This window comes from Mercenaria mercenaria, chromosome 18 (assembly GCF_021730395.1).
Source record: "Mercenaria mercenaria strain notata chromosome 18, MADL_Memer_1, whole genome shotgun sequence".
Taxonomy (NCBI): domain Eukaryota; kingdom Metazoa; phylum Mollusca; class Bivalvia; order Venerida; family Veneridae; genus Mercenaria; species Mercenaria mercenaria.
The window spans coordinates 48,663,458-48,807,636 of NC_069378.1; the positions used below are offsets into that span (position 1 = coordinate 48,663,458).

At 34.7% G+C, this 144,179-nt stretch overlaps 3 protein-coding genes across 3 annotated transcripts in view; 1 reads left to right on the forward strand and 2 right to left on the reverse strand.

The window, feature by feature from the left end:
- LOC123538986 (prolyl 4-hydroxylase subunit alpha-3-like) overlaps positions 1–5,637 on the reverse strand; it is a 13,901-nt gene extending 8,264 nt beyond the window's left edge. The window contains exons 1-6 of the mRNA XM_045323429.2: positions 5,093–5,637; positions 4,053–4,216; positions 2,858–3,183; positions 2,231–2,282; positions 1,365–1,510; positions 424–600 (exon numbers count right to left, since the gene is read on the reverse strand). Of these exons, the coding sequence (XP_045179364.2) occupies positions 424–600; positions 1,365–1,510; positions 2,231–2,282; positions 2,858–3,183; positions 4,053–4,216; positions 5,093–5,298 (1,071 nt within the window). The 5' untranslated portion in view covers positions 5,299–5,637. The remainder of the gene's footprint in view (positions 1–423; positions 601–1,364; positions 1,511–2,230; positions 2,283–2,857; positions 3,184–4,052; positions 4,217–5,092) is intronic.
- A 6,743-nt stretch (positions 5,638–12,380) lies between these two features.
- LOC128550572 (uncharacterized) lies at positions 12,381–113,089 on the forward strand. Its single transcript, XM_053529828.1, has 19 exons — positions 12,381–12,775; positions 54,270–54,331; positions 59,758–60,061; positions 60,396–60,463; positions 61,268–61,393; positions 62,049–62,171; positions 64,317–64,394; positions 67,043–67,164; positions 69,947–70,033; positions 73,610–73,699; positions 78,366–78,434; positions 80,350–80,439; positions 82,181–82,343; positions 83,556–83,729; positions 85,018–85,112; positions 97,905–97,989; positions 99,139–99,444; positions 101,415–101,717; positions 112,563–113,089. The coding sequence occupies exons 1-19, from the start codon at positions 12,498–12,500 to the stop codon at positions 112,871–112,873; spliced, it is 2,934 nt and encodes a 977-aa protein (XP_053385803.1). The 5' UTR covers positions 12,381–12,497; the 3' UTR covers positions 112,874–113,089.
- A 24,024-nt stretch (positions 113,090–137,113) lies between these two features.
- On the reverse strand, positions 137,114–143,022 carry LOC123538659 (uncharacterized). The gene is made up of 2 exons (XM_045322904.2): positions 142,761–143,022; positions 137,114–140,077 (listed from the first exon to the last, which is right to left on the reverse strand). Exons 1-2 carry the CDS (start codon positions 142,971–142,973, stop codon positions 139,325–139,327), a joined length of 966 nt encoding a protein of 321 aa, XP_045178839.2. The 5' UTR covers positions 142,974–143,022; the 3' UTR covers positions 137,114–139,324.
- Positions 143,023–144,179: the final 1,157 nt, after the last annotated feature.

A 144,179-nucleotide genomic window follows, 5' to 3' on the forward strand; every position in this document is an offset into this window, starting at 1 on the left:
TTTTCCATACAATATAGTAAGAACATAAATGTAAAAAGTGTATGAAAATACAAAATCATATGTGTGGCAGTATTAACATTATTTAGCTGAAATATAGATATTTAAGTAAACTGATATTACTGAAACTTGGTCGAATTGTCAAAGTACAAGTGTCCACTTCTGAAGCAGAGAAATGAAAAAACTATTAGTAACCTTAATCTGAGTGCGCCAACACCGTTATTATAGATTTATATTTTATATACTGTTGGCTGTTGCCGGAACAAATATTACATTGTTAAAACACATATTGCATATCCTCATGTTGTGTTATATATACCTTGGGTGAATACAGTATCTATCTGTCTGTATGTCTGTCTATCTGCTTCCTTAAAGATGTTATAACCAATTCTATAATAATCATTTTTTCTGTTCTAATAAACATACCTGCTCATATCCCAAGTATGCCACCGCCTTTTGTTGACTTCTGGTTGTTATATTTTTGTACAAAACAATTAATGGTTTTCTACTTAGCACCTCTGTTTCAATGCTCGGTCTGTCGAAATACCCCATTTGTCTCGTGCTTGTGTATGTACAGAACTGATTAGGTTTCGGCTTTCTCGCCTGTTTAGAAATACAAAGGACAATTAAAGTGCAATCACATTTTTGAAAACGGTACAAATAAGCCGCGCCATGAGAAAACTAACATAGTGTATGTGCGACCCGTGCGTGCAGTCTGGTTAGGATCCATGCTGTTCGCTAACGGTTTCTCTAATTACAATAGCCTCTCAAAGCGAACAGCATGGATCCTTACCAGACTGCGCGGATTCGCAGGCTGGTCTATATTCATGCTGGTTGCAAATGCACTTGGCCTGGATCCATGCTGGTCCACTATGTTGGTTTTATCATGGTACGGCTCAAATCATTCAATTCCGTTTGTATTTTTATAATGCATTGTATATTGTTATTGCAAGCTTTAATATTTCTTATCCTCCTCGCTAGCATAGATACTTCATGAATTAATCTCTGCTACTGAATTAACCTCTGCTATATACTATTAACAAAATAAGTCTTTCCCGTTTTCGAACAAGTTTTTGACGTAACAACACTTTATTGTCATTATTCAACAAGCTCGGTCCCTTTTTCGTAAAAAGACGCGCCTCTGACAGGGTTCTAACCTTAAACCGCCCGATTGCGGGGCAAGTTATCCGTTGGACCATCGCAACTTTCGTGTGCACAATCTAGTTAGATTATAACTCGATTTGTATTCTACACAAATATGAATAAAACTACCTTATCAATCAAATGCTACACACATGAAAACTATTATCTGGAAAAATGACAATACTGCAACATTATTGGATTATTCCTAAGTCAAGGTAACTTACTCTAGTGTCTGGTTTACAATACTTCTGCAGCAATTTATCTTTCTTGCTCTTGAGTTCCTGCTGATTGACGTCAGCGTCAGCCATACCGCTGTCAATCTTCTGTATGATATATTTACTGTTTCTCGCTGCTACCATATTATTGGGATCTAAAATAGGTGTTTAAATAAGCATGAGGCTGTTTACGTTATTCTGTGTTGATATCACTAATCGGGATCTCACATAGGTCACAAAGTGATTAAATAAGTGTTACTACCACATTATCGGGATTTTACTTTAGTGTTTAAATAAGTTTTGCATTTATCAGGATCTAACATAAGTTTTTCGAAGTCCTATAATCGCTTAATATTTCCGCGGTGGTATTTTTTTAAAGGATACTGGCATATACAATGTTATTTAAATACCATTTAACTTTAAGTAAAATTTACTATTTTCATGTCATTTTGTAAAATTTAATGTAATAAAAGCTGTTAGCAGATCCTTCGGACGTATGCAACACACATTATGTAAAAAATTTAGTATGTTAGATTTGTTCGATGCAGATAATGATGATTCCCTATTAGTAGCAAAGGCTTAAAAGAAACTCTATAAACGCTAAACACTGAGTGGACTCTGCGCTACCAAAAGACCAGAAAATATAACAACATTGAATCCAAGTACAGGGTGACGTTTTACAGCTTTAAGGGGATCCCTTGGAAGCATTGAACACCTTATTCTTATAACTTGCAATAAAAAATTGATTAATGACTGTGTTTATAAACCTAGTTGGGATTTGCATAATTTCAACAACCTTTTTCAGACTATATGGGAATATCATAGGATTTCCAATTTGGTATCTTAAATAAAGATTATTCCGGAGTTAGTCTTACCTGTCTTAAGTAATTCGTCTAATGTCGCTAAAGCATCTGTAGGTCTTTGTAACTAAAAATAGTAGTTATTTTCACTTAACCTGTTTAATGGTTCAATAAAATGACTATATATTCTAAAGAAAAGACCTGATTTTAAGAGCAGAAAATTGCGTTGATTTTAAAGACTTGTCCTTTACCACCAAAGGGTTTAATAGCCCGCTTTGTAATTGAATTAGAATTTTGTGATGAATCATGTCATTGAGTAATCATGCAGCAGGTGGTTCTATCTGTATGTCAGCCCGTCACTAACTCGAAGCTCGGGTCTGACTGGAACCTAAGTTATCGACCACGCGTGAAGCAAAATTTTTACTTAAGGTTTGAATTATTGAGACATGTATTATTATTTGCATTATTTTACTATGTGCTGCATGAATAAACCAACTAAACATAGTCACATCCCAAGGACTGTTAACGACGATTCTATTTATAGTTCAAAGCTTTACAATAGAAAGCAAGCACCATATCAGTAATCATTTATTTATTTTATGTGTCATCCAAATTAATGACAAAGTAGAAAGAGCTGGGAACTCCGAAAACGAACCGGACATGACGTCACTCACAGAAATATTATAAATAGCTAGGATTTACCTTTAGATAAGCAGACGACAGAAGATTCATGGCATTACTCAATTTAAACTTTGCACTACTTTGTTGGTCGTACAGTGAGATGACTTCTTTTAGCCAAACAACGGAGAGATAGTATTGCTCCGTTTCGTAGGCGACACGTGCAAATTCAAATGCGTCATCCAATGACAAATTAGATAGAGCTGGGAATTCCGAGAACGAACCGGACATGACGTCACTCACAGAAATATTATATATAGCTTGTAATCGGAGTACCCCTGTAATGACATGCTTCAAGTTGCTTCCAGACGGTATATTGTCCGCGATGTTCTCAACCTTTGATCGCATCACTAATTAATAAAAAAATAAATATAAATACATATATCGTCATCAAAGTAAACATGCTATTTATACTTCATAGCAAAGATAAATGTAAATTTAACAAAAAAAAAAATACGCTTTTTATAACAAATATTTAACATTAGACTATAGTAATCCGGCGAAATTTAATTAAGCTTTTGTTCCATCTTGAATTGTGATTTCATAGTTTGATTTTCAGATCAACGACAACAGATTTCCCTATGCACAGATATATGTTTAATAATTTATTAACCCACCTGCTACTGGTCTGGTTAATTACCCGTTTTTAATATGGTCAAATGTTTTACCTTGACCTTAGCAGTATTAGAAACAAGTCTTGGACCCATGTTCACAAAACGTCAGCTGAGTTTGAGTTTGAAATTTTGATACGAATTTTACTAAAACTTCATTGTTGAATTCTAACTGAGACTGACCATCAATATTGAATAGTCACTTGAAAATAGTTATTTACTTACAACTTAGTTTTAATCAGTGTATTTAAATATAAAGACAAAATAATTTAATAAAGTTTCATTATCAAACTCAAAGCGGAGTCTGAAAATGTTTTTTTGAACACGGGGCCATATACAAATGTACATGAAATTCTTTTGAATGATAACTGAATGCACAGAAATTAAACACAAATATTCGCAGCAGCTGGTTATTTATCCATAAATGGGGTACGATGCCGATTTGTTTAAATACCAAAAAATGACATCACAGCTTAAGACAATAAATGCTTTTGCTTTTGACCACGAGTCAACCGACATTTTAGCACCAGCCATGCTACTGTAAAGGATCAAGTGGTAAATGACTATACATATAAAATTAAAAATAAATGTTTTTATATATGTAAAACCTTTAACGCAGGATTTGCTATCCTCTAGTGTAGCAATGACCTTTGTCCAGTCCTTGACCAGACGTTTTGTCATGTGGTATATGTTTACAGGATTTACAAGGTACGATGATAGATTCCGACTGCTGACAATCTCTCGATGTATGGCCTTGACGTTTTCGACAGTGCTGAAAATAGAAATATATTAAATAAATTTCCATGTTGTTGAGTGTTTGATTGAAATATAGCATTCTTTATTTACGACATTCTTTTCATTATTTTGCGGAAATATTTTGTAGGGGATGGGGTTGTGGTGGTGGTAAGGCTGTGTAGGTGAGGGGTTCTGCATTGTTTTGATAATTTAACTATTTTAGGTTTTTACTTGACACAGTATCAAATCAATTTAAACTGCAACTCGGAGGGATCACAACGTATATAAAATATCAATGGTGAAATTTTAATTCTACATTAACCTATTGTGTTCATAAAAAGTGTAAGCTTCAATATTATATTTGAAAAGAATTTCCTGTCGTTAGGAGAAATGCATCCACGAGTACTTCAGAAAAATAATTCGAACATAGAGCTAGTACATTACTGATGTTTGGTAGCATTCTTTTATTTGTAGTCTTAAATGATAAAAGTTCTATTTAATAAGATTCCATAGCTTCCATTTTAGTGTATAACAGACTGAGTGAAATTATGTCTTATAATTGCCATTTTAGTGTATAACAGTGAAATTATGTCTTATAATTGCCATTTTAACAACAGTACATTTGTCAGGCTATAGCCCATTGTTATAGTTCAACGTGTATTTATTTCAGAAATGCATGTAAAATTGTTACATCTAATAAACTATCTTTACTATATATACACACATGAGATAATAAGCAATACGTTACGTAATAAAGAAAATGAACAAACGCGTCTGTTGCTAGAAATTGCTTTTCCGATCCTATTATCATGAAAGGGTAGGGCAGTGTTTCCATTACTTTTCATAAACAGATAGTCCCTAAAACACATCGGGTCATTGATACATCGAAGGCTTAAATGTTTTTTAAATATACCTTGAGATGTTGTAGATTCCGTGCGTGTCCTCATCATCGTGTAGAACTCGTTCTTGCCGAATAATAACATCAGTCAGCGTAATAAGTTCATCTTCTAGTGTATACAGTTTCTCCATGTTAACATAGTTAGTGAACGCGCCACTCTCAGCAGTTACATAACCCAAACAGACTATTGCGACAATACAGGTACATAGCGTGTTTTCCATTTTTTATTTTAAGTCCGGTATTAGTATGATTGAATTAAAACTTATTTCAACTACAGGTATATACTTTCTATTCTTTAATCATCTTTCCGTAAACTAAATAAAATCAACAAGAAATCGTATTCGGAAAAATATCCCAACTTTCTAAAAGTTTCGTAAAAAATCCAAAATAATATCCAACAACTAACGCGACAAAAGATAGAAAAACAATTACATTAATTATAAAAAATAAATATAAGTAAATAATAACTGAAAAGGATCTACATATGAACACGTTAGTTAAGTAATAAATTTAGCAGTATTATTTCAATACGGTGTGCGCAGATGTGACACCAGATTGATTTTGTTTTCGTAAAATTATCCCGACAGATTATACGTGTACAAAGCCGGAACAGATGTTATTGATAAATAAATACGAAATGTCCACCGCGGCATCATCCGATTGTTATGAAGTTATTGGCAATTTCATATTTTTTACAACTTGTTTTCTGGGTAGTCAAATCTGGATGTTAAACAATGTGAAATTTTAAACAATATCAAACATATGTTTTTATACTGTCATTAGTAAGATACATGCACAAGCACAAAATTATGAGTCGCACCGTGAGAAAACCAACATTAGTTAAGTAATAAATTGAGCAGTATTATTTCAATACGGATGCGCAGGCTGGTCTGGATCCATGCCTGTCGCAAACGCACTATGTTGGTTTTCTCGTGGTGCGACTCAATTTAATGGCGAGTAGAGTATTCTAATATTCAATCACATATACTTTCAAAATGTATTAAAAGTATTTTACAAATCTTTTCTAATGGATGATTACATAGATGCATATCAAATTACATAATTAAAAATTTTGTAAGAAATTATTTGCTTTTTTCTTAGTTAAAGAACAAATTGTATGAATTTCTACCCCTGTTCCCTGTGTAATAAAACGACGGAGGTAATTATTAGATAATGAAATGAACACTAGGAAAACGCATATTGTAGTAAAATTATACTTTTACTGCAGTAACGGAATTTTTTTTTTTGTAGGAAGATGTGCATTTGTTTACGTCTAATTGTTGTGTCGCAGAGTCATTTGTCTGTATTTTTCCTTTATGAATTATTATCATGTTTGTTTTTTTTTTTTTTTTTCATTTTCCCCATATATCATGCCTATATTTGATTTCATATTCACTATACATCCACATAACTATCATTTTCTGATATCATTAACTAGCATGTAGTTTAACCACGGTGACGAGCCTCAATTTGAATGTATTGACCGTCAAGCATGCGCACAGCCAGAATAGAGTTTGAAATGAAGACTCGAAATCGTTGTCTCTTGTAAGTTTATTACATTTGCTGTCTGCATGTGTCTTTCAGGTAAACTATTTATATGTTGTGTTGAAATATGATCATTCCTCATTTTCTCATTCATCATTTGATTCATTTCCTCGTAATTATTGAATTGTTACGACAGCCAGAATAGATTTGGAAGTGAAGACTCGAAATGGTTGTCTCTTGTAATTTTTAATTACATTTGCTGTCTGCGTGTATCTTTCAAACCTCCAGAAGAGACCACACGTTCCACGAATCATTTAACAAGAAGGGCGACAGTTGTAAAATTTATAATTTTGTTACGATTTTGTGTTCGCTAAGTACTACACTTAGAATAAAAGTTACTACATGTACAATGACAAATGAAAGTCTCAGTATGCCGAAACCTGGCAACCATGAGTTGACCCGACTCTCTTAATTTCCCCAAGAGAAGAACTAAACTTTAATAGGCTCTGCATATTTTTACTCAAGCTCACAATTTACCTGATGCTACTAGATATTTGCTTTAGGCAACTGAACCGAAAGCAAATTGTCCAGAATTCTGTGAATTGCATTATAACATGCGACAATGATAACTAGGTTTTTGAGTCCGAAATAATTGCATTTAACACCATGACCAGATCGATCAATGTTACTGTTATATGTTACAGCATTGAAAGGTCTTCGTTTCGGGAACTTGTGTCTACAATCGTATTTGACACAGTATGTGTATACCGGGTATATAAGAAGACGATCATGCGACATATATCCTGTTTAAGGTTAAGTTATACGATATCTCTGAACAGAATTCGATCTTAGATGATCGATTCCTATTATCAGTGAATACGTTTATTGTCATGCGCAATCCAGTGGTGGTTTTATCACTGCCCGTTCCAAGGCGGTGCCCCACTGGGTTCCTTTATTCCTATGGACACGAGAGTGCAGGTGTGAGTTACTGTGTGTGTGCTAGTCATGATCATGTCCACGTGCTGTGAGTTGCGGCTAGGAGGAACTGCGATAATCATTTTGGAATTTAGCTGTCCATGTCGGATATTTTCTTAAATTACCTCATAATTTATATTTCTTACATTTAATAAGTAATAATTTCTTCCGCGATCATTTAGCATAAGACTGGCTTCAATTTCTTTTTTTACTTAAACCAAGTTTCAAACGGCTTTTTAAGAATTTGAATGAAAATCAGATATGTCAGCGAAATGTACTTCAGGAACCTGTTAGTGTAGCGGAGAAGCAAACAATATCATTATGAATTTACTTTAAGAATGTATCCAAAAAGTGATACATTGTAACCCAGGCCAGCCGGACAAATTTTACTGCATATTTTTGTTTTGTTATGAAACATCAATCCAATCCAACCCAATTCCTTCCCCCCCCCCCCACCCCATCCCCAGAAAAAAATGCCTTACCAATTCAGTTTTCGCGAACTGATGGTTGTGATGTTTTTTTTCCATATTATGAGTAAGTTAGAAATTCGGAAAGGTGAAAAAGTTCTAAACAAATTAGTACTGTAGAATATGCTAACTCCTGCCCGACTGATTTTCACTAGTTGAGCATCAATTTCTGAAATGATACTTTACATATGATTGAACTTAATTCGCACTTGAATACTTTGGCATGTTTCGAGAAAAAATGTTAGTAGTCCTTACCAATCATTTATTTCTACTATTGGCTAAAAACGAACTTGAATTCTAAAGAGTTAAACCATGTAAAATACACAATTATATTTATTGTAAAAGAGTACCTATTAACGTGTGTATGCTTGCATAAAGTATTCTGTTTTTGTAATTACTTTTATATACAACGGCACCTTAAGTTTTTGACCGAATTACTTCCTCCAATATCCGTCTTTGTTATTGCCCTTGATCTGTCGTATAACAATACAAATATATAGAATTTCACGCAGATACTAGTAAATAAAAGAATCATCTTTGTACAAATTGATTTGTCCCTTTGTCAAGGTTGAACGATGGCATGGATCGGTAACCGAGTTTTAAACTTATTGTAAAAGTATAACGTTATTTATTTAAATCGAGGTTTAAAGAAAGCGCTTTTAGCTTTAAAATGTAATTGCTTATCTTTTTTTTATTATTATATCTGATCCTTGTATATCATGGAGTCAATTCAATGTTACATAATTATATTTATAAAAGAGTATTGATAAAGCTAGTGGCAGCGGAAAGTTTACTCGTAACGAACATACTCAAATAAACCGAGTCAGCTACATTTTGTAGGTCAAAGTAAATGCTTCCGAAGGATCTTCTTATAGCGGTTAATCATTTTAGGTTTTACTTGTTCCTTTACAAATATTATAAATCATTATTGTTATTACACCACTTTATATAGCGCTCATTTTTTATGCAGATGCACACGTTCTAAAATGATGTAGAGAGTACATTGTAAAATATAAAAACAACTGTACATTCAACACAAACCAAAACTGCATTTTATCACTAACAAAAAACATTAATGTAAAACGGACAAATATATATACATATCAAAAGTAATTAAGTGACCCCAGGATAAAATACTGTTATACGCTGTGATATGAAAAGATAAAATGTATTGCTAAGTTTACGAAATGCTGTACAAAGAATTGGAGTTATAACAGGCCTTTGACACAACCGGCGTGTCAGTTTCCCAAATTTTGACGGGAAGGGAGTTCTGAAGCTTTGGGGCAGTGAACGAAAAGCTCCGATTGTCATACATTACGGGTTTAGTCTTTGGCATGATAAGCAGTGACAGTGTTATCTTGTGATTTTGAGTCTACACTTTTATTATATCCCTTATATAGGCAGGGGACTGAGTGTGTAGAACTATAAAAATGTGGCAGCAAACAAGTAACAGCAAATACAAAACCTGGCACAGTAAGTAAGCTTGTGAATTAGAGGATCTTGGATTGTTTTTATTCGCTGTCAGTCCCATCTGCGAGGAAATATTCCACCTTTTAGTCTTGTAGGTGAAAGATTATTATTTCAGGTAAGGAAGGGTGCATGGTTGGAACAATATATAAACTGTAAGCCAGCCAGATGGTAGGTAACATGGAGAACATTCATATCAACTATAATTGAGCCGTGCCATGAGAAAACCAACAAAATGGCTTTGCGACCAGCATGGATCCAGACCAGTCTGCGCATCCGCCCATTCTGGTCAGGATCCATGCTGTTCGCTTTCAAAGTCTATAGCAATTAGAGAAACCGTTAATTAGCGAACAGCATGAATCCTGACCAGACTGCGCGGATGCGCAGGCTGGTCTGGATCCATGCTGGCCGCAAAGCCACTCTGTTGGTTTTCACATGGCGCGGCTCGATTGTATCCCGCTTAAGCTAAGGGGCGTTGCACATATCTTACATCAAACAGAGTCTGGTATTAGGTTGCTTGGTTTTGTTCTATGTTATTTCCTCACATAACAGAATTCTACATAGTAAGGGAGGAAGGATTTGAAGTAAGCAAAACCTGAACCAACCACACATGGAGGGCACAATTAAAGAAAAAAAAACAACATTCAAATCTTATACAATTGAAGTCTAAATGCATTTACTGTTAAAATGTATTTTCTTAAATATAGCAGCCGCTGTATTAGTACCTGAGGGAGTAAGTATGTATATGTATGTCAGAAGGCAAAACAAAAATCTGAGCCGCACCATGCGAAAACGAACATAGTGCATTTGCGATCAGCACTGATCCAGACCAGTCTGCGCATCCGTGCAGTCTGGTCAGGATCCATACTGCTCGCTTTCAAATCCTAACCGTTAGCGAACATTATGGATACTGACCAGACAGCGCAGATGCATAGACTGGTCTTGCAAATGCACTTTGTTGGTTTTATCATGGGGCGGCTCAAGTAAAGATTGCAAAGATTTAAATGTTTATAAGTCATGTCATTACGTTAGGTGCAGTGTGTCATGCTATATTAAAAACATTGAAATAGTTTTTTTGTTCTTTTTTCTGACCGAATTGTGTTTTAGTTTGGCAATTAGTTTCGGTAAGTCGTTCGTGCGTTTAAATTACTAAAAAGAGATGAGATAAACGTCTTTCTTTCCAGCTGCAAAACTATTTTAATACTATATCGATTACCGGATCAAGCTTGAATTACCATACTGTTTTACAATGACCTTCGGTAATGTTTATGATGTATTCAAAAATTAGGGGAAATATACAAGGTTAAATGTAAACAAAAATGTTTGCGAACTCAGTTTGAACAGTGAAGAATTAATTCTGTTGTATATTGAAACTTACATTATTTGTTTGAAACTAAACAATGAGCGAGTTCTGCATCAAAGCCAACGACATTATTCAAATATAAAAATAAGTTGGTCTCACCAAATTGAAAGGCATTTATTGGATCCAAAAGTTTTGCGTAGCGAGCAAAGAGAAATGAAATCTATTTTCTTATTTTGGCTCATATCTAACTCAAACATTCAAAGTGCAAAAATTGACTCTTACTAAACTCTTACAATTCATTCAACGAACAAATAAAATACAAGAAAACTATGACAGACGAGAAAAAATATGTATTAAGATAGTGCATATATGTATATTTAAAAGATAGGATTATATGGCTATAAATAATATCAAAACAATATTTGATATACAAAAATGTACTGTAAAAAGCATAAAAGGATATAGATCTATGTCTTGAAAATTTAAAGTAAAACATTTAGTGAAAGATAAATTCTTCGTGTATGTTCATGTACAGACATTCAATTAAAACCCAAAGACTTTTATGGCACTGTCAATGACTTTAGTCCAATTTAAGGATTAAAATGGCGATTAATATGCATTTTTCAAAGCAGAACCTTCGAAAAATGAATACTCAAGTCGATGTAAAGACATCTTGCTTAAATTATAATACTCCATCAATTTTCATATACTATACAAGAGAAAAGTTGTATATATACTGCCTCAAATTGTTATCGAAATAATGTAAAGAAAAATAATTGCATACATTTTGCCCTTTATATTAACCCTTACCATGCTGGACACTATTGGTTCTGCCTTTGCGACCAGTGTAGATCATGATCAACCAGCACATCCGTGCAGTCTGATTATAATCTTCACTATTCACTATTCAGACAATATCTTTTTGGTAAGCACACCTTTTAACAATTAATGGTACTGTCCAAATTGAAAGATGGACTAGTTCATTATTAAAATTTTAAGCATGTTAAGGGGATATCCGAATTTCAACGATAGAACTCCTACATGGAGTGCCGTCTTAATATTTATCCACTAATTTGTGTTTTCCTTAAGTCAAATACCTTTTTAGGGAACAATGGAGCCGAAATATGAAAATGTTCCCAACCAGTACGACAAATAAGACAATTTGTCAGATCACATAATCTATTTTGTAGATAAATTATGAGTTCAATTTGAAGATACATTGTATATCTTTTTATAACTTATTAGCATCCAAATATAATGATTATTTTTGTATGTATTTTAAATTTTTATATCATTAATCAATTAAAAATAGCACAATCATCTTTAACGGAAAAGTAAACAGAAATTACAACAAATGAAATCAGTATACGGTTCATTTGATTATACCTGATACTGGTCGCACCTATAGATGTGCTTCCACTTTACCCCAAACTAACGAAGAAGTTTATTAGCCCCTTTTGTATATTTATTCTGAGCAAGAAAATTTACGCAGTTATCTTCTTGAAAGAAAAAAACAGCAGATATCATGAGCCCAAAATATAAAATATTAAATTTCAAAATAGTGCGTTTTACAAGTTTTATGTTTATACTTCCGGATACACTTAAATGTAAAAATCAATAAAGCTACACCTTGGATACAAGACTGAACTAATTCGTGTTTGAACGAACATATGATATCGTTCTCATTCAGTCCTTACGCGTTAAGCAAAGGCGTAACGACAATATGTCGGGCGAAGGCGAAATTGTCAGTGAATCTGTTCCTTCCGAGGATTTAGTGCCGGGTAATGGAAACGACAAATCATTACAACAAATTATTACTGGTGTAGTGGAAAATTTAATGACAGAAAAATTTGCGGACTTTAAGAACGAAATAAATGATAGTGTGCAGGCAACAATAAATAAGTCACTGGCAGAGTTTCGCGCTCAGGATACGCCAGCGAGACAAGAAAGCGTATTACACTCACGTGAGGAAAACGTACATCCAAAGACAGATGTTGCGGGGTAAGACAAAATAGCTTTTACATGTTTCTTTTTAGTGCAATCCCAAATGAATATGGACTCCTATTAGAATTTTGACAACTATTTTACCGCGATCCGCTATTAAACTATACGATGATCATCGGGACGACACGACGCCAACATTAAATTGCAACATCATTATGTACACGAAATATTGTGTCAAGTGCTACTTAAAGAAATTTCTTATTTCTTTTAATCCGTAAATAGGACTTGATAACGAGTATTTTCTCTAACAATTAGTTGGTCCCCTTTATCAATTTTATACACGTTGCACTGTCATTTTCGAGTGACCTTTCTTTAAGCGACTTAAGGACATGATACAGATTATTATTTGTGAATATTCTCATTTCGAGGGCGGCATTGTCGCTGATCATCACGAATATTTAGCAATCTACAGCAGTGTTTCGCGTGATACTAGGATCAGATTACCCAACTGCCCATGAAATACCCAAATATCATTATTTATAGTATTACTAGAAATAAAATGCAAAGGAAATCGAATTCTAGATGTGAATATACACATCCAAAACACAAATTGTTCTGACATGTACCTTGTATATCAATATACAAAGTAAATTGCTTGCTTTAATTTTCACCTCTTCTAATCTGTTAAAACTACTGCATACAGTTTGATACTATTATAGATTGTTGGCTCAAATAATTTGTTACTAATCATTCTTGAAAAATATGTCCCTGGCCATGCTTATCTGGCTCATTATTTTTGTCGGAGGGATACAACGGCTTTAAAAGAAGCGTATCTGTTTAAATGTGTTGAAAAGTTGTATAAAATTTTAGTCTTAATGTATATACATTTTAACGGGTTTTCTGATTGATGAGTACTTTTTACTAGTTTTATAGCTGTTTGCTCAACCTATAATTTGCTTGCATTGATATTACTAAATAATTTCTTGAGAGACTGAAATTACAGTATTATTTTTATTATTTGACCTGGTCAGATTTTCTATAATGGCCTCTGACAGTTAAGTAGGAATTACCCGTACATTTTAGGCAAACAATAATTTATCTCAAAAATCAATGAAAAGTGAGTACGCTGAAAGTGGTTAGTGGTACCAACTTATTGATATAAAATTTATGCAATATATTCATATAAATAACAAAATTATTGTGCAAAAGGTAGTAAACCGCTGCAACGCTTTTGAAGTAATACTGAAAATTTACATGATTCTTCGTTCATGTTTTTCCACTTTTCCACGCACTGTACATACTTTACAGTGTCATATATACATGCATATTTTTATAAGCATTTAAAACAGGGTTGTGCAAAGAGCTATAAAAATAAATAGATCGGCAACTTGAAAGGCATATAGAGCAAATCTCGCCAACATCCCGTGACAACTGAATGAGATCTCGTTGTAAGCGTCTGTTAATCACGATGGATCAAGTCGGCAAACGCTTTTAAATTAGGTTACTTTCGGATCGATTGTTTATAATGATAATGGTGCTTTTTTAATGTTATTAGTATTTTCTACACGGGGAAGGAATGAATTTATGATTTATGATTGGAAGTCTAATTAATCAACAGTTTTCGTTTGAAAAAAAGGACTCGGTTCGGTTTATTACGCGCCGGGCATACCGCCAATTTTATACTTCAGTAAGCGCCTGTTGATTTGATCACGATTGATCAAGTCGGCAAACGCTTTGAAATAAGATAACGCTCTAACACGAGATGACACGGGATTATCCCCAGTTGCCATTCCGTGTATTTTTAGTTCTTTGGGTTGTGGTACAATCCTTTTTTCTTTTTATCCATTATATGTTATTGTACCGATCTTTTTTAGTATAATTGCAAATTCTTAAAGGCAAAGAAAATCTCCTATATAAGTGACCCCCCCCCCCCCCCCACTTCAAATACCAGACTTTTTAATCCCCAATATACAAGATCCTGTCTGGTCCAGTCTGATAAGGATTCATAAAACCCCTGTAGACTTGATATGTAGCCTAATTATTGTCAGAGAATCATAAATTTTATTGCCTACAGGTAAATTGGTTATTTCCTGTGTTTTGCATTTTATTAATTGAAATGCTGTTGTTTTTTTTTTTAGTCTTTTTTCAGCATGTACACAAAATTATTTTAATTGATAAGATACTAATTTTGATTGCTCAGTCATGTTGAGTAATGTCCTCTGGCCAATTAAATTATAACTCTTATAGCAAAGCATTTCTCACTATAAAATAATTATTCAAAACTTAATAAGAGAAATTACAAGTTTGTTTATTCAATGATTATGATCTTTTTATCAAAAGTAACAAAATAAAAACAAACAAAAAAAAAAAAGACAATTGCTGGATTTTATTAGAAATTAAAGAAGCGTTCAGTTGTATTTTTAATAGATAAAGAAGGTATATAGACAGAAGGATGTTATATATTAAAAATGCTTAATTCCTCTTGTGTTGTCTAAATAATGTTAACTTTCTTTTATGTATAATAAAATCCAGCAATAAGATATATCATTGTTCAAAATACACAATAATGTATTACTTCTAAAAGCTATGTGCCTGAATGCATTTTTATATTTTTAATAATAAAAAACAGCAATAATGAGATGTAATTGTTAAAAAACTTACTTTATTAAAAATATGATTGTTGTATCTTATCACTTTGTTTATTTAGCCCTAATTCAATCAAGCTTTCTAAACTCGTTATAAAGGTGAGAACTGATTTGCTATAAAGGTGAGAAATATCACCTGCAATTTATTTACTGCACAGTAGCTATACAGTAGCTTATTATGATAAACAGAAGCAAGTCTACCAATGGTCCTGACTTGTGTATTGGCCCTTATCGCCAATACGCAGACCTTATCATCTCCATAGGCCACATACCAGGCATACCAGAATCAGTGTATTTAACCTGTAACTGTCGTAAGAAAATGGATACTTTAAAAAATGGATAGTATGTAAATAATGGTATATGATTTAGTGCAAAGATACAACATTGACTAGACTATGGTATATGTTGTTTTTAAACGCGTTTTACTCTGCTTTTACCAGGTTACGTAGTATTTGATCTGAGATTATCCACTACGGAAATTGTTATAGATGTTATCAAGGCAAACTGAAAATAAAACATCTAAATCTTATTTTTATAATGTTTTATCTATGATTTGACTTAATATCTAAGTATTTTAGCACAGTTCAAGTAACTATTTGACCACTTAACTTGGTAGGGAAAGCTCAGATCTACGAATCGTGTGCCCACTAAGTTTAATCCGTGCACGAGGCGTATGCTCTGATAAAAATACACTGTGTTCTCCATCTCTGTTACATGTAGGGAAGTTGGTATTTACTTACGGAGAACATGTTTGTACTGGTTCAGAATCCAGGATCATACTGGTTATGTTAACTGCACGTGTATATAATTGAAATACTATTAAAACACGACGTTTAACCCCACCAAAACGTAACAAAAAAAAAACTCAACAATAAACTAAGCTTCGAACTTGACCTTTTCTTTCATAAAGAAGACACACCCTGACCAGATTTCATGTAAATGAGATAAAATGTGGTTGTTTGATTGTTTAAAGTATTTCATGGTTTGACCAAGAGACAGATGTTTCTGTATTCTTTTAACGTGGCTCTTTTAATGCGGCTCAGCGTGATGAACATTCGTACACTGTCCGTTGTTGGAACAAGTTTACTACCTTTTTATGCCATACGTTCGTGCTTTTACCAGGCCAGGAGACGGAGCCAGTCCAGGAGACAATTAAGTTAAAAACGTATATGAATGGAATATAAATTTATCATTGTCGTACCTGTCAGTGGTTAAGCAGTCGTGTTTAAAATCATATTGATTACATCTTTTTCGGTTAGGCGGATTTCATACAACACTGTCAGAGGTTTATAACAAACTTTCATGTTCGAACAAGAAGATATACGACGACACATTTTGACCGAATTATACACAACCAATACATAAAATTATCGCTCGCCTTTGTTTGCGGCCTTGTGCAATTTGCGGCCTAGTGCAATTGACATGCGTTTATATTTGTACAGCTGCTTCCTGGAATCCCATGCTATTTAAAGCAAATCATGTTCGTGCAAATAGCTAGTACAGGGTTGAAGGACAGCGTGGATCAACAACCAGTTGGTAGATTCGGTAAACATATCTTACTTACTTCGAGGTTTAAAGAAAATTCAGCGTTTATACTTGTATAGCCACTCCCTGTTATGCATAACGTATTTTACCTACATTGAGGTTTAAAGCAAAAATGACGCTCATCTTGTTATTTTATCAATTCTGGTCTTTGACATGATGAATACATCATTTTTGTATAATAGTATTTTTGGGGGAAAGTGCGCTATTATCTCTACCGAACAGACTCGAGATAACTTTTTATTGGGATTTAAAACCCTATGTTTTCCTACGAACATCATTTCTTGCTTTTGCGAGAACCTACGCCGGACAGTAAATCTTCAATAAGACAACTAAATGGAATTTTTCAACCAAAGCCAGGTTTGGCCACAGCGGCAGATGACAAGTAATTTGAAGTAAAACACCCGATCTTGAGACAAAATCTTGAAATGACACAGAGGGAAAAAAATATTAAAAAAATTATGGTTTGTAAAGGACGACAATTTCAACTTCTGTAAGAACATGGGATCTGTCTTGAGCCAAATATTTTTGTTTGCTTTGTCTGAAAGACAAAATAACACTTTTTAGAACTTGAAGGATAAGATTTTATTTCTAGAGTGAACCAAAGACATTGCATGCTATTACTTTTTGGTTATACGTTTGTAATTAAAATTCTAATAGGCATGATCAAGATATACATTCTATATTGAGTAGGCTGTTTGAGTACATGGAATTGATTGTCTTGTACTTCTTTCATTCAATGCTCGTAGAAAAAAAACAGTTTGATCATTAGTTTCACCACTATCAGTTAAAACTATGCCAATAAAATATAATGTAATGCGTACATAAATAGTAATGATCCTCTCATAAAATAAATGAGCCAACCATAAATGGATTTTCAGTACCTGGACAAATTAGGGGGCTCGGAGTCTGTTGAATTCAATATATTCTGGGAACTATTCCAGGTTAAACGGAGACAAAGTTTTTCTTAATACAATTTTATGAACAATTATTTCATTTCGTGTATTACAACAGTGTATAAGTATCTAGTCAATCAGCGAGTTCTACATCAAAGCTCATGAGCCAGTCTTAAGTCATGCTTGAAGTACAAAATAATTAGGTCACACCAAATTGAAAATATATTTGCGATTTCATTCTAATGGCATAAACACGAATTTGAAATGTTAGGTTGACTGCAATATTACATCTCTTTCATGTCTGCATTTACAAGTACATTCGACACTTTTAATCGATTTCCAAATACTAAAACCCTTTTATGAAATGGCCTTCGATTTATATTAGGCGAATATTCTATTTGCAAACGGGTAGAAAATATCCAGATAATTCTTTCACCTTTGTCTCTTTACTATTAATGTATTTGTTTGACAGGTTCTGTGCTTGCTCATACTCGCTACGGTTATACATTAAAATTTCAAACTTCACTAAATCATAGAAGGAAAGAGTTGTTTTGCAAATGACGATCTGTCAACCATTGCATATGGCGGATTAATAGGAAAAATGATTAAATCAGAGAAAAACTTACTTATTTATCGATTTCATGGCTCAAATGTTATTGCAAGTATATAAAAATGTACAGTTATACAGTTCTAGATTTAAGGTATGCTATTCAAAATTTTGAACCATAAAGAAGTGTGAATGCTTCTTGGAGTCCTTTCCCGAAGTCTAAGGCACATGTCAAAATAACGATTGGTAAGAAGCTAATAATAAATAGTGTTATAGCATTAAAAATGCTTTATTTATATGATATGTTTCTGCTCATATTAAGCCTTAAAATTGCAAGTCTTAAAATAGAAGACAGTATGACTTCTACACTGGAAAAAGTAGGTTAAAATTACGATTAGTGTGAGTATTCAATAGGCTATTTACTTTTCTAAAAGGTCAAACATAGCTATGGGAAGTAATTATAAATATTATTAAATTAAATCCAATGAATGATAAAGCTAAATAAAAGTTAGCAGATAAAGTAGTGATGTGCAATAGCCCACGAAGGACCTTGTACAGTCCACCCTGTAATTTTGTTTATATAGCTGTAATATACCTTTATTATTAGAATGATTTTCATGAAGTTCAAGGTGGAAATTATAAGATCAGTTAAGTAATAAATTCCATGAAACTGCAATTTTGAAATCTCTTAATTAGTATTTTAAATAACTCTTAACGTCGATAAATATCGGGTAAAATAGAACAACAACCGTTCGTCCTTTTATTGCAAAATTTGAAGGTCGTTTTGCCACTCATTTACTTACATGGGATATTGCAGTGTCGGATCAAACTTCGTTCACTCCTCAATTTGTAAAAACTCCGAAGGTCGCCCAATATAAGGAATCTTTAAATCAAACGCTTAATGTAATGGCGGAGAGAAAATAATGCGGACTTAAAAACGGTAACCAAGGATTGAGAACAGACTACAATTCGTGATATGCACTCACGATGTGTCGTTGAATCAAAGAACGCAAGGGCAGTTTACCTGCCAAAAGACACGATATAACTTTATATACTTTGCCCTTTTGTTTCATGTATTTTGTTTTATTCAAGAGAGAGAGAGACACAGAGAGAGAGAGAGAGAGAGAGAGAGAGAGAGAGAGACAGACAGACAGACACACAGACAGACACACAGAGAGGGGTGGATCACAAACGAAGTTTGGGCATAAAACCTGGTCACGTTTCCAAACAGTCTTCAGAGTCTTTAAATTTCAGTCAAAAAATAAATACTTTTATGTACTTGTACAAATAATACATGTATTTGCATGGCACATAATTCATCTTATACTTGACTGAATTTATGTGCAGTTTTGTAAAAGATTGCAGCTTAATTTACGCTGCACGTTTTTGAACGGATAATAAAACACTGTATATAGTTTATTAAATGATCGTCAAAAGAGATTATCATTTATCATTTTGTTTGATTGTTGCAATTGGTATTGGTCAATTACCTCTTTATAAGTTTGGTCCTGTTTATTTTAAGATCATTTAATAATGTCGTTCGAAACAATTCTAAAACCCATTTACTTACTGCACTACAATAATGTGTGTGACTTAATAATAGTAGGCTCAGTTTGATCGATTTATTCTCTTTGAAGCAAACATAATTACCGAAAAGAGCAAAAAGGCTTGTGGTCCGATATAGGTGCGTGAACCCTAAATGACAACTTGTAACTGAATAGCTCTTCAGAACAAAGTGTACCTTGGTGTTTTTGTCTTTTCTAGACGTTCATGCATAACAAAGCGAAAAAAAACTACAACCAATGAAATCAGTATTCCGTTCATTTAACCCTTACCCTGGGCTAAATTTCTAAAATGGATTGGTCTATCATTTAATTTGGACTGTACCATTAATAATTTGAAGGGTTGTTCACTGACAATTTACTAAATAGCGAACAGTAAAGACCATGATCATTCTGCACGGATGTGCAGTCTGGTCTTGGTCTGCACAGGTTGCAAAGGCAGAATCACTTACTTGCTGCTAGCGTGCTAAATATTAATCATACTGGTTACAGCTATGGATTTGTTGCCGTTTTACCTCAAACTGACTTAAGATATACAAGGAAGTAAATAAACATTATTAGCTTTTTGGCATATTCACTTAACGCAATTACCTTCTTGAAAGAAATCACAGTTTATATCCCGAGCCCGAAATATTCATTATAAAACTTCATAATAGTGCGTTTTACACGTGTTATTATTGTTCTTTGCAAAATCAGTAAAGCTACAAAGGATAAAATGGCATTGAATATAAGACTAAACAAGTTCGTTTTCGTTTCGACACTTGTATAAACGAACATAATATCGTTCTCATTCAGTCCTGACGTGATAAGCAAAGGGCTAGCGACAAAATTTCGCCCTTATGTACACGAACTATTGTGTCGAATGCTACTTTAAGGAGTTTCCGTAAAAAAAGTATTTGATAACGATAGCTTTCTCAAACAATTTGTTTGTTCCCTTTACCAATTTTATACTTTTCGAGTACACTTTATTTAGCGACTTCGTGGCTAACAACCTTATTTGCGCCGTTGTTTAGAATTCGCGAAAAGCGAATGTTTGTGTTAAAGTACATGATACAAAATATTTTCTTCTTTTTCGTTCGCAACTACACTGTTAGACCAGTAGCGTCGATGAAACTAGTGGTTTGTCGCAGATCCTCAATGCCTTCATACAGATTCTGGTGATGGAGGTACCTCTTGGCAAAGTCGCAGCTCGCTCCTGGTCATGCCTTTTACATCTCTGAAGTATACCGTCCGCAGTCTGATCTTCCTCACAACATGGACAAGCTGGAGATGGGACCAGTCTGTATTTGTGCACTGAGCGAAGCCCGACCAGCATCCCTTTTTCTGACCGATCAAGGAGATAAAAAGCATCTTCCTCTATAATTAGTCTCGTTAGTGATTCCAGTGATGATGGTGACTTTATACAGATTATTATTTACGAATATTCTAAGTTCGCGAGTGGCATTTTCGCTGATCATCACGAATATTTAGCAATCTACAGCAGTGTTTCGCGAGATACTGAGGTCCAATTACCCAACCGACCATGAAATACCCAAATATCATTACTTACAGTAATACTAGAAATAAATTGTAATGGAAATCAAACTCTAGATGTGAATATACACATTCCAAAACACAAATTATTCTGACATGTACCTATATCAATATACAAAGTACATTGCTTTACTTTTTACCCTAAATCTATTTTAAAACTACTGCATATTGTTTGTTGTTATAATAGATAGTTTGCTCAAATAATATGCTACCAATCATTTTTTAAAAATATGTCCCTGGTCACGCTTATCTGACTCACTTTTTCCGGACGAATGTAGCGGCTTTAAAAAAAATAGTATTTGTTATAATGTATTGAAAATTTGTATAAAATTTAAGTCTTATATACGTTTCAACGGTTTTATCATAAATGTCATTGGGTATATTTTAAAAGTCTTTAAAGATGTTCTCTCAACCTATAATGTGCTTGATGCTTCTAAATAATTTCTTGAGAGACTGAAATTACAGTTATGTTTTTATTCTATGACCCGGTTTGATTTTCTATAATGGATCAATTAGTCTCTGTCAGTTTAATAGAACTTACTTACATTTTAGGCAAAAACTATTCTCAAAAATCAATGAAAAGTGAGTACTCTGAAAGTGGTTAGTGGTACAAACTTTTTGACATAAGTGTTGGCAACACATTCGTATAAATAGCAAAATTATTGTGCAGAAGGTAGTACACCGCTGCAACGTTTTTGAAATAATGAAGCAAATTTACATTCTTCTTGCATTTTAATTTACAACATCTATATTTGTTTCACTCACTTTATCGTTTTCCATTGCCATATATACATGAATATCTTTCTATCAGCATTTAAAACAGGGTTGTGGTGCAATCCTTTACTGTTGTTTTTTTATCCATTAAATGTTATCGTACCGATCTTGGTTAGTATAATTACCAGTTGTTAAACTGTATCTGTCTTAAGATAATTGATACTTTAAGGTACATATTGGTTATGTTAACTGCACGTACATATAACTGAAATACTGTTGAAACACGGCGTTCAATCCCACCAAAACGAAACAAAAGAAAACAATAAAACGAGCTTCGAACTTTACCTGTTTTCATAAAGAAGACACACCCTGACAAGATTTCATGAAAATGAGGTAAAATGTGGTTGGTAGATTGTTTGAAGTATTTCATGATTTGACCAAGAGATAGAGTTTTTCTGCATTCTTTTAATGTGGCTCTTTTAATACGGCTCAGCATGATGAACATTCGTATACTATCCACGGCCGGAACAAGTTTACTACCTTTTTATGCCATACTTTCGTACTTTAAACAGGCCAGGAGATAATTAAGCTTAAAGCGTATATAAATGGAACATAAATTTATCATTGTCGTACCTGTTAGGCTTTAATCAAATATAAATCCAACATATCCATGATAGTACATTTTATTCGTGAATTAAGTTATGTGCAAGGTTTTTGTTATTATCCCCCGCCGATGAAATCGGGAGGGGGGTATTGAAATGGCGTTGTCAGTCCGTCAGTCCGTCCGTCCGTCCGTCCGCAGCCATTTCTCAGTAACTACTTGGTAGAATTTCATGAAACTTGAAATAAACATGAACCAACATACTGAGATGATGCCCGTCAAGTTTTTTTTTTTTGATTGGTCTATTTCCCTCAGAGTTATTGCCCTTGATTTAATAAAAAATGTCCATCTGCAGCCATTTCTCAGTAACTAACAGGTAGAATTTCATCAAATCTGAAATAGACATGAACCAAGATACTGCGCTGATGCCCATCAAGTTTTTTTTTTTTTGATAGGTCAATTTCCCTCAGAGTTATTGCCCTTGATTTAATGAAAAATGTCCGTCTGTAGCCATTTCTCAGTAACTAGCAGGTAGAATTTCATCAAACTTGAAATAGACATGAACCAAGATACTGCGACGATGCCCTTCAAGTTTTTTTTTCGATTGGTCAATTTTCCATATAGTTATTGCCCTTTAATTGTTTAAAAATCCACAGATCTGTACATAACAAACCAACCAATTGGAAGAATTTCATTAAACTTCTTTCATTCTTTTCCATGAACATTTATTATAAACATGTGATGTTGTGTACCTACACCTGGTCACCACCTTACCTTGGTCACCCCCCTCCCCCTCCCCCCCCCCCCCCCCAATTTTTTTTTTTTTTTTTTTTCATTTTTCGTTTTCTATCAATATTTATAATCAACATGTAAACTGTTGTATCCTCACCCCAGCCCACACCCCCACCCAAACAAACCATTCATTTTCTTTTAATTTGATTTTGACTAATGAAATTATTTGCTACTTGGTAACATTCTTAACTTTTTCCTGGATATATTTTTTTGCCGTTCCTCAACTCTGACCCTTTCGGCGGGGGATTCCAATTCATCGAATTTGCTTGTTTGACTCTTTGTTTTGATCTTAATATTACAGAGTTCAGAAAATTTCATTGTCAGTGATTAAATATTCATGCTTAAAATCATATTGAATACATCTTCTCCGGATAGGCAGACTTCATACAACACAACAAGAAGTTTCATACTTTATGAAAATTAATAAAGAAAAGATATTAGGGATTAGAACGAATACAGAAATCAATATTCGAAAATTCGGTTAGTCATATTCGAATATATTCAAATATTCGACTTGTTTTACGTGGAAAATTTTAAATTATTATTACCCGTCCGCTTAACTCACTAGGTAAAGCGTCTGTCTACGGATCGCGGGGTAGTGAGTTCGATCCTCGGGCTAGGCGTATGTTCTCCGTGACTATTTGATAAACGACATTGTGCCTGAAATCATTAGTCCTCCGCCTCTGATTCATGTGGGGAAGTTGGCCTTTTTTATGCGGAGAACAGGTTTGTACAGAATCCAGGAACACTGGTTAGATTTACTGCCCGCCGTTACATGACTGAAATACTGTTGAAAAACGGCGTTAAACCCAAAACAAAAAAAAGCAAAAAAACAAAAATAAATGAATAAATTATTATTAAGTGATTGGCATTTTCGCAATATATTCCGTTGTTTAAAACGTGAATCATCGTACGCAACAAGGCCTAAAAATGTTTGTTTCGGGTAACCCGACCCTATCTAGTCAAACCCTAGCGTTTTATTTCACGATTCTGTCAGTATAATCATGAATATATTTAACTATTCAGTGTTTAAGCTTCAAAAGGATAAAAAAAAAGTCAAATTGATTATAATATAGACCGCTGCAACTTTATCTGATTATAGCAGGACGTCCAATTTAAGCACGCGTTGCGCTGTTGTATTACCGCCGCCATTTTGAAAATTTTCAATCGGATGTAAAAACCCGATTAACTCAGCCAAGGCAGATTTAAACCTCCATCAACATGATTTTATGCCTCATTCATATATTATTTCTTGATTTTATTATAAACTACTTCAAATTCTATTTCAAATACGGCCGATTGCCCGGGCGCTGAAGATGAAAACCGATTCTGCTGACGGTCTGAAATGTCGTACAAAATACTGTAAAAAGATCGCGAATATCTACAAGTTTGGTATTGTTTTCGAAAAAAAACTTCTAAAATTTGTTAGATAAAACAGGCGCCAATAAAAATGAACTAAAGATAAAAAGGCATCACATTTACGCCATTTGCAAACTGTTAATCCGTAACGATGACCCCTGTCAATTATGCATCGCAGTTTTCTTGTTAATTGGACAATTTTTGACATGGATCACATTTACAACTGTTGCAAACTGTTAATCCGATACGGTAGTCCCCGCAAATTATGTATTGCAATATTCTTGTTAATTGGACATCTTTTGATACACGATAAACAAACACGACAGGAGAAACGGTTTTACTCTGCAGAATAAGCATGCTTATATTGCCCAAAATAAACGAAACTTATTTTGAAAAAAGATATATACACTAATTTAAGAATATTCGAATTTGTTTTTCGTATTCGAATATTCGGCCAATTTTCGAATATTCTAATATTTGTTCCCATCCCTATAATTATACAATACATTTAGTGTTTATGTACTTCACAGCTCACTTTACATTATTGTCCCTTATTCAAAACTCTGATATACGACGACACATTTTGACCGAATTATATATAACAATCAATTTATAAATTTATCGCTCGTCTTTATTTTCGGCCTTGTACAATTATAATGCATTTATATTTGTACAGCCGCTTCCTGGAATTCCATGCTATTTTGTAATCTATATTTAAAACAAATCACCTTCGTGCAAAAAGCTAGTACATGTTTCAGGGCTGAAGGACAGTGTGGATCAATAACCAATTAGTAGACATAGTTCAACGAATCTAACTTCCTTTGAGGTTTAAAGAAAATTCTGTTCTACGTTTATACTTGTATAGCCACTTCCTGGAATTTCACGCTATTTTGTTATCTATATTTAGACAAAATTATTATTCATCTTCGTGCAAATAACTAGAACATGTTCCAGGGTTGAAGGACAGTTTGGATCAATAACCAATTGGAAGGTTATGCAAAACGTATTTTACCTACATTGAGGTTTAAAGAAAATGCCGTTAATCTTGTTGTTTTTATCAATTCTGGTCTTTTGAAATGATGGATCATTGTTATCTGTATAATAGTACAGTTTGGGAAAGTGCGCTTTTATCACTCCTGAACAGTCTCAATTAATCTGATCTTTTCGTGGTAGGTTTTTCTGTCTGGCTTTTCCGGACACAAATGCCGAACCGTAAATCTTCATTAAAACAGCTAAATGACGAGATTCTTCAACCAAAGCGAGATTTCGGGCCCAGAGCGGTAAATGAAAAGTAATATAAAGTAAGACACCAAGCCATGAAGACCATATTCAAAGACAAATGACACAAAGTGTTTTTTTAAAATGATGGTTTGTAAAGGACGACCAAATCAACCTATGTGAAAAGCTAGGATCTGTCTGGGGTCAGTTATTCTTGTTTGCTTTTTCTAAAAGAATAACAGAATAACTGTTTTTAGAACTTGAAGGGTAGCACTTTATTTCCAGAGTGAACCAAAGACATTGCATGCTATTACTTTTTTTGTTATAGGTTTGTAATTAAAAATCTAATAGGCATGATCAAGATATACATTCTATATTGAGTAGGCTGCTTGAGTACATGGAATTGATTGTCTTGTACCTCTTCCATTCAATGCTCGTAGAAAAAGCAGTTTGATCATTAGTTTCACCACTTTCAGTTAAAACTATGCTAATAAAATATAATGTAATGCGTACACAATTTTATATAATGAAACAGTAATGATACTCTCATAAAATAAATGAGCCAACCACAAATAGATGTTAAGTACCATGACAAATTAGGGGGTCGGAGGCATGTAGAACACATTTGGCGCATTTTGATGTTTATTTGGAGCTCCTGTTATTATCAATGTGTTAATTAACGCTTGTGAAAATAGTACTCTGGCTTAATAGGTAAACATGTTTTATATAATTGCGCCTATATTTTTCAACAATAATGGGAACGTCATAAAATGCATCTGCATAAATCTATCTGGACCAAATGCAAGGTACCAGCAGCTTTTTCTGAGACAAGTTAAACAGTTGATGGAAAAAGGAAAATGATGAGAAGCAAAGTCTTTTTGCATAATTCTCACATCAATTCAGTCATTCGTATTTCAAGTCTTGTACAATTAAGCCATTTATATTATCAGACAGTTAGTCTGTCGTCCGGTCTACCCACGACTTCAACTTATAACAAATATTATAATACCACGTATTGCGAGTAAAGCGAGAAGAACAATATTTTTAAAATGAGCTGAGGTCTCAGTTTTAGGCTATCAGAAATATATCCTAGCAGACTTTAAGCGGGAGGCATTTGGAGCCCCTTCACCCATCCTCCAATGCCACTCCGAATCAGCTACTGTATATATAGTATTGTATATATATGTTATAAAAAGAGTATTACATAATAGCATAAACTAAATTTAAAAAAATGTTTACGACCGTTTACGTGGTGGGGGTGCGTACTCTGGGTTCCGTTTTCTGGAGGCTTTGTTTTTGGAACATGGCATTCCCTGTTTGATATATGTCCTTGTTTTGTTTTTTGTTTTTGTTTTTTTTTTACATATAATTTTCTGGACTTTGTTATAATTCAAATAGAGACCAGGAACCGTTTTCTTATTGGAAGGCAAATGATACCCTGATATTTACATTAGTTGTCTGTAGAATGAACGAGCTGTTAAGTTTAAAGAAAAAAGAATATGATCTTAATTGTCTACTAAACGGTTTCTTTCGCACAGCTGTCTACACGCGAGACATGGTAGCAATTAGGAAATGTTTACCTTGTATATGGTTTGATACCGAAAATTCATTTTCGGAAACACAATAAATACTAACAAGGCCAATATCAACGGATGATAGCAAAAACACAAGGAGCCGTCCGTGTGTTAAAACGAAAAAAAGGACGAGACAAATGTCTTTCATCCCCACTCAATTTATTATTTTATCCAATACCGAATCAGGCTTGAACTACTATACTACACTTTAATACAATAAACTACGGAATCCTGTTAGTGCCATGTGAAATATCGTCCGTCGTCCCTCAAAGGCGACATCGCGACAATGCGATACATTGCGCGGCAATGCGATACGACGCGCGAAAATGCAATATGACATTTGTCAAAATGTCGCAAAGTCGTGCGTCGAGTTGGCAATTTTGGAACGATATTACTTTTGATGTCGCGTCGCATTGTCGTCCGTCGTACGCATTGTCGCGCGTCGTATCGCATTGTCGCGCATTGAAATAAAAAATAATAAGGTCACACCAAATTGAAAATATATTTGCGATTTAATTCAAATGGCATAAACACAAACTAAGTTATGGTAAATGTAATATCACATATCTTTCATGTTCGCATTTACAAGTGCATTTGACACTTTTTATCGATTCCCAAATACCAAAACATTTTTTTAAATGACCTTCGATTTATATTAGCTGAATATTCTATTTACAAACGGGTAGAAAATATCAAGATCATTCTTTCACCTTTTGTCTCTTTTCTATTAACGTATTTCGTTGACAAGTTTTGTTTCCAAGTTTCCAAGTTTATACTCGCCCAAACTTGCTACGATTAATGATTAATGCATTAAGAATTAGCTCCATATTTTATTAATGTCATAGAATTTCCAACATCACTAAATCATAGAAGGAAAATGTTGTTTTGCAAATGATTTCTGTCAACCATTGCATATGGCGAAATAAAAGGAACAATTATTAAATCAGCGAAAAACTTACTTATTATCAATTTTAGGGCTCAAATGTTATTGCAACTACATCAAAATGTACAAGTAGTATAGTTCTAGCTCTAAGGTATGGCATGTACAACTTTGAACCATCAATAAGTGTGACTGCTTCCTGGAGTCCTTTCCCGGATGCTAAGGCATATGACAAAATAACAATTATCAAGTAGCTTAATCAACATGTATTATTGCATGAAAAAGCTTTCTTTATATGATCTGTTTTCATAAAACATATCTTGATATTGCAAGTGTTTAAGGTAGTACTGCTTGTTTGATAAACCGGAAGTAATGGCGTAGCGTCATTTATCCGGATAACGTAGAATAAAGCCTGGAATGAAAATCATTTTATAAATTTATGAAAACTTGTGAATAAATTTATTAAAATGACACTGTAACTATATTTCTAATGAGGAAATATGATATTAAAAATATGACACGTTAATTATTTCAAAAGAACATCTCAAAATTAGCGTGAAATATTGTGTTCACTTTAATCATGGTCAAATATCTGAAAGATAACCACGTGAACCTATACATTTTATTTCAACACGTTATAAGCCATATGTTTATTTACTACTGTGAGACGTTTCATTGTTATGCAATAGCTAAGAAAGGACACTGAACATTCCACCCTGTAATTTTGTTGTATAGCTGTATTATGCTTTCATTATTAGAATGATTTCCATCACGTTCATGGGATGGGAACAGTTAATATCAGTTAAGTATTAAATTCCATGAAACTGTAATTTTTAAAATATAAATAGATAAATTTTCATAATTGGTCATTCAAATAAATCATAAGGTCGATAAATATCGGGTAAAATAGAACAATAACTGTCGGTCCCTTCTTGCTAAAAGACAGATTAATGATATGAACGTCGTTTTACCACTCATTTACTTACATGTGATATTGTAGTCTTGGACCAAACTTCGTTTATTCCTCAATTTGAAAAACGGAAGAAGTGGAAACTCTGAAGTTCGCCCAAAACAAGGAATCTTTTAATTAAACAGAACAGACTACAATCAGTAATATGCATTCACGATGTGTCAGTGAATCAAGGAACGCGATCTGTTTCATGTATTTTGTTGTATTCAAGAGAGAGAGAGAGAGGGGGGAGGGAGAGAGAGAGAGAGAGAGAGAGAGAGAGAGAGAGAGGAGCACGTAAGCAGTCTGGGCATCTAGCCTGATCATGTTTTAAACAGTCGTTAGAGTCTTTAAATTTCAGTCAAAAAATAAATATTTTTATGTACTTTTACAAATAATACATGTATATGCATGGCACATGTGTTATACTTGATGTTATTGATTTGCATAATTTTTAGAAGATTGCTGCTAAAGTTAATCTGCATGTTCTGATCATAATCATGACCAAGTTCGAGGGGCCAATGTGCTTTTAACTACTAGATATTCAGTTTAGAACATTGACTGAAGATGAGCTTTCCAGTATGTACTTTGAGAATCGCAGGAAATACAATTTATAACATTCAGATATAATGTTTTCATTTAAAACCGCGTTAACTACTTTTAATACAGTACTAGCAACACTGGCTGAAGATGGAGATTATAAGTCAAGTCTACATATGTTTCATTACGATATCAGAGTTTAATTGCATACCTATCACTATCTTAGCCACAGAACATGTTCTGTCTTGTTAATACGTGCGTAGGTCTGAGGTAAACAAAACGCCCTCTACACATATGCTGTGAACATCTACCCAATATGCTTTGTGTCAAACCTTTTCTACTAGACTGTCTCTGATTGCAAAATGTTGACGACATTGATGCCTCTTCATACCGGCGATAATATCTTGTATTTCCTTTTCGTTGATAACCTATCAGGAGCTAGGTATAAGTCTTTTTTATTATTTTGATTTGACCTTGCTACGATTTTTTATTAATTTTCAATATCATATGCATGTAGTTCAAATACGGCAAAATGGCAGGAGGTAGCCCTTTTTACAAAACTAACATTCATACGCGGGATTATAAGAAATGAAAAGACGGATAGGCCAATTTACGATCCAATTAGGGTTAAGTAAGAGCAAAAGACCCCAGACAGTCTTTATGTGAATTCGCATTAGAAATTATCCAGAATCAAAGTGTCTCTGCCTACCCAGTTAGTTTTAATGTTATATGTTCGGCAAAAAGAAACATTGTGTTTGTATAAAATAACTATACATAATATTCGTAAAAAAATTACTAGGTAAATAGAAATGTAAATGCAGTAAAGTATTTTGACTTCAGTAATACTTATTTACATTGAAAAAGCAGTAGTATTTGATATTATACTAAATATATGTATTGAATTTACTGTGACCACTTTAACATACTTCATATATATCAGAAATGGATGGCATCCTCACATGAAATACATTTCTTAGTCCAAAGAACTGCGTGGCAGGTAGTTCGAAGCATTCGACCTGAAATGCTTGGCTCAAATTAAAGAACATTAGCTTGAAATTAAAATAATTTGAAGACAAACGTGTAGATGCTTGTATTCATTCATTTTTGATATCCAATGAATAAATACCTGAAAGGAAAATTGATGTATGCGAGAAATAAGTACAATAAATGATGAAGGCAAGTTTTGGGTTGTTATCACCCGCCGAAGGCGTAGGGATATAGTTTGGCGTCGTCCATCTGGGACCATATCTAGTAAAGGGTTTGGAGTATTTGAATAAAACTTCATATACATGTTAATGCAGCCTGTCAAGTGTCAGTCCCAGTGCCCAAGTATTTTGCTTCATAACTTGTAACGTATGAAACTTAAATTGAATTAGATCACCATTATGTAGAGACCGTACCATAGCTCTTCGCATACTTTGATTTTTCAAACTAAAGTGATTTTTACAAGTGCACCGGTTACGATAAAAATGTAAACAACGGACTCTGTCTATGAAACTTTGAAATGAATGAATGACAGTCGATCTTAGTCATAATACTGATTGACAGTGAATGCTAATGACTCCATGTGTTGCAGAAAGGTATTTAGTTTGTAACTGTAATTTCCCATTAACTGAAATTCTCTCAAAACTGGTAAAATAATTATTTATATTTGGACAAATCTTATCGTCTTTGCCGTTCGGCAGCTGCAAAAAGGGTAAATATAAAATATTCAGTGTAAGTAATATTTCACTGGTACTGCCAGTTAGTAAGTTCATACTCTGAACAACACGTCAGAGAAATTTGGGCAGATTTGACCAATTATTACGTTGGCAGCATTAGATTATATTTTTTCTTTACACAAAAAATGCCGTTAGGTAACAAAGCGAATACGCCGATAATCCGGAGTTCACCGATTATTGTTCCAGTTCACGCAATGTAATCCAGCAATTAAACTGCATAGCTATTAGCTACTGCTGTTATAGGGAAGTGGTAGAGTGTCTGCCCTTGGTGTGAGAGGTCCTGGGTTCGAGTCCCAGTTAGAGCTTAACTATTTAGATTCTGCTAAAGCATAGTTTTTCTGTTAATAGACTGTTCCAGATGTTCTAAATTTTTAGCACACAATATCATGGATCAGTATTTAGCAATCCAGATCAAAGTTGAATGTTAAATCAAATGCACCCAATTAGAAAATATTGACTATATTATGTCCCTTTGATGTTTATGCTCTCCATGTTCAAGAAGAGTTACATGTCCTTGATCACAAAATTTTCGTTATCATGAAAATATTAAATGCTCATAACTCCGCACTTCTGGTTAAAATATTGTCTATATTTCTGTTTTTGAGAAATATATGGACATTTGTCTTCATTTCAAAGCTTTTTAACTTCAAACCTATGATTTGAAAAACTTAGGTACTATCTCTACATTATGTGGTAGTGCATTCGTAATTCCGACAGGATCTATATAGTTACTTAGAGTAATTGCTCTTTAATTGTTTAATATCAATGAACGTCTTTTATTGTTTTCAATGAACATTTTTTATCAACATGTGAAGTTGTGTACCAACACCCGGTCACCCCTACACCCAGGTTACACTCCCCCCTCTGCCCCCACCCCCTCCCCAAACCACATCACCCAACCCACATTAACTTTCACCTTTTCCTTTTTTTGGAAATCTTTTACCTTCCATGAATATTTATCAACATGCAAAATGCAAATTTGTATCCTCTCCCAACCTCGCTCCTCCACCCAGTAACCCCAACACCCCGATCATGCACTCTGCCCATCCCCTTATTTTCCTTTTTTAAATTTTCCATCAATACATAACATGATAAGTTTTGTACTCTCACCAAGTCACCTTAAGCCTCCACCAAGAAAAATATGCATTCCTTTTTTTTAAATTTAAAACCTTCCATGAATATTTATCAACACGTGAAGTTGTAATCCTGACCCCCCCCCCCCCCCCCCCCCAGCCCCGCCATTCCGCCACCGCCCATATTCCAGATTTCTTACTTGATTGTGCTCGCTTAAGGACTTCTGTTATTGTTTATTTTGTAGTTCAAATGTAATGAAATTCTTTGCTTTTTATTGACATCCTAAACCTTTTTTGCCAGATAAATATCTTGGACATTCTACAACACAAGACCATTCGGTCGGGGATAAAATTCGTCGAATTTACTTTTTAACAAGCAGGGCTCCGCCATATCATTTTGGGACTTTAGACATTGAGATAGTTGTTGTAAATTCTTTAGAATGAAATTTGCTTATCTTAAGTTATTGTTTCTTGCGTAAATACATTTATGAGAAGGAGGTCATGTGTTTATAAAGTATTTAGGGTTTTCAGTTTTGTAAACATCTGAAACAAACTAGTAAGAAATACACCAGGTTTAAAGTAGCCTATCTATTGGTGTTTGACATATATATTGCTATTAATAAACTATTTTCGAACACATTTTATTGAGAAATCATTTCATTTTGTGTGTAAAAACAATATTTCTTTGAAAAGTTCCGTTGTTCGTTGATTAACGCACACATGAAAACAAGACAAAATAATCAAATTATTTGAAAAGACAGATGCTGTGTTATCAGAAAAGTTATTTTGATCCCGTCGATCGGTAAGTGGGTTAGAATCTTGGTCAGGATGTCAGAATGAAATAAAGCGAGATACTCAACAACAAGCGAGGTCTTAATCATAGTGAATAGGACAGTCTTCAGTCAAAGTTTGAAAGTGAAAAAAGAGCATATTTGCATCAACCTCTAGCACATTTTACGAAATAAAACATTCCCTGAATTGTTGGCCTGAATTCTTCATTTGAAGTGACTATTTATTTTCAGTGTAAGTCACACATATGTTCTATAAAGAAATCAAATGTGTAAGTGAACTTTGATTATTTTACAGTGATAATCACTTTGACATTTTTTCTAAGGGCATTACTTGCTAACATTCATATAATGTCATGCAGCTTTTTACTGATTTATAGCCTGTTCTTAGCCTTTATGGGTCAGAAAAGGATACTTATTTATGAGAGGCTTTTTTGTTTCAAGAATAAAACACTTTTCAAATCAAACTTTCAATCAATGAAATTTTAAACCAAAATTAGGTCTAAACCAAGGGTGTGTTGCAAAATAATTTGTCATTAATAAAGTTAACTTTTGAAACTGATCAATTTGCTTTTTTCTATAATGACAAAATACATGTGCAGTTAATGTTGTGTCACATCTTTTGGCTTTGATGTTAAACCAAGCAAAGAATTTTCAGAAAATAGGAATAATGAATTTTTAGCCTTGAACCCCGATTGCCTCAATAATAGTTTTATAGAATTGCCTTACCAATTGATATATTTCTATTCAAATACTTTCTTCATTTCTAATGTAAGCTTTATAAACATATTAATGTAGTCTTTGTGTCATAACATTGTGTCATTACACAACACTGGATTCATGCCATATGAACATATGAATTACGGAGTATTTAGCAATGTTAGCAAAAATTTAAAAAGTTAATCGAATACAATTACAATATGAAGTACATTAAATTCAACGATGTACCTGCTAAAAGAATGAATGCAATAAATTGTATATATTTCAGAATAAACTGTTGACCACGATCATCAAAAAATGTAAGCAAATTAGATAAAAAGCTGTTTTAAAGTATAATCATGGTTGAACAATATGAAATAGTTTGTAACTATCTACTATAAAATTGTAACACAAGTGAACAAATTAAGGACTTGATACCGATAAAAATATTTCGGAAATAAATAAATTTTGATATTATGCATATAAATTTCAAAACTATAACGTCCACATTTTTCTAGAATTGGCACAATACATGTATACAGTTTGTATAGAATTACTTTGATTTAACCAAAAGGGACTCTTAAGATAAGATTTAAATATGTTTTTTTGTATACTAATTTGTAGATATAATCTGAAAAGGAGATCCCTCGGAAGCACCGAGAACAATGCAAGCAGTGAAAATTGCAGACTCGGTTTGATTGAGTCTGTTCATGAGCAGTAATGGACAATGCAACACTGCCCACGCCCCCTCGGGGCGACTTTTTACGGCCGCCACACAGCAGTTAACACCCGCTGTTGTGAAGTATATATAATCTGTAAAGGAGATCCCTCGGAAGCACCGAGAACAATGCAAACAGTGAAAATTGCAGACTCGGTTTGATTGAGTCTGTTCATGAGCAGTAATGGACAATGCAACACTGCCCACGCCCCCTAGCACCGGCTTAAGCAGTATTCAATCTTCAAATCTAAATGAGTTGAAATCAATAATCCCGAAGGACCAGAAAATATAACAACACTGAGATGAAGTCGGGACGACTTTTTATGGCCGCCACACAGCACTTAACACCCGCTGTTGTGAAGTAAATATAATCTGAAAAGGAGATCCCTCGGAAGCACCGAGAACAATGCAAACAGTGAAAATTGCAGACTCGGTTTGATTGAGTCTGTTCATGAGCAGTAATGGACAATGCAACACTGCCCACGCCCTCTAGCACCGGCTTAAGCAGTATTCAATCTTCAAATCTAAATGAGTTGAAATCAATGATCCCGAATGACCAGAAAATATGACAACACTGAGATGAAGTCGGGACGACTTTTTACGGCCGCCACACAGCACTTAACACCCGCTGTTGTGAAGTAAATATAATCTGAAAAGGAGATCCCTCGGAAGCACCGAGAACAATGCAAACAGTGAAAATTGCAGACTCGGTTTGATTGAGTCTGTTCATGAGCAGTAATGGACAATGCAACACTGCCCACGCCCCCTAGCACCGGCTTAAGCAGTATTCAATCTTCAAATCTAAATGAGTTGAAATCAATGATCCCGAATGACCAGAAAATATAACAACACTGAGAAGAAGTCGGGGCGATTTTTTACGGCCGCCACACAGCACTTAACACCCGCTGTTGTGAAGTAAATATAATCTGGAAAGTAGATCCCTCGGAAGCACCGAGAACAATGCAAACAGTGAAAATTGCAGAACACTTATGAAAATTTCCTTTCTCCAATATCAATTATTTGACAGTATATGTATTATAAAACACAACTCGCTGCAGTACCGATTGTTCTACTATACACCACTCAATCATTTCTCTATAGACACGCCTTACTAGCCCGCCCATTTAATATTTATCAAGCCGGCCTATCTTATACAGTTTGCAATTCAACAGAAGCATGGAAAGTAGGCTAGATAAATACAAATTTCGCTTGTTTAAAAAAAGGTGTTGAATTTGCCGTCATCAAACCAGCGGCCCGTTATCGTTAAGCAAAGTTGTTGTAAATTGTGTACCTTTTCTTTTGTTGTTCATACAAATTGAACGTTATAATTTTAATGAAAAAGAATAGAAGAATAAGGCGAATACAAATATTGCAGCATTTGCTTGATATTTGATATTTTTACAAGTGAATGGGGCTTCTCAATTCAAAATTCATAAAACATGTCATCAAAATAAACCTGAAAATAAGAACATAAGCTTTTCAAAAAGTTTTTTTTTCTTATATCTTATATACCAGTTATTGTTCGAGGAATAGGTTTGCATGGTGTTTATGGATTTTTCAGGGATTTATAAAAACAGCAGACCAAGCCTGTAAATACAATGCAGACGTATTCCGATAACTGACTTCGCCTTGTTCTCCGTGCTCCCGGGGGATCTACTTTCCAGCATTTGTTACTTACATGCTCCTTTGCTTTAATCAGCCACTTACATCGATCAAAGTAACATTTATAACATTTTTTTTCAGCCGAGACAAAAGCTAGTAATTTAGCTTTATTTTTTTTTTAAAATAAAGTGAAGAAAATGTATTGTATTTTTCGACTCTCTGTTTTACAGTTAATTCGTAGCCGAAATAGTAAAAACCCTTTCGTTCAAAATATTCTCCGAAGTGTTCATGCTCTGTATCTCTCAAAAAGTTTATTATATTGTGCAGAATTCCAAAAGCCAGGTTAATTGTGCATTTATTGAAACGAGGATACTGATACTGCAGCAAATAATTCCTTTCATTCCCATTATCTAACTTGAAATTACAAAATATGGATTTCAACCAAAATATAAATATATACATTTATCAAAATGGCAATTTTTATAAAACAATGCTTTGTTCAATAAACTTTGTGATACATAATAAAAATGTGGAAAACTACAGGTCGCAAATGTTGCAGACTCGGTTTGGTCGAGCCTGTTTACGGACGGTAGTGGAAATGCAAGCAACCGTCCACGTCCTTTAGCCTAGCCCCTGGTTTAGCAGAACTCAACATTTACACATGTTATAAGTGCCAGAATACAATTTAGAGACATACGTAGATGTATTTATACGGCGATGCAGACGGAACCTTCAATGATGCACAGAATTCAATTTCATGAAAAGTGGCGTATGTTCCTAGATGAGATACTGACTTTGTCCTTAACGAGAAAACAATGGACAGAACTAAACTGGAATTTAGAGAGGGGATCTGTGGTTATGGAACATGCATATCACAGAAACTTCCAAAGGCAAAATAAAAAAAGTAGGCAACATATCCAAGAGTTCATTAAGTAATACTCAAAGCATTTAAAGCGGAAATATTTGAACCTCCCAAGCCGAACAGCAGAAATAATCAAACAGTACACTAACATAACATGCAAATTGTGCAGAACGCTCTGAAAAGGTCGATATACATCTGCTCTGATTGAATATATGGGGAGACATTTTACGGCCGCCACACGGCATAAACAACGCTACTGTGATGATAAAATAACAAAGTGGAAAACCACAGGTCGCCCGATGGACATAAACGAAAATGTGTCAGACTTGGTTTGATTGAACTTGTTCATGAACGGTAGTGGAAATGCAAGCTACTGTCCACGCCCTCTATCCCCGTGAAAAGCAGAATTCAGCATTTACACATGTTTTAAGTACCAGAATACAATTCATACGGCGGTACACATGGATTCTTCAATGATGCACAGAGAGCAAGTCCATATAAAAGCTATTTTAGGTGAATGTCACCTGTCCAAGGGAACAGATTTGTACACGGGGTTGTTGGGGGGGGGGGGGGGTGTTCTTGTCCTTGTCGAACAGATCATACATGTTTGACTCATACTTATCTTCTAAACTAATTAGATCAACCTGAATGTGTACCATGTCGAACACTGCTTACTATAAACATGTTTCAATCGGCTGCACAGCGGAGTACATACTATGACGCTCAGTCTTTGAAAGTTTCAGTCGGCAAATTTTTATCATTTTTAAAGCCGATAGGCATTTGTCACAAAGTCTGAACATTATTTATAATTTAGTCATATATTTTGCAATATTAATGTTTGCCAATAATAGCTTTAACCATTTATATATATACGTTTTTACATAAAATTATATATTTTAAGGATACTTTACAGTTATATACGTTTTCAATATAGCCCGCTTAGATCAAGAGGGAGAACGCAGTCTACAGATCGTGGGGTCGTGAGTTTGATCCCCGGGTGGGATATATGTTCTTCGTGACGATTTGATTAAGAATATTGTGTATGAAATTATTCGTCCTCCAGCTCTGATTCATGCGGGGAAGTTGGCAGTAACTTGCGGAAAACGGGTTTGTACTGGTGTAGAATCCAGGAACATTGGTTAGGTTTACTGCCCGCTGTTACATAAAGACTGTCGTTAAACCGAAAACAAACAAACAAACGTTCTCAAACAAGATCTTCTCGGCGATATGTGATCTTTCTGTGTCGATTTACAGTGAAATCAAACTCACTCACTCGCTGATTTGCTTAAAACAATAAGGTTGGTGTTAGCGTTTCAAAACGTTAAATAGTTATAATTAAAAAAAAAATAATAATAATTAAACAACACTGTTTGCTTGAAATTGTTGGATGCTATAAATATAACAAAATATTACAAATACTACACTGCTGTAAATATGTATGTCAGCAATAATTTAAGGACATGATAAACCCGTGCACATTTGTAATCTATTCAGAAAATTATAGTCTCTTTCTGAAGACAGCAATGTGTGTTTAGTCAGTTGTTATAACACATTCTGATACGGAGAGCATTGTTTTAGAACTCTTTAAAGAAACTTAACTATACATTGCCGTATACACGTTTCATGTGGGTAAGTAGCAACTAGCAACTGGCATGTCGTGACCGGCATCTTATACCCCGAGCGAGCATATAATATGATTAAAATCTAGTAATTTAAAAGGAAGGGACACCACCACATGCTAAAATAGGAAAAGGGGAAAGCCTCAGGTCCCCCAACACTACAGAAATAAAAATGTTGCAGGCAGGGCTGTTCATTGACGGTAGTGCAAATGTAAACTACCGTCCACGCGGAGCAGAACTCAATATCTACACATGCAAAGGTACCAAAATATAATTTAGAGACACCCGCCGCATTCACACGTCGGTGCTTTGTAGGACACTATGTAATATAACAAACTGCCTAACTTGTTGCACGCCTGTAAATATATTTATCGGTAAAAAGGACATGACCTTTAAACTGCATAAACACCCACGTGCGTCTGGTAAATAGTCTCATTCTGAAATCAACATTTCGTGTCTTTTCAATTGTCAAAACAAACGACTTTATAGTATCAGTTCGTCAGTGGTGGACATATCTTTAAAGAAACTTTGAGTTTGTTTATATTTTGAATTTGTTACAGTAACTTATATATATTGTCGTTTACTTTACGGTATACGCAGTTTATAGCGGGACTCCTCGGGACAAGCAAAAAGTTTCGCTATGTTTGTTACAACAAACGTTCCTTGTAATCATTACTTGTAAAGCAAACTGATCTTTATAACTAGCTATTTTAATGAGCATTGAAATTCCCCAGAGGTCTTTTAAACAGATACATTTTTTTTGCAATTTCTTTTTATCGTTCTATTTGATTGTTTATTTTGAAATAGCCTGAACACATTAAATGCTAAAATCATTCGCTGTCTATTCAAAGGGTTTAAACAGAAAATTTCTATAACATAATTAAAATACAAGAACTGAAATTGGTAAAATTGTTAGTTGAGAACATCAGCAAGGTTACATTTTCAAGCCTAAAAGCTTTAGAATAGAACAATTATTGTCGCTTAACAATTAATTTAACGTAATTTTCAGGGAATCGTCGCAAGGTTGTAGGAAACTAAATTCAACACAAATCAAAAAAAGGTATACAAGTTCACCATGGGATAATTATGTTCTTTTTTTAACAGTTGGTGAATATATTATTTTCAGTGGCATAACAGGTAACTAAATTAAATGTATTATGTTTCAGAAGACCTTAAACAACCTTAAAGTTTATCCATTTTATCGGTTTTAAGTGTCCTTAAAACATATCAAACATCACGCTATGTTTTTAAAATTTGTTTTATAATTCAAATTGTAGGCACATTGTCTACCCAACGCTTATACAAAGCTTCGTATATAACTTTTGAAAATGACTAAATGGGCTCCGCTGTACCCTATGTTATTTTAATTTATTTTATGAAATCCATTGGTAAGATAACGTTTCTAGTTTAGCTTTGTTAGTCAGCGAAAGTCCTTATCTGGAATGAGTGAAACAACGCATATATATCCAGCCGAGCCCGAGGCAGATGTCATATTTACCACATCAGCATACAATCCAGGCCGATTTTGCTTGAAACTACCAATTTAGATTAACCTCCTGGCACTGAATACTAGTCGGGAGTCAGAAAATCGAACTAGGATCGCTGGCGTTGCTGTCTAACCTGCTAATCAATGCGCAACTAACTCCCCCTATGTTCGCTTAAAGGCACTCGCTACAGTTTTTCCAGACGGGTCGATATTTACCCCAACACCGTGCCAATTTGGTTTCGATGTAGCTCACTGCAGACTTGGTGCGGTCTTCTGCGCATGCCCGGAAGTGATTATCTAATGTCGCGTACGGCAAATTATTGTATGTTCGCATGCATTTAATGTAGTGTATGTTTAATATACTGACTAAAGGTTAGGATAAGTATCATCATGGTTACAAAATATATACATTTAAAGTACTTTTAGTTCAAATTGCTTCAATCCGACATATACTGGGGTCTGTTATTTATTACCAGCGTTCAAACTCTGCATTGTGTCACAGCTGTTTCTAATCCCGTACCGTACCCGTACCGTACATTCGTAAAACTACAGGTTTTGTTAAAAAAAGGGGCGGAAACTTTCATCGTTATTTGCCATCAAAATGCTTCAGAAACACCTTAAAATCCGCTTATTAAGAAATCTGCCGTTTGATAATTTTATATATATATTTCTAAGTCATTTGCTCAAACACTGAAAGAGTATTTGTACCAACCTGCGTTGTATAAATGCCCGCCACACCTCACCTCGTTGTAATTTGATTTAAGCGAAATCTAATATGGTGACCTATCAATTTTCTTTTTGTTTTAGATTAGGTAGACATAACCAAAGGTATGTGCAGAGTTTGACTAAATTCTATTATGTGAAACTCGATAAAATAGCAGAAGTACCAACTTAAAACTGACAAAAATATGCAAAAATAGCCACTGGGTCTGCTGAACAAGTATTCCTTTCTTTACAAAATCATGTTCTTTTGATTTCTCTGAGCATGTTTCAAATAGATATATTGTTTTCCGTTTACTTATAAAAATACTTAGATAATCAAATTTATGCTGATTATTGTACTTTACTGAAAGATATTTTAGGATTAAAGAAATTTTGAAAAATGTTTAAAATAGCACCATATCTAGGGGCAAATTAAATTGAAACAAAGCTGGTGACCTAGTATTTTTATTTCATTTTTCAATACATCTTAACATGATCTTTTAATACAAAACATTTCATCAAAATCTAAAAAAATACGAAACTGTAGCGAGCGTCTTTAAACAACCATGTTGTACATACAACAAAAAAATTTAAAAATTTGGTCATTTGAAACGTTCCTAAAAACCGCCAATTCGTTATGGGTGAAGTGTACTGTAAATGTTTGTTTTGCTCTGTTCAAATTAATGACTTAGCTGTTTTGTCATCCACCTATTACTCACATGGGGATATTGTCGGCTTCTTGTCAAGATGGAATTAATACTAGGATATAATTTACATACGTTGTTAGATAAGCAAAGCATACGACAGCAATTTGTACAGTGAATAAAATGTACTATGTCAAATCCTAACACCCATCCACTACCTAAGAACGTGCTGTCTTTAAAACATTTAACAGTAGCTCAGCTTTCTTCAGACGAGTCTGGAACGTTATAAAACTATATCCGGAAGTAGAATGGGCTTTTTCCTAAAATACACTTTTGATTTTAAATGTTTCATGTACATTGTTTTGATTGTCATCATTGGATTTATAATGAGCACACAGGAAGGTTTTTTACGTCCATGAACTTGTCATTATTATTCATGTTAGAGTTAAAATTTCAAGAACTATTCTTCTGACAAATCCAATATTTATACGGAAGTTGTTTCATGGGTATTTAACTAAGTATGTTTGTTTAACTTTCAAATTTAATGGTGCTTGATTTTAGCTAAAGATTTTCTCTTTAGAATTAAAGTTTCGTCATTTTATCATGATTATGAACATAAGAACATGAGATTTTGTTTCTAAAATTATTTGTAAAAAAGTGTAATCAAGAGAATGTCATGCCCTACTCGTGTCATTCATATAAGCTTACTTACTTACTTACTTACTGTTACTTACTCTTGCTCGTCCCTTGACAAAGTCTTCATCGTAAGGGGAGTCTGTCGCCGAAGAAGCTGACATTCTTCTCAAGGTTGGTCTGTCTGCTGCATGTGTAAGGAGGTCAGGCATCTTCTGTGATGTCCACTCCTTGATGTTGTCTGACCAGCTTTTCCGTTGCCTTCCGCGTCTGCGCCCTCCTTCCACCGTTCGTTGGAGAATTGTTTTGCTGAGGCCGTCGTGTCTTGTGATGTGGCCAAACCACTGGAGCTTCCTTCTCTTCACGGTGCTGAGCAGGTGCTCTTGAGGACCAACAAGGTTTACTTGATCTCTTACGAACTCATTTGTTTTCCGTTCCGAGTAAGAGATGCGCAGCAGCTTTCTCATGCACTTTGTCTCGAATGCCTGGATTCTTCTTTCTGTTTCTGCCATTAGTGGCCAAGTCTCACATCCATATAAGAGGGTGGACAATACAAGTGATTTGTAGAGCTTGTACTTGGTCTGGAAGCTGATCTTGCTCTTCCATATCCTCTCAATTGCTGTCTCTAGACGGATGCGGATTTCTGGTGCGCATGTGCCATTGCTGGACAGGGTTGAACCTAGGTACTTAAAGCTTACTTAGAGAATTATAAATCCGTACGTGATAATCATATGTCGAAAACTGGAATTCCAAGGTTAAATATTAATTTTTCTAAATTTCTACTTTCACTTTTAAAATGTTGAAAGCAAGGCTCTGATTGTTGAAGGAGTGCCTCAATGGCCTGTACTCAGATTTAAGACGTGTAGAGATGATTTCAATCAGACTGAGGACATGCCTATATATTCTAACTAAATGTTTTGTAGCTAAATAAGTTTGGAAATAAGTTTCGGAATCATTTACATGGTCTGTTCTTCTATCACTGTTTGGTTATTCCAAAATTGGCAGAATCTTTGACAGTGATTGATGAAAGCCTGAAATGACTTGAACTCTGCAAAATCGAGTCATTAGATACAACATGTACCTTGCCGGAAACACAAAGCACTTTTTTATTGCATCAAAAACAAGATATACCTAGATAGTCAAACTACTGCAATGCATGTCGTGAAAACCAGCAACCATTTTAGAAGGTTTGGGAATATTTTTTACTCTTTCCCTCTAACACCTGTTGATATAGATAAACCGGTGTTTCCGATAGGTACTTTCTGAGTATACCAGGTTTCCATACTTACCCAATTCAATTGTATTGAATTTCAAGTTTGTGTACAATGCATCACAAATTTGGGCGACTCTTAGCTGCCTATTGTGTACTGCACAACGGTTTTTGGCAGTGTGGATGTAAGGATTTTTGGCGCACCAGAAGTTTGCTAAATTTTTGCTAAAATGAGATTTACTTTCTTTAATGGTTTTGTCTATTTCAAAAGGTAATAAAGCATTAAGGGAAATCATTTTAATCAGTCAAATTAATAATTCTTTCAAAGTTAATAAGAACTCGTACCCGTTTACATTACGTGCACATTACATCCGTTAACAGAAGTTGTAAATGATTTTTATAAGTTCTTTTGTAATTATTTTATTGGCGAAGGTAGAACCCATTATGAACAGCAGACAGCATTTCCAGTAACAGAGAGATAGGGATATCATGCACATGCGCATACAAAATGTGAATTAAATTTTTACATGTATACGTAATATTCAGCGTATGCCAAAGACCTTCTGGTAACCTTAACCTGATCAGAATTTTAAGGCTTACACATGACTTATTTGCGAATAATTTTACTTGTCTGATTTTTGCCGCTTGAGATGTTCTTTGAACCTACACGTATGCGTATCCGCCCAAGTGCAACATCGCTACCTCTCTATTACAAAGTATACAGCCAGACCTGTGTTATGCAACCCACAAAGGAATGAACCCATGAAGTTGCCAAAGGCAGATAGCTATCTAATTCTTGATGCAAGGGCCAGCTTAAGATCGGTTAGGATCGAGGTAGAACATACAGATATTTTATGAGGCTCGCTATATCTAAGTCGTTTTACGACGTTACTACAAATATTCATAATTATTCTTATTAGCATTCACAAACAACAATCACAAAGGTAGATGGGAAATGGCCGCGACTTTATTTCATATATATCATGGCATATAGCATGTTTAAATTTTAAGAAATGAATATGAACACAAGAAAATCACTAACTAAATGGCATAGCAACTTACAGGCAACGCAAAGGGACAGAAGCCCATTTTATAGGCTGACAAAGGAGAAACTGGCAAATTGCAGAGATTTTTCCATTCAAAGCCGATGAGAAAGTGAGGCGAATAGCTCATTGTTTACTTCAATTCATAAATTGCTATATGCTATATGCTATACCGAAATGCACATACGGTTACATGTGTATTGAGAGCCACTAAATATTTTATAAAATAAAATTCGTCCAATCAATACACAGAATGCTGTTTTACATTAGCTTAAGAGTATATAAAAGGAATAACTCACCTTCGCTAATTCAAGACGTAAACAAGATACTTTTTTACCATTTATAATGAACTTCAATCTGTATTTTGTTTTACCATAACCGTTAGCTGAAACTAGACGTCATGTTCTCTTGTACTGAAATTTAAAACAAAGGCCTTAAGAACATTAAATTGTTACATTTTAATGATTTATATTTGGTAACAAATAATATATGAATCTTTAAAGTATGCCAGCGGTTATACATGTGACCTAATATGAATCAAAACATATGCCAATACCTGGCTTGCTAATACTGTTACTGACAGAAATAGTATGAACTAGACATTATAATCTCAAGCTCATATCCGAATGCCTGCAATTTCATAACTGCATACTGGTCACAGCCGATATCATTTAGCGAACGTTAGAAGCAACTTAAGATAAAGACAAAAGCGTTTGCTGCAGTAGAACAATCAATTTAATTTTCCTTTTTGTAAGGCAGTTGGATTGCTTCTTAAATGCTGCATGTAACCCTGAACGTGGTTCGAACACTCAACAGACAGCGACAAGTGGTCCGTACCTGATGACTAATATTTTGTCGACTGCATGGCCTATTTAAAATGTATTATATCTAATATTTTCATAAAAATATAAATATCCTTCCTTTTAAATTAAATTTATGAAATATTTACCAATGAAAACAGTTTCAAACAGCTTCAAAACTAAGTCAAACGTAATTTTACCTTTTACCTGTCGTTTACCTTTTACCTTTGTTTCGTTTTACCCGATGTTTCCCACTAATGTTGGAGTATTGCTAGCAACCTGAAATACTCGATGATTACAATATATTAAAACCAATTAGTTATATTGAATATTTTCATAACTATTCAGATCAGTAATTGTCAACATCATCATCATCATCGCCATTGTTGTCTTATCATCGTCAGAATATTATTACCTTTGTCATCTTTACCAGCATCGACGTCACCATCGTCCTTAATGTACTATAATGTACCAACATGATATTATATCATTATCATTTCGTAATACCACAATCATTATTGTCATCATTATCATGCCATCACCATCATCATAACAGATTCGTTATACCATATCATCATCGTAATCAAAAATATATTACCGTGTAATATCATATCATGTTATTCTCATAACGTACCATCGTGGTAATCATTATCATCTCGGCATTGTTTTATCATCATATCATCACCATGTTATATCATTATCATCATCATCAATTATAATTATTTTCATATTTATGATCGTAATTTAATCGTACTATCAACGCCATATTGTCACCAAATCATCATCATACTATCAGTATCATATCATTATGATCGTATAGACACAAACTGTATATCACCATATTATCATAATAGCATAAACATCATCATCATGAACAACATTATTGTCATATCGTCAAAATATCACAATCATCATCATACCACCACCACCATCATCATCACCATCATAATAGCATTATCATACTAGATACATATCATTGCATATCGTCATTATCATCTACAAAACGTGTCACCACTTAATATCATGCTGACAAAACTGAACATTCTGATACCGATATTTTAATCAACATTATCATCATTGTCAGTACTTTTGATTATCTCAAAGAGATTATTATTAAGAGATTGTTCCAGCTATTAACAAACATACATGTGCGCAGAGCTGGAGACTTTGAATGAATGTTTATTATACAGTGTTATAAGCTGAATATTGTTCTAAAACAAGCTTTATTCTGCACGACAACAACAAAATTGTATAAAACTTGTCTTCCATTCGTGTCCCAGCAACAAATCTTTCTCCAGAATTCCATCCAACCAACGTAACAGCTTAAATTCATACTACAAGGCAACTTTTATACAGCCATTTTTCAATCGATGTTGTTCGGACGATTTCAGCTAGCAAACTAGTTCAAGGGCGTGGCAAATACATGCACGGACATATCGTATTTTTTGCCGCCAAACGTGTAGATTATAGTTAACGAAATAAACCGTATAACAGAATGCAACTAATGATGAATAATAGACAAGTAATCTCTTTCAATATGACAATAATTGCATATATATCACCAAAAAATAACATTTATTTCTACAAAAGAACATAAATGCATATATTGTATTGCATTTTAGTTGGAAATATTTACCATTTGTTTACTTTACTCGCCATCTGTCGCACAAAATCTTTCAATTGATATTGTGAACCTGAAATATAAAATTTTAAATTCATAGAAGTGCGCCGTTACGCGACATGTTTGTTCTCTCTAATATCGAGTACCATATGATTCGTCAACCGGCAAATTGTCGCTTTTTTTGAATAAATGTCCTTGAAAGAGCTGCATTGATTCGTTAAAATTCTATCACTTGTTTACAACGCGCATGATATTGAGGTCCCGGATCAAGTTTTGTTATTCCTTAGTTGTAACCTGGAGGTGTAGCGCAATATGTCGGGCGAAGGCGAAATTGTTAAATCTGCCTCAGAATTATCTGAGAATATAATAGCTGGTGATAACAAAAATGAATCTTTGCAGCAATCTGTTACAGGTATTGTAGATACTTTATTGACAGAAAAACTTGCGGACTTTAAAAATGAAATCAACGATGTAGTAGAGACAAAAATAAATGAAACGTTGAGACCAAATCGCGCGCACGACTGGTTTGAGAAACAGAAAAGCATACATGCAAAGGAAAATGATACATCGTAAGTTTTTTGTTCTTTGATAATTTTTTTATTTCGTTTTACCATTTATGTTTCTGGATCATAATTTGTATTGAATGCTCAATAACCAAAGTAAACGAAGAAATAGACCTTCGAAATGTTTCAATAATATAATTTTAAACTTATTTATGTTATATTCCGAAAATCAAGAAATCGTATAATCTGCATATGATTAAAATACTGTTTATTTCCCCTTCCTATCCATAAGAAATGTCCCCTACCCAAACTATTTCATTTTAGGACGTCAGAAATCATATATTAAACTTAAACAGACAAAATATTTATTACAGAGGCGGCTGAAAATTTGTACCATTATAAGTTAGCACATCGGATAGACAGACTTTATATCACATATCACGTTCACTGGAACTGTCCAACGAAATAAATAACTGTTTGAACCTATTTTTACTACATGCCTACCCAGCATTTAATAACATGTATAGCTGAAGAACGATATTTCAAAGCTGGCCCAATAGACACTTATTTATTATTAAGTGAACAACATTATTATACTTTTGATTGTGGTCACATGCCTCAATTATCACGGTCCTCGTCTTATTGTAACTTTCATATACGGCAGTTATACAGTAAGAGCCATTCATACTAGTAAGTAACTGTAACAATGAGAACCGTAGAATTTCCTTTGCCGACCAGTAGACTTCAGTGTTGCGGTGCTTACTGTAATTTCTCTTATTGTGTGATAACGGAGGACGTCGACACGAAAACACGAGAACACGACAAATAAAGTAGTTGTCGTGTTTCCGTGTCGGCGGGGAAAACACGAAACAAGAAAGATAAAGTCTTTATCGTGTTTTCGTGCTAACGACAACACGAGAGTCTGACAAATAAAGGGCGCAAACACGACATATTCATACCCGCCGATACGAAAACTCGACATATAAATTCATCGTGTCGGCGCCCTCTAAACGTCTAGTTTTTTCGTAAAATGTCTCGTGTTTTCGTGTTTTGGCCCCGCCAACACAAATACACGGAGTCACGAAAACTCGGCAAATAAGGTGTTCTTCGAGTTTTCATGTTTTCTTGTTGTGTTTTCGCCTCACCAACACGCCACCATGACATGGCAGAAATCAGCCACCAAAATTTCAAGTATATCAATTTTTATGTCAGCCTGATACGTAAAATGAGCGGCTAATTTGATGAAATTACAAATCCATACTTTAGTCTCGAAAGTTATATTAATTGATAGACATGCTTTTTCCTTTTTGCTATATAAATGCTTTTTACAGATTTATGGATTTTTAAATAGATAAATGCCACTTGTTAAGTTTGGCAATCTCTTTGCAACAAGTCCACAGTATGGATCAACTATGATTTCAAACAGGTATTTGTTTTCTGGGTATAGGTTTGAGCTACGATACATAAACGGTAAGACGATAAAACGTAAATTATAAACAAATTACATCTCATTGTACCGTTAAGCAAAAGCTTGAAAAGTAAAAAATATTTAAAGCTGCATAATATTACCCGAAAAAAACAGTTGTTGTCCAAATAGATGTTATGCTCAAATTCATGATTGGAAACGCACTTAATTCAATATTTCACATTTGCTTATAGAGTTAGAACCATAAAAAGAGGTAACCAAAAACAATGGGTTAAGTGATTAAAATATGTGCAATGTATTTTAATATTCATAGCGTTGGCAAATATATCAGGAATTCTTTTTCAGGCCACAAAAAGGGTAAAATTATATGTACACATTAATGACATCATTTTTTTATCATATATTGCATATAATCTATGAAGAATAACACATCAACAGTAGTAAATCTATTCATCTATTGTCCACAATTAATAGATGGAAAATAACGCAGTTTGTTAGTATATTTAAGGCCCTTAGAAATGCAAGTTTTTGGGTGTGATTTTTTTAACTCAGAAAACTTCCAATATTATTTTATGTCTCCTGATGATGGATTATCTTTGTACAATCGATAAATGATAAAACTGGTTACAAATCTATTTTGTGTATTCAAGGTTGGATAAAGTCGAAATAGGTGATTTCCTTGTGGACATGGTGCACGAGGAAATCATGCCGGTATTTGCAAACTCTTTGCCATTGATTATAAAGAGTTTTATCCGTGTAGATATTAAACAGTGCTAATTTTTGGAATATGAGACTTTCAAATGTGGCGCGCGCCCGGACAATCGGCCAAATTGAGGCAGGTCGAACATTCAGAAATGCTGCTGCTGGTTTGGGAGTCCATGAGTAAACAATCTTGCGTCTCCATCAGCGATATGTTGCAATGTGCCCGGTAGAAAATCGACCACGTCCAGGTCAACCACGCGTGACGACACAGCGGCAAGACAGGCACATCCGGCTGACACACTTGAGGCAGCGTTTCCACACTGCCACAGAAACTGCAGGTGAAACACAAGGCCGCACTCGTCCGACAATCAGTGCTAAAACAGTTCGCCTACGTCTGCGGGACGCAGGGATAAGGTGCCGGCGCCCATATCATGGAGCTCGCCTCACTGGCAATCACCGCCGTTTGAGTAGAATCTGGGCCACTTTACACTTTCGTTGGAGATATAGGGACTGGCAGAATGTGTTATTCACGGATGAGTGCAAGATCATGGTAGACTCGAGCGACAAACGTCAACACGTCTATAGACGTCGCGGTGAACGCTTCCAAGAGCCTTGCATACGTGAGGTGGACAGAATGGGTAGGGCGTCCACAATGGTCTGGGGCAGGATCAGTCATGACGGTACAACTGACCTAGTGTCCCTCGATCATGGTCTTCGAAGATGTGGACGGCGGGCTGCTTGGCGTGGTGGGCTTACGGCCCAACGCTATATCGACGGGAAACTTTGGCCTGTAGCTGTACCGTTTGTTCAGCAGCATCCAGGAATGCTTTTACAACATGACAATGCTAGGCCACACGTTGCCCGTCTTACTTGTCAGTTCTTACGTGGCAACAACGTCGACGTCATTGATCAGTGGCCATCTTTATCGCCTGATCTCAATCCAATTGAACACTTTTGGGACTACTTGAAGAAAAAAATCCGGAATTTGCATCTCGATAATGCCGCCGACCTCAGGGCGGCGCTTCGTCGAGAGTGGCGTCAAATCCCAATCCTATTCATCCTACGTCTCACACGGTCAATGAGGAGACGTTGCCATGCAGTGATCACAGCTAATGGTGGACACAATCGGTATTGATCGCGTTGACAGTGCAAAACAAATTTGGTCACAATTGATTTGTACAGTGTGTTTGCAGAAAATGTTCTAACGTGTCAACGGTTGTTAAATTTTTGTTTTCTCATGGATGAAATTGTTCATAAATGATTGGAATAGTAGCTCTGTATATGTTTGTTATATTATATCCCTTAACATGGGCTAGAAATCATGCCAAACCCAAACTTGCATTTTTAATGGCCTTAAGTATATTAGTTTAGCGACGGGATTACCTGTTTGACAGCGACCGCAAAAAATGGAGTAGACCGAGAAGTCGAACAGTCCCGACGGCCGATTTACCTGAAAAAGTTGATTATATGCTTTTGTGGTGATTTTCCCGTTGGGTTAATTTTCCCATATGATACTCATTTGATATCCAGATATACAAAATGTTCACTATATATGTTCGCATAAATGTAACATTAACGTAACGCCAAAATAGTCCGTAAATGTTTCTTTTACGTTCGGATAGTCGGGTTGAAAATCGACATGTAGAAAGGACAATTTTCATGAGTTTATAACAAGTTGTTAAGTTTTATAATTTAAACGGGTGATATATTAGTAGCCATCACATTTTTAGCAATTTTAAAAGACCGGGTTGTTTCATTGCAAAATAGAGAAAAGTGGAAACTTCACAGGTCGCTCAACACGACAAAAACGAAAATGGTGCAGGCTTGGTTTGATTGAGCCTGTTCATGGACGGTAGTGGAAATGCATGCTACCGTCCACGCCCTCTAGCCCCGGGTTGAACAGAACTCAACATTTATACATGCTAAAAGTACAAAAAGCAATTTTAGAAACATCCGCAGATGTTTTCAAACGGCGATGAACATAGAACATTCAATGATACACGTGTTGAGGCGTGTAATTCCATGAAGAGCGGCGTTTGGTCATCAGATAAAATAAAGGGTTTGCCCCAAACGAGAAAACAGTGGGCAGAACTAAACAAACTGGAATTTATTTAGGGGATCTGAGGTAATGGAGTCTGCGTATCACAGGAACTGTCAAAAGACAAAATTAAAAAGCAGGCACCATATCCAAGGGGTGATTAAACAATACCCAAGGCTATGAAAGCGGGAGTATTGGAACCACCCAGGCCAAAATTGTCATGTTGAAAAACTAAACAGTACCAATAACACGACATAAAAGTCGTGCTGAACGATCTGAGAAGATCGAAATATAACAGCCCTGATTGAATGCACGGGGAAACATTTTACGGCCGCCACACGGCACAAACAACGCTGCTGTGATAATAAAATAGAGAAAAGTGGAAACTTCACAGGTCGCTCAACACGGCAAAAACGAAAATGTTGCAGGCTCGGTTTGATTGAGCCTGTTCATGAACGGTAGTGGAAATGCATGCTACCGTCTACGCCCTCTAGCCCCGGGTTGAGCAGAACTCAACATTTATACATGCTAAAAGTACAAAAAGCAAATCAGAGACATCCGCAGATGTATTCAAACGGCGATGAACATAGAACATTCAATGATACACGTGTTGAGGCGTGTAATTCCATGAAAAGCGGCGTCTGGTCCCCAGATAAAATAAAGGGTTTGCCCCAAACGAGAAAACAATGGGCAGAACTAAACAAACTGGAATTTAGGAAGGGGATCTGAGGTTATGGAGCCTGCGTTTCACAGGAACTGTCAAAAGACCAAAATAAAAAGCAGACTCCATATCCAAGGGGTGAATAAACAATACCCAAGGCTATGAAAGCGGCAGTATTGGAACCACCCAGGCCGAAATTGTCATGTTGAAAAACTAAACAGTACCAATAACACGACATAAAAGTCGTGCTGAACGACCTGAGAAGATCGAAATATAACAGCCCTGATTGAATGTACGGGGAGACTTTTTACGGCCGCCACACGGCGCAAACAACGCTGCTGTGATAATAAAATAGAGAAAACCATACAGAGCTAAATAATTATGTTTAATTGCTACCTATGATATGGTATACATGCATTTGAAAATTTGAAGAAAAAAATTGATCTCAAACGCGTTTTGCTGTGCTGTCTCCTTATTTACACCAACGTTTTGCTGGGATCATTTTATAGCCTTCAGATCACTGGCACCAGACCAGAAAGAAAATGCCTCTGTACATGTTATACCCTACCCCTAGGTATTCTATAAGAACCATGGTCGTGAACGGGAAAATATACTAACCCATTTCAATTGCGTATTTCATACCTAAAACACGCAGTTCAGTAAATGTGTACTATTGATATTAAACAAGTGGTAATTTATCTTCCGTTGTGTACCGGTCACATTTCTTCAATACTTCTTATCTTAGAAAAACAACGTGTAGTTTACAGTTTTTTCAAAGGTACACAAAAAACTTGCTTGAACTTCCCTGGTGAAGTTCCGGTCTAGATTACAGACACACTCTGATTAGCTGATGTGAAAATGTATGTCAGTCGTCATTTTACTACACGTGTACGCTAAAATGTTTATACGCAGCATAAATGTGCAAAATGAATTAAATAAACATAATAGATGTATACCAATGTATGATTTCAAATTCAAAATCATATACAAGATGAATTTCATTCATCATTTCGAGTCTTATCGTAAAACTGTGAATATGTTGCATTCTGTTTTTGTTTGTTTACATTTCGCTTAACATGTGCACACTGCCGTGACCTCTAGACCGGATGTTCATTAGGGGAGTTCACGCAAGTTTTTTCTGTAACGTTGACTAAAGCATAAAATATATGGAGCATCTCTGCAATATGGAATATTGAGACAATGTGACTGGTGCACGATGGAAGATAAATTATCGCATGTTTAATATCAGTAGTACACATTTACTGAACTGCGTGTTTTAGGTATGAAATACGCGATTGAAATGGGTAAGTATATTTTCCCGTTCACGGCCATGGTTCTTATAGAATACCTAGGGCTAGGGTATAACATGTACAGTGGCATTCTTTTTCTGATCTGGTGCCAGTGCTTCAGATTGGATTTTTCCATGGGTATTAGGACTGCATTTTTTAAAACTGTAATGCATATTCTATATCTAATGAAACAGCATTTGGATGACAATTGTGTCCACCTTTCTGGAACTTTTATTTCTCGTTCCATCAAACGTTTGTATCCAGGGTATAAACATCTGTTTTCATTTCTGCTTTATGTTCACTGAAATATACTTTTATTTGAATAGTTAAAATCCATAAAGTTTCGTTTATATTTCCAGGACTTCTCCAAAGGATAAACAATCATACTTACGACAGAGTGCAGATGATGAATTACAAAGCAGTAAGTATTCAAGGATTATAGGGTGTTTTGCCTCTTACCAATATCCTCGAGTTTCATCCATGTATTTGATACACTAATATACTGTATATAAAGGTAGCATTTCTTTTCTTGATGTAAATATTACAAAGGGTGTGTTCTTAAATATTGTAACTGTTGTTAATGTAAGGAGTACCAACATTCACCAACACTTGCCATCCTAAATCTTGTAAAGATGGAAAAGACGGAAATTATCAGGCAGATATTTTAGATAACATTTTTGAATAGGATGAAGCATTGACAGCTACCTAAACGAGCAGTAACTCTAGTAAAGGTGTCATGTCCTTCACTGTTGTTTACAACCAAAGCTTATCCGACATTGGTTAAATCATAAATACATATTAGGGACATTTAAGACTATCTACCTACAAACGTGTAAAAACCTAATATATATTTTGAGACAAATTATTTACTGGATTGTCTCATTCCTACAGAGTATTGTACAGAATATGTCAATAATATTACCAAATGTAACAGCGTCGGTATACTCATTGTAACACTATCATTGTATGTACATTGTATAACTTTGCAGGACAATTTTTTGATGTACATTGTGACGATAACTGTGTTTCTTAGGAAGCCGTTCACCTTATAACTTGTAAAAGATGTAATATTCAGTACGTTGAGCAAACTAATCTCTATAGTCATAAATTTGATACTAGAAACTTTATGGATCAGTCATATTCTTCAAATGGTGCTTCGCAACAAGAACAAAATGTAAATTACCTTTCATTTCTGCCAGCAGATAATGTAGCTGTTGACTTTAATCGCCTATGTAAAGAGACAATTGAAATCACTGCAATCTAACGCTTTGGATTCCAAAATTGTGTACGACATCTACCAGGATTATCGTTATTTCATATTACAAGCTTTTTTGTATATTTTCTATTGGAACGACATGCTTCCTAGTTCCGATATTACTGGCTTTGTTATATTCGTTTCGATATTTTGTTGACTATGTAATATTTTATGTTTGATCCCACCATTTAACGTTACTTTTGAAACTTGAAACTTGAAACTTGAAACTGTTTTATTTGATTAAACGCCTATTTTTACGCAAAACATATTCAATGGCGTTTTACAAATACATAAAAAAGGTCATTGTGAATAAACTATTTAGTAAGCATTAAACATAAGATCAGGCATCAGATAAGATTCATAAAATATTAGAATATTAAGATACAGTAAGATTGCTGTTTGTTATTAAGTAAGAATAAGTGGGCTATTGCGACATGTCCAGAAGTTATAATTACAAACAACTGTATTTTGTATTTGTTATAAAATAGTTCATATTCGAAAGTATTTACACAAAAAAAAACCATCCAGTTCAGGTTACTTCCATGTTAAATATTTCAGTCACAGTCTCTAAAAGAGTGCAAAGTAATTTCCACAATAATGAGTTTTCAACTTCTTTTTGAAAACATCTATTGTGTTTGAGTTCCTTATTTTGAGAGGCAGTTCATTCCAGAGTTTAGGTCCAACAGTACCAAAACTTCTGTCGCTGAACGTTTTGCGCTTGTTGAAAGGAACAACGGAACACCCAGAAACGGAATTTGAAGAACGCAAGTTCTTTGTCTGTGTTTGTTTTATGAGAAGTTAAGAAAGATATTCTGGAGAGTTTCCAACTGAACAATTATACATGTAGGTGAGCATTTTGAATGTGATTCTGGCTTTGACTGGTAGCCAGTGAAGATCATACAGCGCATACTTGCTTGGAACTGTCATATTTTCTTCTTTTGAAATTATGTAACGTCCATTTTACTGGTTTATCTTGAAAAAGGCTAGGCGCCGAAACGTTGACAAATGCAGTAAAAGTATTGTTAATATCATGTTGTGTTTGACCTTTCTAGTATCCTACATTTTCATACTATAGAAGATACTATCTTTTAAAAGATAGATTTTTATATCATATTTTCTATTTCAATTATTCGTAAAACTAACTTAGCCTTGATCTTTATAGTCGACGCGACATTATATTGCAGATCAATTCACACAGAAACCACATTTTCCGTTTACACTCGAAAGAAAAAAATTGCAGATGAGGAAATCATCCCATTCTCACAGTTTTCTGACTAGGAGTACGACTACTGCGGTCTTTTGCGTCACATTGAGAAATTACTTGACATTTAACAGTGATCACTATAATATGCACCAATATTCTATGACAACTCACGCGTCTCCGAGTCAATAATAAACAATTAATCTGTCATTTTGAATGCGAGATAATTTTACAACACTTCAAAAGCAGTATTTCTTTATCTCGGTGAGTTTCATATCATTTTATTTTTCATTATCATGCTTATTTCTTCTTTTTCCGTTTAATAAGTTTAAGAATTGAAATGCTTTCCGTAAATGATTTATTATACTGTGGGAATTAAACTTGAATCTTGAAATGTATGAAGAATGGATAAAGAATTATAAAAAAACCTTTAAAAATGTCCGTGAATGCAAATTCAAGTTGGCTTTAACAATGAAAGTCTAATCAGTGGAGCAATAATAAAAAGTAAATAAATGAATTTACCCGGAGATTGGTCATATATCGTAAAAGAATCTAATGCACGTACCAATTTATAATTTGACCTTTTTTGACCGCTGATACTGCTAAGACTTCACTGTATCCCCGTGTTCATATTTATTATTAACAAAAATATATTTACTTTCTTATGTAGAAAAAAGGAGGCGTACGTGCCTCCTGAAGAGCAACGTAATGATTCTCGAGTCTGATGATGATCGTTATGTACATATATTGAGACAATCATATATATAATATGAATGATACTTGCATTTGAGAACCTGTAATTTGTATCTATATTGAAAAAAAAAATATTGACGTGTTTAAGATAATGTCTTCGGCAGGAAATATAACGAGACACGATCATAAATGTCATTGAATTAAGTACGGACAGCATAGGCGAGAATTGGATTACAAAATGTATATCTTATTATATCGTCGTCTCGGAGTCACTACAAAACATTTGTCAAGTGCCTCAAAAACCCTAAAAAGTAATGTGTATTCCGCTAATTGGGTCTCATCTCGAGTCATTCCGAGATTACATTCGAGTGTGTGTCTTCAAGTGAGAAAGTGAAAATCCCTAACGGAAATTAAAATGGTGGACTCGATGAAATTTCGAGTCGAGTCTCTCTACTCGGTTTGGACATCCTTTGAGGAACGAGTAATATGGGGTTCCCGCTTGTGCAAAAAAAAATGTCAATATGTCTGCTGCATATTTTTATTCTGTTGTATGTAATTTCTAAGTCTAGGAGACACTCATCTCGGCTCAGTTCTTTGTATGTTCTGTCTCTTAAAACAAAAGGCGGTAAATAGCTGAAGGTTTTATTCAAGCCGATCCTTTTTACACAGCAGCTTATCCTGACATAATGACATACCCGATGTATTTCTTCATAAACATTAGTGCTTCTGTCCCTTAATATTTCAAAAGGTTTCATAATTTGTTATATAAAACGCTTATTACAAATATGGTTTTCAGTTAAAAAACATTATCGTGTCTGATTTAGGTACACAGTCAAACACGAATTCTTCTTATTGAAATAAAATTTTAATTTAAGCTTTCCGGATGTAGCTCTTTTTTTCACTGGCAATGATGCTATAATTAATATCAACGGAATCCGTGTTTTCCTTTGAAACGTAAGGAAAATGCAGAATATCTTACGTTATTAATTTTGATGATTGTCTCAATAAGACTGAAAAATCCATAGGTAAATGTTTTGTTAAAATGGTAAAGAAAATGATGCTTCTAGCAAAAGCAACAGCTTGATATTCTGTTATTGTCGCTTCTTGTATAAATATCTATAAGTGTAAAAGCACCAATATCACCACATAATCTAATATTTGATATTCTTGTTTTTGTAATTCTCGTATATAATTTCACTTTTCACTAGTATCACGTATGTAAACCTTAGGAATGCAGTTCTTCGACACGTAATTGATGTTCAGACGTTTTAAATGCATTTGACAAATGCATTCTGGATAATATTCTTCATATGGATAACCCGTTAAATGTCTACACTTTATAACTCCAGTTAAATAAACTAAACATTTTGGATATCTCATATCAATTTTCCTGGGTTCGTTATTAGGGAGTTTTGTTGACTCGAACAATTTTGTCTATTTACTGTAAAACCGCATGAAATTATTACCTTTTAGAAATAAAGAATGCGAAATGATATATTTCTACTGTCTGAAGTGTATACTGGTTTCTTTTAAAATCCTTAGGTCTTCATTAGAAATGATGTAAAGTTCTGTTTAAGTCACTGCTAGGGGCATGAGGAGCTTTGCAATTTTCATTATCTCTCGTGACCAGACTCAATGAAACCGAGTCTAGTATAGTGCTTTGTTCTTTTCTATACTTCCAAAACGATCTTCTTTTCGATTTTATCGGACTCGGTTTTACTGTGTAATTGGAAACATAAAATATAACGTTCTTGCTACAATTACATTCACAGTCGGTTGGAGCGCAAATCAGTTTCTTATGAAACATATTTTTTTTAACAAATTGTAATGGAAACAACTGGATGTGGACCATATGTCATGCCAAATGTCTTATACAGTTATATTGTGCAACTTGCGTTGCGTTGCAAGTTTTCTAACGCTTTACTTAGTGTTTTTTTCCCAATATCTTTTTAAACCTATTGAAGTTTTACACGCATTTTAAACAAAACACTGTAATAAAATGTCAAAAAGAAAGTCATAGCGTATTATGCAGTCGCATTTGTTTTGTTTATTTGATATCCGCAATCCATGGTAAAACAAGTCACAACATATATACTTAAGAAATAATATATCTCATCCAATGATTTGTCGTTGAATACATCATTGTTTGGAGTTCAGATGCGAAGGAATTATATCACGAGGGCCCAGTCCCAGTGATATAATAATACGCATCTGAACGACAAACAATGATTTATTCAAGAGCAAATCACTGAATGAGATATATTATTTCGATTCTAACACGTTACCAAGGATTTTTAAATACATCCTTGACGACATTCATTAAATATTTGCCCGTTTTCAATCGGTTTCTTTTCCAGCGCGCCGCTATACCATTTGACGCCATGACATAATAAATGTGACGTCAGAACAGTGATTTGTTGTGTAATAATTCACTGTTTTCTGTCTTCTTTGTTTAACAGGAAAATGAATCGGATCGTGTTAGAATCATAAATTAATTGAATTTATTTAAGTAACTCGCTTACATTTGTACAGTAAATTGGAGATATTTGAGGTATCTAGATTGAAATTTTCTTATCGACATTCAAATATATTTGTTTGAAAGTAACCATATTTCAGAAATGTACTTCAAAGAACGTTTAAGATATTAACAAAAAGTAAGTGCGACATTAGAACATTTCTTAACGTCATTTTGTTTTAGCTACAACAATGACTGGGGGAAAAGAAATAGGTTCCGGGGATCTAAACGCAGCAGATGCAGAAAGGGGCAGTGACAGAAGTAGTCAAGAACTTGCGGAACAAGATGTGAACCCAGAGTCGCTATTGACTAAAAAGCTGAAGGACATGAAACACGAACTCATGCAGGAACTCCGCACTGAAATGCAAACGGTTATATACGAAACGCTACATGGATATCGGGTTGAAGGGAAGATAATTGATAATGGAAGTGGTGAACAAACAGATAATGAAAGTGATGATAACCTTGACATGGAAAAAGGTACCAGGTAAATAGGTCTCTTTCCTTTAAGAGTTTTTGTCAGTTGTAAATTAATATTAAGTATGATAGAATTCGGATACATGGAAGCAAATGGATTTCTCATCTCATTTAACAAAAATGTCAATTTAGTATTACTGTTAATTTTATAGGACGCTACAGTTCAATAGTTCAATACCTAAAACTTTAGGTTTTTATTAACATATAACTAAAATAAAAAGGAGACTTCCGAATTTTTGCTTTTAAGACGAAATTTTAGTACGATTCTGATATAATTTATGTTGTACATGTATCTCAGACAATCCACATATTGTAGTCATAAATTATTTGTGTTATATTTGCAGTGAGGCTGATACCACTGTAGAGAAGATACAGTTTTGGCGAAAAATGGCAAAAGATGAAAATAAATCGGGTATGTTTTTAATTTCTTGTTAAATACAAGCATTGTCAACGTGACTTTTATCTTTTCATTAGCATCGCCAGCCACATTCATATTTACTTTATTGTGTAATACCCAATTTTGTAAAACAAAACTAGTAATGAATTTTGTTAAATAGATATTAGTGTTTTACTTTATGGTTTTCAGTAGTAAAATATAACGGTGGATTATATTTATAATTTTCACTGTTTCAAGTAATAGGATTTTAATTTAGAATATTGACTGTAACGGAACTACACTGGAGCGTGAAAGAAAAAAAACAGAATTATAAAATAATCGGAAAGTCTTTTCGAAATATATACCAATAAAGATATATAGGTATATTACTATCTACAAAAATACGTGCGCTCTACATATTGAACATTTTTAAATAATTAACATTGTGACGTTATGCTTTTTCGTATGACGTCGGGCAAAGCGCATAGCACTGCAAACTTGTAATGATTTGATTAAACCCATTTAAAAGAAAATTTGTTTGTCAAACTATTTTTTATTCATGAACACAGACTTTACATTTAGCAACTAATGTCCACTAGGTAAAAAATATTTCGGTCTTACACTTAAACAGTGTAATTCATAAAAGGTTAGCCTTTTCGACAAATTGTTATGTCCTGTTTTTGATTCTCAATCGTTTTCTGTCCATTCTTTTCGAGCAATTATGCTTTAAATTGTAAATTGAAATTAAGATATAATCAAGAACGTCATATTTAAGAAATTATAGGGCTTTGAGTTCTTTCTTATGATTACAACCTTACGTATTTTATCATCGACTTTCAGCTAGAGAAACTGATCTCAGATCTTCATTCGGAATACATACCGTCATTTGCCTCGATACTTCTGAAAGTATGAAGGATCCAAAAGCTTGGACTCACGCAAGACAATTCTACATGGAGTATCTAAACGGTATATTCTTTGTCACAATAAAATCATTCACAATGAGCTCGTTTCCTTGGGGTTTCTTCGTAATATTAGGTAAATTGTACTCTGTTGTGGTTCCTCACATAATAAATATCAATAGTTTTGCGTTTCTTACTTAGACCTTAATAACATACTTTTTCAACCCTAGAATGTGTAAATTGTAACGCTGTCAAATCTCTTTTAAGTTGTGAGTAGTATAGTGAATGCCAATAATGCACAACTAACGTTATTACATTTTTACATTAAGCACAGATAGATTCGAATTCAGCAGAGCAATTAAATTGTCTTTTTTTCATACCGATTTATCCTGGTAATAGACATTAAATGTCCAAGAGTAGACAATGTAAAGACACTCAAACCAAACAGACCTTACTTCCTTATTTCACACTTTTATAAATTAAATGCAATTTTTTGACAAATGATAATTTCTACTTGCTGTCATTTTTGCAGTTACTTAAGTTGTAATATAACAGTCTGTTGTAAAAGTCTGAACTAATTACGACACTTCCTACTAGCTTAAATAAAACGGAAGTCAATATTGGACAAAAATCAATTCTGTAATTGAAAAACAAACACCAAAATGTTAAAATATTGAAACTATTTTTACACTTTGTTTGACATAAGTTTATCTATATCACAGGACTCCAACTTTTAAGTGATGACGATAAAACCCTCGACAAGGTAGCGCTAGTGGTATTCGGAAAGGTCACGAAAGTTTGTCGGAGATTTACCACAGATTTTGATGGTCTAAAGGCTGAATTTGGTATATATGCAGACGTTTTTGCATTTGTTTTTATTATGTTGGATAGAGTTTGCATAGAGACTTAACTTTAATGCTAACTACATTTCATGTCTGTTGTTTCATGCATATATTATCTCTTGATTTCTGTTAAATATTTGTCACTATGATCATAATTATGTTCATTCTAGTCTAGGATGAGCCCATGGGTTACCCTCTAAAAATAAAGAATTTTCATTACTTACTTACTTACCATGCTTACTTACTTACTTACTTACTTACTTACTTACTTACTTACTTTCTTACTTACTTGAATTCATTATAACCATGATAACTATATCATTTAATATTGACTCCAAATAGTCAGTATAAATAGAAACCTACAGTCCCTGGACATTATTACATAAGATGCACAAACACGACGGATATATGTATTTCAGCAATTATTTTCGCAATTTTTGTTATTTCTCTTATGTTCTCTTATGTTCTCTACATATATTTCATATTAGGTAAAGTGAATCATTAATTAATGCAGAGAGTGCTCAGTGAAGGAGAAGTAAAGCAATTTGTCAATTCTAATTGAATGGTATAGTCTGCTTTATCGGAGAAGTAACAATCACAGTCAATGCCAGAGTTATTCTCAGATTTGTTACTTCTTAACAAAGTATTTTGAAACACAATGTTATTTGACAAGAGGGGAGTTACGACCAAGTTGCCTATTTTAAGCGTACTGATCACATAAACGTGCGGAATTTTCGACTCCTTAAAATGATAGTGCATTACTGTGCATATACATTTGTAATGCATATTATCTAATGAGTCAATCACTATTCGACAAACTAACTTCAGTTCATAAAGCATATTCAATCGCGAAACATCACAACAAATATGTTAATCATGGCATGTGAGCGACAATTTAGGAAGGCAGAATAAACGCAAGTAATAACCCCTTTCTTGAAGTTACTAGTAGTTTATAGAATAACAACACTTACTAGTAAAACGACTTCCGAATCACTTTGGCGAATGTATTTCTTGAACTTTAAATAAATTGTTTCGTAACCAGATAAGACGACGTTATTGAATGGTGTATGAGGTTTGCATGTACTGTACGTGTTGCATTAGGAGGGTTTAATCCTGTATTAGTATACGTCTGGGGATGTATTATGTCATGGCGCGTGCGTAGTCAGTCCGTCCATCCGTCAGTCATATATTTCCTGTCAAGAGCATAAATTAAAATCCATTTAAAGTACTCCCTTTTAACTTGGTTTACATGAAGGTTTCAATGAGACAATAATTAGAGTGCATGAACAGGATCAAAATCACAAACTGAGCTCAAAGATCAAATCTGTTCGACGTTGTTGTTGTCCAGAGCTTTATATCGACTTAAAATTTGGAATATTAGTATGTTGCTACGAGAGAGTGCAACAGCCTACATGACTCCCACCTAACCGTATCCACCTCATTTATCACAAAAAGAATCATATTCACTTCTAGTTTCTTGTGCCTTAGTAGCTAATCAACGTCGCTACACAAAATCCCCATCCACGTAAACACCGAATCAAAGCACCACACACACCAAACTTTTATTTTCCTTGATTACATATTGCACTGACCACAAGATTTCTGGATTCACTGGTAATTATGTGCAGTAAAATGCACTATGAATATTTATTGAAAGAGTGATTTTATTTCCCATTAAGCGTTGAACTGGTTGGTCAAATAAATTCTGAGCTCAAGATTTGGCGTAGATTGAATATATTACTGCGTCCTTGTTGTGGTGATGGACATCCTTTGATCTAACACTCTAGGCGTATGCTACTTAGCTTTGCGTAGCCCGTGTTTTATATACTTTCAGTTCTGTATAATAAGTGTTCGGGTTTAGCGTCTTTTTCAACATTGTTTCAGTCATATAAACGAACTTCTCAGTGATGCACAGTGACGCGATTGTCAATAAACATTTCAGATATGTAATGTCAAACCGTTAAATAATGATTGCTTAATCATTTATGGTTACTCATGCTTTTTATGATATTAGAGTCAATGTAGGATTATGTTTTTCATCTAATTGTACTGTGTGTCTTTTTGCGACATCCTATGTATTTTCTGCGCATGCTTATCTTCAGAAGTTACATTCGCGTTAACATTACCTTGCTCCTGGTATATATTCAGACAATCTCAAACCAGATGGCCCCAGCCCAATGTTTGGTGGATTGGTTTTATCAAAAGCTGTAGCAGAAACATCAGACAGTAAGTATAAAATGCGTTTTATTTAAGTTGCTTCCTCTTAGGTTTACTCGAATCTAGCGCTTGAATTCGACTCATATAACTGTAGTAATAAAGTATGTAAACCTGTCTTTTTTGGGAAAATCTCTAAAACGATAATGGTCTGCAAGTTCATTAAGCGTTATACTCTACCTAAATTTCTGTCTATGTAAACGTGGTATTAGTGAAATACACTGAGTATATGTGGTAAACATCAAAATGAAATTTTAAGACATATATTGCTGCTACAGTACAGTTTATCACTTTATACTTCGATCAATATTTTATTTTTTTAACAAGCACAATTCATCTTCTTTGATGAAAATTTTGCTTTGCCACTGTGTACGTGTATGCAATTTTACATAGCCATATTTCCATGTGAGGTGCTGTATGAACGGCGGCTGCTTTCTCTGAAAGTGTTTTTGTTGTTGTTCTATTGTCCTTGTTTTTCTCTCTTCTTTCAGATAGGCGTAAAATTCAGACGTTGGTTACGGTTTTAAAAGCGGAAATCGTCTTCTTTCACATATAAATATATATAGAATGTGTTCCCTCTTTCGTGTACCATATGTTGAGCTGTCGTTTTACCGTATCATGCGACAGAACTCCTGTTTTTGCATTTATCGAGTTTCCATTTGTCATTAATTGTAAGAATATTTTGGCATGGCAATTCTGTGCTATGATTTTCACGGCAGTATTTTACCATTGAAATTTAAACTAGATGTGTTTGTTTCATACCTCTAGGTGAAATATGTTTTAAGTTATATGCAACGCAAAATTATTTTTAAAAATCTGTATTTTTCACTAAGTCAATGACCATAACTCAAATCTAGGTGAATGAAAACCTTAAGTGAACACATTAGATGCACAACTTCACATGCTATATGACATCCCTCTTATATTTTATGACCCTAGGTCAAGTACATTTAATTTTTGAGATTTATGGGACACAAATTTTTATGCGCTTAATGGATATTTTTGACTGAGTCAACGGCCTTAACTCCGGTCTTGCAGAGTACAATCTAAAATCACACCAGGTACACAAATTCACATGCTGAATAACATTCCTACATAGTTTCATGAATATTTTAGATATATATATATATATATATAACGATTTTTTTTCACTTTATGCGTATTTTTCACTAGGTAAAGGACTATAACTCTGGTTGGGCTGAGTAAAATTCCAACAAAACACCAGGTGTACAGCTTTATTTGCTGCATAACAATCCCGTAATGTTTTATAACACTAAGTCGAATACATTTAGAGATACATGCGACACAAACCTTTACGCCCTTTATGCATATGTTTGACTTAATCAAGGCTATTACACTGGTCTGTTGGACAGATATCCCAAACAAAACGCCAGTTGCCCAACGTCACACGCTGTATTATGTTTCTATTTCGTTCCATGTTCCTAGGTCAAATACCTTTTAAGATACGTGTGTCACAAACAAGGGCCATTACATTGGTCTTGCTGAATGAAATTACTTCCAAAACAACATGTTCACAATTTCACATGCTGAATAATATTCTTGTATTGTTTCATAATCCTAGGTCATATACTTTTTGCAATGCATGCGACACAATCTTTTAGGTCCTTTTTATGCATATGTAAGTCAAGGGCCATAGCTCTTTTCTGGCTGTGTGAGGTCCATATTAAAACACTATTTGTATGCAGTGGAACTAAAAATACAAACTTTAAATAGGCACTACATATTTTACATGTAAGGTGTAGTCAACTGTAATTAAAGTATCATTTCCTGAAAAAAAGTTATCTGAGCCGAAAATAAATGATCCTAGATAATATTTTTTTAAATAGTGAAAACGCAACTTAAACTTAATCGTAGGCTTAAGTGACGATGTAGCTATTATCTCCTGCAAACCATGCATTTTACCTCAAGACATGAATAAAGCATACATAATTACTGCAGTAGTACGTTATATGAAAAGAAAAATATTTAAGGTCCTTGATCTAATTAAGAAATGCCCATGAAAAAGTGGGAATATTTTCGCAGTGAAATTTATCAACAAATAGACGATTTATTAAAAAGAAGTTAAAACGCACATATTTCTCAAAGAATAATTTGTTGAAAAAAAAACCCACTTCTTTAAAGAGAACAATCTCTGTTGTCTATACATTTATGCGTCAAAGTATGGAAAATACCTATAAAGACGGGAAAATTAAAGGAAACAATATAAGATTTAGCTGAATGTGTATGTTCATACAGTAAATATTTGAGTAAGACGCCGGGAGTAATAAAGAAAATCGAAATACTTGATCACCCAGTAAAACTATTTATTGAACATTGCACTGCTGAACATAATTCTAAGGCTAAGTTCAGTATACAAAATATATATTCTGATCTAGATGCTAAGCTTTGTACATAAAAATATTTTTGACTATCACAACAACACTCTGTTAGTACTGTGTGTTTTAACGGTTGAAATTTTCAAACTGAAACAATTGGTAAGTTCGACGTTGAATATAATGGCGAAAGCCCAATTTATAAAAATTAGACACACCACGTACAAATATAGGCATCACTGATTAAGTTAAAATTCACTAACGTACAAACCGAAATAGGAGCTATAAATCAATATATAATATATGAATTCTGTTTTAAATTTGAAGAGCGGTATCCTAATGCTGATGTAGAAATCTGGCCAAAGATAATATTGATAACAGATGGGAGACCAACAGATGTAAATAACATTGATGGTGCAGAGGCAAGTGTTGCGGATAATTCCCCAAAGGTAAGGAAGCAGGATTAAATCAGAGCATGCATCATGGTTACAAAATATATGATGTCACTGAACATTTACTAAGTTGAAAAATCCTTTAATCACCTTAAACGTTTTCTGCATAATCGGTTGTTTAGATGTGGCCTTTCTTGTTGCTTTTCAGAAGCAAAAAATGCCTGAAGTATGCGCGTCGAAAAGCGTCCTGGACGCACTTTTTTGTTCGTTAGGCGATGATCTCTCATGAATCGTGCCAACTGAAAAATGCTAAATAGTATAGCTCCCACATGATCAATATACAACGCCAACATTTCATACAATATCATGTACATTTATTGGTCATTTAGCCTTTCCGTTCTGAAAAGCATCTGCGCAACATTTCAATGAACTAATATCAAATGTGTGCCGGCTTGGATTCTATATGCACCAACATATAACTTTCTGGTATAAACGGACGGATATTTATCTAACCTATCAAATGTAATACCAGTCTTGGCAACTGACATATAAGAAATCGAATAGAATAACATTATTTCCAAATTCGAGAGTACATATCAGGGTGTTATCGTTTTATTGTTTACTTGCAAAAAATTGCCTTTGAAATATATGTTGCTATTATCACTAAACACGTTCATTGTCGAGACTTGTGCTCAGTCCCTGATATGGGAAAGTAAGACTCTTGACTGAAAATATCTCTATAAAGCGCAAAGACGAAGTCCTTTATTTCCCTTATTTTTTTTAATTGTTGGAAGAGATATTCAATATATTGTCTTTCTTATGGATATTGAATTTTTAAGATAAATTTGAAAAAAAATGGTAAATTTTGCGTAAACTTTGTATGTGATTTGTCTTTAATTGTTTGACTAAACGTCACGCCAAATGAATCATAATTGAAAGACATACGGGTTTTTTAGACTAATTCAGGCACGGGTACACACATTGGCAGAAACACCGACCTTCCATAAGTAATATATATCTATTTTTACATATCAACTACAGTATTCTAAATAAAAAAAGTATTTCTAAGCATTTTTTGCGTATTTTTTGCCAGATGAAAGATTCGAAACTAATGCCAGCTTGAAATTCAGCAATTTGAAAATTTTAACTTCGAAATTCGAGCTGGTTCGATATTTCTCGTCTATTTTCGTGAAAGCTTTGTAAAAACATTCTTACCAGAAACTGCTACCTTATTCTAAAATAATTTTAAACAAACTTTGATGTTCCTTGGGTGACGCTTGACGAAGATGTTTTTATATTATACCTGTTTGTTATAACAAATGGTATCCAGAACTAAAAGTCAGAAACATCTTTAAACACTGCCTTAGTCATAAAGAAACGTTCCTTGCTTGACCTTCTACCAAGAAAGTTCATTGTTTTCTAATTTACAAAAAACGGCATGGTCGTCAGGAATGTGGTCACTTTATCTATATATATTTAATAGCGAATTTAAAGAAAATCTTGCCAACAAACAACTGGTCCAAATTTAAAATAATTCTACACGCATGTTTCTTGAGTCACGTTTTACGAAATTTACTTATTTCTTTTCCAGTTTGTCAAGATATATGGCCACTAGAGCTAACAAAAAGGAAATATCTTAAAACGGCATTTACTATTAACATGAGTAAGATGCTGATCTGATATAAAATAGTTTGTCATAAATGTTTTTGCGTGACCTTCTATCCTACTATAGTACAGAAAAAAAATCGATTCATCAATAAACATGACAGACAGATAGTGTGGTTATGTGTATATGTATATTGTGGAAAATTTCGAAATCGTTTGTCAGAATCATAAGGCCCTATTTTAAGATACTTTTCAACATAAGCTGGAAGAAATCTTTCTTGTTCAAAACTTCTTCAAAAGTTATATTTTCCAACTGACTCAACTTTCAATGCAAGCACAATATCTAACTTTCGAAAATTTAATCTTTGAGCAGGATTAAAAGTTAATACCAGGTCAAAATTCTGTTTTTAAGCAAAAATGGAGCTTCGATCATTGGGCTGTCGATATCCACTGTCTGAAAACCTGAAACCTGACAATTGAACTAGACAGTAGCTAACATTTCAGACTATGAAATTGAGTATCGACCTCCGAGGCGACAGGAATTCAAAGCCAGCTCAAAATTAAATTTAAATTCAACTGTTAGTGGTATATTCATGTAATTCTTTATTGTTGATGTCGATAATGGAATAATAATAATAATAATAATAAGACTAACAATAATAAAAGTAACAATAATAATAATTATAATAATAACAATAGTAATGATAATAACAATTACAAGGGTCTTTAGTGAAGACTTCTTTGAAAATAAAAATTATTTGTGCGAAGTGATTGATTATTGTCAGAGTGATTTGTGTTATTATGTTGTCATATACTATCCAAATGATTAAATTCTAACGCAGTTATGTAACAATAAACTGCTAATTAAAGAAATAATTTTCAAATAATTAACACATCCAGCAAATTATAGAATAGACCGTTGAATATCGAGCAGTCTCGACAGACTATTTAATAGACAAACCGATAGCCACAGGTATTATTGCGTTTTATTGTGCCTTTCAATATTTTCCCTTATTTTTAAAATGCTAAAAGATAGTATGAAGAAGTGGGGGCGTATCTAAATGTATGTGGCAGATTTAAGTTTCTGAACTTTTTGAGTAAGATTTGAGCTCAATGATATTAAGATATCACTTATTTATTAAAATTTGCATGGAATATTGCATAATGACATTATTGCTATTCACCTGAACAAAATTTAAAGTTTAACATTATTTTCTGTGGTCTCTAATTTCAGACAAAGAGACTTATCTACAATGAAGTTAAGCGCCTTAAAGATGCAAGGATAGAACTGCATATTGTTTATGTTGGAGCAGCAGACTTTGTAAGTTGAAATAAAATAAGTCGTCAGTTTGATTGTCTAGCCACAATGACTTGTAGTTATTATTAAAGATACTGGCCTCCAGATCGTTCGAAAACAAAAAAACCAATCATTTCTTTCAGATATCTGGAATTTAATGTTGTATTTCTTAAGAATGCTCTAAAACTTAATTACTGACAGACTATATCCTACGGGAACACATGAGAATTAGTTGTTTTTACTACTTTTTACGATGAAAATCGAAAAGCGTTTGTAATGCTTTACTCAAGTAAATTACCTCGATTATAAATATCTATTTAACGCGCATAAAAATCTAAATCCTCTGTAGCGGTATTGGTAACGATAGCGGAAAACTTCTTTATTGCCGCGGCAGTCCGGGTTCGATTCCCGTCGCGGTCATCTTTTTTTTTATTTGGCATTATTAAAATAATTTAAAAACAAAACCTCATATTCTAATGTTCATAACGTGACCAAACTTCAATTTGAAAGACAGATAATTTTTAGCAAAAATCTGAAGGTCAGAACCTTTAAAGTAATGTAGAGCACAAGCATGAACTTCAGATTTATTGTGATTTCGGACTTATTTAGTTTGTAAATCAAAAATATACATATTCTTAACAAATAATTGTAACTGTCAAAGTATTCTGGAAAATTAAAAAATGTTACGTCATTAATTACTCAATTGTGTTGTGTGTGGGTGTGTGGGGGTGAGTATGTGTGTGCGTGCGTGTGTGCGTGCGTGCGTTTGTTCGGGTTTAGCGTCTTTTCCAACATTTTTTTCAGTCATATAAACGACGGTATCTACTTAGCAGTGAGCACAATGCCAAACTTTATAGTGCTGCCTCACTGGAAAATCACGCCGTAGACACGTGACATGATATCCCGCTCAGTCACATTATACTGATACTGGGCTGACCAGTCCTAGAATTACCCTCTTAATACTGACCGCCAAGCAAGGAAGTTACAATGGGATAGTCAAATTGTTAGTTGTTTTAATTTTTTAAATAAGACATTTATCTGCCCTACTGTAAGGTATGTACATGTATATTTATTCCAAATCATAAAATTAATTACTACTAAATGTAAAAAAAACCCATTTCAATTTAGATTTGAATTTTTTTTTCGTTGAGGTCTAGCTGCATTTGAATGGGTCAAATTAGCCACTTGTAAATGTTTTATAGTTAAGTAAACATGACTCTAAGTAACATCAAAAAACATTATATGTATATATTTAAAACGATAATACATATGAGCCGCACCATGAGAAAACCAACGTAGTGCATTTACGAACAGCATGGATACAGACTAGCCTGTGCATCCGTGCAGTCTAGTCAGGATCCATACTGTTCGCTTTCAAAGCCTATTGCAATTAGAGAAACCGTTAGCGAACAGCATGGATCCTGACCAGACTGCGCGGATGCATAGGCTGGTCTGGACCCATGCAAGTCGCAAATGCACTATGTTGGTTTTCTTATGGCGCGGCTCATATATATCTTATGTGTCCACTGGGTCTTTAATTAGACATGTTTACCACATAAATGACCTGCGTGGACTGTATTCCACGTCACCTAATTTGAGTTCATAAAAGTTTCTTCAGAAAAGTACAATCTATGTTTTTCTGTTTCAGTCTTAGTAAAAGAACACATACCAAACTACAAGAGAAAAACAAATCTTGGTCACTTTGGACTTAATTTAAGCAATATTTTTCTCATTTCCTTTAATAAATCTAATAGTGTTGCTATCGGATAGTTAAAATAAGTGCCAGCCTTTTTTCAGCCTGAACGACACCAAACGGATCGTCCTTAAAAAGACTAACCCACGCATTTTAGGCGAAACATATTTTTTTCTCAAAGTTCCTTAAAAGTGAGTACTCTAAAAGTTGCTAATGGTACAAACTTATTGACATAAGATTTTTGTAAGATATTCTTATTTATATAAATAACCAAAACTAGTGTGAAGAAGGTAGTAAACTGCTGAAAAGCTTTTGAAATCCTGCAGAAAATTTAAATTCTCCTTGCATTTTTACCAACATCTTACCTTTTTGCACCCACTCAATAATTTTTCAGTGTCATATATGTACATTCTATGCTAAACTTAGTGGAAATGAATATGTTGAAAACTTTCACCCAAACTTTGGGCGAGTATCTTTAATATCATTAAAGAATGTAATGTCTACAAAGTTTGATAACTTCTTTTTATATTTTACCTAGTGACCAAGTGTTTGACCCAAGATGACTTCAGATGAACCTGTATGAAACTGATATGTTATTTATGTGGCAAACATTCCAAATATACACAGTTGCCTGGGTGACAACATAGTTATTTTAGGCAATGTATGAAAATTGCTATGACGTAAAATACCGGATAACGCTGTTGCCTTGGTTGGGAATAGCCTATACTAACATTTTTACTCCCTTCTCTGTTCGAATAGGTTGTAGTATGAATATGTACCTTAGCGGCAGATATAAACTAAATGTTTTTTATGAAAAGATCTTGCATCAAATTACTTCACACATACCTTAAATGTGATTGACATCTTACCTAAATATATTACTAAACAGGTGAGTTTGTAGAGGTTGGTCTGTTAATCAGTTCACTAACAACATTTTAAACAGAGGGAAGACTGTTGATACTATCCTTAAAACTTTCATTTTGTTTTGAGGAAAGCCCTTTGAGAATTATTTAAGGAACGGGCAGGTACCTAGGCCGAACCACCGGCCATCTGTATGTCACAAGGATGGCTTCCTCACATCGAAAAATTCAACACGTATGCGAAGTGATTAACCCGCAGTGGCGAGAAGCAAGTAATGGCGAACGATCCTTTGCAATTATCAAGATTTTGCACTATACATTATGGTGATAATATGTTAATGCACATATAGCGAAAAATTTGACTGAGATTGTACAAAGAAAATGTAAAAAATGTTTTTCTACGAGTATATGTCATACTTATTCACAGTCAATATAGGAATACGTTGAAAACTACATAGAAAGTTAACGATTTGATATTCCTAATTAAATACGTTGGTTCTGTGTTTACTTGACAGTGAGCTATCAGAAAACATCCATTTAAACTGATTCTTACAGTACTATTTCTTTGGTTTTATCGTTGCACAATAATCTTTCAAATACAAAAGAACGACTAATGAGTAAATTAAATAAATAATTCAAATTTATACTTATTTCACTTTCAAAATATCAGATTGATTTAAACAATAACAAAAATCGCAAACGGATATCAAACAGATGCTCAATTTAAGGAAAGAGACGTGGAATAGGTATCCATCTCAATATGCAGAGTTTTGTAAACGCACGATGCGAAGTTGTTTGACTCGGATAACAGCACGGACTCCATGCCATTAAATGACACACGTCCATGCTTCAAATATCAGAAATGAAACCAACGATTTAGATCGAATCCTAAAATAACGTGCACGTATTTGCATAAAGATCAATGAAATACTTGCCTTATAGCGATTGGAATAAATCTACGGATGGGGTATTTCTGAACGTTTGGTGACTTGCTTTGTATACACCTTTTAATACTTTTCATAATTTATTCTATTAGTTTTATTTCAGGAATTTCTACATATGTTGCGGGAATGTATAGACGGCAGTATGCTGCCATATACCGATGGGGAGAAAATGGCACATTGTCATTTAATAAAGGTAATTGGCATTTTATACCTTGACGATGACAGCGGACCATGTGTGTATTTACAACGCGATGGCTATGATAGTTCTAATCGCTCACCTGACTTTCTTCTCACCCCTTTTTTTAAAAATGTGACCTATGTTTTGGAAATACAGTCAGTTTAACAAAGTTTATGAAAGTCAGGTAGATAGCGTGGACTCTATAGAGTGTAACAATCTTTGTTCTATGACTTTACTTAGTGGCATACAATTTTACATCAGTTAACCCATTTGTAAACATGACCTACATTTTATAGCATTCTGATAAAGATTCGCCTTTACACGGCTTGTCTGATTTGATCTAGTGACATAACCCGTCACCAAAGATGTCGCAGTTTTTAAAGTATCATACAAGTCCGTTTCCAAATTTAACTACATAGCGGTTTGTCTCGTAATTTTTTGGTATACCCCTATGTCGGTAAACTCAGGATTAGACTGAAACGCATTTATTGTTTTTGCAAAAGATTGATTTATCGATCCTTTATTCCTGTATCAGAAACATAAAATATTAGATAGCGGAAAGCAAAATATAACCCTTTTGCATGTGACTGTTGCAGATTTGATCCAAGCTAGTACATCGGTGTAGTAAATATATCATATTAAGTAGATAGAACAATTTTTTATTGTCGAGAAATATCTAATAAAGTTTTTTGTGTTACCTCAGAATAGACACGTTAAGGAAGCAAAACCATACAAAATAAACACTAAAATATTTTAATTTCAAATCTTGGCATAATTACTATGTTTGCTTGAAAAAAGAAAATAAGAAATGTGTCAAAACGTTTAAAAAATTCAATTGCACAAAATATTCCAAAGCCTGGTTTCTCATTTTATGCGCAAATTCAATTTTGTGATCAACATTAAAATAATAATGAAAAACTCAGATTGTTTTTCTTGGAGCTCTAAACTAGTTGTACCTACTATCATTGCACTTTGTTTATATAAAGACTGCATCGGTCGCAAGCAAAACGAGTTATATTATGCTTCCTTCTGTTTAACAGTTTTATGTTTCTCGGTTAAAATTGGAAATCAATAAATAATCTTAAATAGTCCGGCCGGGTTTCATATTGATCAAGTGAGGAATTTAGCCTTTAAAAAGTTAACAAAGTTTTCCTATAATTTGACCTAGGGACCTACTTGATGACCTCAGATGCCCGGTTTCAAGCTTGGCCAAGGTTTCATTAATAAAAACATTCTGACCATGTTTCATATAGATCAGGTAGAAAATATGGTCTGTTGTGGTTTAACAATGTTTTTCTATTTACTTAGTGTCCTAGTATTTCACCCGTGATTGCCCAGTTTCAAACATTGTCTAATATTCATTAAGACATATATTTTGACAATGTTTCATATAAATAGATTAGAAAGTGTGGCATATAGAGTGATTACCAGGTATTTCTGTGATCTTACCAACGACTTGCTTTATGGGACCAGATGACGACGTTTTTAACTTGACACAGATAAAACAATAAAACAAACATTTAGAGCAAGTTTCATATAACTCAAATAGAAAAAGTAATCTCTACAGAATAAATAGGTTGATTTTTTATTTGACCTAGTGACCTAGTTATTTACTCAGATATACCAATTTAAAACTTAACCTAGACTTGATGCATGGAAACATTCGGACCAGGTTTAAAGAAGATCAATTAGAAAATGTCTTTAATAGATATTGAAACAATACAGCACAGTTTCAATCTTAACCTAATTATATAAATACAAACATTCTGGCAAAATTTTGTGTACTTCACGTAAAAATGTGACCTCCCTAAAGTGTTAACAGGTCCAATGAAACCAAGTCTGCTCTTATGTTGCTTGTTGGCGTTCTATGCTTTCACAGGACCTTTTCCCAGAATTTATTAACTATCACAACAGCAGTCTTTTAGTGCCATGTGGCGGCTGTAAAAAATCTCCCCGTGCTTGGACTTTGTGTTGTTATATTTTCCGGTCCTTGGGAACCGTGGATAACATTCATTTTACTATGATAGTAGAATTCTGCTTAAGCTGGAGCTAGAGAGCATGAGGGTCGTTGCATAATTCATTACCTACCATCAACAGATTCAGTCAAACCGAGTCTGCTATTGTGCTACATAAATGATCTTTTTCACAGATTCTATTTATATGACTTGACTTAGTGACCAGGATTTTGAACCAACATTACCAAACGTCAAATTTAGACTAGATTTCATAGAGACAAACATTCGCACAAATTGTCACAACGATCAGGTACAATATCACTTCTACAGTGTTCACAAGGTTTTTCTGTTATTCTTTTTGACGGTGACATAGTTTTTGACATATACTCGTATATAATCTTGTCTTAGATATTTACAAGGCAAAACGTCGGATGAAATTTCATTATGTTCTGATTAAAATTGTGACCTATAGAGTGTTTACAGTTAAATTGGTGACGACGCATATCTTCACACGACGGCGAACGGCAGAGGACGCTTAACACACGGCGACCACCTAGAGCATTTTATGCTCATGTCAGCTACAAAGTGAATGAGCGTAATCAGAGTTATGTTCTCGCATATCTTTATGGATTACATAATTCACTGCTTCTACGCGCGTCGAAGTCGAAGTAATATCTGACTGTATGGGATTGAAAATTCTTTTACATATGTCAGGTTCCAAATTTTTCAAATAGAGACAATTGTTAAGAATAGTTGGACGGGCTAACAATATGTGCAAATATTGTGTGATGGCTAATTATTCTGCAGCAGGGTAGGTGCGTTGAAATCTATTTTCGACCGACAGTCCAGGTAGAATGATGGTATAAGAGTTTAACGTATCATAATGTCAAGATACGAGTTATATGACCCAGGGAGGGGCTGCGCCTTTAGTATCTTGAACAATGAAATGGGTCCAATCGCTAAAGTTACTATGCCTTAGTCTAGCTGACAAACGATATAGAATGTCCTTTGTTTAAATGTATAGCTGGTGAGACCACATATCTCATACATAATTTTTCCTCTGGCTACCTTGCCTGAATGATTCGTGTACCAATGATTTGTAAAAGATTTCAATTATGAGCTAGATAATTTCAGGGATTAGGCAAATCACTAAGGTGTATGTCTTAGACTAGCTGACAAACTAAGTAGAATGTCCTTTCTTAAAACAAAGAGCTTGTGAGACCTATATATCTCATATATAAAAATTTCTTTGGCTACCTGGCATAAATGATTTGTGTACCAATGAATCGTAAATGATTTGAATTATGAACTAGATAAGTTCAGGGATCAGGCAAATTTCTCATTGTTTTAAACTAACAACCTCCAAGTAATGATTATCAGCTAAAACTTCTATAGACTGGAGATACTTTACTCGACTGGTCCTTTTGTTGAATTTTTCGTCAGACGTTGACTTTGTATCAACAACATACGAGTCCTGTTGCATAGATGTTCAGCCTATGTCTTCTTAATTGAAGTTGAAACTCAGGTTGCTTGCCCTGACTCCTGGGTGTTCAGCGCCCATATGCTGTTACATACAGCATTCAACTACCATATAGGTATAACCCCGATGCCTTGGCTGTACTTCGCCAATAACGCTGAACCTCGTCTGTAAGCTGGAACTCTCCAACTGTCTCAGTAGATTACCAAACTATGTGTCTCTGCCTCAGCTTTTCGATGCTCAGCCTGTATTTGCTATCGTCCGAAGCAGATGACTATCCCGTAAAGGTATAACTTCTATGCGCTGGTCCTAACGCTCGAAATACGTTACAATACTGCAACCCTCCTTTAGTCTATGAACGTCAAACGTCCTCTTTTAGATAATTTATCCAACCTGACAGTGCAGTTGTAACAGCTTTCTTATCAAGGTACTGGGATAAATTGTAAGTTGAATACTCGAAGTGTTTAGATCAATCGTTGGATACAGAATGAATTCACCGTCATCCGTCTACCTATTTATACCCTAGCAGAAGTGCGCTTTGATTGGTGCTATATATAGAACTTGTTTCTGATTGGCCCAAATTCAAACATAGTATTTTACAACAATTACTTGCTCTAACAAAAAGTAAAAATAGTAAGTTACCTTGTATACTCTTCTAGAGTGAGGCGATTAATGAAGATGATGATGAACTATTGTATATCATATAATGTGTGATACTGGAATCCAGCTATCACTGTAATTAACCCGAATCCACAATACATGACCCAGACCCTTTTATTAACAGCAGTTCAACTATATTTATAGCAATGATACAATAAAAAGGGAGTCATGAACTATCTGTGCTTCTGTATCACGTTTATAATACATCAAAATTACAAGTTATTCTGACCCATTAACGCTATTAAAGTAACTATGATGAGGCGATAGCAGATAATGCTATTGTACGTTCTTTATCAGAGCCATTATCTAGAAAGCGCATCACGTACACACAGAATTGACAAATAAATGTTTGTTTTGATTTTATTTCTGCTTCAAAATCATTAATTTATATAATACGTATTTGAGACGTTTCTATTACTCATTATCTGGGAGTATATACTGGTTCCAATTAGGGGTGCTAACATCTACTATTATCCGGATGAGCTACAAACATGGCCATTTTTTAAACAGTTTAGAGACAACACAATTATTTACGAAAGAGTAATGTTCAAATGCAGAGTTATCGTCAATTTGATGTGTTCAATTTCAGATTATTGCGAAACGGATCACAGAATCTAAAAAACGGAAAACAGCAGGCGGTTCAGAAGATGAAAAAAAGGTTTGACATATAATTTGTAATATTTATAAGTCCACAATGCTGATATCCATGACACCGAATTAAGTATTCCACTGTCGCATGTACTATGTGACTTTTTTATATTTCCCGCCCTTAAATTATGTCAAATTGCCTTCGCAAATTGAACCATCATTTTGTTTCCCTCACCTGGCGATTGTTATGATATATCTACAGAAATCATTCATAATATTTTGCAAAGCGTCTCGTAATTTTGACTTGTGACATGTGCCATATTCCTTTTAATTATGTTTTGAAAATCAGTAAGATACAGTTTTTATCATCGCTTTGTACTGGCATCTTGAAATGCATTGAAGGTCACCGCTATTTACGTTATGTTAATGCTAAAAGTCTAATTAACTTTCCGAGCAGGAACTTTGTAGGATTGACAACAAATATCAAACAAGCATAAGAATATTGTTTTAGATCTATAAAGAATATATCTTTCTTGTTTATATCTTATCAAAGGGAGATAAATCAATTCTGTTCGGACGATTGCTCGCAATTTAGGGTGACAGTAAAGCACTCTTTAAATCCGTTTTACAAAATAAAGTGCTTTACTTAAATTAAGTGTTGTTTATAGCTTATAGTTCTAACAAGTTCTTTTTACATTAACGTTGCCTACTAATCACTTAAGAAATGACCAAAACGTATCTTTAAGATTTTTTGTATTTTTTGTTAAGTTTAAATATGTAAGGAATTGTCTTGTCGAAGTGAGTGAAGTAGAGTAATATCTCACTGATAATTTTTATTATTTCACTAGTTAGCATATTATTATTAAATAGAATACTGTTAGTAAAATACACGGGTCTAGACGGAATTCTTGCAAGGTATAAAGAAGATGGTGCATCTCATTTAAACTTCCTATAACATATATCATTATTATTTTATTCGATTCGTCAGTTGCCCCTGATGGCATGAAACATGTACAAGTTATCCCATTGTGTAAGATAACCAGTCATTTTGATGTAGGAAACTAACGCCCAATAAGTAGTGGATCAGTATAAAAACAAGTTGCAGAATGTCATTTTTGACAATTAGACGAGACAGACTTTAGGAAATGTTTGCTTTAACGAAATCAATGTGGATACAGCCTTATTCCTATGACTTGTCAAACTCTCTTGTTCAACCTGAAACATACAGTGCTTTATTTATAAACACAGAATGCATTAATGCGTCATATCTACATAAAACTAAACAAATACATTTGATATGCAATTTTTACTCGGATATATTTCAAATGCCCCAACATTAAATCAACCAGGAATAAATGGGATAGTTAAAAGCCGTAGGGGAAATTTATCTATAATAAGACTCGGGACAAGAAACCATGAATCGTGAGTTTTGATCTCCTGTTTACTTATATTTGAATAGAGTTCTGCGTATGAACACGCAAAATAGCCAAGAAAACTCAACGACGCGGAGCACTTCCTGCATCTTGCACTATCTTCAAACTAATACTGCTAGCTTTTGATCTTTAATTATACATCCATGGTCTGCTTCTATAGTTAAAAGTCTAGTCGCGATATGAAAAATTTGAGCAAATTCTAAAAATGGCATAATACATGGTCTTCAATCCAGTTATGGAAATGTTCAGTAGTGATCTCTGTCCAAAGGTAATTGGTAATGAAAGATTAATCAAACTTTTACAGAGTGACAGGATATAACCAAGAATACAGACATTGTATAGCGAATGTTTTTTGTAGTCATTTACAAGAGCTTTTCTGGCTCTTTTTTAATGATACGATCTTATTTCCGGTATATCTATCTTGGGAACGGGGTATAGGCGATTTTAGCAACTTTTATTTTGAACTTGTTTTTAATATTATTTTTCGCTCATTACCGTTATCCCAAAATACTTATGCTACAGTGATATAATAATTTGATCTTTTAAATGCAGTCTGCACTTGACGAGATTCTACAGCCACTTCGGGAAAGCATGGAAGAGGACTTGAAAAAACTAGTTGAATTAAAAGTTGAATTAAAAGAGGTATAGTAAATATTGTTTGCAGTAAAAAGTTTATAAAGAACTCATTCACAGCAAGTATGCAAACTCATGGTAAATAGAATGGATACTCTTTTTTATTTACTGTAAAAATGTAACTAACGTTGTAATGGATATCAAAGACAAGATGTCATGAAAATTTGATACCTTGACAGTTATGGAGATTCCAAGATTCAAGTCAAAGCGGCGGAAATGGCGATATCAAGCTAAATATTAGACATTTTCTGAATTGATTGTTCAATCGTAATAGAGATGTGCATTTTTTTACAGTTTTAGCGGCACATTTAATTTTTGATTTTTCAATTTTGCACTTGCTTTACTTTGAATAGTCTCGAAAAGCAAACAAAACGTTCGTCTGAAAGACACTAAGTCAATCGAAAGTGAAACAATCGGTAATATATATATATGTGTGTTATTTGATTTTGTTTTTCATGCAGTTATAGATAAAATAATTTTTATTTTCCCTGTAAGTTGTTCGCGTAATTTAACACTATGTGTATAAAAAGGACGATGGTACATGCGCAAAGGTATTTCTGTATTTGTAAAGGTTATCATAGATTTCTATTTATTTTACCTTTTTCGGTAAATTTGAAATTTCCAAACCTCGTCTCTATTCACAACTACGTTTAACAATGACAATTTTCTTGAATAGCATTATAACATGCTTTGTATACGCTTACAATGACAGTGTAGATGGCTAACATAGAAGGTTAACAGATGTTATTTGACTTTTATAACCATAGATAACGTCAATATGTAATGTGAACACTAATGACATGTTAAATTAGATATATATTTAGCGTGCTTAGCGTCCTCATGAGGATATGTTTTCGGCTATGTTAACGAAATAAAACAATATTTCTTAAAACATGTATTCATTTACTATAGTTTTCATTTAAGACGCTTTCATTCTTTAATATTCTTTTAACTAATTACTACTTGATAATTAGTACATCTGTTTTTTGCCATTGTTGTTAACAGTCGGAGTTCGTTTTCATGCATTTAATTATCATTAATTTCAAAATGTAAAGAAATTGTCATTATTCAAACCTGAAACAAGAGAATCAGTCGATATAGCCAATCAATAAGCCGATACAGAATAAACCACGTGACTCACATGTGACTCAATTAGGAAGTCGGCGAGAATAGTTTGTTGTTTTTATTTGGCAACGAAAATAACAAAGCATTGCAGGACTTATAGACCCGTTGGCGGTACAAAACCGGTGTTTGTGAGATACTTTTCGGTGTTGTTTTTTTAAGTAGCATCATTTCCTTTCCTTTGTTGGCTTGTTGTACATGAGTTTTACAAATGATTTTTGTAATCTGCTGTGAACGCAATCTTGACAAACTAGACCCTTTTGATGAAACCGTAGGCGTTACTCAGCTCCATGTGCAAAATCAATTTATAACAGCATAAAATGAAAATGGTTTTATTAATATTTAAGGAGGATCAGGGTGTATTATCTGAAATTTTAACGTTACATTTGAGACTTCTACGGAAGTTGATAATGACCTTGTACCAAAATTGTCATTACAGCCCTTCTTTGTAGGAAGGGATAACCCCAAAAACTGTATTTAATGGTCGTTGCTTTAAGCAAAGCTTTTTCACACAAGTTATTTCTGCTAATGATTATTGTCTACATGTCGGCATACAAATATAAAATGTCAACAAATCAATCAATCGGTATGTATACCAATGACAGACATAAGTTTTACTTTTACTAAGCACATGGAAAATCTACTGAAGGAGAGAAAACATGATATGTACAAAATGTCGGATGACAAAAGGTACCCACGTATAGGCGAGAGGGTACGACGTGGGAGGAACTGGAACTGGGGTGACCAGGATGGAAATGGAGTAGGCACGATAGTTGGACATCATCTTAAAGGTATGATATCGCTTTCTTTCTTTATTCCTCTCTCTTGTCCCATTAGACATTGGTATATCAGAAACTTTTGCAAGAAGTAAAGGCATACTAAACCAATCTAAAACCAATTTCAGGATCATGGTAACCACGCTTTGGAAATGCCTGAGTATTAATTATAAGTAACAGCATAGAAACTTAGGTTACGTTTGAAATCAATATGTCAACATATGTCATGACCAATAGAGTACTAGTAATTGTAAAAAAACGTTAACACTAGGCTTGAATACAGGCAATGCAGACAGTGTGCACTAATTGCAACACAATTGAATCCGATATCATTTAATCTCTTTTATAGTGATACCATCGTCAATTTGAAAATTTTAAAATTGATACTGAGACCAATAACAAATATTCCAATTTAACTCGGAAAATATTATTCATCGTAATATTGTTCGGTTTTCAAGACAATTGCTTCGGTTCAGAAATTTCCTACAATTTGTATTAATTGTAAAAAGATTATATCTAAGATTCTTTATATTTTTAAGTATTTCCATATTTTGCAGACTTTGCAATATCATAGGTATTAGGGATTATTGTACTAAAGTGTTGAAAAACGTTCTTCTTAAGAAAGACAACTATAATGATAAGGTCCCGCATAAGGGAGATGAGGAGCTCGCCTACATACATGTAGACAGTAATTTGATTCTTCAATATATTTATTTTGTGAAAAGATGTTTCTTCATATGCCGATTCAATGCGACTGAAGACATTAATTAGTTCTAAATATTGCATGGGAAAAGTCAATGTATTTTTGTATTAACTAGCAAAGTTTACGCTATAAACAAATCCAGTCTTAGTTATTGACATGGGCGTTTATCAATTAAATCGTCATATGATCTTAATTCTTACCGGATACCAACAATAGCTCATAGATCAGGTCTACAAATGCAGCCAAGGGTTTGATTCGATTAAGTTGTTTTCAAGAGTTGACGAAAAAGTAGCCAGTGTGTTTATAGATACTTATGAAGAAAAATTCTTGAAATGTTATCCAGTTCTAAATAATAACAAAACAAGAAAAGCTTAAAAGGCAAATATTAAGGCATAAATTTGTTTGTTTTTGTGTAACGGTCATAAATTATCATTGATAATTAGGATTGTCAAGATACCTTTTCATGTGTTTAACGTCCGATAAGTTTAACTTTTATCTATCTCATGTTGTTTTATCCACTGAAGATGCTGAAGAAAGGAAGCAACTTTGGGTCTGGGTAGAATGGGATGAAAATGAAGATATCAATGTCTATAGATATCAACATGGTAGTGGAATGAAATCTGATGTGAAAATTGTTCAAGAAGAGCGACTTCCACCTGAAAATGGCCTAATTGCAGTTGGAATGAAAGTTGGTCCAGGTAAAATTACTGCATGATACATGTTTATCATACATAAACTATATCACTGTAATAATAAAACCGGTTATGAAATAAAGGTCAGTATCTATTTAAAATGAAAAGAATTACAAAGCTGTGATACGATTGATAAACAGTTACCCAATGACCAATGGTTTTAGAGAAAATGACGTCTGAAGTTTATTAAACTTAGCATTTGCTGCGGCTGTTGTATGTTTGACGATTCGGAATGATCTTGGTAAAGAGTATCATAAGGAACAAAGACAAATAGCCAAAAAATAAAGCCATGTTTAAACAACGCAGCCTAGCAAAACCTACAGTTCGTCGACGCGTTCACGACTCGCTCAAACTAACAACCAGACAAAGCTTACACACGAGGATAAAATGTTCCAAATCAACAGGAACGTGAAATAAGTTTTCCACGCCAGGTGAATCCCTAACTTAAGCAGTGATCATGATAAAATGGATGATATGTAAAACACAACAATGCTGAGGTTTGTAAATTCATATCAATGGCAAACCTTTAGAAGCAAACACTCATGCACTCAATGCCTTTCTAAAAGACAGAGCAACTTAAGAACTATATATTATACAGTCCTCCACCACCTATTCCGTCAAGCACAATAAAAAAGCAAAGCGTAGCTTTTTAATGTTATACCCCAGACACACATACGGCGCGGATAGCTTCGTCTAGCCACGGATAGAAACGTAGTAATCCATATCGATCCGTACCTTAAAGTAGTAATATGTACCAATCCGTAAGGCTCCGGTACGGATAGATACGTATTACTACGTTTCTATCTGTGGCTAGACGTAGCTATCCGCGCCGTCTGTTTGGCTGGGAGTATTAAAGTGTTAAAGACTGAACGGTTCAGGTCATGACCTCTTTTAATAAGACGTTTTATAACTTTACTGAATTCAATTGAAAAATTGCCATGACCCAAAACTTTGCGAAGGTTATAAACAACATCTCCATAAAATTATATTTTGATATACCTACAGGCAGAAAGGCCTTTAAGTAACAATTGAAATTTCAAATCAATTCTGAATTATGACAGTAACATTTAGCAAAGCATTTACGTTATTCAATATAATGATTAACTTACTGAATAATTTTTTGGTAATGTATTAACCACTTTCATAGAAATCCTCAACATGACTATACGCTCTGGCAAACCAACCGAATGAATTGAGAAATATCCCATAATTACAATTTGTTTCATATGTATCCTAATCAGTGTCAGAATCAATGAGTGCATTGTTGTAGTATAACGTATTGTTTCGATTTAAGGAAAGGATTTTGAAGAAGACAAACCTCAACCATGCCAAGGAGTCGTTATAAGACTTATTGTCTCATCTGATAGTGATGCCAGATCAAAAGCGGAGGTATGTTTCTAAGGGTATTTTGAATACCTACCTAACATACTAGTATCCCAATATTTAAATTAATTTGCAACGAAAAGATTATTATTCCCTTTTTAGCTTACCTGAGCCAAAGTCTGTCCGTCTGTCGTCCGTACACACTTCCCTTTAAACAACATCTCCTCCTAAATCATCAGGCCAATTTTAATGAAACTTCATAGACACAGAGGTATTCCTTGGATGGCCTTTTAAAAAATATTCAAATAATTGAATTCCATGTAGAAAAGATTTTTTTCCAAATCTACAGCTCATAGGGCTTTCATATTTGGTATGTAGCATCATTTTGTGGTATTCTACCAAGGATGTTCAAAATTATACCCCTAGGATCAAATATGGCCCGCCCTCATGGTTTATGTAGGGACACATATTTTTATAGGGAAAACTTTGAAATGTTCTTGTCCAAAACCACAAGACATAGAGCCCAAATAGTTGGCATGTGACATCATCTAATGGTCCTCTATAAAGATTTTTAAATTATGCCCCTGGGATGGGGCGAAAAGAGGCCCCGTCGCGGGGGTCCCAAGTTTTACAAAGACTTATATAGGAAAAAAACTTAAAGGATCTTCTTGTCTGCAACCAAAAGACCTAGGATTTTGATATTTGAAATGTAGCATTGCCTTGTGGTTCTGTTCAAATTGTGCCCCTGGAATGAAATGAGGCCCCGCCCGTGGGGGGGGGGAGAGTTTTACTTAGACATATATACAAAAAAATCTAAAAATCTTCTTGTCTGAAACCACACGTAATAGGGCGTCGGTCTACGAGTCGCGAGTTCTATTCTCGGGCGGGGCGTATGTTCTCCGTGACTATTTGATAAACTACATTGTGTCTGAAATCATTAGTCCTCCACCTCTGATTCATGTGGGGAAGTTGGCAGTAACTTGCGGAGAACAGGTTTGTTCTGGTACAGAATCCAGGAACACTGGTTAAGTTAACTGCCCGCCGTTTCATGACTGAAATACTGTTGAAAAACGGCGTTAAACCCAAAACAAACAAACAAAACAAAACAGGACATAGGCCTTTGATGTTTGGTATGTAGAATTGCCTTGTGGTTGTCTACCAGGATTGTTCAAATTATGTCCATATGACGAAAAGAGGCCCTGCCTTGAAGGTCCGAAGTTTTACATAGACATATACAGAAAATGTTTTTAAAAGAACTTGTGTGAAACTGCCAGGCCTTGGCTTTTGATTTTGGGTATGTTGCATTGCCCAGTCGTTCTTTACCAAGACTGTTCAAAGTACGTCTCTGTTGTGAAAAAGGCCCTGTCCTGGGGTCCCAAGTTTTACATAGACTTAATAGAAAAGAAAACTTTTAAAAATCTTCTTGACTGAAAGTTCAAGGTCTAAGCTTTTGATTAGCATTGCCTAGCGGCTCTCTAACAAGATTGTTCAAATTGGAGCGAAAAGAGGCCCCTTCCTAGTCTATTCCCAAGGGTCACATAGTTTTTATATGAGTTATATAGGAAAAGAAAGTACAAGGTACAAGGACTGAAAAAAAGATTAAAATATCATTTCCAGAAAAAGAGTTATTTAAGCTGAAAAAAATGATCCCGGATGAAATATTTGGAAAAAATAGAGACAACTCCGCAAAGACTTTATGATAGGCTTAGACGACTCTTGACCTAGAACCTCATGCAAACTACCCACTTTTATCCCCTAATCATGAAAAAAGCATGCATACTTGTCACATGGATTAGCAACCTGAATACAATATTATGTAAAGATCAATTTCCCTGGGGAAAGTAGAACATTTTTTGTGACATTTGTCAAGAAACAGACGATTTCTTTTAAGTCAAAACCCACAGAATTTCACAAAGAGAAATATATTGAAAAGGCTACTGCTGGAAAAAAGAGAACAATCTCAACACCCATACATATGTACATATGTATTAAAGTATGGGAAAATATCTAGAAATATGAGAAAATCGAAGAAATCAATTTCGCGCCTGTTAGATGCATAACTGTGTAATCATACATGACATTTATCATAGATAAATTATTTTTCCTTTGTACTGATATAACATGAGCAGGATTTGGATTAAGAAACGGTGTTCACTCAACAGTTTCACTAGATTAACGGATTGTTTCCCTTGAGTAAAGAAGGCTTAGGGTAAGTTTCTATATAATTGAGTTATTACCCCAAGTAATTAGGAGTCCCTTGACTGTAACCTGGACCTACTTTCTTCTTTCTTTTAAATACAGTCTTGAAATTTGGATGACATATACAGTTTTATACACCGATTTTAAAACTGACATCCAGTGGCAATAAATGTGACCTACTGACATGCTTTATTGTTTTTTAAGATACAGTCTTGAAAACTTGATGACATGTACAGTTTTGCACACCGATCTTAAAACTGATTTTCAGTGACCTTGCATTTGACCTACTGATCTATTTATTTGTTTTTCAAGATAAAGGCTTGAAAATTTGAAACATTTACAGTTTTGCACACCGATCTCAAAACAGACTTTCAGTCACCATCAATGTGACCTACTGACCTAATTTTGTGTTTACTAAGCTACAGCAAAAGAATGTGGACCATCTGTAATATTCTTTTACAAATTAAAAGTAATCTTGCATAATGTTTACCTTGATCCACTCTCCTAATATTCTTGTTAATAAAGTTTTAGTTAAGACTTTTTCAAACAAATAAACTCTACTAAGGTGAACGATATGGGCCATTATGGCTCTCTTGTTAAACTGGTATGTTTTCATTGTAGGTATTTGTGAAATTGTAAACATTTTCGAACAAATATTGCATTCAAATAACTAAACAAAGCTTAAATCACTTTGGATCACTTTTGTTATTATTAACTTAACTGAGTACGTAGTCCTCAGTGGTGAGCTTTTGTGGTCAATGACTGTCCGGCGTTCGGCGTTCATCGTTAGTCAACACCTCCCAGCCTAAACCACCAGATCAGTTTTGATGAAACTTCACAGGAATGTTTCTTGCATGAATCTAATTGAAAATTAGCCAAAGAAATGCATTCTATACAGAACTCTAGTTTCCATGGCAACCGAAACGCAAAATTTAAAAATATTCAAGTCCAAAACTACAGTAACTAGAGCTATGATATTTGGTATGTTGCATCAACTTATGGTCCCCTATTAAGTTTATTCAAATTATTCCCCTTGGGTTGAATATGGCCCCGCCCTGGTGGTCACATGATTTTCATAGATTTATATAGGGAAAATCTTTGAAATATTCCTGTCCAACACCACTGAACCTAGGGCTTTAATATTAAGTATGTAACATCATCCAGTGGTCCTCTATCCTGGATCAAATATGGCCCTTCCTCGGGGGTCACATGGTTTATATTGACTTATACAGGGAAAGGCTTTGACTAGCTTCTGATAAAGAAACACGGGATAGGGCTTTGGTATTCGGTATGTGATACACGGGTGGTAAACGCGCAATCCGATTCCCACTGGGAATACGCTAAAAATGGGCTGCGCGACTTCCGGTGCTGGTGTTGCGCATCAATGTATACAAAATTGAGGTAGGTGGGTTTTTGTTTTTGTAAATAATGACATATTTACGAATGTTTTCGAAAAAAGCAAAATGCTATTCGACACAACAATGAATAAAGATCATATGTGTGAAATACCAACTTATTAATTTAAGAATCAGCTCTGTTATCACGAAAACTCAACTGGGTCGAACTGTCAAAAAAAGCATGAAATCATGAAACATTCCAATTTTCTAACTCTTGTGCCTTCTTTCTGGAAATGTGACGCTTCTTATGATCGAACACGTGTAAAACAGTCATGATTATGATGTATACGAGCAACTCCATTCCCAGTGCGCAAAACCTATTCCCGATTATTTTTTGTCAATTATGTCCCCGTAAGCAGGATTTGAAGCAAATAATTGTGATATTCGTTACTTTATAACAGTTGAGTTATCATAAAAAGCATCAAATGTCCTCAGATTAGGCATATGAGGTCAAAAACGTCCATTTTTGTTGATTTCATACTTTTTTCACGCTTCTTGTCGCTTGAGATTTTGTGATAACAGAGCCGAGTCATAACTTACAAACCAGATATTTTACACATATGATGTATTATTATATTTGTGTCGAACAGCATTTTGCTTTTTTCGAAAAAATTCATTCTTGTCTCATACTTAGCAAAATCATAACTTCACATACCTCAATTTCGCCTTTTGTAAGCGCAACACCAGTACCGGGCGTTGCGCAACCCATTTTAAGCGTATTCCCAGCGGGAATTGGATTGCGCGTTTACCATCCGTGTGATATCATCTAATAGCCCTCTACCAAGATTGTTCAAATTATGTCTCTGTGATGCAAAGAGGCCTCGCGGGGGTCTCGTGTTTTACATAGACATGTATAAAAAACAATATTAAAAATGTTCTTGCCTTGAACCACAAGACATAGGCCTCTGATATTTGGAATGTAGCATTGCCTGATGGTCCTCTACAATGATTGTAATTTATTTTCCTGGGGTTTAAAAGATGCCCCCGTCCCGGGGGTCCCAATTTTATATAGACTTATATAGCAAGAAAACATTTAAACTATTGTTGTCTGAAACCACAAGGCCTAGGCCTCTGATATTTGGTATGTAGCATTGCCTTATGGTCCTCTGCCAAAATTGTTCAAACTAAAAACCGGGGTGAAAAGAGGCCCCAACCCGGGGGTTCTGTATAGGTAAAAATACTTCAAAAATTATCTGATTATATTTCCTAGATTTTTTAATTATACTTACCTTATTACCCCAAGTAATTGTGGTCACTTCGCTGTGACCTTGACTTACACACCTACTTTCTTGCTTTTTAAGGCACAGTCTTAAAATTTGGATGAAATGTACAGTTTTGCACATCGATCTTTAAACTGACTTTCAGTGACATAGAATGTGGCCTAATGGCTTACATTTTTGCTTTTAGCTCACCTGAGCCAAATGCTCTTGGTGAGCTGTTGTGACCGCTCAATGTCCATCGTCCGTAGTCCGTCGTCAGTCGTGCGTCCGTCAACATTTTCTAAAAAATCTTCTTCTTGAAAACCACTGGGCAAAATAACACCAAACTTCACAGGGATGATCCTTAGATGGTCTCCTTTCAAAGTTTTTCAAAGCTTTTATTTCCATGTAGAACTCTGGTTGCCATGGCAACCGAAAAGAGAGACTTAAAAATCATCTTGTCCAAAACCGCAAGGCACAGAGCCTTGATATTAAGCATGTGGCATCATCTTATGGTCCTGTATGAATATTGTTCAAATTGTGCCCCTGGAGTGGAAAGAGGCCCCGCCCCGGCGGTCACAAGTTTTACATAGACTTATATAGTAAATAAAATTAACATCTTCTTGTCTAAAACCGGATGACCTAGGCCTTTGATATTTTGTATGCAGCATTGCCTTGTGGTTCTCTAAAAATTGTTCAAATTATGCCCCTGGGTGAAAATAGGCCCTGCCCCAGGGGGTCTTGTGTTTTAAATAGATTTATATAGAAAAAAAACTTTAAAAATCTTCTTGTCTGAAACTGCAAGGCCTAGGCTTTTGCTATTAAGTATGTCACCTTTCCTAGTGTTTCTCTACCAACATTGTTCAAATTATGCTCCTGGGTAAAAAAAGGCCCTGCCCCAGGTGGTCTTGTGTTTTAAACAGACTAATATAGAAAAAAAACTTTAAAAATCTTCTTGTCCTAGTGTTTCTCTACCAAAATTGTTCAAATTATGTCCCTAGGGTTAAAAGAGGCCCTTCCCTGGGGACACCTTATTTAACATAGACTTATATAGAAAAAAAAGATCTTCTTATCTGAAAGTTCAAGGCTTAGGCATTTGATATGTAACATTGTCTGGTGGATCTCTAACAAGTTTTTTTTTAAATTATGTCCCTTGGCTGAAAAGAGGCCCGGCCCCGCGATTCACTTGTTATACTTATGAGTTACATAAGAAAAATGCTTTAAAAATTATCAGGTCATATAAACTATACTGTTAATTTATAATTACCTGATGACCCAAGCGATTAGGGATAACTTGACTGTGACCTTGACTAACTGACCTACTTTCTTGTTTTTAAAGATACAGCCTTGAAATTTGGTTACAGTTTTGCACACCAATCTTAAAACTGTCTTTCAGTGACCATGAATATGACATACTGACCTGCTTTCTAATATTTTAGCATCAGTTTATCGTTTGAAACTTGTGGCTCATATTACTCAGGTGAGCGATTCTGGGTCATCATGACATTTTTTGTTTAATAAACAGACTTGAAATTGGGATAAATGTACAGTACAGCAAACCAATCTTAAACCTGACTTTCAGTGCCCATGAATGTGACCTACTTAGCTACTTTATTGTTTTTAAGTTACAGTCTTGAAATTTGGATGACATGTACAGTTTTGCAGACTGATCAGTTTTACTGAATTTCATTGACCACGAATATGACCTACTGACCTACTTTCTTGTTTTTAGCTCACCTGAGCAATGCTCATGTGAGTTTTTCTGATCGCTCGATGTCCGGCGTCCGTCGTCTGTCGTCTCTCGTCCGTCAACATTTAGCTTGTGTATGCGATAGAGGCTGTATTTTTCAACTGATATTCATGAAATTTAGTCAGAATGATAACCTTGATGAAATCTAGGCCGAGTTTGAAAATGGGTCATCTGTGGTCAAAAACTAGGTCACTAGGTTAAATCAAAGAAAATCCTTTTGTATGCGATAGAGGCTGTATTTTTCAATTGATCTTCATGAATATTGGTCAGAATGATAACCTTGATGAAATCTAGGCGAGTTTGAAAATGGGTCGTCTGGGGTCAAAAACTAGGTCAATAGGTCTAATCAAGGAAAAACCTTGTGTATGTGATACAGGCTGTATTTTTCAATTGATCTTCATGAATGTTTGTCAGAATGATTATCTTGATGAAATCTAGACCGAGTTCGAAAATGGGCCATCTGGGGTTAAAAACTAGGTCACTAGGTCAAATAAAAAAACCTTGTGTATGCGATTGAGACTGTATTTTTCAATTGATCTTCATGAATATTGGTCAGAATGATTATCTTGATGAAATCTAGGCCGAGTTCGAAAATGGGTCTTCTGGGTTCAAAAACTAGGTCACTAAGTCAAATCAGGTTAAAACCTTGTGTATGCGATAGAAGCTGTATTTTTCAATTGAACTTCATGAATATTGGTCAGAATGATTACCTTGATGAAATCTAGGCCGAGTTCCAAATTGGATCATCTGGGGTTAAAAACTAGGTCATTAGGTCAAAATCAAAAGCCTTGTGAATGCGATAGAGGCTGTATTTTTCAATTGATTTTCATGAAATATTGTCAGAATGATTACCTTGATGAAATCTAGGCCGAGTTCTAAATTGGATTATCTGGGATCAAAAACTAGGTCACTAGTTTAAATCAAGAAAAAAAACCTTGTGTATGAGATAGAGGCTGTATTTTTCAATTGATCTTCATGAATTTTTTTTTTTTTTTGATTTAACGTCGCACCGACACATGATAGGTCATATGGCGACTTTCCAGCTTTTAAATGGTGGAGGAAGACCCCAGGTGCTTCATGAAATTTGGTCAAAATGATTGCCTTGATAAAATCTAGGTCAAGTTTGAATATGGGCCATCTTGGTTAAAAAACTAGGACACTAGGTCAAATCAAAGAAAAACCTTTTTTAAGTGATAGAGGTTGTATTTTTCAATTGATCTTCATAAAATTATGTCAGGGTGATTGCCTTGATGAAATCTAATTCGAGTTTGAATAGGGGTCATCTGGGGTCAAAAAGTAGGTCATAGGTCAAATCAAAGGAAAATCTTGTGTATGCAATATAGACTGTATTTTTCAATTGATCTTCATGGAATTTGGTCAGGATGAATGCCTTAATAAAATCTAGGTCAAGTTCGAATATGGGTCATCTAGGTCACTAGGTCATATCTAAGAAAATACTTGTTTAAACTCAAGAGACCACATTTTTGGTCCAATCTTAATTCAAATTGGCCAGAATATTTGTTTCCATGAAATCACTAGGTCAAACATGTTTACACTGTTGTGGTGTGTTTCTCAGGTGAGCGACATAGGGCCATCTTGGCCCTCTTGTTTAGATACAATCTTGAAATTTTGATGACATGTACATTTTTGCATACCGATTTCAAAACTTTTAGTAACCATAAAAGTGAACTATTGACTTACTTTCTTAATGTTTTAGCATCAGTTTAACCTTTGAAACATCCAGCTCATATTACTTAGGTGAGCTATCCAGTGTCATCATGAACCTCTTGTAGTTGCTTAAGATCACAGAGCCAATAAAATTACCTGTGTTTAAAACTGCTCCGTGGTAGCCAGTTCTAGGGTTGTACGGTTTCAGTAGTTATATGAACGCCAGAAGCACTCTGTGTATACTAGGCACTAGACTGATAATAAAGATATTGTCACAAAATTTCATTTTTTTATTTTTCTTTGATTTTATGAAAAGTACGCAATGCGAGTTTATTTTTAGAGAGTTTTCTCAAAGATCTGTTTGCTATATTATCATTCAAGTGTCATCCGAAAAGCTGCGAGAGAGTTGATTGGCACTTATGGCTACTATATTACCACTAGATAATTTGGAACATCATTCCAGTGGTCAAGAGTTATGTAGGTGGCCATTGATATGTTAAGTTGTCGGATTCAAATGATTATGCTTTATACGTCCATCGGAAGGTGGTCGTTTTACGGGAACGCCCCTGGTGGGTCCAAGGCTGCGCGGCACCCATGGACATTGTCCGGAGCATATCTTCTTCATATACCGAGAGATATTGAAGTAACTTGGCATAAATGTTTACCATTATGAGACGGAGTGCCATGCGCAAGAACCAAGACCCTAGGTCTAATGCCAAGGTCACACTTACAGGTCAAATGTGAAATTCAAGAATGACTGTCCGGAGCTTTTCTTCTTTGTGCATGGAGGAATTTTGATTTAATTTAGAACAATTGTTCACCATCATGAGACGGAATGTCATGCGCAAGAACCAGGTCCCTAGGTCTAAGGTCTAAGCCACACGTATAGATCAAAGGTCGATACTTTGTCCGAAGCATTTCATCTTCATGCATGGAGGACTTTGTATGTAACTTGGCACAAATGTTCACCATTATGAGGCGGAGTGTCACGCATGTTATACCCATGTTTTAGGTTTATTTTGACCTATTTGTACCTGGTTAGGATTTTTTATGTGGAAAATGTTTTAAGATTAACTTCCCTTTGTTGTTACTATACATAACTTACATGTATATTGTAAGTTTTTTTTTACAATTGACCGAAGGGAAAAAACAAGAACACTTTTCTGTGGTACAACTAAAATGTTACTTTCAAATTATATGTGTATTTTAAAGTATTCCTACCTTGTAAGGAATTTGTTGTAGACTTAAAAGAAAACAATAATATATATTTCTTGTGTACTTACTTTCCTTTGTTACTACTATTAATAGCTTATTCATGAATCTTTTTTAACTTGGTTGTTATAATTGGATATGCCATTGTTTGAGATGGATTACTTTCTCCCAAACTGAAACAGAAAATGTTTAAAAAAATTACTGTAACATTTACAAGACATGCATATATTGTGACTTTCTGCACTCTTGTTCAATCAAGAACTCATCTAGATATTTGTATATTGTTACACGGAATGAGAGATATTTTTTTTATAAAATAGATCTAACTCAAAATTTTAAAAATAAGTCTGAGTTTGTAAGATGATGGCATCTTCGCTGAAAGGTTAACAATGGATAAACTTTTCCAAATCAGTGATACATGGGATGTATAAGACTGGAATTGTGATGTTTGTAAGAAATATATAAAAGTCATTTAGTCTTTTAAACATGTTTCCTACATTTAATGAATGAAACTGATTTTGATTAACCCTTAAGTTAATCTGGTTACCTGCACAATAGAATAATCATTGTCTTAAAACTAAATTCTCTTCTTAATCAAAATTAAAAGCTACACCATTGCATCTTCTCACGACAGCCGAAATTAGACATAAATTTAGATCAAACAATCAACATTCTTATTTCTTACTTGGTTGATGATGCAAATGAAAACAATTGAAGAAAAAGGATCGTATATTCTTTATGTTTCAATTTACATTGATATACTAACTCAAATGCCAAGTAAGGTTTACTACCTTGCAAATAAAATGTTTTAAACAGTGGACTTTATCTTTTTATTTCATCATAATTTGTAGTTTTACATTTGCATATGACAGATGTTAGGATGTTCTAATTTTCTGAAACTAAAAGCAAGTATTAAATAGCGTGCAGCTTCTAAACTATTTTCAAATTCTTGGTTGAGCAACAGAGATAGGCAAAGGAAGATTACAAGATTATAAACAACTTTCAGTTCTTATGAATTCGGTGATTTCTGTTAATTGAGCGTTGTTCGTGCTTAATATATGCGTTAATCTTGCGGTCATTTTGCGTTTTATGCGCCCCACACACCGATCGCGAAAACACCGAGCAGCAGCGGTGGATGCCTTTCGTCAACGGATAACTTTATGACACAATTTTTTCTATTCATTTGGCGTCCGTTAACTCTATACGGTGTAGTGTGACTGATACAATAGGTCAGACAGGGAAACAATTAATAACTAAAATAACAATTTATTCTCGGCAAATGCAAATTAGAGACCCAGTCATAAGATAACTACCTATCAGTAGTCATATAGACAATACGAATTGCTGTAAAAAAAAGAACAAAAGTTTACAAACTTCACAAAATGAAAACGAACAGTTTATCAGCTAGATTAACAAAAGAAAAATACTTCTTTGACTGTTTTAACTGATTTTAAACCTGCGGAATAATTCACTTGACATGAATAGATAAATAAGCCATATCGTCATTTACTCCCCTGTTTGACGTCAAAATTACGTCCCTTGTTACATTGACGTCAGATAATCGGATAACGTTCTTTTATTGTTTATACACTTTTACACACTGATGAGCCATTCACGGCGAAACTAGTTTGTGACTATTTCATTAAATTAATATTTAGGAAAACTTTTATTGTGGCTAAATACTACTACAGTCATTATTTCCACAAGCCACTCCCCTTCTTCCCCACTTCCCAGTCGTCCCGATGATGGCTATATAACAGTGCATTAATAACGTGTAAGATCCATGCAATATTGAAAATAAATTCTAACACGACCAGCAAATAACCTATATACACATAGAAAAAAGTCGATTATTTTCCGATAACCTATGCTCGTGCAAAGTATGACATCATCTTCTATGTATAAAAATTTCCAGGTGCGTAGCACGATATGTAGTTCGCCTCGTAAAAAGTAGTTAGCATTTTTTCTAACACTGCTGATATTAGTTAGTCATTTTAGAATTTAAATAACAAGTTCCCAAGTGTGACTTATCGTAGAATATCCCGAGTTTTTCGTTATTATGCGCAACGTGTGTTTCGTTCTTATGCGAAACAATATAACACACAGGCCTACGGCCTTCCTGATATAGTCTTACTCATAAGAAGTTAAAACACGGATTATTCTATAATAAACCGCGCTTGGGAACTTATTAAACACCTAAATATTTTTAAATGTGTACGGTCATGACAGTCCCCTAAACAACAATTTGTGTACACGATGGGAAGTGTTAATCAAAATACAAGGACCACGGCTTCTAAATAGTTAATAACACAACAATAGTTAAGGTATAGGTCCATGTTTCGGAGAAAAAAGTTCGAACGTCATCAAATCATAGAAAGAAGGCATTGCTTTACATGAAAATATAACAGCATATAAAACATTTATATTATTGTACAAAACCATTGTCAATTAATTCATATATGCATTGAATTCCGGAAAGGGACTACATTAAGGGGCCACACTTCTGGACAGTTCAGTGCCTTTAAAAACTTACCATTTTTAAAAAGGTGTTACATGTCTTCGTTTTGATGCATTTGTAACATCGTGCGAGTGTTTAAACTTTACATAACTAGGTAAAACATCGTTTTGACAATTGTTTACATTTATTTCGTTACAAATGGCATTCTTATTTAAATGGGGGCAACTCAATTAGAATATTTTAAGTATCCAACTCCGTGGGACTGAACAGTAAAACATGTATTGGACAGATAAGTTTTGTGTCAAGATGCTGTTCATTCGCTAAAAAAAAATCTGTTGTTTTGTGATATACTGCTAAACCTTAAATACAGCAAGTCACCCATAATGTGCCGTTGATTGATCATCATAACAATTTCATAATATTGCAATGCACAAAAAAACGTATTCGACTTCTTCTGTGACAATGAAATGAATACTGTGGGACTTGATATGACAGTCTTTTTGGACTGATGATATGGATGTTGCCAGGTTAGTTACTAGACTGTATAATGCATTCAGAGTTTTAATCATGAATTTTTATACATTACTTGCACATAATCAATTAATAAAAACACAACATATTTTTATTGTGTTTATTTTTTAAATATACTATTTTGTATTTAGAATAAATATTTTGACAACATAGTATCTTATAATATGTCTTAAACACATAATAGACGATTATAGAATAAAAAAAAATGGCATACACGTGGTTATATTAAACAATTGACCTTGCTATTTATTGAACCTGAATTAAAGAACTCCCTGTCATATGTGACCTTTTATGGATGGTCCCGTTGAAAGTCACATATGACAAGTTTGACTGTATTTTTTTTAATAAAAAGAGATAATTTCTGTCATTGTAGCAAACTGCCTTTCTTGAATGCAACACATTTTTTTTCACTTCTGATATTACTATCACAGTTAAAATTGATAGGTGATGTGGACTGATGGAACAAGGGGTCAATACTATTTCGGAGAAGGAGGGACAAAAGTAGAAATTGAACCAAGAACCGTTTTTGGTAAGAACAATGTTATCTCTTCATGAGTGTATCAAACTCAAAACGTTCGAACCCATGCGCTTTTGTGATGAATTATTTACATTTATTATGAAAAAGTATGTGCCTAAAGTTACTTTCATATGTGATTAATACTGCTATTCATATTTTACTTTAGATTCAGTTGATACAGATATGTTTCTCCTATGTCAGCTGGTTATTGCTCAAACGCTTTACATATGATACACTATTTGTATATGAGGTCCATTCTAAAACAACTAAAATTGCGCACTATTTTATATATTTGACATATATGAAACTCTTGATTTACGTGAATGATACATGAATGACTTCAATGTGATATCCGGTTTGTATCAGGTGAAGTCGTATATATTAAGCAAAGTACAAGTAGCATCGAAAGCGAGCAAACATTTGAAATTATAGCGTATACGTTATACGTTTGTCTTACGACGTACCTGCAAGGCAAATACTCAGTAAACTGCATATTTCACATGGGAGGATACAGTATCACAGAAATCCGCAGTAACGTCAAAGAACACTTCTGCTGTAGAAACGTCTGATGGTTGAAGACTACGCGGCTTATAAAGGTGGACTTGTTCAAACATCAACATAGTCCAGAAGTTTTAAATTACACTGATACATTTACCAAGTGTGTTATATATATTCTACAGGAATAATCGGTAGTTAAATTAAGAATTACAATTGCACAGCTTTGCTAAGAATCGCCTGTAAATTTGCTAATGCCCTCAAGATTATCATAATTGTTTATTTGAATCTGGTCATCAGTAAAGGATTTTTTCTTTCTTCTCAACTGAACACTTAAGTATTTTTGTCCAAGACTAAGTAGTCACACGGCATAAGAAAAATGTTCTTTCATCGTACTTGTAAGTTAAATCTGCAGGGCATGAACTTTTGCACTTTCTTTATCAAAAGAAAGTACATATTAAGTATTAAGAGTAAAGCACGGGTACAAAAATGTATTGCAAGAAAACGATCGTTGTATATGTACGTCACATCTAGGCGTTTGTAATAAGGCCTATACATAACGTATGCTAAATGGATTTGTTTTTAAACATTACTGTTTGATAAAAAAACATACATGTATGTAAGGTTATAATTGAAATGCTTGACATTTTAAAGCATCTTTTGTAGGCAAACCGGACAAACCACGGAATCTAGAGATTGTAAGTGTATCAGACAAGGCTGTTCGTTTGAAATGGGAAAAACCTGCGAATTCTGGTGGTTGTAGCATACTGAAATACTCCGTTTTTAGAAAAACAGACAATGAAAACAGCGACTGGTTACAAACTGTTGATGTTGATGGAAGTCAGACATCAGCAACAGTTTCTGTCTTGCTTCCGAAAGAAAACTACAAATTTGCTGTTAGGGCAGAAAATAAAGAGGGATTTGGAATGTTGACAGAAACTAAAGAACCTTTCACGCTGGAGCTGAAAGTCAGTATGTATATGTAATATGGTACTTTATTAAAGCATCAGTCGTTTGAAAATCGTTTAGTAGACTGAGTATGAAATATAAAGTCTCATAACTATTTACAATCTTAGTTTCTAATATATCATACGTGAAAGCAACAGAATAAACAATATAACTTTACTCCTATTGCTCTTTCCTCTTGAAAGGCACTGTATACATGTGTTCATTGTTCTTTTTTCTTGTTTTAAATATAGTTTGTCACGAGCTATTTTATGGTTTACATCTCAAGACTTCTGATACCATTACAACTCGTGTGTAAACGATTCACTTAACGGATTTAAGATGTATTTTGGATAGATGTTTATTGTTTAAACATCGATAGATACTACTACAGTAGTCGCATAATGGTTCCATATATATTAATTCTATTTGAACAAATATCAAAGCATAAAATGCTTATAACACCAATCCTTATCTGAAAGTAAGCAAAAAGGTTATATGTGCTTGCGGTGTGCATTCTTGTAAACCTACATCATTCTCTAAATACAGTTTAAAAGCTGAAATATTGAATACATCAGTGTCGAAGCCTGTGAATTGAAATATATATCACATGATCCATTTTCATGGTAACATTTATTCTGTTCAATTATCAGTTATTCTGTATATTTTACCAAGATAACGACTTTTTACCGTAACAAGTATATTAATAAAAAGTGTTTATGAAATAGGGAACTGAGGTATATAAATGAAATGTAAATATGTCAGTGAGTATTTACTTTGCAAGTACTTACCAGTATCCTCCTCATTTTCCTAATACAATAAGTCACCTATTTCATTTCCTTATATTCTACATGGCATACTAATAACCTTGCCTAAGCGTTTAACCATTTCGTTTTAATTCACGAAAGATATTTCAGTAAATGAAGGACGGTTTAAGATACCTAAAAGATAATAAGTAAATAAAGTATATAACGTAATTAAGGAATACATATTAATTCCTCATTGCTTAAGACTGACCTACAAATACATCTGAGATCAGACAATATGACAAATTTTCATTCTAGAGATTTGTACATTATGATTATAGATAAGCGATTTTATGTATATTTATTGGTAAATGTTGAATTATGTATATAACATAAATGATCTCTTATAACTCTGCTAGAGTGGCGGTAATGCATATACATGTAATTTATGGTGGTTTTCTTTTAATATATTGTGCATACTTATGTCATGCCGATGAGATCTAAATAAATAAATAAATAAATAAATAAAATACGTTCAGTTGGTCATAGATGTCGTAACTTTTCAATATCTGTTTCTGCTCCGACACGTAATCCAATGGCGAGGCAGTGTTTTTTAGGACGTGTGATATAACAAAAAGTCTGGATGCTTACAGTCAGTCAAGTCTTATTCAAGTTCTGAAGTTGTTAGAAACACGCTGAGTACAGATCAGTGCTATTAATCCACGAACATTTCGTAAATGAATCACGTTAAACAATATTTTTAAACGGTGATTACTGACAAAAGGAGTCTTTACTTTTAGCACTTAGCAATTGTGGCGTTTTGCTGTGTATTAAGACTTTTTGCAAGCAATATGATAGATTTAGCCGAGACTTTTTCATATCGTTTACCCTGAAATTTATGCGCGTAAACTTTAATGTGCGTCAATGCGATATGAAAAAGTATTGTCACAAGCGCAAAAAAGCAGGATAGCGCTGTTACACATGTGATATGAAATTGCGGTTTATATCACATGCGCAGAATAGAAAATAACGATTTTGCTCATAACGTATAATATCACTGAAGAATATGATATATTATTCAAGTAAAACTTCTGAGCATTTATGTGAGGTATGATAAAAACTAATATTTATGATAAAACATTACACAGTTCATAATTACATCTGATGTCAATAAACTTATAATTTGTTAAAGAGGAAGGTTTATGTTACACTCAGTTATTTTAAACGTACGTTTTGTATTATGTTCGATAGATAGACCACAGCCTCCAGCCGGTCCAGTACGCTTCTCTAAAATTACAAAAAGCAGTTGCACCATGTCTTGGAAGGAACGTCAAGCGTTTCAGGAGAGCACGGTTGCACCTGTCAGCCGCTACATCCTTGAATATCGTCCAGCGAATGATCGATGGAATTCTATCGATGTTGGACTTGCCACTACATATAAGATATGTAACCTGAAGAAATCCACACGGTATGAAGTTCAAGTTAAGGCTGTGAATGAAAGCGGGGAGTCTGAACCTCTTGAGATGCACACGTTCTATACAATGACCCTGTTAGGTAAGAACATTCATTTTCCGAACTTGCAATAAAGTTTTAAAGTTAACTCTAGCAATTTCTTTTAACACTTCAGAAAAGATAAATGAAATGAATATGAGTCTCATCAGTGTCTCGTCGTTTTTTTTTTTTTTTTTTGTTGTTTTTTTTTTGTTGGGGGGGGGTGTTGGTGGGGGGGGGGGGGGTTCTTTTTAACTTGTTATTTGACTGACTGATTGTCTGACTGATTGTCTGACTGATTAATTCAATTAAAACTAGAGCTTAATCAATACAGAATTAGTCAAATAAGGTAATATCGCAAGGAGTAGTACTTTTGGGAAGAAACGATACTCAGTTATGCGACAAAGAGAAGGAACTCCTCTGAATCATACTTTGAGTATATTTTATGATAAATGTTCAAATATTCAAACAGTAGATTAAGGCAAACAATGTTATAGGTCCAAAAATGTCATACTTTGATTTGTGGACATTCTTCTATCAGAGACTTCTTAATGGAAATGCTCAATTCTGTGCTGAAGCTTACAAAATATGAATAGTAAATCAGCTTTTCATCTTTATAAAAAGGTATAAAAACTGGAGCGAATTATTATTTTTTTTTGTTATAAACTTCTTTATATGTTGTTATCGAATTCGTTTGTTTATCATAAGACATTTGCGAATTAAGACAAGTGGACTGTGGACACCTAGGACGATCTATTTTTCAATGGGACCATCTCAACATAATTTAATAATATAATGTGCGGTAGGGAAAATGCCCATTATACTGATGAGGTCTGGCTTTTTATACCATCACTTTGTGGTGGTGGATATAGACTTGGGTTTGCCTATCTGTCAGTCCGTCTGTCTGCCTGTCAGGCGAAATTGTGTTATCGCCAAACCTAATGGACCTACCGTAATTGCACTTTACTAAATCTTATTTTACATTAGAAGATGTGTGTCTGAGATGATGTGGTCAAGGTGAGCTTCTGTTATCGTCCTGTATCCGATCTCCGTCTTCATTGTTCGACGTAAACTATTTCTCTTCGAACACTCAGAGATCACAATTTTGGGACATTCGTATTACGACTTTGTCAACAACATATCGGACGGGTTTTAAACTGAGTAAAAATCAGGCCGCTTAGTCTCTAGATGGTTGAAAATCGTTTTCTATCATTTGACATAGTGACCTACTTTTTATCCCAAATAACGCGATATCTAAATTGATCTAGACGTCATAAAGACAAGTATTCATTTGTTACTTAATTTATAAATAAAATGGAAAATTTGCCTCTATCGTGCAAAGAATATTTTTCAATGATTCTACCTAGTAACCTAGTTATTGACCCAAGTTAACCTAGTTTTAAACCTGGCCTAGCATTATAAAAATCAAACCAAATTTTATGTAGATCAGGTAGTAAATATTGATTAAATGTTTTTCTATGATATGATCTAGTGACCTAGTTTTATATACCAAATAACCCTATTATAGACTTGTTCTACGGTTTATATTGAAAAAACGTCTGACTACATTCCTTGTAAAAAATATGGCATCTAGAGTATTAAGAGTGTTCTTCTATCATTTGTCTTACAACCCTATATCTTAACAAGTTTCAAACATTACTTAGACTTCATTATGACTATGTTTTATACAGATTAAGCAAGCAGTTTTATCTTTATAATGGTCCTTACGTCTTGACCTGTCACTCATGCATATTCCGAATGTTTCCGAAAATTCATTTTCGGTGTCCGAACCTCTATCGAAAACCGAATATATTAAACACATAATATACATTTCGTTATGATAACGCATGTACAGGTAGCTAGCTGTGCCGAAGAAAATTTTATCTGCCAGTCTAAGGGTTGTGGGTTCAAGTCTTGTTTCCACACCTTTCACGATTTTAAGGTTCATATATTAAAAGAAATATATGCGTTTTCAGCTTTACTCTATGTACACGTCAGTGCTTTGTAAAAATGTCAACTAAACTCTTTTACAGATCTTAGATCTTAGATAATTACTCGAAACCAGCATTTTCAAATATTTTAAGGGAAAGTCTGGACTTTATTCAACAGACGATTTAAGCATATGGTGTCAGCAGACGAAACAAATAAAATCATTTGATAAATAAACTAAACTTACATAATTTCCCAACTTTCTGCATTCTTCTGTCGCTCTTAAATTTGAAGTCACTATTTCTGGTTTTCATGAAAGCTTTAACTGAGGTTTCGCCTTCAACGGTTATGACAAGACATGTGCTTTCTTTGCGTGAGGCAAAAAAACTATTTGGGAAACTTTGACCAATATCTTTGATTTCACAGCATTATTCTCAGTTTTTCTTCTTCTAGAATTGTGCCTAATGTAGATCAAATGCTTACGATAGTCTTTCGATACTCTCCTTTGCATCTTCAAGTAGCTGATGTCAATAAGGTTTACAAACATCTTTTCACTCAAATAGTAGGTCTATAGCACGCATTTCTACATCGTCTACTACACCTTTTGAAAATTCAATAAAGGTTGGATATCAAATCGGTAACATATGGAGTCAGATATTCTATCCCTTGGAATCCAGGTAATGATACATTGAGGCTGATCTGCTGAGAGATATCTTTGATAAAGTGGAATCTTTCTGTCTTGTGCCAAAAGCTCCACAAATGCTCGTGCAACCTAGGCTGTCTAGGAAGATATAATTTGTCATAAGTGCAGAAATGCTCTGCACTGCCTTACGTAAGTTAACAAATATTGTCTATCATCTCGTCCAATCTCGTGCTTGTGTGTACTGTCACGTGTATCTGACATGTACCTTATTTCAGATACCAGCTCACTTTTTTAGTAATATATATCATAGAATAGTAAACAGTGTTGACATTGAAAGCAACATAAATATTTTAAGCCTCACTGTAGTGTTTCTTTTTTATACAATTACCCAGAACAGTAGAAATTCTTTGCAAGATTACTAGATAATGCTTTGGTCTAACTTCACATTACGGAGGTCACCTATGACTACAAAAGTGTAACATTATTAAATACAGGTCCAGTCTTTAGCTACAAACCAGGACTGTTTTCAAATATAGGACAAGTTCGAAACTGACATTGGCTTAGGGGACCATACGCCGCTTTTAAAGAAAATGCACGCTGGTGTATCATTGAAGCTTTCATGTGCACCGCCATACAAACACATCTTTGAATGTCTCTTAATTGTTTTTTTTTTGTACTTCTAGCATGTGTAAATGTTGAGTTCTGCTCAACACGAGGCTAGAGTGCGTGGACGGTAGCATGCATTTCCAGTAACATCCATGAACAGACTCAGTTAAACCGAGCCTGTAACATCGTTTTTGTCGTGTTGAGCGACCTGCGGAGTTTTCACTTTTTCTATTTACTACTGTGACAATGCCATATTGTATGGGTGCTATTCGTCACTTCTATGACAGCCCTATTCTGTGGAATTTTAGGATAAATATAAATTCAATGACCTTTCATTAGACTCTCGAACGGTAAATATTGAGTTTTGGTGGCCATTTTTAAAAGAATCGATATCACATGGGGACTAAATGTGTGCCATATTTGGTGCTTTTCTCATTTTCTGAATTACTTTTGCAATTCCTGTTACGAAATGATTGGACTACGTTGAAATATTCAGTTAAAGCCGACTGATTAAATTTGCTTTTTTTCCAGTCTGACCTGAATCATTCGCTTTTCGTGTGTTTGGTTTTCCCTAGATACTTTGCATGTCATTTTCTGTTTTTCAATTTGCCACTCCTTTTACAGCAGATTTACTCCCATTGGAGGATAAATATGTGCTAGTGTTTGGCATGGTAGCTCGCAAGGATCTGACTAGTCTGTGCTAATTTTGTTTGCAGCTGACTTAACTGGCCAATGAAATCTGTAAAAAAAAATCATTTGGAGGCAAAAGATGCAACCAAGAAGAATAATAGCAGACTCGGTTTGATTGAGTCTGTTCATGAAAGGTAACGAAATGTGCAACTCCTCTCACTCCCCCTAGCACCGACTTAAACGGAATTCTTTTACACTCATGTTGAATGGACTCCATGATCCCAAAGGACCAGAACATATAACAAAACTGAATGTCTCGCAGACGTTAAGGCTTCTATAATGAGGGGTTTCTCTGGGAACATTTTACTGTTATGACGCAATCATAGGCCAGTGTCTGTCTACAGTTCGCCATAATTTGCAGATTTAGGTGGAACGAAACATTAAAGTGGTTTTGTGTTTTTATTGTACTTTTCCTTCTAAATGTACGTGCTTTAATCGATGGCAGCGAGGATGGAATCTAAAGAATAACTTTTTAGCTCACCTGTATGTATTTTTCGCTGGATTTTAATGACATTTATTCGAAATGTTTACGTTGGTTAAATCTGGGCAAGTTCGAATATGGGATATCTGTGTTTGAAAACTAGGTCAAAATGTCAAATCGTAGAAAAAAATGTTTATCTTATAGGGGCTGCAGTTTGTACTTTATTGATCGCGGCCGATGAAGAGGCCGCGATCATATTGAATAGGTAAAGTATATGCGCGCTGGGGAAAATATTTCATGATGGACCTGTGAATTCTTTACTTATGGGTGAAACAGGTCTCATAAGCGTAAATACGACTAGCTTCTACTGATTATAAAACATACCGTACGATTTGTTGTGAATTAACTGTTGTTGTACTTTTAGTAGTTCAACCGCCACCCTTGTTTAAGAGCAACATTTAAAAAACACGTTTTTTTCATCCTCAAGTAATAAGTAAGTAGACTCGCCCAGTTTAATCAATCTATACGCATAATCTAACTCTATACATAGAGCGCCTACTTCACCCGATTTACATTCGGAACATTTTCACGCGTTTCGGGCTTTATCGTATGTTTAACATGGGATTTTTGAACCGTCCAAAGATGTTGGAAATGTTTGTCTCATTGTTTATTTTTTTTTTTAATAAAAATGTTACTGCTTTCATTGTCTACCACTTTTTTTCCACCCTTGCCTGAAAAAACAGTAATGAGTTTGTACACTGTTCAGACAATTGTGCTCTGTTGAAATTTAACCAAACACAAGTTTACCTGCATAAACAGAAAGCATGATATGTCACCATGCGCGGATCCAGAGGGGTGGGGGGACCGGGGGTCCGGACCCCCTCTGGAAAATCTTTAAAAAAGGAAAGAAGACAAGAAGGAAAGAAAATGTTTTTCGAAAAAGGCAACATTAGGACTGCATGTAAAGTATATGCGGCTGCTGCTACATACGACCCCGACATAATTCATATTATTTATCTAAAGGAAACTAAGAATTTTACCTTCAAGAAAGCTTGATTTTATCATTTTCCCAAATTTAACAGGTTAGTCCATAAAACTGTCACAGAATGCAAAAAATGAAGTGCTAAATTTCAAAATTTCCAGGGTGGGGGGGTCGGGGGGGGGGCAGGGGATCGGACCCCCTCTGAGAAAATTGGCTGTGTCCGTGCATGGTTACTATACCTGTCCAGTACTGGACATTATGGTAAACGCTTCTTTCCTGCACAAATGACAATTTCGCAACTTCTGTCCGGTTTGTACAAATTTCTGGCCGCGATAAACCATTTGACTTGTCCTCATTAAATTTGATCAGAATGTTTGTAATGAATAAACCTAGGTTGATTTTAAATACAGATTGTCTGGGGTCACAAACTAGGCCATTTGGTCAAATCCAAGAAAAACCTTGTGTATGCAATAGGGGCTGTATCATTTTGAAATTTGATCAAAATGTTGGCCTTGATCAAATCAAGGCAAATTCGAATATTAGAAATCTAGGGTCAAAAAACAGGTCACTAAGTCAAGTCAAAGAAAAACATTGTGTATGCAGAAAGGGCTGCATTTGTCACTGGACATTCATGAAATTGAATCAAAATATGGGTCATCTGGGGTCAAAACTAGTTCTCTATGTCAAATTCAAAAAGTCCTTGAATGCAATAGGGGCTGTTTTTTTCACTGGATCTTCTTGAAATCTGATCAGAATATTTGTCTTGATAAAATCTAGGTCAGCTTTGATTATTGGTCATCTTGGATAAAAGAAACTAAGTCACTAGGTCAAATCAAAGAAACACCTATTGTATGCAATAGGGGCTGCATTTTTCACTAGATCTTCAAGTAAATTGATCAGAATGTTTGTAGGTAAAATCTAGACCAGGCTTGAATATGGTCCAACTGGGGCCAAAATTAGGCCATTTGGTCAAATCAAAAATAAACTTTGTGTTTGCAATAGGGGATGCATTTTTTACTAGATCTTTATGAAATTTTACCAGAACGTTTCTCTTGTTAACGTCTAGGTTAGGTTTGAATATGGATCATCTGTGGTGAAAACTTAGTCACTTGGTCAACACAAAGAAAAATATTTTGTATGCAGTAGAGGATTCTTTTTTCACTGACCTTTATTTAATTTGATTAGAATGTTTGTCTTCGATAAAATCTAGGTCAAGTTCGAATAAGGGTCATCTGGGGTCAAAAATTAGGTCATTTTGTCAAATCAAAATAAATATTGTGTATGCAATAGGAGTGCATTTTTCACAGGATCATCATGAAATTTGTTTGTCTTGTTAAATCTAGGTCAGGTTTGAATATGAATCATCTGGGGTAAAAAAACTAGGTCACCTGGTCAAATAAAAAGGAACACTGTGTATGCAATAGGGGCTGTATTTTCTTGCAACAAGATTATTCCAGATGTTCGTCGGGTGAGCGACCTAGGATCATTTTGGTCCTGTTGTTGAAAGTGTTCTTATAAGTCCTTTTCTTTTTGAGTCGGCTAAACGCTGAAAGCGTTTGACGAGTCCTTGCTATCGCCCGATTTCTCATTCTCATTAAATGGCCTCACAACACAGCGAACTGATGTAGTTCCATTAGATTGTCTCTAATTTCAAAGAGTTCATTGATTGTATGAAGTTCAGTTATGTCAATCCCATTTGCTATGACCAATATACGATGTAATCTGTCAAATTTATTAAGAGTAATTGTGCAATACTCGAATAAAGCCACGTATTTTCTTCCGCGGTAACTCATTAAGAATAAACACGCATAACGATTCTGCGGGATTTGATAATACATTTGCGCATATGATTATGGTGACTAATTTTATGCCCTTTTGTCACAAAATAACAAATGTGATGTTCACAGATTCAGATAAAAACTGCATATTAACTTATTAGCCAAATTATTCATTTGTTACCCTGTCAGTTTCAAAAAATAATCTTTAAAATCATTGTGCAAATAACAAATTTATTGCGCTATGCATTTCATGAATTGCGCAGGCTTACCAAGCTTGCGTAACATCCAGCGAAATACAAAATATAGTTCAAGAAGATACTGCTAGTATTTTATTGAGTCGGGTACCTCTGAAAGCATTGGAGTGTCTCTTATCAAAGAGTTTACCACATCGATGAAATTAAATTATGACAGCTTTATTTTAAATGACCCGAATAAGATATGTGCAGTACGTTAATTCTTCCGCGAGACTTCGCGGATGAATCCTAATTACATTCTGGACACTTGTCGGCGAACACACGTGACCTGTTTATAACAACGCTTCTACGACTTTGCGTTTGAAAATACGGACTTCGGTTTACTGAAGAAAAAAAATATTACGAAGATCGGCCAGATCAAAATGATGTAAAATCGCGAGTGGCTAAAATGCAAACGTTTACATACAACTTCATTCTAAATCGTAACCTTGCTGGATTTTGACTGGTTCGGATAATTTGCTTACGATTCAGGTTGCAAAAAAATGAAACCGTCACCCATTCTGCGTTTCATGATGACACATGGGTTGAATTTTGCAGTCAGTAAGCGGATAAGTTATCGGGAGAAGAAGCTCTGGTTTGTTTAATTACTACCGATTTTAAAAATGATTTTATTTCTTATTTTTCGAGAAATAAACAAATCGGCGAAACATTAAACTGCATTTTCATGTAGTTTTTGAAATCGAAAGTAGATCGTCTCTCATGTTAGACTGCTTTGACGAAACGAAACAATTTTTTTTTATGAAATGATTTAAATGAGAGGTAATTTCACCGTAAACTTCAATGTCAGATACTACCAATTGCTGCTAAACTGTCTTCGTATCATCACAATTTGTAAAACATACTGTTGAAACTGGAGATTTTGGCGTATTTAGAAAAGTGTAATCGTATCCGGATATAATATTTTGAGTAAATATCGAGCTGTGTAATGAAATTTTAACATTCAAGTAACAGACATAGATAGATATTATTGTAACAGAAATGATTCTAGAATTTATTTTTATAACACATACATAGAATCTACATCAGACTTATATTCTAGTCCTGAGGCATGATCTGAAAGTAAAAATATGAAGTGACAGTCATTCATACTTTGGATATTGTAATACTAAAAAGAATCTAGGTAATATTTAGAAATTGAAACATAAAATTTTCAGTTAGAAATTGCACCAAAGGCTGTATCAAGGGTCTACATTTTCAAAAACTTCTTGTGGTGCTACCCCAAAACCCTATTTGCAAGAGGGGGTATCCTCCCACACCCTTCCCCATATTGCCACTTTACAGTTGGTACATTTGCCCTTTTACCACCTGCCACAATGCCCATTTCAAAATCTGACTGCAATTCAAAGCGGGAAGGAACACCCCTCCCCACACCCACCCTGCTACCGACCACGTAAAAATGTCTGTCTACATGAATCAAAATGGATAATTGAAAGTGCATGGACTTGGAGATTACTGACATGATTTTGAAGGGGTTAACAGGTCTGAAATAGAATAAAAAATGGTTTTAACTAAAAAAGAACTACATTTATTAATATCGGTTATCTTTTCCAAAATTGGTAGCTAGTCCGAGTAACTTCCCTTAGTTTCGAATGCGCAATTTTCCTGTCAATGTAAACATTCATGACAATATATATTGACACTCAGCAACATATACCTATCTCTAAACGCAAAAGTAAGTATACATTAAATTCACATCACTTATAATATAATTGAACAATACCTAATGTATGACATGATTATCGCTAGGCCCGTTATCTGTAAAATATCTGAACAGTTCTTTCGTCCATCCGTTACAAATTGTATGTGGCAATCCGCGCTGTAAAATTTCAATATATAAATTGTCATATTCAAATTTTATCATGTGCGAATATATACCAGCCGATAATTGCCTGTTTTGGTAATGCCGGAGGCAAATAATTACTGGAAAAATATATATATACATGGGCAGTATCTTAGTGTCAGCTGTCAAATTGTAGTTTGTATTTTCAACATTTTTATTTTTGCGAATTTAGAGAAATATATTGGGTTAAAATACTTGTATAATGTCAATCAAAGTTTTACAAGGGATCGATTGAATGTCCATTTCATCTATTGTAACAAAATCTCTGTTCAGTTGTGGGAAAAACTAAAAACAAACTGAAACTTGTAGACTATACTACCAGTACATCAATCATTAGCCGACTCTCAGGCCCTTCAGACCTTTGATTTCATTCGTTTCTGTGTCTGAGTAAATTCGATGGACCGTTCATCGGATGAAAGAGATGTGTGTGTGTGTGTTTAACATGTCAACAGTAACCTTATTTTTTATCTTCACATTTTGATGCTGCATCCTCAATCACATGCTTTTGAATTTTAAACCTCACTAGTGAACTTTATAGACGGATGAAAGTTGTCTGCATGGTTGGAGAGCTTACCGATCATTAATCTATTGCATATCTACATTGTCTATAAGGCGCTACCTTTAGATGTGGTTTCAATGTTACGGACGACCCAAGAATACGTTGGCGTATGATGGTACTATTTTTGTGCTCATTGCTTTTAATAAATCTTGGATGTAATGCCTGTAATTGAACAAAACGTTGTTGCATTTCTTAACACTTCTGTTGTCCCATACCAGTTTGCATGCAGCAATGTTGTCCTTATGTGGTATATAAGTGTGCAAGGATCTGACAGTTAAGTGTCATTTGGGAGCTGCTGAGGTTTTATTTCTCAAACAGTCAGTGTTGTCTTGTACGTAGAACAGTAGACTACTAACATGGGGTCTGAGATACATCTCAATGAATTCTGAAATTCGTTCTGAATAGTTTTCATTGACTGTAAGAGTTTGACGACCAGGATTCCCCACATTATGAATTTTAGGACGAAGATAACGCCTACATGACCTGGATTTTGGTACCTTCGGATATGTTATATTATCATCACCCGTTAAGGCCCCATCGAACAAGTTTTTCGAGTTGTTTGGAGAAAGACGCAGCAAATTCGTCTATCTTGTCGTGAGCAAGTTATTTGTAAAATCTAGTTTCACAAATCTAGAGATTTATATCTATAATTAATACAGAGGAGCCTTTGTCATTCGGCTTGATAACAATATTGTGCCTTGTTCACAGCGATTTTAGGGCTTGTTTTCAGGGCTACATATTGGAAGTAGCGATATCATATGGCTACATGATGTACTGGTTTATTTACCATTTTGAGCGTAGGAAGAAACAGTTGTTCAAGATTCCACTAAGCTTTATTTCTTTAAAAGAAATATAGCTAACTTGACTTGCTTCAATGGGATTAAGTGTTACAAAGTTTGATAATCCAAACAATCTCTACATTTTAATTGTTCACGGTTTATTCTTCTTGTGTTGCTTCTTCTGTTTGTTTTTCGTTGTTTAGAAGGGGTGTGGGTTAGTGTTGATTTAATGCTTCATTACGTATTTGTTCATTTAAAATGGTTTATAAGAATTGTGTAGTTAGTATCATATGTGTAGTGCATTTACACATTATTTTTTTAATTTTGCATGTACATGTTGATCAGTTTTGTATTTATAGGACATTTTTATTTATGCGTGTTGCATTTGTCTACAGTAGCTTATCTTAGAAATCCGACTATATTTCAGATGATGATATTCCAGATGCTGAGTTACATCCAAAAGATATAGCAGAGTTATCGCAAGGAATTGGGAATACTTGGCCAATACTGGGAGCCTACTTTGACAGAACTAATGTTGAAATTCAACGCATCAAGGAAGATAACAACTTAAGTGTTGCGATGCAAATAAACACTATGCTCTTAAGTTGGAAAGCAGACAGAGGTGCAGATGCAACAATGCACAAATTTTTGGAAATTATTGAAAAATTTAAAGCAACTGTTAATGTAGATTGGCCTATAATTGAGCAAGTCACCAGGCGATTCCAAAATGAAGCTTAGTGGATGTTTCTAAGAGAAACATAGACATTTCATTCAGATCGATAAAACATTATCCGAAATGAATTGAAATGGCGAAAAGTTAAACCACTGTGAAAGAAAGCCTAAATCGTAAAGTTCATATAATGTACAGGTGCGCCTCAAAATTTAAGGTATTAGGCCTATAGTAGAGTATCTCCATTTTGAAGAGTATTCAATTCCTACCATAAACCTACTTTGACAGCAATTCTCATAGGGGGGGGGGGGCGTAGGTTGAAGCCCCACTGGGACCAATGTTTTTTCTTTACTTTTCTTTTTTTCTAGTAAGTTTTTACTCCTTTCAAGACTTGTTATTGATGTATTGTACAAAAATGAAAAATATTCATTTGCTAAGTGATTTCTTGCTCTTCTAAGTAAATGTACCTCTGAAATAGAAGGTTTAGAGTTAGACATTTTTAACAATACTGAGTTACATGCGGTAAAAGTTCTCTATTTTGCCTTCATTCTTTAGATTACATATTGTGGAAGAAATGTAGGTAAGTTTTACTTCTGTCCCTCAGTTATTTTTGAATGCAGTGAGCTAAATTCAAAACAGACCTGCAGGATTCGATCTCAATTTTTCAATGTTGGAGATAGAATTCTGTCTCATTAAATCCGATTACTTGAGGCACCCTAGAAAATATGATACTGACACTTTTATTTTTTAGGTTTATAATTGTTTACCAATAGTTTGATGATTCTTTCATAAAAAATAATGGTATAATGAATTCTCTGCAAACGTTTTGAATAAAGGCCGCCACTTTGAAAGTTGTCTCTATTTGAGCTTGGGGAAATATCTTAGATTACACAAAATTTATAAAAAACGGCACGGTTAAAGTTTTTAAAAATTTGCAACAAAGTGTGAAGCACAGTCAGCTGTAAGAATATACCAAGCAAATGCTACTTTTTAACATTACTATTAGGGGCCTAATACCTTAACTATAAAACGACTTGTCTCATAAATTGTCGCATGCACCTATGTCTGTTAGATTATATAATCTCTGAAAAAGTAAAATGTTTTGCTCTATGGATTACTTGATATGAGTTAAAGTGATAAATCAGTTAAAATTAACCAACATTTAACATAGTTTATTGATCCAATATTTTAACCGAGAAGCTTAGAAGCGTTAAACAGCAAAGAGCAGGTAAACATGTTCTGCTCTTCTAGAAGAAGTATCTGCACTAAAATGATGGCGAAAAATCTGAATTTTCACCAAGAACAGGGAAAAGCAGGTTCGGGAAAGTTTGATAAAATTGAAGTTTTTAAACTGTTTGATGCATTTTATAATACATTTAATCAAGCAAACATGATACTTATGCCGAATTTCGGGTTTAAACTACTTCTGAGTTTATTTTGTGTGAAAGGGCTTTCCCTGCTGACACGCTGTATGTTTTTTCTTTCAAAACAGATATACTTTTAGGTAATATAAACTTGATTACATATTTCTTTACAATACAATCATGTTGTATCTACTAAATTTTAAAAAGTTCACAGATCAGTGTACTTAGCTGCATCAATCACATGCAGAAAGGTTTATATAATGTTTAATGTTATTGGTATAGGAATTAAGGATCAACACATCATGTAAAATATTTACCATTTTAATATGATATACCACTTAAAGCAAAATAATATTTCTTTTGGATTACATATCTTATAGTATGCATTGAATTGCACCATGCAGCAAACTATTGTAACTGTGGGAAACTTACCAGGTGGAATCAGTCTGTACTTTATGCTGTTTGGGACAATAGCCAAATAATATTGACTAGCAACACCAACAACGTCTTTTCGTGCTGCCCGCGCCAAGGGAAATCACTCTTGCTGTGTTCCGGGTTCAGGCTATCGTCCCGTAGGCCGTACCAGACCGTATGCGGGCTTTGCCTAACAGAGGGGGGCCTAGGTAACCTTACTGCTAGTCCAAGCAGAGCTCAAGTCTCCACTGTGACAGGGCCTTGCGGTGCCTGCCCTATCCTAGTAAAACTGTTAGAGGTCATACTTTCCTCGTCTGGGGTCTCTTGGGACTAATCTATTTCAGAGTCCGATGTCTCAAAGAGGAAAGGCTATGACTGATTTCAATGGCTTCCTCCTTCAGACTTAAGCTTTTCAGCATACCAAGATGAATGTCATTTTGACCTAAGTCACACTGACATAAAACACAATCTAACAGATGAAATTGTTCCTTGTTTCACTGATTTGACTCAGCCGCTTGACTGGCAAGAAACAGATCGGACCATGCCGGATCTGTCCTACCTCATTACCAATCAAAATCAAACAGCAACTTCTCAACCTGTTTCCGCTCATCACTAAGCTCCACTACTGAGAACCACCAACTACACAGTCCAGTTTTATCCCTCAGAGCTCCTTGATCCGGTACCAAGATCGAACTCTGAAGGCTAGACCCCAGACCCATTGTAGAGTCAGAGGTACCTGTCGCACCCTTAGGCACGGTAAGTCTTTTTAGTTTGTCCTTTCCGTGGAATAGGACCTTAGACTGTGAATTTGGTCGTCCTATAGTAGGCACTGAACCTGACTGTCCAGACGTGACTGTATTACCGAGGCTCTAAACAGCCTCAGTCTCAACACACCTTGTGGTCACCATGTTCATGTTTACAGCAGCGTGTTTAAAGATATCTACCACAAAAGAGCTTACACCCTCAGAGTAGCCTAAATCCATACCAGCACCGAAAATTACTTCATCTGGTAGGCTATATTTCTCAGAAGGGTCATCCCGCATCTGAGACTACTATTGCAAGAACTGGCTTGCCATTCCTACCTTCGGTGTCATCTGTGGTTCCATCGAGATACCCGTAGACAGTTGTACCCATGCCCTTGTTGGTCTTAGGTTCCCCAGATGCTCTGTGATGTAAACTCCAGATAACCCCTTTACCAACGGCACTGCGTCGTCTACATCAAGATACCCGTAGGCAGTCGTACCCATGCCCTTGATAGTCCTAGGTCCCTCAGATGCTCTATGATGTAAGCTTCGGTGTCCCCTATGACCAACGGCACTGCGTAATCTACATGGTTAAAGGACCCCAACTTTCGTTGTCTTCTTACCAGAAATTACACCTGCCACAAGGTAACTGCTCCAGTCGTGTCCGAGCATGACACTCTTGGCAATGCCTTAAACCGGCAGTTTTTAAGACATTGCTTTAGCTTTATCATGCTCACGACCTACCCCGTGCTGCAGCACAATATTCAACTGAGACAGCTCCTCCAGCCACTGTCTCAGCAGTTGACCTTGAAGCTCTTGGAACCCCATGAACCACCTCAAACTTGAGTGGTCATTCCGTACAATAAAATGACCAAATAAAACGTAACTACCATATGCAATGACCTTCTCCTTGCCGCCCTGGACCTATGGTACCCATGCACTGATCTATTTATTCAATGCATTGGTGTCAAGCATAAACTCATCCATCCCCATCGGCAAGGCTAACCCAGGCAGTTGCATCAGAGCCTCTTGTCATCAAAGCTTCAAAAGCTCTGACCTACTTTCCCCGCCACACAAACCGAAGTTTGCCTGTCAAAGCAAAAAACAGATTCTACTTTTATAAAGCCTCTATGGTAGTTCACCAGATCCACCTCTACTGGATCTGACTGTCATGACTTCTTCAAATTTAAGCTCTAATTGCTTAAGTGCCTTCTGTGACAGTTCTATTATCCGGTGCCCTTTGTGTGCTACCGGCCATATTTCCCACTCCATAATTATACACGTTACTCCTCTTCGCACCATTCCTCCTCTTCGAACAACTTAGGTTGGTGCTTTGACATACCAAATATTGACATGTGTGCCTGTTGGTATTTACCTGCTTGGCCTGTTGGATACTCGTAGGATCAAGCATAAACACATGATTGCCTGCACCCTTATCTAACAGGCCCTGACAGAAACGACTTATGACTTGATTAGTCACAAACTAATCTGGCAGGCCTCTGAAAGCTCTTGCCGCAAATGTCAAAAGCCGGTCTGCAAAGTCATCTAACGACTCGCCCTTGTCCTGGCAAGCCTGTTGAAATTGCAATTGAGTCGCAGCTGGCACCTCGTGCTCACCAAACCGTGCCTCAAGCTTACCATGTAAACTCTGGTATGAGTTCACCTCACCACTATCATGTATCAATACATAATAGTCCATAGCTTCGCCAGTAAGACGCCAGCACAAGCCTTCAAATTTCTCAACATCTGACCATCCGCATGCCTCAGCATATCTGGTAAAATTTAAATCAAAAGCTTCCCAGCTGCCCTTACCATCAAATGTCAAATGCTTTTGCAAAGAACTTAATTTCTTTGCCAGCTGACTATAGTTGGCTCCCACTCCCGCATCTGATGATGGTCTACTTGCACTGGCATTATCAGCATCACCAAAAGGAGTGCTACCTTCACCAAGGTTGAAATTCAGTTTCGTTTCTGGTAACGATACCTTATTCCTGCCCGATTCTGATGTCACAAGGAATTCAGCTGGAGTTTTCAATAATGGCCTGTGCATACCAGAAGATACAACATGTATTCTCGGTCTAGTGGTGATCAGGTCCCCAGGCCAAGCTAGAGTATATCCGGTCTTATTATGTGACCAAGCACTGGGCTCTTTTCTAACTTCAGGCTCCTTATCACTGTCCTGGAGTAGCCATAGTTTGTTCTGGGTAAAGTCAATTCAACCCAGCTCAGATTCTGTACATTTCTTACGACACAACACGAACAAGACTTCCGGGGTTATGTTTCCCATCGCCTCCCGCACCGACAAAATTGCACTGGCAATCTTTGTATTAATGCCAGGTATCGTTCTCAATTGGTCAAGGGAAGCAAAATTAATTAAGACCACTTGTGCACTAATACCAGATGTAACTGACTTACCTTCTGGACTCTTTTGTTGTGACATCTTTGATAAAAACAAAAATAACAACCACAAAATCAGAAATAATTTTAATTATTTCAATTCTAGAATGATCAAAAAAAAAATCTTTTAAGAATCCTTAAACTTCAACCAAGGTAAACTACAATGCCAACTATAGGGATTCCCGATGGTGTAAGTCCTAACAAACTGTCTGGAAATGTCGAATAATTTTTCAATTATTCAACCTATTACACTTAAATAAGTGTTTTAGATTAAGAACGTAATCGACTTTATTTAATTACGTCTCACCTGGTCCCTGATCCAACACAAGTCACAACCGTTTTTAGACTGGCAAGTTGGTCAAGTCAAAAAATCAAAAGTTCAGTAGCGATTTATTGGTCGGCAAAATATGGGCTCTAAATAAACCGCTGCAACCAATATTGTAACTGTGGGAAACTTACCAGGTGGAATCAGTCTGTACTTTATGCTGTTTGGGACAATAGCCAAATAGCACGTCTTTTCGTGCTGCCTGCGCCAAGGGAAATCACTCTTGCTGTGTTCCGGGTTCAGGCTATCGCCCCGTAGGCCGTACCAGACCGTACGCGGGCACTACAATACTTTCATTGCAACGTTTGGTATAATAATTATGATAACTATTTAGTCTCCTAAAATAAATTTGTTTCATTGCCGAGATACAATATTTGTGAATCTTTCATTTTATAGAGCTTGAATATTCATACTATATATAATGTATTTTGTGCATGAAATTGCTTATCCTTAAATAATAAGAGAAGACTTTGCGTTCTCTAAAATTCCAACTTTATTTGTTACAAGAAGTGTAATTGGTCGAAAGAGATAATGTGGCTAGAATTTATACTTCGATAAAAACCTTGGCTGATGCCATTAAAAGATATAAATGATTGTTAAAACTAATTTTCCTATTGAAATGTGACTTAAATGCACATGTAAATTGACCTTCAAGTTATTTTACTGGAAAGATAACCAAAATAACGGTCAAAACAAACTTTGACGTCATGATATTTATGGAAGAGACTGGAGTAAAATCGGAAATATGGCAATAATAACTTTGCTTTTGGGCAAGAAACATTCCTGTTACCACTCTATTTCTTTGTTAGATAATTTCCTTTGCACCGGTAATAGTCCTGACAAGAAATTCGGGAAATAGTTGTGTGCGAATCCTTTTATGCTGAGAGTCTAAACATTAAAGCTGTGAAATCGATTTTGAAGAATATCTTATTGGAATTGATTTATGTAGTTTCTGATTTTTTGTGCATGATATAACATTGTAAAAAAACGTGCAAATTAATTATGAAGTGCTTCTAGCTTTATTCTATTTGTATGTGATCTACATGCATAAAACCCAGAAAAACAGAACAATTTATTATACATGTAACAAAACTGTAAAACTTACGGAAAGTGTACATACATAAATCATAAACTGTTAGATTAGATGATAGTTATTTTCCTAACTCTACATTAAGTTTGATTAAAGTTCTTAATTCTAATGTATTAGTGCATTGTTGTGAAGCGTATAGAAGTATCAAACAAGGTCGATTATTATGTGTACGGAGCTTTAAAAACTATCCTGATTTATAGAATGTCTGATGAAAGCTTGAGTAATATTGATGGCAGATAATCCCTTGTGTGTTTTCATAGTATGGTTTTTCACTGAATAAATGTATTTTAATAGTTATGGAACACAGCGTTTGGTTTACACAGTTTATTTTCAACTTGTAGTCGTATTATTGCGCACGCAACAAATGCAAAAGAGACTTTTAAGGAAGAAAGAAGATTTAATCATGTATCATTTTTAAACACTCTTCTGTGATTTATAAAACTGTAACTGTTTTTACAACTATGTATCTTGTTTAAGAAAATCATGATGTCTACGATGTTACTGTCACTCTGTCATTTCTCATTGAATACATATGTATGGAAAGTACTATATTTAATAATAATGCTTATCTGACTGAAAATGATATCAAATTATAAAATGTTAATACAAGGCATATATCCTATTGAAACAAGTATAACTGTTTAAATAACCATACCTTTTTTATTGATTGACCAATTTTGAATTTTTTCGCAACATAATAATCCAGTATTTCCCTTCAAATGATTAATGTCTTTTATTTGTATTGATTTTGGTGATACATTTGTTTAGTTATGTATATTATTTGTACGAGAGCTGTTAAACTAGTATTAGTACTAAATACAAATGAGCTATATTTCATTATAACAAATGTTCGATTTGACATAATTATGTGTCACTAACAAATCACTCTTAAACACTCATAAAAATGTTTTATAATAGATAGTTTGTCAAGTATCCCCCGTCCCCACTTGTCCTTAAAATCAGTTTTAAGTCATTTTGGGGTCTTTAAAGCGCGCTTTACAGTCGTCTCTATTTCAAAGTTCATTTGGGTTCGTTCGATAGACATTGGCATCCATTCCTCGGGGAGCAAGTTTAAATTTAAAAGAGTCCATGTCTTTTTAGACGTATATTGGATCTGCTATGGAACACTATATATTTTTAGCCAAATCTTCTGGAAACAGCCTAGGATGACTTTTGTCCAACGAAAGTTTAAGATGTTTTCTATATAGAAGTTAGAGTTCGCTTTTGTTCCTTTGTCGATTATGCGAACACAAGAGCAAAAAAATCAAGAACAAAAATAAAGCCATAGAACCTGCAGCAAAAGAATTGCGCTTAATAACCTTCATTTTCGCACGATCATTGTCAATTTTTCGTATGTAGCACAACCAGTTTCATGTGAGGAAGCCATCCAGCTGGCTTACGGAAGGTCGGTGGTTCTACCCAGGTGCCCTGCTCGTGATGAAATAATGCACCGAAGGGCACCTGGGTTCTTCCGCCACCATCAAAGCTGAAAGTCGCCATATGACTTATAATTGTGTCGGTGTGACGTTATACCTAACAAAATAATTGAATAATTTCTACCTAAATTGAACGTATCTAATCAGAAGTAAAAACGTTTTTCAAATACCCATTGCACAATTTTTATACTGCCCCCAGTATTTTACTTGCGCTGTAACCCAATTGTAAAGGCATATTTTGTATTGCGTCCAAAGTAATGTAATATCTGAGGCAATTCATTGTTTCGTTATATTCGTATATGAATTATTGAATGGTTAGACCTCAAATGCCAAAGTATTATGCCTACTAATTTATCATCTATATTCACGAGTACAATTTCGACTTTGCTTGTACATATACGGATAACATATTGTAATCATAAACAAAAAAAGAAAGTTGAACCCCTCTCGTATAATTCATCTAATATTTACTGTATATGCATTACTGATGCACTAGTAATAAAGGATATCATACGAGGGTAGTTTTTAGAATTATGGTTATATTTTCATTCATCAGGCTTAATACATTTAGTACTGCAGCTTCTTGAATTTACTATTCTACTTATCACATACACACTGAAATTAGACAAAGAAACGTTATATTGACTCAGACACTATAAATAATGAAAACATAATTATGAGTAATTCTGCTAAATAATCTTGAGCTTAAAATGACTTCCACTATCAACACTAGAATATTTCTTACAGTCAGTATTTTTAAGTTTTGGATATATCTCTATAAAATTGAATACATGTAGTAACAATGGGCAAAAATACATAATTGAACAGGAACGCTAACGTTTCAATATAATTTATATAGCACGTATAAAAAGCATCATCACTTTGAGTTCGGACAATTTTCATTTCAGGGAATAAAATCATATTTAATTATGATAATGTTGTGAACTAATTTGTGAACGTAGTTTTTATTAATGTTAAATGTTCCTACCGACATTCCGGCACATAATCACGCATTGAAAACTATTTAGAATATAAATGTCAAATGATGGAATATACTTTATGAACTAAAGCTATTTATTGGCTACGTTGCACGAATATAATGTCGGTGACAAGTCTCGTAAATATAAGATATGCATGGAAGTGTATGCACTAAACAATGAAATATTAAATTGGATTAAAAATAAATGAAAACGGGCCGATCAAAAATTCTGATATACCCTCATAAAACGCTTGGGCAACAAAACGTTATTATCCTTTTTATTTTTGCACTATGAACAAAAAACATATGCACATCTTGTCTATTCGAGAATATTTTTAGAATATATATTGAAAACTGTAGAGACAAATTTGTAGGCAGACTAGTTGTACCAAGCATATAGTCTGTATTACTGTTATTTCAAAGAAAATGGGTAAACTGCTTAGTGAATGTTACAGTTGTTTTTTTATTTAACTACCCCGTTGTTTGCTGTTTTACATGCTATATAATAATAATGATAATGTTAATGATAGTCATAATAATAATAATAATTGAAGTGCACTTTCACCATATATTGTAGTGGTAGTTTAATAAACACAGAAAATTTCAAAATTGTTTTGTAGTATATGTAGTTATGCTAAGCTTCAAGAAGTATTTTTCACCAGCTGCCAGTTTAGCTATCAATTTTTCTGGTTTAGATCTATCATGAATAATCTCGATCATTATGTACAAATATATGTATAATTGACACCTTCTCCGCATGAAATAGACATGGAGACGTCTATTCGCCCGATGATAGAAAAACGAAAACTTGGCCCGTTTGTTTGAAACTCCCTATAAAGCCTTCTGTTGAAGCAGATCCCAGTAGTTAATGCGGCCCCAAAGATAAATGGCCATAAACTATTAGGTAAAGAATAATATAACGATCGCTAAACCCGTAATTCATTGGTTTGAATTCCGCTGGGGTAACGATCACGCCTCTTGACGATAACGGTCATGTTTTTGTTTTGGTTGTTTCTTTTTGCAAGGAAGGAAGTTGACCTCAGACTCTCTATTAAACGGAGCTGATACAAAAATATCTTTACTACCCATGCTACCGTGGAGAGATCATTTCGAGTCTTTTATACTATCATTAAAGATTGAACAGTCAATATTAACATTTACAATCAACACTGAAATTTATGTTTTCTAAGACTAATAAATTTATCTATGTAGCCGTGTCTTCAAACCATTTCGCTACTAAAAATCGTTCACTTCACATCAATAGAAAAATCCCTCCCGCCTTTCCATCAAGTATTAACATATTTTGTTAATTTGGCGTTTGTTTCAAACACAGCAGACTAATGCAAAACTCGTCAGCGGCTGATCGTTTTACAGTGCTGCCTAAGCTTCATGTGAACAATTTCCTACAGATATTATAAGGTATTACTAAGATAACAAACTGTTATTATGCCGAATGGATAGAAAACTATGCCGCCATTTCAAGCAGCGGTGAGCATGTGTTTAAATTTCACACCAGTGTCAAACACAGTATGACTGTAGTCGCTGATATGTGATCAAACTTGCGTGGTGATTGTGTTAAACGACAACTTGATTGAAAGTTTTTGTTGCATGTTTTGTCTTAAATATCGATTCTCTTACATGAAAATATGACATTTTAATACACCGATTATGTGTCATTCGAATTTCTTAAAAGGCTTGGGATGTCATTGACAAATCGGGCTGGAAATGAATGAGAGATTTAAGTGAAATTTCATTCTGTGATAGAAAACTGGCATCCATTCGCACATATCAAAAAAAACATTTCTTTGAAATAGACGCTCTTTTCATAAAATCGCCTTTGAGTTACGTTCTGTATACATGTGCACCTGTATGTTATGACAATACGTTAAGCGAAAATAACCTGCTCAAGTCGTATTCCTTTTATCCAGTCGCTTGAAATCCGAGATATCGAGTTTCAACGGAAGCGTTATAGTGAGACCAAAATAAACAGTAAACACAGCTGCAAATAGGAACTATCCATGGAACATCTGAAATCACTTGATGCTTTAAGTTAATGATGAGGTTTTTAGAACTTTTATACTCTGTAATGGCTTACTTATTGCTAGAGTAAGATGGATACGATAGTCAACATTGTATCTCTCATTACAGTGATAATCTGATCATTTGTTTTGAAGCGAGCATAAATTGTAAAATTGAACCACACACATTGATCATAAAGTTCCTAGTAATACGACACAACGAGCATGAATCTTAATATTCCAGCATTGTCAGGTGCAGAGTAGAGTATATTAAATATCGAATGATCATGTCGTATATTTGTGTTGGATGTCACATTGCATCTGCAATACAATAATGGGGACCTAATACCAAACTATGGTTGGCCGTTTCCTTTGATATTTGCACTGACTGACATTTAGCGTACTAGATCGATCGAAAGTCGAAATTTATTATAGCTTCTCTATATACATCTATTCAACTGGGGCCAGGTAAATTTAGCGTCAACCCCAACCACCCACATCCCCTTGTTATAAAGCGCTTGAAAACAATGTCTTTATTATGTATGTCGCTCCTAGTAGTCTGCCCGGATATTATTTTTAATTGTTTGTGCCCATGACGTCATTCTTTTAATCAAGTCCAAACGGTATCGGTTCGAATCTGTTACAGTTAGGGGGGCCTTAACCAAACCTTTCGGTCATTGAGATCTTCGCATTGACTGTTTTACTAACGTTAGCACTACTGTAAGGTATTTACAGGCGATACTGATAGAAACCATTGGAAGGTATCTCTTAATGACAAATAAAGCGTAGACATTTATTTGAAAACTGTAAGTCTCGGTTCCTGACGAAAAGGGCCTATGCGTTTCTTATCTGTCAGCTGCCTATTATGGTACATGCTCTGTCATCAGTTAAACAAATAAATGCAGTCATCGATAGTGATGCAGCGGAATAGGATGGTGGCTAAATGGTCAAATGGCACTTGTTCCCGCTTAGCCACGTAAGTCCCGAATTCAACTGTCCTCTCACAATACGATTGAAATGTAACAGATAAAAATGGCATGGATCGTCACATACAGTTTATTTGATCTTCCGGTTACCAAATCCGAAAACCACAGAACAATCAGGAACAGTCCAGATATACGAAGTGAAAACAAAGTCCTGATGGAAACTGCCAAGAACAGGTCTAAAGCAAAAAGGTATTTGTGAAATAAAATTAATTTAACGGATACTCAAACTCACTCGACCCCGAGAACATTGCAAACACTAACTAAAACAGGTTTATTCCTTAAATACGACTTAACAAGCAGCAGCTCCAGTAAAATCATGTAATATTATCTCATACATGTTATGACAATAATAATTAATTAGGTAAAATAAGGGCTCGCTTTCATATTGATTGGTCGTAGAAAAATAATTATATGGGTTACCATTGCAACGGCTGATGAATTATGTCATATTAGAAAACTAAAATTAAGATGAACAAAATTAATAATGGCTGAATATTTAGCAAGTGAACTTGACATACAGTATACTTTGTATTTTTGATGTACTGAAAACGTGATACGTAAGCACAGATAGTGCATGACTCAATCTGTATTCTATTGTTGCTATAGTTATAGTTGATTTATTGTAAATAATAGAATTTCGGTCAATTATGGCTAATTTGGGTTAATTACGGTAATCGTTGGATCCCAGCATCACACATTATGTTATATACAATTGTAAAAGGGAGCGAAATATTTGTTTTGTAAAATACTATGTACGAATTTGGACCAATCAGAAATAATTTCTATAAATAGCACTAATTAAAGCGCTCTTCTGCTGGGGTATAAATAGGCAGACGAATGACAGTGAATATTTCTGTATCCAGCGGTTGATGTAGACTCACCGAGAATTTGACTAATAATCTTTCCCAGAACCTTAATGAGAAAGCTATTGTAGCTACGCTGTCAGGGCGAATGAAGTATTAAATAGAAGACGTTTGGCGTTCATGGACTAAAGAAGAGTTGCAGTATTGATCTAGGTTTCGAGCTTTAGGGCCAACGCATAGAAGTTAAACTTTAACGGGATAGATGATAGCAAATACAGACTGAGCATCGGAAAGCTGAGACACAGACATATGGTTTGGTAATCTACCGAGAAAGTACGAGAGTTCCAGTTTACAGACGAGATTCAACGTTACTGGCGAAGTACGTATACAGCCAAGGCATTGGGGTCAAACCTATAAGGTAGTTTAATGCTATATGTTATAGCATATAGGCGCTGAACATCCAGGAATTAGTGCAATCATATTGAGTTGCAGCTTCAATCAAGAGGACATAAGCTGAACATCTATGCGAAAGGACTCGTATGTTGTTGATTCAAGGACATCGTCTGACGGGAACTTCAACAAAAGGACCAGTCAAGTTTAGTATCTCCAGCCTATAGGGGTTTGGGATGATATGTCATTAGCTGAAGTTTGTTAGTTTGAAACATTGAGTGATTTGCCTAATCGCTGAAATTCTCTAGCATATAGTTGAAATCATTTAAGAATCATTGGTACAAGAATCATGTAGGCGAAGTAGCCAGAGAAAAGATTTTAATACGAGATATATGGTCTGACCAGGTCTACGTTTTAACAAAGGACATTCTACAAAGTTTGTCAGCTTGTCTGAGACATAGTCACCTTGGCGATTGGACTCATTTCATTGCTCAACATACCAAAGGTGTAGGTATTTCCCTGGGTTATATAACTCGTATATTAACACAGTATAATTACATCAATATCTACAAATTAAATGTAGATTTAACGAAAAGGAGATTGCCAACTAAATGACTAAAACTTGAATCGCAAGTGCAAATTTCATAACAGGTACGTGTTTAACTCTTATTTTATTGTTTAGATCATGTCGTCTTCAAAACTACATTTGTACCGTGATTCAATATTGCTGCTGTTGTTATATTCCTAAATCTTTATGTAAACTGACAGGTAATAATCCCATATTGTTGCCCTGCCGTTATGTTTCATGACAGTCCACATAAATTCTAAACGGTAACTTTAAGGTAACATTTTTTATACATACAGCCATGCAATATCTGTCGACTGGTGTCTTTATCTTTTTTTTATTTATTAATAAAAATATTCTGGACATGTATTTCGGTGTAAAAATTAACACACGTTATGCTTTAAAAATAAGCGCAGCTGATGAAATACACATACCTCGCCTATTGCGTTTCAAAATTTATTGCTACAATGCAAAAGACAGATGAAAGATTGATACAAAATGAAGATTTTAGTCTTTAGCTGACTGAGCTCGTTTATTTACAAAACAGTATAATACATTGAAACACGGATTGCCGCTGGGGAGGAAAAAATGGTGTTTTAAATTTTCCCTTTATGTATAAAGTTAGAAATTTAAGGCATATTTTTACTGCTTAAATTAATGGCCGATAGGTTGATATAATGTCATACCAAACAGAAGAAATTCTAATTTGTAAACCTATTACGGCTAGGTGAATAGTGATGGAAGTTGAACAGCATCAACTGAACGGAAACAATTTATTATTTATTTTGTTGGGTTTAAAGGCACTGACCTCCAAATTTGACTAAAAATAATCATTCTCTCAAATTGAAGTTTGGTCATATTATGAACATTAGAGTATGAGTTTTTGTTTGTAAAATATTATAAAAATTCCAAATCAAGAAAAAAAGATGACCTCGTCGGGAATCGAAGCCCCGGACCACCGCGACATAAAGACATTTTCCTGTCGTCGTAACCAATAGAGCTTTAGCGGAATTAGTGAATTATGACTTCAAAATATAGATATTTATAATCGAGACAGTTTACCTGGAGTAAAAGCGTTACAAACGCTTTTTTCAATTTTCATTGTAAAAAAAAGTAAAAACAGCAAATTCTCATTTGTTTCCGTAACATATAGTTAGTCAGTAATGAAGTTTTAAAGCCTTCTTAACAAATATAGCATTTATTTCAGATATGTAAAAAAAATATATTTTTTGTGCTGTCGAATGATCTGGAGCCCAGTCCCTTTAACATCGCACCGACACAATTATAGGTCATATGGCGACTTTCCAGCTTTGGTGGTGGAGGAAGACCCAGTGCCCCTCCATGCATTATTTCATCACGAGCGGGCACCTGGGTAGAACCACCGACCTACCGTAAGCCAGCTGGATGGCTTCCTCATATGATGAATTCAACGCCTCGAGTGAGGCTCGAACTTACATCGATGAGGGAGCAAGTGATTTGAAGTCAGCGACCTTAACCACTCTGCCACGGAGGCCCCCGAACAAAAACAAAGCAGCAAAGTGTTAATACGAGTTAATTTCCATCTACAGAACATATAGCTTACATATGCTATTTAGTGTGTGTGTAGTTTTAAATCGTCTTAATTTATTTTTGTGTTTTACTTTTAATAAAAAATAAAAATTAACAATGTAGAATTAGACTGAATCATGTGAATGTGGCCTGAATTTTAAGCCTGTTACCCGTTAATCTGTTTTGTTTATTTATTTAAAATATTTTCTTTAATCAAGCACGATTCATATTGTAGAAATCAGTATTCACATTATTTACAGTCCCCCCCCCCCCCCCCCCCCCCCCCCCCCCCCACACACACAAAACCATATGCAGAATATGTTCTAAAATCAACACAATATATCCGACCGTAATAGAGATACTGCTCCGGAAGGACAACATACAGACACAGAGCGCAGACAACACTTTGAAAATACATCTAGTCTTCTCCATGATATACGATGGATAATTATTATCACATTCTCATTGGTTGAATATATTGCTGCTTTCCCCGGTACATATTTTTATCCCTGGGACAGTAAGTTGTTTACTTAGTCTATCCTTGATGTATGATGATTTTCACTTTCTCATTGTTAAAATATATTGTTAATATCCCCGGTACAAATTGTATCAATCCCTTGTGCAGTAAGCTATTTACTTTGTCTATCATCCGTACAACTTCAAGTCAACAAAACATAAGCATGTATCCGTAATAACAAAACAGATCGTATTCCTACCATATGCAATTAAAAACAGTTTAAATTATTAACAAATTTTTCAATTAGTCACTTTATTCTGCAGAACAGACATATTTCAATAATAATCATTCTATTGCAAACAATCACGCTATTTTGTATGAATATATCATTATAAGATACATAAAAATATTTGTTTAGATATAATCTGAAAGCGAAATCCAAAGCGTATTCATCACTATTTGGGTATCGGTTAAAACCTAAATCGGTTTTTTCTTTGTTGTTCCCTTATTTCCTGCTATTGGCATGATTAATACATTATGTTTTTCTTATTTACATAATTGTTTGCTGCGCACCAGAATTATACTTCATTTAGTGGAGAAAGCGGTAAAAGATAGACTACAAGCCTTAGTGAAAAGCTGTATATAAGAATGTATGAACTGCAATGCCTCTCTTTCCTTTTCATCGTTATATGCTATTCCAATTTGCAGTACTGGTCAGAATTCTACATGTTGGTCGTTCGTCCTCCTGTAAAATTTATCATTAAACTAGTTGAAGGAGTACGCACAGGAACAGCGAGCGAGCAGTAATTATATAAAAAATAAACGTTAAACACACAGTAAAACAGAAATATCAGTATTTCAGAAAGAAAAAAAGATATACCAAGATTTGTATGTCTTTTATAACGAAAAAAAAAGGACAACAACTTTCAGACGTTAAAAAGGCACATTCGTAGCGATTTGTGCGTCGTTCCGCTATTGATGAAAATGGTAAGTTTTTTTCGAACAACATATTGAATCAGAGACCAAGCCAAACGTCTATGACAAAACACCGATTCGATTTAAATTACTACAATAAAAAACATATTAAGTATAATAACTCATGTTCGGAGTTCGCTGTCGGCCAGCACTATTTCATGGGAACCATGCCGTCGATGTTCTTTTCTCTGAGAAAACCAACACCAATCCTTTGCGGCGAGGCATCCATCCTTCGTGTTAACTGTAAACATAAAACAACACAGCAGCACCAAAAGGAACACCATGTATTATATGCACATTATCTATATATATACAATATGATTAAATGGGTGTATGCCGGGTGGGTGTTTTAAATATTTTTGACAAAATTCCTGCTCTGTCTATTACCGACCTGGTCTCTCATTAGATCGTAACGAAAAGGAAGGAGCAGGACGGTGTAAGAGCAACTTCAGTCCAGGCACAATAATCCCCGGTGTAATTATATCGAACTCCAATAACTCGCGGCTATCGATTAACCATAACCGTAATTATTGGGAGATTCGAGGACGACTAGTTGCCGAACAACACACACCTGAGTGAAATCCAACCACATAAACCCCTCTGTGTTTTGACCATTGATATACTAATTTGCAAAGAATGTATTTTAATAAATCCATTTAATCAATAGGCTCTAACTTAAGAATTTCTGTTGTTCGACATCCCATCGACCTAAACATTACATAAAACGTCAAGTAAGTTTTAACACATTTTATTCAAGACAATTTACAAAAAATATCACATTTCGTCTTATTATATTTCCCCGGTCTGGATTTGGCTGGACATGGTTCCCGCGCTCATCATGTTAAGCCAATAGGTCAACCAGTCACCGAACAAATAGTCGTTAAGGGCGACCTTAAAACAATCCGTTAAATGCCCCAAAAGGCTACACACAATAAATACGCCTGAAATGGGGCTTAAAGTACGCCCGAAATCGGGCTTAAACTGAATGCCACAAAAAGCTAACTGACTGCTCCAAAAGTTTAACTGAGTTTTATATGCGCGAACTTTAGCACTGAATATATGCGCCCCAAAATAAATCAATAAAACTGAATGCACTGTATCAACATGTTAACTTTTCGCCATAAACATTCGTGCCTGATCCTGGGAATCAGCGACCAAGCCAAACGTCTATGACAAAACATCGATTTAAATTACTACAATAAAGAACATAAGTATAATAACTCATGTTCGGAGTTCGCTTTCGGCAAAATGGCAACGTCGCGTCCGAGATAAATATCAGCGACGCGACGTTAGCCACCGCCAAAAGAGAGACAAGGGAACCCTTTTGGAAACAGCGACCATCCGAACAAAACTTGAAAAAAAACGGATTGCTCGATGAGAAAGGGAAGCAGTAATACAATGAATATATTTCTACTCAAAATAATTAATATCACCTAACATAAATGCTTGCAATGCAGACGATAACTGTGCCAAAAACAAACAATTGTCAAGGAAAAATTAATGAATTCCATCAGCTGCAAATAAAGATGTAGTTACTTCCCTTAGACCAGGATGTTTTATATACAAACCATTATTTTCAATTATTTTCTTGGCAGCATAGCTATTAATTCTTTTTCGAGCTAATTCCATTGCAGCATGATTAACAGAATAAAGCCATGAATTACGTGGAAGTATTTGCGACCAAATAATTTTGCATTTGAAATTATCATTAATGAACTTGATTATAATATTAATTTGTTCACGTATTCGTCCCAAATCATTCCCCCCAAAGTGTAACAAAATAATGTCCGGCGTATCTCCGACCCTTTTCAATGTTTTTAATTTGCTGATAACATCCAGTAGAGACGACCCGCTGTATCAGTAAACTTCAGATCAAGGTTCACTCCACCAGGCCGTCGTCTTGCGACAGTAAGTGCGTGTTATGTGATGGACGATCCAACCAGCCAAACCTTTACTCTGCCTAGAACAACTTGGTTCAAATTACATAAAAAGTAACAACACCCGCATGACAGCATAACAACAGTTAACTTAGTTAATGTACACAAGCATAAAAAGATGCAACTATGCCAAACGTGGCAATGTGTAAACGGACTCCGTTTTAAGATAAACACGATAAGCCTCAGAGCGCCATCGCCAGGTGCGCTTAATTGTTTCAACATTGTAACCTGCCATAGCTGCAGCAGTTGCCGCCCCTATTCTTAAAGAATGGGATGAAAATTTCCCGTAATCAAGCTGTAAGTTGTTCAAACATTTCTTCAAAACAGCAGTAAACTGGTATCGTGTTAAAGGCTTTCCATTCAAGTGATAAAATAAGGGCCCGTCAATTGGCGGACGCCTTTTCACGAACTCTACAATGTTACTAACAACACAAATGTTAGAATCTTTAAGAGTGATCCTGTCCCATATTGATCTGTTCTAAAATACCGAATAGAAATTTGTATATACCTTCCTTTTCATCTACCAATAAATCAGACATTAAAATAACATTTGAAATTGATCTTTTGCTTGTTACAGCCAGTTCACCCACTCTAAGAAAAGCAAAGAAAGCAAGACAGTAAGCTGCTGCAAATAAATGACTCTCGTATAGATTTGATCACTCGACAGGTAAAACTAACAAAATGTGCTGCAGTATATGTTGAGTTATTGGTAGCCTAGACTCTCTTACCCTGGCAGACCTTTTCAGACCCACCAAGCAAGAGTTTTTTCAATAATGTAATGCTTTGAAACATCAAAAACATTACTCATCTTGCACTGGAACCCAATGGCATTAACATACAAACGGGCTGTAGAGTGCGCCATGTCCTGTAATGATAACCACGAGATAAACATGACTATTTGCTCTATGGAAGGGGGCCAAACCGACTGCATACCGTAAATGTTTCTAAAGCGCTCAAAACAATTAAGCCCTGTGCTATAAGCACCAACAGTATATTCTGCAAATGAAGCATTTAACAATCGTGCAGCCTCAGATTGAATATCATTGAACGAAAGCGATCTGGTATCTTCGTTGCTTCTTGGTTTGCATCTGGAGGCAGCTTCCGGAAACGCTCCCACTGCAAACGATTGAATCAGCGATGGAGTTTAAATGAGTAGAAATATGCATTGTTTTAAACACTATGCCAAATTCCATTGCTAGTAATACACACTGACGAACTAGTTGCATAAGGCGCTTTTATTTTGATGTTTGTTTGTTAATGACTACGACTAACGCCTCATTATCTATGCGTAATAACACTTTCTTATTTTGCAACTGTCTACCCCATAAACACAATGCAAGCATAACGGGGACTATTTCTAAAAAGGTGATATCCCTCATAATCTCGTCACACTGCCAGGTTTTGGGCCATTGAAAAAACCACCACTCTCGACCGAAAAAACAACCACAACCCATTTCAAAGGCCCCAGCACTGTCCGTAAATAACTGCAAATTACTTCTATCTAACCATGTGTCTGCTGGGATATAAGTTACACCATTAAATTTATCCAGAAATGTTAGCCACATACCTAAATCAAGTTTAACTGCTTCCGAAATACGCAACCTATGATGCGGCTTTCTCACACTGGCCATAACGCATTGCATCTACGTAAAAATGCCCTACTAGAACGTATCGCTTGACTACAAAAAGCCATTTTACCTACTAACGACTGAAAAGTCTTTAATGTAACTTTTTTCTCAGTAGAATCTGTTATATAGCCTCACGCAATTCATCTACTTTATGCAAAGGAATTCTTATACTCATATAAACTGAATCCAACTCAAGCCCTAAAAATATCAACTTTGTGCACGGACCCACTGATTTTTCTTCGGCAATAGGAACTCCAAGCAAATGTACAAAGAAGATCGCTACAATTATTCGTATTACCTACTCCAGCAAAAATAAAATCATCCAGGTAAGGGTCCAACGTGTCTCGTTGTGCGACGAATTTGACCAACCATTGTAAGAAGGTAGAAAACTTTTCAAATAACGCTCAGAATATTTTGCACCCCATTGGTAAAAACTTATTTATATAAATATTTCCTGCATTGTCTTTTAAATCTAACATAAACACTATTTTTCTGGACAAATAGGCAGGAGCCGAAACGCTGACTTAATGTCACGCTTAGCCATTTCCGATTTATACCCTAGATGGAAAATCATATCTGCCACCGTATCAAATGATGTATAGTTCACTGTGCTAATATTATCACTGATGACGTCATTAACACTATTTCCTTCCGGGTAAGATAAATGCGTTATAAGCCGCCACGACCCATCTGATTTTGGCACTAGTCCAACAGGCGCATTTCGTAATTTTTTTTATCGGAGAAACTTTAAAAGGGCCTGCAAATCTGCCAGCCATGAACTCATTATCGATTTTCTGTTTTAAAACTTGTGACTTTAAACGTGCAGATTTAAGATTACGAGCGTCAACAGACTCCCTTTGCCCTGTAAAACCAAGACGAAAACCCTTCAAAAAACGTCTTTTAATATTTCAGCATCCTGCCTATTTGTGTAACCGTGTAAATACGTAAGTAACAGTTCTACATTAATAAGTGATTTCCCCAGGTTTAAATCAAACTTTTGGCATGCTGGTGGCAGCCTGTCTTGGTCTAAACTCTGTGTAGAATCGAGGTCCGACCAGACGTTGGCCCTGGGAAGCAGCAGCTCTAACTAGTCTAGGTCCCCTTACTTGTAACCTGTTAGAAGAACACATTTTAATTGGATGGTAACTATTGCAATTTAAACAAGTATGCTGATACGGACATTGTATTCTTATGCACTGCCTATAATTAAAATCGAAACACTTTTTGTGACTTTAGGAATGTTTTCCCCATACGTACTAGATGATGCCCCAACATACAGCAACCAAAGCTCGTAATCTATCTTAGCAAAAGATATGCCAGTTGGATCGGTGGCCAGATGCAGTCTGAACAGTTGATCGTACAGTTTCAAACCCAGCCCTGCGTGTATTTTGGTCGCTGTTCTTATCGTGTTCATATATTTTAACAATTCCTGTGTCCTGTTGGGGTTCGCAACTAGGAAAATAGATGCATAGACCAAAAATGCATCAGACCAGATTTCAATGCTATTTATCGACTTTGTATGTTGCAGAGGTTTGATAAACAATTGCCCCGATTGGCCAAACTCAAGCCTTTAGGTTCTTGCTCACCAGGCTGAATTTCGAGCAACAAAGCAAAGGCAAAATACTGCCCTGAAATTATTTTATTTTTATGGCGTTACTGACATGAAACCCAAGTTGGTCATGGACACTGAAAATAGCGACAGGGCCACCGTCCAACTGAGAGGAATTACAAAATAAAGTACAATTACCATGAACTGTTGGTGGAACCATTGGAGAGGCCACTTGAGGCACTGCTGCTGTAGCACCAGTATTTAACGAAGGGCTGGCCTCTGGCGGGATCACTGAGGTCGTTGCGCATGAACTCCCACTGCGTACAGTCGACGCCGGCAACTCCGTAGGCGTAAATGACACAGACGCCCTACTCCTCGTCCTCTTCGCCGCTACTGCGTCCGCCAAGTCTAACGGCTCCGATGCCCGTCTTGAAGTTGAACGCTTCGTTTTCCCCATGGTCCGTATATTGAATTATAGAATATGAAACGAAAAACAATATTTAAATTCAAAACCAAATAAAATCTTACTTTTTATTATTATTTATTTATGTATTTTCAAATATTATTATTAGCTTTATTATTCTTATTTTTGTATTTCATTTTCAACGGGTGTCACCTATCATCTTATATATTCGTAGCCCTTTCTTTAGGAAAAAATCTGTAATTATCCCCTACTAAACAAAATCATCTAAACTTTATAATCATCCAAGATCAAAATAAATACTTTATCTGTTTTAAATATTTTTGACAAAATTCCTGCTCAGTCTATTACCGACCTGGTTTCTCGTTCAATCGTAACGAAAAAAGGAAGGAGCAAGACGGTATAAGAGCAACTTCAGTCCAGGCACAATAATCCCTGGTTATATCAAACTCCAATAACTCGCGGCTATCGACTAACGATAACCGTAAATAGAACCGTTTAAAACATTGTTTTTGAAATGTCGCGCTGTCCTCGTTTTAGGAAACGTCAGTTATTAATAACATTGTAAAACGCAGTATACGATGGCAAAACATTTAAGTTTTCTCGAAATAATGAACTCGAAGAAACGACATACGGGCTTACTAATTACCATATATAGACGTGGTCCTGGCTAAGATCTGGTATCTTGGGTAGCCTTTAGGCAGTTATAGATGGTCATAAAATATGACCGGGCAGTGTTTGCGCTTAAAAGAATATTACTGTTCAAAGTGTTTAACTCCGCAAAGTTGTTGGCCAAATTTGGTTGTACCCTGCACGAATGTGTAGCTATATATCCTGGCTACCAATTGAGCTCAAGATTGGGTAACTGGGTTAGCTCTAGACTTTTTTTTGGGAGTGGGGTCATAAAAGGTGACAAGGTAGTAAATACATCCTCTTCATAATATCTAGACGTTTTTGACCTGATAAACCTATTCATTGAAATGTTTAACATTTGACAGACAGAAAGACGATGAGACGGCAAGATACTGAGTCAAAATTTTGATTTATTAACTTGACATTTTAACTTATATAAGTCGACAATATGAGTTAGAAAATTTCGAGTAAAATCTCTAGAGTTACAACGTCGAAGTTTTGAGCTTGTATATTGAATTTCAAGTTAATAAAGAAAACGCACCTGGCACTTATGCTGTTCCATACGAAAGAGAAACATATTACAAGTTTTTTGTTTTGTTTCCTTATTTTTATTTCAGATATGAAAGACGCTATTTTGGGAGCATATGCAAGCAAATGAATAGCAAACACGGATTGAATGCTTTTGTTCATTAGATGTAATGAAATGTGCGACACCCTCGGTCAGTCTTACGCAGAATTATTCTTCTATAAAATACAGATAGAACTCCATCATCTTAAAAAACTAGAGATAGTATCACTGGGTCCGTGTACGTGACAATTTTATAAGACTTAGTCTACCTTACGGCACTTAATTTAAAACGCTGACTGATGTTGTGGTGGTTAACCTGAAACACAGGTAAGACGCGATGAAGCATAAAACGAAGCAAGCATCAGTACAGCAGTCCCGGTTTAACTGAGTCTCGTCACAAGAGGTAATGTAAAGTGTATAATTACTCACGCCTCAATACCCAACCCTCTACCCCCGCCCCAACCCCCATCCATCCCGCCGCATCCCCACCAAGCACATACTAACATGCACTAACTTATGCGATTGTTTTCTACTGTAATGATAAATTGACTCCATGATCCCGAAAAACAGAAATAGGAACAATGCTTATAGTAATAACAAAATTAACATTTTGTGAGCATATTGCGAAATGAAACCACTCAGTTGTTCTTGAACTCTTGCTTTCATAAGTGATGTACGAAAATGTTACTGTTCCAGTTACTGCAATTTAAAATCGGGAAAAAGCTTTCAAAGATATATCAGGCTTTTACCAGAGTAATTGTACTTCGCATCCCAGAAAACACCCTGTACTGTTGTTATATTTAGAATTTGGCGTGTCATGATTCATACAAAACCTAAAATTATTTCGGTTGAAAGGAAACACAGCACACAGACGTCTAATATTCCAATACATGTATATTTTTATTGATATATACCTGTATAATCAGAGATCTCTACTGTTTGAATATCAATTAAATTTTGGTAAGTAACCATATATGTTAGATAATGGTTTTCGGATAACACTGTAACATTGCACTGTAAAATTCATATCTTTATTATCGTTACTACAAGGACAGGAACATTCACACTGTAACACTGCACTGTAAAATTCATATATTTTACTATCGTTACTACACGGACATAAACAATTACACTGTAACACTGAATTCACTGAATTGTAAAATTCGTATCTTTTACTGTCGTTACTACAAGGACAGGAACAATCACACTGTAACACTGCACTGTAAAAGTCGTATATTTTACTATTGTTACTACAAGGACATGAACAATCACACTGTAACACTGAATTCTAACATTCATATCTAATTATCGTCACTACACGGACAGGAACACTAGTAGGAATAATGAAACTTTACATACTTTGCAAATTTAATCAATATAATTACCATTTTGTAAGTGATTCAAGTATAAAAAAACACTAATATACTTTCAATTTAGCATGAAACTATACAATTATACCATTATGCTTTCAATAATTGTTTACTAAGATCATGTACATGACGTTATGTAAATGACATCATTTTATGTTATGTTCTGTAATAAATGTCTGATAGCAAATGAAATATTCTGACAATAACATCCGTTTTAACCAAATCCTTATTTCGAAAATTCTTGAATACTAAACTATTCTCATACCATCATTCTAATAAAAACGATAACGTCATCATTCTATTTAAAAAAAAACGGTCACGTATCTACGTGTATAAACGTAAACCGTGCATGGCATTTTCTAAGCTTAAGGGTAAAGATAGAGATAATTAATTAAGGACTATTTAAGTTCAAAGTCCAGTGAAAGCAACAAAAATTAAAGATTGAACAATGTAAAACACCATTTAAATTTATGCCCCTTACCTTTTATGTAACCATTTAAAGTACGTTATATTGCGTTAACAGGAACATATGCCACGAAAATAATGGATAACCATAAAAGTGAAATATTAATATTTCTGTAAAATGTGTTAAACATACTGATAGGAAAGACGTTTCCTTATTACCATAATAAACTCCGTTTATGAAAAATAACTTATCGCTACATTCTAAAGCTTAACAGATGATATATAAAGTATTACGAAACGAAATGCTTCATTTTATAAGACATACCATCAAATCATTGTAGTAAACATACAAATTTTGATTTATGTTTGTTCTCTGAAATAGAAAGTTCTTTTCAAATATCTATACAAGTTAAATATAAAATACATCATTACAATAACAAATTATATTTCGTATGCTTCAATTATTTTGTGAAACAAAATACATAAAGTTAATATATATGCTCTTTTCAATTTAGGGAATAACATATCGCCTGATGTATTGAAGACACACTGTGTCATAAGTATGAATTACGAATTTTCAAAAGCTGGAAAAAAAGTATTCATCTGATGACCTTTGACCACAGACATTTTAACCACAAAGCCCGGACACGGCTGAAACGTGAACCATCGATTAGTGAAGGCTTTTATTTTTCGAAAAGCTAACATCATTATCATACAGGCCAGATATCGCTTAAAACGCCCAGATCTGTCGCTTGCCAATTAAGATAGTTTACTTTCACTCGTTGTGTGTGTCTCTGAATTCTTCACAGTATGTTAGCAGATGATGGTGGGCTATAGAATCTGGTCTGCAGGAATATCTTCAACGTTGTATCTGTTTTCATCAATGTGAATATTTTCCACTCATTTCCTCTATTGTTTACGTGTAAACTATCACGAGTACATTATCAATTGGTTAACAAATAAAAAAAAATATAACAAGCTGAGAGGGACTCGAACGATGGATCATTAAGCATAGTTCGTATAATATGTGTTTTGCACAGGTACCGTCTAAGCTGTCAAACGCTTCCATCAGATGGAACATTACATTTTCTTATGTTACTTATATTACCCACCATCCCTATGACCAGGAATAAACAGCCGCGGCTGACTACACAGAGACGAAATCTGACATACATTCAAAATGTGATCAATATTGAAAGAACTGATTGTGATGAAATAGAGGCATTTGTGCTATATTTGGACCACGATTCTCTTAATAAATCAGTCTTGTCTCACCAATATTGCAGCCTGTAAGGGTCAAACACTGTGTTACAAAATATGAGTAGCACTAGAAACAAAGTGGCAAAAATTGTAAAATACAGTTATGAGTAAGGAGATCTTTGTATACCCAAACTTCTGTAAATGCCAGAACTGTAAAATTATACATAGTTTTGGTCGCATTGTAAAATTTTTACAGACATGCTAACAGCTCACATCTTATTTTGTACATCTAGGAATCGAAAACGCACCAATAACCATTCATGCGCAATTTTGATTTATTTCTAGATGAAATTTTGAAATATTTGCGTTACAACGTCTACAATAGTTTCCATCCAACGTACCGTCTAAACCTGACAACTTTCCGATGCCGTTACGAAGTGAGTCAATATGTGCAAATTTCCGAAAAGCGTAAGTGTTTATGAGAAGTTGTTCAACTTGAGATATATTGTACATTTCACATGCAGGATATGATGGACTATGCAGACCATGACGTTTTTTGTAGTTTGCTCTTGGTGACAGTTGGTTTCGCCAATCTGAGGACATCTGTAATCCACAGCATATTCGCAGTATATCCCAGTAGCGGAAATATTCAACAATATGCTGTATTGTTTCATTCGATAAACCAAAAAAGGTCTGGTATTCATAAACAATGTTGTGACCACGTTTGGATACCAAATCGATATCAGCAATATATGGAACCGTAAAGTTTTTATTACGAACTTTCTGTCTATTCATACTCATTTCGCGTTTTTCCTTAGAGCTCAAGGCTTCGCTTGATGTCATGAAAATCCAAGTATCAGACGGAATTTTCGTCAGAAGACGGCTTACATTATGCGTTTTTATAACGTTATATTTCGTGGATTTTTTCTTTTCATGATAGCATCCAACAGAGTTAATTTCATCTTCGTGCAAAATTGCCATAATCAAACACAATATTTGAAACTGTAAGGTTGTTGCAGTGCGATGCAGACCATACTGTACAATGCAATCGGGAACTTTTCCAAAACACGTCTGAAATATAAAAATGCAATTTGATAATAAGAATAGAAGCATACCCTATAGACAGCTTATCTATAATAATGTGATGAGAAATGTTGCTTGAAATAAAAAGAAATAAAGTTTTAGTTATTGAATTGTTTTTCCTCAACACAAGTGCAACACGTAAGTACACTTATACCATATTTCAATTTTAAGAGGGGTTTGGGGTAAGGTATAAAAGAATAATTTTGATGCCTCCAGTCTCAAACCAAATTTTATCATTGGTTATCGTCCGAACATGTAAGACATTGTTTTGGAATTCAAACATAGTGTTAAGATCATTTTTGGGATAGAGATGTGAGTTTACATGTAAAGTTTGACCAAATGATTTCATTTTTTACTAAGAAAATGGGTTTATTACTGCATTCAGAACTTCATCAAATACTATTGCCTCATACAGCAAGTTGACATAAATAGTCCTATCATTTTATCTATTTTGTTGCAAACCGTTCTCGTTTAAATACGTCCCAAAATTACTGCCAAGTTTTCCGAAACCAATACAAGTATTGGATTAATAGTTTGCAAGCATTTAAGTCCTGTAACTTATTTTGGTGAAATTGTCATTTTTATGATTTTAAGGATTAGCAATAGCATTTCACAATTAAGGGTCATTTGGACTGATATCCTCTACTTTTCTCTTTCCATGGCCATTGAATTGGACATGTTTCCTATTGAAAATCATGTTTATTATATTCTTGATTTACCCCTTACCCTGTTAACTCTCTATTATTATACTCTTGCTTTACCCCTTACCTTGTTAAATTTCTATTATTATACTCTTGCTTTACCTCTTACCCTGTTAAATTTCTATTATTATACTCTTGCTTTACCCCTTACCCTGTTAAATTTCTATTATTATACTTTTGCTTTACTCATTACCCTGTTAACTCTCTATCATTATACTCTTGCTTTACCCCTTACCCTGTTAAATTTCTATTATTATACTCTTGCTTTACCCCTTACCATGTTAAATTTCTACTATTATACTCTTTTAGCTTACCCCTTGCCCTGTTAAATTTCTATTATTATACTATTGCTTTACTCGTTACCCTATTAAATTTCTATTATTATACTCTTTTGGCTTACCTCTTGCCCTGTTACATTTCTATTATCATATTCTTGCTTTACCCCTTACCCTGTTACATTTCTATTATTATATTCTTGCTTTACCCCTTACCCTGTTACATTTCTATTATTATATTCTTGCTTTACCCCTTACCCTGTTACATTTCTATTATTATATTCTTGCTTTACCCCTTACCCTGTTACATTTCTATTATTATATTCTTGCTTTACCCCTTACCCTGTTACATTTCTATTATTATATTCTTGCTTTACCCCTTACCCTGTTAACTTGCTATTATTATTCTCTTATTTACCCCTTATACCCTGTTAAATTTCTATTATTATACCATTGCTTTACCCCATAAAATGTTAAATTTCTATTATTTTTCTATTTCTTCTTTATTATGAACTTGTCCGTCTTTAAGTACACGGAAGGTGAACAGAATATGACTTATAAGACAAAAATAACCAGAAGGCGAAGTGTCCTTACAGATGAGGCTTATGGATGATGATGATGTGTTTGAAATACCTATTCTCTTAGGAGAGTGTATCTGAATGAAATGACAATTGAGCCGTGCCGTGAGAAAATCAACATAGTGGGTTTGCGACCAGCATGGATCCAGACCAGCCTGCGCATCCGCGCAGTCTGGTCAGGACTCATGCTGTTCGCTAACAGTTTCTCTAATTGCAATAGGCTTTGAAAGCGAGCGGCATGGACCCTGACCAGACTGCGCGGATGCGCTGGCTGATCTGGATCCGTGCTGGTCGCAAACCCACTATGTTGGTTTTCTCATGGCATGGCTCAATTGGGATTTATTGGGATTTAAGTTCATTTGAGGATGTGAACAAACCATTTCACCGAAACGGGTCGTTTTAATATCCTTGCAATCTTTTACAGTACACCACTATTTAAAGTGAAAAGTCTACGGCTCATTACAGGCGTACAGGCATAAAGAAATATGAACCGTACCATTAGAAAACCAATATAGTGCATTTGCGACCAGCATGGATCCAGACCAGCCTGCTGTTCCCTTTCAAAGCCTACTGGAATAATGTTAGAGAAACCGTTAGCGAACAGCATGGATCCTGACCAGAAGTCTGGATCTATGCTGCGACGGTCGCAAATGCACTATGTTGGTTTTCTCATGGTGCGGCTCAATTATGCTTTTTTGTGTTTGATGCGAATCCGATAGGAAATGCCAGTGTTACTTCTGTACTTCAACTTAAACTGAGTCCATTATGGGAACAAATGACAGTGAAAATTCTTTTTTAGCAGTACAAATGAGTTTTAGGCGAAAATATTCAGTCATCCCAAACTCATCAGGATATTTCAAACGGCAACTGGAATTTAATACTGGTCTAAGCAAATCATAATACCTTTTAAATAATTCTTAATTTTGTTTTTAGAAATACGACCAATTTTGTTTTTAAACTCTTGATCGTACAACCTATAAGAGAGTCTTAGACGTAACTTTTAAAGTGAATTCACCGGTTTATACTTTTCACATTTCTGATCATTAAAATGAAGCATTAAATCTCACAAGTTTTGATAGAATGAAACTGTTGTAAAAATATAATTGAAGGTCTGTACCTCACATTTCTCTGTTTCGTTTTTCTTCTGTTCCGGTTCCTGTAATTTAGATGTTGGCATGGATCTTTTCATTACGTCCAATGTATTTATAGTTTTTAAAATAGTTCGATCACAGTAACATTCCCCTCTGTTAATAATAAAAATAAAATAATTAGCAGTACATAAAAGTATTAAAGCGCAGAAACACATATAGTATTTAGAATTTAAAGCCATGTTAATGTTTACTGTTGAAAGATCATAAAAAAATCTAATCCAATAATAGTCAAAATACTACACGATATAGTTTGTTCTGTGTAATTTGATTCCGTAAGGTAACGTTAATGATAATAAAAATCGATACCCTACAAAAGGTTTAAATATAATAACGTCAATTTTCTATCTACTGTCAGGTTTAAGTGTTTACTATTGATCAATGTACAATATACTGTCTACAACAAGGAGGAATAAAAAATAGATCGATTATTAATTTACAAATCAGACAAAATGTAATGTATCGGATGAAACATCCCCCCCCCCCCCCCCTCCCCCCACCCCTCAGGGATTTAGCGAGTGAGATTACGACAGATTACGCAGCAAGGATAAGGAGTTCGTTCCATTTCTTCCGAGCAGAATAAAGCGAATACTGAAGTTAAAGTTTAAAACACATGCTTTGTCAGAACAGAACAGAACCGAACAGAACAAAACAAAACTTTATTGTATACATTAAAAATAGTGTTTCAAATATTATCTTAAAACACAAGCTTTGCCTTAGTGTTCAAGCTGATATGGTCTTATATTTGAGTAGGTTCATGTGTTAAAACACAATACATTTTTATATTTACTCCCTTTCACAACCGACTCCTTACAAAATGTTCATATATTGTAAATTTTCTATTAACTGTTGTATACCTGTTCAAGGCCAGGGATGATGAAAGAGTCGTACACAAGCAGGAATAGTGAAGTATCCTATTGCCGTTAGTCACTTAAACATACACCACGCGAATCTTTTACTATATTTATATTTCATCTTTATTTAGTAACTTTAAAAGTAAATAAATCATTTGTTGAACACAATGCCATAGAAAACTCCATTAAAATTTAATTAAGCCACATACTTGTGTCACGGTATGGACTTAGTCACACTGGGGGAGAATATGCTTTAAAAGACATCCTGCTGCTATTTTCCTTTTTGTTAGCTTTTTACATGTTTTATTCTTGAACAGTTCGACCTACCGTGCTCTGATAACGATCAGTCCTTCGGGGTTCTGTAGATGTTATAACAAGAAAAGCTATGCGTTATCCCTGCAAAGCTTATTTTTATAATTAGACAGCTTAAAAGCATTTGATGAGTATTTTCTACATTTAAATTTAAAAGTTACTAAATCAGGATGAAATATAAATATGATAAAAGATACGCGTGGTGTATGTTTAAGTGACTAA

Bases quoted from the DNA above. Each gene is read 5' to 3' on its own strand.
- LOC128550572 (XM_053529828.1), top strand. From the start codon at position 12,498: ATGTCGGGCGAAGGCGAAATTGTCAGTGAATCTGTTCCTTCCGAGGAT. The intron at 61,394-62,048 runs GTATATTCTTTG...TCTATATCACAG, and splicing joins CTACATGGAGTATCTAAACG to GACTCCAACTTTTAAGTGAT. The intron at 62,172-64,316 runs GTATATATGCAG...GTATATATTCAG, and splicing joins TGGTCTAAAGGCTGAATTTG to ACAATCTCAAACCAGATGGC.
- LOC123538659 (XM_045322904.2), bottom strand. From the start codon at position 142,973: ATGGCTTTAAATTCTAAATACTATATGTGTTTCTGCGCTTTAATACTT. The intron at 140,078-142,760 runs GTACAGACCTTC...TTTATATTTCAG, and splicing joins ACGAAACAGAGAAATGTGAG to ACGTGTTTTGGAAAAGTTCC.